General features: G+C 40.3%; 7 protein-coding genes across 8 annotated transcripts in view; 6 read left to right on the top strand and 1 right to left on the bottom strand.

The window, feature by feature from the left end:
• Nucleotides 1-44,556: 44,556 nt before the first annotated feature.
• Nucleotides 44,557-50,532, top strand: samsn1b (SAM domain, SH3 domain and nuclear localisation signals 1b). The gene is made up of 7 exons (XM_075487395.1): nucleotides 44,557-44,940; nucleotides 47,872-47,997; nucleotides 48,506-48,638; nucleotides 48,876-49,027; nucleotides 49,614-49,802; nucleotides 49,927-50,077; nucleotides 50,405-50,532. Exons 1-7 carry the CDS (start codon nucleotides 44,557-44,559, stop codon nucleotides 50,530-50,532), a joined length of 1,263 nt encoding a protein of 420 aa, XP_075343510.1.
• A 4,396-nt stretch (nucleotides 50,533-54,928) lies between these two features.
• On the bottom strand, nucleotides 54,929-84,086 carry gdpd5a (glycerophosphodiester phosphodiesterase domain containing 5a). The gene is made up of 16 exons (XM_075487213.1): nucleotides 83,786-84,086; nucleotides 73,236-73,409; nucleotides 65,719-65,822; nucleotides 65,466-65,559; nucleotides 65,324-65,383; nucleotides 65,116-65,214; nucleotides 64,338-64,431; nucleotides 63,830-63,975; nucleotides 62,698-62,780; nucleotides 62,233-62,383; nucleotides 61,788-62,009; nucleotides 61,418-61,563; nucleotides 59,219-59,366; nucleotides 58,741-58,823; nucleotides 57,732-57,844; nucleotides 54,929-56,184 (listed from the first exon to the last, which is right to left on the bottom strand). Exons 2-16 carry the CDS (start codon nucleotides 73,350-73,352, stop codon nucleotides 56,093-56,095), a joined length of 1,752 nt encoding a protein of 583 aa, XP_075343328.1. The 5' UTR covers nucleotides 73,353-73,409; nucleotides 83,786-84,086; the 3' UTR covers nucleotides 54,929-56,092.
• A 5,179-nt stretch (nucleotides 84,087-89,265) lies between these two features.
• On the top strand, nucleotides 89,266-93,744 carry serpinh1a (serpin peptidase inhibitor, clade H (heat shock protein 47), member 1a). 2 transcript variants are annotated; one of them, XM_075486495.1, is made up of 5 exons: nucleotides 89,266-89,326; nucleotides 91,391-92,012; nucleotides 92,096-92,194; nucleotides 92,322-92,554; nucleotides 92,672-93,744. In XM_075486495.1, exons 2-5 carry the CDS (start codon nucleotides 91,415-91,417, stop codon nucleotides 92,972-92,974), a joined length of 1,233 nt encoding a protein of 410 aa, XP_075342610.1. In that variant the 5' UTR covers nucleotides 89,266-89,326; nucleotides 91,391-91,414; the 3' UTR covers nucleotides 92,975-93,744. The 2 variants fall into 2 exon arrangements, with proteins under 2 accessions (XP_075342610.1, XP_075342609.1); XM_075486494.1 differs by having other exon boundaries at nucleotides 89,273-89,455.
• A 1,467-nt stretch (nucleotides 93,745-95,211) lies between these two features.
• On the top strand, nucleotides 95,212-104,282 carry acer3 (alkaline ceramidase 3). Its single transcript, XM_075486493.1, has 11 exons — nucleotides 95,212-95,329; nucleotides 98,814-98,924; nucleotides 99,095-99,147; nucleotides 99,302-99,354; nucleotides 99,604-99,685; nucleotides 99,776-99,811; nucleotides 101,741-101,799; nucleotides 101,930-102,031; nucleotides 102,117-102,221; nucleotides 102,298-102,343; nucleotides 102,437-104,282. Exons 1-11 carry the CDS (start codon nucleotides 95,227-95,229, stop codon nucleotides 102,488-102,490), a joined length of 804 nt encoding a protein of 267 aa, XP_075342608.1. The 5' UTR covers nucleotides 95,212-95,226; the 3' UTR covers nucleotides 102,491-104,282.
• Nucleotides 104,283-113,241: 8,959 nt separating this feature from the next.
• LOC142401945 (collagenase 3) lies at nucleotides 113,242-119,053 on the top strand. Its single transcript, XM_075487394.1, has 9 exons — nucleotides 113,242-113,384; nucleotides 115,834-115,982; nucleotides 116,080-116,211; nucleotides 116,296-116,457; nucleotides 116,978-117,107; nucleotides 117,240-117,376; nucleotides 117,496-117,655; nucleotides 118,427-118,527; nucleotides 118,914-119,053. Exons 1-9 carry the CDS (start codon nucleotides 113,242-113,244, stop codon nucleotides 119,051-119,053), a joined length of 1,254 nt encoding a protein of 417 aa, XP_075343509.1.
• Nucleotides 119,054-120,334: 1,281 nt separating this feature from the next.
• On the top strand, nucleotides 120,335-123,289 carry LOC142401195 (collagenase 3-like). The gene is made up of 10 exons (XM_075486492.1): nucleotides 120,335-120,460; nucleotides 120,594-120,835; nucleotides 120,934-121,082; nucleotides 121,260-121,388; nucleotides 121,490-121,651; nucleotides 121,749-121,869; nucleotides 121,975-122,108; nucleotides 122,199-122,358; nucleotides 122,463-122,566; nucleotides 122,678-123,289. Exons 1-10 carry the CDS (start codon nucleotides 120,362-120,364, stop codon nucleotides 122,782-122,784), a joined length of 1,407 nt encoding a protein of 468 aa, XP_075342607.1. The 5' UTR covers nucleotides 120,335-120,361; the 3' UTR covers nucleotides 122,785-123,289.
• A 6,116-nt stretch (nucleotides 123,290-129,405) lies between these two features.
• The window catches only part of LOC142401194 (collagenase 3-like), a 4,537-nt gene continuing 1,245 nt past the window's right edge, over nucleotides 129,406-132,697 (top strand). Inside the window, exons 1-8 of the mRNA XM_075486491.1 lie at nucleotides 129,406-129,553; nucleotides 129,637-129,884; nucleotides 129,967-130,115; nucleotides 131,692-131,820; nucleotides 131,925-132,086; nucleotides 132,236-132,359; nucleotides 132,444-132,577; nucleotides 132,677-132,697. The exon at nucleotides 132,677-132,697 is cut by the window's right edge and continues 139 nt beyond it. Coding sequence (XP_075342606.1) covers nucleotides 129,455-129,553; nucleotides 129,637-129,884; nucleotides 129,967-130,115; nucleotides 131,692-131,820; nucleotides 131,925-132,086; nucleotides 132,236-132,359; nucleotides 132,444-132,577; nucleotides 132,677-132,697 — 1,066 coding nt within the window. The 5' untranslated portion in view covers nucleotides 129,406-129,454. The remainder of the gene's footprint in view (nucleotides 129,554-129,636; nucleotides 129,885-129,966; nucleotides 130,116-131,691; nucleotides 131,821-131,924; nucleotides 132,087-132,235; nucleotides 132,360-132,443; nucleotides 132,578-132,676) is intronic.

The raw sequence follows: 132,697 nt of genomic DNA, 5'->3' as shown, positions 1-132,697 counted from the left end.
CTGTTACTTGGCATGTTTTTATTGTTAACTCGAAAACTTTTTCGGTTGTCTGTTGGAAGGCCTTCTGTTTGTTTTTCAGATGCATATCATCGATGTACCACATGGTGTCAGGTCCGGTTACTCAGGATTTACATTGATCACAGTGGTCGATTGTGCAGGAGATGGCAAAGGGTCTGATTTTGGAGCCAGATTTGGCCTATATTCATAATTCAAAGTACTTCTCTAAACTTTCTATTGTATGTTTTGAAATATAATTAATTTAAATGAATATTGTTAATGTCGGTGTGATGTAATTGTAAACGTTGCTGCAGAAACCAAGCTCTAGCTCTAATGTCTGAAAAATAGCCATTATGATGGCATCAGGGTGAAAAATGTGGGTTTTCAACTGAATACTTGAAGCCTGGAGCCTTAGGAATTGATCTGGCTGAGAAAGATGATGGAAATACAGGGAGAGCTGCATTATGGGAAATCTATCCACTATTTTCAAATGGTTTATCCATCTTTTAATATGTCTCTTACAAGTCTCCTACCTTTTTACAGGTAACATTATACAACACTATGCCAAAGTCTTTGGCTTCGCCTTATTTCTTTGTTGCTGAGAAAACAGGAAACGGGAGTAGCGATCTATTAAACATGCAGATATAAATCTAAATACAGTATGTACGCAAAAATGGAGTTTACACAATTCTAACAAGCTTGAAAGTAATTTTTTTGGCCTGCCACTTCTTCTTTAGTCCTCACTTTGTCCAATTATTTCAAATTCATGAAGAACACACTGCACACCATTCTGAGATAGGCCAAGTTTTTAGGTAATAACTTGTTAAGAATCACCTTGTTCATACAAAAATAATATTTAATGTCCGCCCAACTCTGTTAACTTTGTCATTTTTTGTAGATGCAACAATGGAAATGGGAATAAATTATTATCAATTTAGATTTTTTTTTGTGACAGGCTGCTAGTTACAAAGTGCCTAAAGATACAATTTTAGACTGGCTCTTTGCTAAGTTGTTTGTGATGTGTAGACACAACACTGGTTCATCCCTTGGGTTAGCTTCCTTTTGTTTTTATTCCTTGAATGATTCATAGGTCAGTGCTAATTTTCTTAACAAACAAACAAAAACAAAATTCCTCTGCTGCTGGTCAGGCACCATGACTGGACTGAAAATGTTTTTTTTTTAAAAAAGCCAATTTCCCCAGAAAACTTTAAAAGACCTGAAAAAAAATGGAGAACTGTTCCTCAAGACCACTTTAAAAGGTTACAAAAAAGTCGGCTCCTTCTTAGCAAGTGGCTAAGAAGGAGCATGGTGTATTTTTAACAAGTTCAAGTTAAAAATACACCATCTATTATATCACAGTTAGCGAGTCATCATGTTGTCTTCATCTGATGTTCATCTAAATAATCAGTCATTTACAAATAAAACGGCACAATTATTCCTTCAACCATTCCCTTTCATACAAAAAAGACTCTTTTAAGTTGATGAAGAGTGAAGTAGGAAGAAGCCCAAAGAACCTTTCTGCCATCATCTCCAAACAAATCCTTAAGCCGCTGCTTGGATGAGCTCCAAAGTATGAGATTTAAAAGAATATATCTGCCACAGTACTGGAGATTTATTACTTGCCTTAGCACACACTGACCAAGTAGAGAAAATGAACAACATAAACAGCATCGAGGTGCCCTTGAACAAGGCACCGAGGCGGCCCCCAGGTGTGAGTGTGTGTCACTTCAGTGTGAAGCGAGGTGTCATTCACAAGCACCAGATGTGCTCTCAGAAACTCTTAAATCACTTGAAATGTTCCATTCTTCGGTCAGCGGCACTCTTGGCGGTGTGAACCTGAATCTTTGTCTGCACACTAAATGTTTCCAAATATATATACAGTATATTTTTTTTGTCGTTTTGACATCGTGTGCTAATCTAGTCTATCGCTTCCACTGGCCTGTAGTCTGACATCTTTGCATAGCCTTGAACAAAATGTCCCTCAGGACTTGAGGAACATCAGTGTTCTTGTGAATAAGAACAAAACAACATAACCTACTTCTACCCATCGCTGTCTCTATTTCCCTTTTCAAATCCAGGATAGGGGGTAGCTAATGCGTGAGTGTCTGTGACAGTTTGCAAGTGTGCACAAGTGTGTGTTTGTGTGCAGGAGGGGAGCTCCTCCTCCTCCCACTTCTGTGTTATCACATCACGCTGTGTTATGGGCCACTTGTATTCAGCCAGTTGGATACTGTGCCTTCTAACCCGCTGTAACCCCACTGTGGTGTTTAAACAGTAATTCAGTTCATTGCCAGTAATATAAACAGAGGCAGCACTCAACATGTCAGTAAGGTAAATTGGATAGTTTTCTTTTTACAAGGCTGTTGCTCACAGTAGGTGTTACCTGCAATTTGCATTTTGAGCACGACAGCAGTTAAAAGTCTGATCAAAGTCCTCGCCAAAGTGCTATTCATAAAAAAAATAAAATGGATGTTGCTGTGTTTATTGTCGTTTTGTGATTGCACCGCAACTGCAGATCAGAGCATTATTTTTATGTTAAGTTGTTTACTTGCGGCTTCAAGTTAGATGAGCCGACTTCGGTCAGCAATTTGGATGGCATCTCACCTTGTAACCTATGAACTGGAGAGACCTTTCATCTTTGAACTTTAACCTCAAATGCCACATAAATGGAGATACAATATCCTCCCTGTCGTTCAACCCCCCCTTTCCCACCCCCGACCAGAACAGACTGAACTTTGCCCCTGAAGCTTTTCGCCGAAATGTGGTTCAGGAAAGTCTGTCCTTTGACCTGCTGTGTGGGGACAGATTGCGACTGACGAAAAAAAAAGAAAAAAGGTCTAAGTCGCTCTAAAAACATTTTGTCATGTTGTTATTTATGTACTGGATTAAACTCATCGTGTGCAAAAGGTCGGTTACAGATGTTCACCAGCTGTGGCCGACAATAGAAGTAAAGAAAAGGGAAAAAGTGTGGCGCTTTAACAGGGAGAGAGAGTTAACATTCGTGCTAACAAGTGTTTAAGAGACTTTGGGAATGGGACTTTACTGCTTTACAAGACAGACTTTTTAACGGGCCTGTTAACCTGAGGTCTCGTTCAGTGAAAGACACTGAACAGAAGAGCGATTTCTCAAAATAATCATCAGCTTTGGAAAAAAATTAAGTGGGAGTTTCATTTTGTGTTGTCAGAGGAGAAAATAGGAAAAGCAAAATAGGTATGCCCACAGACAAATTCAAAACGCTTTTTTCTGTCTAATACTGTAAGATAGCCTGTGTGTCTCACCTGTGTGGGTTCACTGGACGGTCACTGGGGCAGATTATCATTCAAATCTTTGGATGGGGTATGTGGATTTGATTAGTTCCATTCAGTAAAGAAGTTATCTGACCCCAGCTCTCTTTAGAGCCGTTTTCTATAAACTCGTACTGTAACCCACTGAATATTTTAGGGGAAAGAAAAAAGAAATGAAAGAAATTCAAAACAAATGAATGTGTGGGCAAAGGTCAGATCTCCAGTGGTGTTCTCTTGGCCCAGAAGTGCAAACAGAAGAGAGTTTAGATTTAGATGCCCGATTGTCTCAGAAGGAGGGAGCCGGAGTGTCAGCAGACATTAACCCTCAACCTTTGACCTCTACGCCCCAATTTCAGCCACGGTATCTCCCGAGGTCTGGAGTGAAGTAAGGCCCTCGAAAGGAGGAGGCAGGTGCAAGCTGCAGTGGGAGGGCCCGCTAGAAGTCACACCATACTGTAACCTTTGAACTGCAGTGCGTATGAGACGGTTGTGACATTCCCCACTTTTACAGCTGCAGGGAAAGTTTGAACCACAACCATATGACGCAGCAAAAGCTGCCTACACAGAGACAGCTGGGGAGCAGCTCTTCTGCTTGAATGAATGAAATCAACAAAGCATTCAAAGCAAATAATAAAAGAATGCTTATTTTACTGTATAAATATGATACAGATAAAATACTACCTGGCTCTGATTAGAATTTATCCATATAGCGCTACCAAAGAGAAAAGGAGAGTACAATTTAGCTCACATGCTTTTTTATTATTTATTATTGTTCATGAAAAAATTCACCTTGAGGTTATCAACAATGTAAAATAAGGAAGAAGGTACCAGTTAGTCAGGCTCACTGGATTCATTATTATTTATTATACATCATATCTTTTGGAACAAGTGGTAGGAGGGCAAAAAAACTTTAATTCAGCATGCATATTGAGTGAGCAGAATCGAAAAGCAAGTATACCATTGTAAAATACAAAGTGATATAGAGGTAAGGAAAAAGTGACTTTTTAAAAATAATTTTAAGCCTTTACTTAAAAATAAATAAAGTGATTATTTGAGTTGGGAGTTCAAGGGCGGACTGACCTGCAGTAAATGACCTGGGGTAAGAAATGAACCTTGGCCCGCCGTGGCAAGGTCTGAGCCTCTGTACACATAGCGCATGCTTTGCCAGGCATCCCTGCTGTATCACATCGCACAGTACTCATATGGTGTGTGGGCTATGATCTTATTCGTGGCCATTCTCCCCGCTCTACTCTTTAAAGTCTGTGTGAAGCAGAAATAGTGTGTCAGGTGATAAAATCCCGTGTTTTTAACTACTGAGATAAACATGAATTATTAGATTATTCACAAAGGATATGAACTTCTGTTTAAAAATGATAAGAAAACAAGCAGGGCGCTCTGCTCTGAAATACTGAGAATGCTGAATGACGGATTTCAGATCAACTCAAATGAACTGCACTGACTCGGAAAACAGAGCAGGGTTCATTTTAACTGAACCAAATTGCTTAAAATTGAAATGACAAATGCATGCAACAGATTGTAAATATTTCTGTCACATTCCAGCTGTCATTGAAGGTAACAACATTGTTAAACTGTGTAACTTCCACCCACATGGGAAGCATGTCCCGATGATGATGCACAGATTTTCAGTTGATGTCGCACGCTGGAGGCAAAAGGAGAGATTAAGTTGGACTGTGAAAAACTAGTAGTGGCACATCCGTTAATCCCAAATGTCTGTGGGGAGCGTTTGTAAAACTACCAGGTGAACAATTGGGCAAGTGCTCCTGCTGATCCTTAACTCTTTATAACTGTGACTCAGCACTAAATCAGCCCACTCATTTAACCGGACGTAAATTGTCCTCTGACGTTTGATTGTCTGAGTTGTTGCCACCCTTTAATCTCCATAGTGTGGTATATCGGCCTTTAACATAATCAGTCCACAGTGTGTAAAATCTGTGCAAACTGTATACACGGCGGGGTCATTTTTTTAGTCTGTCTGCTCCTAAAACTTACTCAAGGTTAATAGGACGCTTAGAATCTGTGTTGCCCTTCAGAGTTCGCTGCCTCCAACAATACAGCAGAAAAAGTTATTGAACAGTCTGCATATACTATAGATGATGTCGTAGCCAAGCCTATAGAGACCTGTCACACAGTGTGGCTTACAATCAATTTATACGATTGCCAAAGTTGCAGTGTTTAGCCATGTCTACTTTTTAAGTCAGATGGCTAAAGACATAAGAAATTATGACTGAAAATCAGCCTTTTAAGCCAATGTGTCAACTTATGGTCCCTTAGAGCACTTCCAGACTGTCTCTGTGCTCTAAGAAAATCTTGATTTTTGTCGTCACAGCATCATCTGACAAAATTGCCATTCAAGTAACTTCAAGACAATTTCTGTGAGGTGAATTTGTCTATATTTACATTTACGACGATCTCCCACAGAGAAAGTTAGAGGCAGCAGGATTTCTTGAATGTTTCCTTACACAGTCCACAGTGTCATGATGCTGGACTTACTTTGTTTGATAACTCAAATCTGCTCCCATGAATTCGTACTGAGACACAGAGACCTGTCGAACTCTAACCTTAGGTGTAACTGAACTGTAACTCAATAGTGCCTGTAACCTTGCTAAGCATTTGTGGCTTTTGGTTACCTTTAATACTTCTCTGTATCACAGAGCTCTGATTTCAGACTATCCCCAAAAAGTCCTGAACAGAAAAAGCAATTAAAAAACACAGTTTAACAGTCTCAGTACAACAAAGTTCTGAGTTGTTTTTTTTAACATGTTTTTAAAAACATGTGTTTTATGTCAAGCACATTTAACATGTTTCCATGAAAACCTCTGAATTTCTTTTCACTTAATACCCAACAGGAAGAGGATTGTTAACCCCAATTTCCCCAAACAGTATTGTTTACAATAGCATTTGAAATGCCCACTCGTTAGTCCTTTGGTTGCCATGGTGTGGTTTTCATTCTCTGGGCCAACATATTAGTACTTGTTAGAATTTGTTATAGTACTTGATTCATGCATTAAAATGACTCTAAACTGGGTTCAGTATTATACAAAGAATCCAAATATCCAGTCAGTTAAAGTAGCTTTGACATGATCTGTACCTGCGCAACAGTGTGATACTGACATCCCTTTATAATTCTGGCCTTGCGATAAGTGGATTATTCATTAACAAGTGAAACTGTTTTTATTGGTGCAACCGTCAGGGGATGGAGAAGAAAATGCATGACCTCTGTTCAAAATAAACAGTCGAGTGATTATGAGTGGATTATGGCAGACATGCTAAACAGCCATCTCAGCCGTCTCAGTAAATATTCTACTTTTGTCCTTGAAGTGTGTCAGGGAGATGAAACTGTGTCTGATAGACAGGGCAGATAATTCCAGCACAATGTAGCACTGTGCTGTGAGGAGATGCCTGAAAGTCACAGCTGCCACTGTCAGAGTAGGTGCGCCAAGCAACTGATTCAACATGATGACCTCCATTTCTCCCAATACACGTTAATTTCCCCATCAGACTCACAATAAGTACGCTCTGTGAGTTATCTGAATTAGAGCTGCCAGGAAGAGTCTTTCAGGAAAGCAACATTGGATTCAACTGAGGTCACAACAGGATATAGAGAAATGTCTTTAGGGGCGCTGACGCTCAAGACAGTTGATACTATGCTCGCCATTAAGGTATGTCAGTGTTATTTAGTGCAGCAGCTCCGGGTTGAGTTTCTCTGGAGAGCCTGTGAGTTGCCTGAAAGGATCCACACTCACCAAAGCTCTCTGTGAAGGGCTATCATGGTATTGGCTTCACAATAGGGATGGTGTCATCTTTCCCATTCAACAGTTTTCTTAGTCTGCAACCAGCACAGAGAAGAATAGGCTTCATAAACATCTATGCTTTAAAAAAAAAAAAAAAAAAAAACCCTAAGGCCACCCTGCCTGGAGCTGTTTTGTTAAGGTGTGACTGCAAAACGGACGTGCAAAGCCTATGGGCAAAGCAACTAGTTTGCTCCAAAAGGACATCTTCACTGTTTAAACCGGTTTCATGGCAAAGCAAATGTTCTGCCAGGGACTCAATTGTAAGGCTGCTGACAGCAGTGGGACTGTTTACATCTCCCCACGCCTGGCCTCATATCTAACGCATAACCCATACCCAGATACTCTGAGAAAAAAAAAAAAAAAAAATCAAGAGGAATTTTGGAGTTGTTTCTGGAGAACTGTCAAAGAACAGGAAAACAGGTCACTGCGTAAGCTTAGCTGCCTCTGTAAGGGAGCACGGTGTTTTTGAGTGTGCGTGTGAGAGAGAGAAGAACGCTGGCAAGACGAGGCTGACTCCTGTGTGGGTGAGTTGCCTCGCGTCCCCCCTGAACAGGCACTGGCCCTGCATCTTGTTGACCTAGTTGGTGCTCTTTGACTAATCCCTGACGGTGCTGCGGGTGGTCTGGGAGGAGCTCTTCTCCAGTTTCCTCTGCATTTGAATATCAGATGGCAAAGGCGGGGCTTTGTTGAAAAAAAAAAAAAGATTTCCGTACTGCCAAGGGATTTGACTGGAGAGCCTGCCAACAAAACATGCAATGTTTTTTTTTCTTTGTTGTTGTTTTTTTTAGTCCTCCCTGCGCCTCCTCTCGCGTTCCCCCTCTCTGTTGTGTGTCTTCTTCCCTCAAGCACTTGTCTGACATGAAAGGCACCCATATTTTTTTGCTCATATTGACCCACTGGCTCAAAGCGACACTGATACTTTCATTGTGTTTGTGTGTCCAATAGTGTGCAGCAATTAGAGGCCCGGTTGTAGTCCTGATCAAGTAGCCATGGACACTATTCAGCTATCAGTGTTGGTCTCTCAGCTTACACATGTAACAGGAGTTTTCCCACTGACACACAGCTGACGTGCTGTATTCTTGTATGAGGTTTTATTGCGATGTTTGGGTAATCCAATTACTCTTTCACCTTGTCGTTAATGGCTCTTCTAACCCACTCATTCACTGAGTATAGACCATTTGCGAGCACAATGGGTCACAGAAATGATGGTAATACTCACTCCTTCAGATTCACGTTAAACAGGAGTGAATGTGTGAGAACGCATTTCACTTTGAAAGCATTTAGAAGTTTCTGTCGTAGTTTTTTGTTCAGTTTTTCCCCCAAAATTTGTGAATGACTAATGTAGATACAGAGTAGATACATAGTCAAAGCTGCCTGTTGATATTGGTCTTAGACTGGATGAGCTGCATTTTATTTGACTGAGGCTTTAGTGGGAGGACACAATGGAGACTGAGCTTAAGAGTCAGATATCGGGGACAGAGGTACCTTACTGTCCCTGTGCACACATACATGCAGATGGTGGTGAGCGAGGGCAGTGAAAACACAGCTCTGTGTCCCTGGGCCCTCGTCCTTGCTCCACCCATCCACAACCAGCCAGCCGTTCCCACGGGGCTGTTAACATCCTATTGACCCTGCTCACTCATTATCAGATCAGTATGGAACACACTGGGCACTTTAACCCATCCTGGACACACACACGTACACACACACCAGCTGCAGATTACACAGGAACAGTGTTTTGGCCCACTGCTTCATAGCAACACCACCCTAAAACCCACAGTGGGACTTTAAGCTAGTTTCAGTGATCACTCCTCAACGTTGTTGGGTTTTTGACAGAGTGCTCCATCAGGAGCTCAACGCCCCCTCCACAGACGCTGGCAGGCCCCCATGGGACTGCCAAGGCTACCCAGCAACCCCCCACCACCACTACCACCACACACACACACACACACACACACACACACACACACACACACACACACACACACACACACACACACGCACACACACTCTCATTGTCAGTAAATGTGTTGACATAAATAAATATGGCTACTAATGAGCTGCCAACTACAACAGCCACTGTCGGCTCCAGAAGACCTGTCAATATGAACAGAGGCTGATTTTAGCTCATTAGAAGACGACGTCTAGCAATAGATTAAAGTATAGAGCTCACAATATTTTACTCATTTTAAGACTGCATCATTAGCCACAAGACCATCTTAGCAGCATTAGAATGCAGTGTGAACATGTGCAGTCTGCGGTGGCCCCTTTCCAGCAATTGAAATTCATGACAGGTCCAAGGTAGTGTGGCACTCATGTAGGCACAAAGCCTGCACATCTAATGTTTATTGATAGCAAAGCCTACATTGGCTGTAATTATTTCAGGGCAGCACGGGAAGGCTTATTTTCAGTGTCTGCTCGCGTGTGCGTGTGTGCTATCTGTGTGCACGTGTACTCAGTGTTTGTTTGTGTCACACAAAAAACAGATTAGTGAAAACACTGAGGTAAAATAAGCAGCCTGACCTTGCTCTGAAACTGAAAGGCAATCCTCTGAATGATCCGCGGGTCAGTAGCTTTGTCCTTCAGACAGTTAAAGTCTATCCTTCTCATCCCCTCCCTCCCGCTCGCCTGCCTGTCTCACTGTTTCCACCCATATCCCTCCTTCTCTTTGTCTTTCTTCCACAGTAGTAGTTTTTACATTAAATCCCTCATTTCCTGCCTTGTGCATAAAATCTATTCTCCTACATTTTTTCTCTGTCACCACGTGTTTCACGTGCGAAAATACATTCAGAACTCTTGATACGCATGTCATCTTTTTATGTCTGGTCTTTGAAAATGGCTGTTTGTGTTATTTCAAGACGTGATTGTTCCTCATGACAAGCTGTGATGGTACTGATGTGTCTGATCTGCTGCTACGCCTCAAAGGAAGAGAACCGATACGCAAAAGCGGCAGCGGATACCACCAGACATTTTTAAAAAAGACATTCCCCGCAAACTCTTTGAGCTGTGACATGTTTGATGCTTTAAGATCATCACCAGAATGAGCTGCTAGGTGAGTGCCAGCAACCCCTCCACCTTGTCCATCCCCTCATATGGGCTGCTTCAAGAGCTGCTGCATTCACTGGAAATTGCAAGTGTGTCAGCAAGTTCCAGATGTCAGTTGCGCAATGTCTAATTACAGCAGGAAGCAGGGCTTGTTGTACTTAGAAATCTGTGTCTAGTTTGACCTCATTGTAGTTTAAAGGGTATAACAAGTACCATTGGTTGAATTTTATATTTTGAGTTTGCAAAACTGGATTCAAACAGCTGCTGCACATCACTTTCGGCATGTTTGGATTTGTTTGGGTGTGGTGGTTAGTCTCGCCATCTCACAGCTTAGTTCATTTTCAAGGGTGAAGATGGTATTTTACAACATGTAACTGCAAATACAAGCAGGGAATTCGGGGTCCTTGAGTTTGCACTAACACATTTAATCTGCTGTGGCAGTGCTGAGAAAGTGAAAGGAAAGCTGCAAACAAATTGACTACAGCATGTGTTTTATTTATTTATTTATTATTTTGAGCTGCTGAAAAACTAGATTAAAGCCAAACCAACAGGATGTACACTGTAAGAAGACTTACCACAACATCTGGGTTAACCAGGATGAATAAATGATTGAGATGGTAATCCCCTGATCATGAAGAAACATTAACATACCTTTCTTCAGCTTAACTATATCTTGTGATATAACCTGGTTGAGACAGACAGATACTATAATTATCAATATCTCTATGCATTAAGCCCTTGATTCAGATTAACGTAATCTTACATGCTGTACTGCATGTATGTGAGATTATCAAACAGTTGCTCCCATGCAAACACCAAATGTAACTTATATTCTGTCATATTTAGAAATTTTACTGGTTAATGTAGGTAAAGATGAACTGAGTCATCATAAAAACTGCAGCAGGTCATTCCAGGTCACACAGTTTCTTGTCTATAACCCCAACAAACCTGGTTTCAGTTATAGAATCGGTTGACATGAACTTGTCATAGTTTTTGTTTATTTTTTCTTTTGCTTTTCCCAGTGACTGCGGCATTGAGTTTCTTTTTAAAATAAGATTATAGTGACCCTTTTAAAAATGTGACATTTCAGGTTTGTTTAGAAACCATACTGTATTATTGCTTGCTTTGAGGGTGTCATTTGTATGCACAAACTTCTAACCAATTCTAACTCTAAGGTAGGTTTTCAACACTCAAACTGTAGGATCAGCTTCGAAAAACAAATCTCAGCCCATTTCTATTTCTTATAACCAAATGTTAAGCATATCTGTCCACTGACACACATTGTTAATGAGTTTCTAGATTAAAACACATTAATCAATGTAGTAACTCACAAAACTCAATGCATATCATCCCATGAAATAAAAACTCCACTTACTGTATATAATTTGTTTATTTCAATTATTTTTTATTTTCACAGGCGTTCGGATTTTAAATGTAAATGTAAAAGTACTTTATTTATACAGCCCTTTACAGACAATCCTTACGGTGTACCAAAGTGCTTTACAGCAGGTAATAAATAAAGAGAAGAATAAATAAAAACAATAAAAGAACGGTGAAAGCAATAAAATACAACAAAATCGAGTACATAAAATAAGATAAAAGTGTCATCATACTACAGGGTATTAAAAGCAATCCTAAATAAGTAGGTTTTTAGCCTAGATTTGAAGAGGCCCAGGTCAGAAATAAGACGCAGCTGGACGGGGAGCTTATTCCAGAGCCTGGGGGCAGCGATGGAAAAGGCTCGGTCACCCCTGTGTTTGTATTTTGACCTGGGCACTTCCAGCAAAAGTTGATTTGTTGACCTCAGAGCTCTACCAGGATTGCGGACTGTTGAAAGCTCAGATAAATATGATGGGGCGAGGCCGTTAAGAGCTTTTAAAACAAACATTATTAGTTTAAAATCAATTCTACAAAGGACAGGAAGCCAATTCCTCCACTCCTGGAGTTAAGAACAGGAGTGATGTGCACACGTCTGTTAGTGTTGGTTAAAAGACGGCCAGCTGTGTTTTGCACAAGTTGAACGCGACTGAGAGAAAACTGGGAAACGCCAACATAAAGTGCATTGCAATAGTCTAACCTTGAACTTATTAGGGCATGGATGGCTTTTTCAAGGTCATGATGACTTAAAAACATTTTAACTTTGGCCAGGAGACGCAACTGCAAAAAAATAGTTCTGATGACATTGTTAATTTGTTTGTCCAACCTCAGATGACTGTCAAAGGTCACTCCCAGATTTCTAATGGTTGAACTAAGCTTTGAAGACAAGGTGCCAAAGCCAGCCGTTACAGAATCCCCAAACACAATGCATTCAGTTTTGTCATCATTTAAAGGTGTAGTAGGGGATCTTTTTCTGGAATTTTTTTTTACATATTGCTTGAAATACTCTTCACACCCCCATTGCAACTGAAGAAAAGGGTTGGAACTTTTTACCTGTGTATTTTCAAAATGCAGCTTCGCTGGACTCAAAACCCAGGATCTCCTACCCTACCTTTAAATGAAGAAAATTTTGGGCCAACCACTGCTTAATATCAGCAATACAATTAAACAAAGAAAGTTGTGCACTGTTACTATTTGGCTTCAATGGTAGATAAATTTGTAAATTGTCTGCATAACAGTGGAAAGAAAGGTTGTGCCTGGCTATAATTGACCCAAGTGGTAGCATGTACAATGAGAAGGATAGGGTCAAGAATAAATCCTCGAGGGACTCCACAGGAGAGAGGAGCACTGGAGGAGGAAAGGTCACCAACCATAACGGAGAAGGTTCTACTGGACAAGTAAGACTCAAACCACTTCAATGCAGTGCCGTGGATACCAACATAATTACTTAGACGTGACAGGAGGACTGCATGGTCCACCGTGTCAAAGGCTGCTGTGAGATCAAGCAGAACTAAGACAACAGGGCACTTGGTATCCACAGACAGAGCAATATCATTGTGCACCTTTAACAGTGTAGACTTTAGTGCTTTGACGAGACCTGAATCCAGAGTGGAATTTCTCAAAAACAGAGTTATCCTCAAGAAAGGACTGTAATTGTATAAAAACAACTTTTTCTAAAACCTTAGAAAGAAAGGGCAGATCGGAAACAGGTCTAAAATTTGACAACACTGAAGGGTCAAGATTAGGCCTTTTAAGAAAGGGCCTGACCACAGCATGTTTAAAGGCAGCTGGGACGTTAACTACATATTCTTTAACACCATACCAGCTTGTTGGTGAGAAAATCCTGAGATCATATGAGCATTTCCATACTGAAGCAAGTGCCACTCTTGACTGTTTCCTATAACAAGCCACAAATTCCTCTTAAGGAAGAAAGAGTAGATGTGGATGGTACAATTTGTGCAGCACTTTCAAACATGGAACATATGTTTGACATGTAGATAACATTTTTTTTTTTTTTTACTTTTGAGTGACAACTTTTGGACAAGAGTTTACCAAAACGCTTGTCACTTTCTGATCTGGGTAAGGAAATAACATTACTTGATAAGGGTTAGAAATAAGAAATTCTTGGTTAGGAGCAGAACACAATCATGGTTAAGGCAAAAATCCATTCTTTTTACCCTGCTATGTCAACATAACATGTTATGATAACACTGTTACTTCCCCTTAGGTTTAGGCAATGACATTACTTTAGGAATCAAAACTACTCAGTTAAGGTTATAAAACAATAGTGCCAGGACTAAAATACATTCTTTGTACTTTGACACACTTACCTTAATTTACTCCATTTTTCAAACTTTGTACACAGTAAAGTTATCATAATCTTTTAACATAATTGTAGGTTGATAGTTCCTGCATGAACAAACAATTTTACAGACATGCATCATTTCCGTGTGATGCATTATTTTGTGATCCTCTGAATTTGCTTTTAGTTCAATGTCTTAAAAGGTTCTGATTGAATTGATTGAAAGTTTATTTGAGATCCCTGTCCTTGTCAGGATACATTGCTATAACAGTGGTAGTCCACAGACTTGAAATCTATCCCCAATATCAGGTAAATCTTTAATTTGTCCAATATTTTGGTGAACGACTTAAATAATCTAAAACGATTACTGAACATTTAAAAAACCCAGCTTTATAAAAGGTTCAGTGCTAATATGTTAGCATGCTGATATGCTCAAGTTGGTTGACATAATCCAAATTATACTTGCAAAACATGGGTGTGCATTGTCATTCTGAACACTGCGCCACAGCTGTATCAGCCCTGAACTAATACAGCCACTCGAGCTACTGCACACTTTTACTCTTGTTTTAAGCGCTAAAGTTACATAGTTAACTCTTGCTAAGATACAATTTTCATTGAATAGATTCACTTGTTTCCAGTCCACTTGTCCTTGCTCACTCATTGGCATGAGAGTATGGGATAAGTTCTTTTTTAGGAAATAAAAGGATAATTAGAGAAAACATTTTGCATTTTAAAACAGATTTGCAGTGACTTGGAGCTGACTCAAAATCACAGATAAAATTAGTGACCTCCCCTCCCTCTTGTCCGAGGCTGGCATTGACGAAGAGGCAGACATTACTTTTTCCAACCTTGACCTTTAGAAGTGTTTGGGCTGCTCCCGGCCCACAAGAATAGACTTGCATTAACTATCACAAATAGAAGACACGTATAACTTTGAAATATGTGAAACAAAAGAATGCCGTAGCGTAGAGAAGGCATTATCAGCGAGATGAGGTATTGTCTGAGCAGGTAACAATCTTCATAATAGATACAACAACAAAAAAAAGGTCCCAAACGTAACAAAATGTTGGTCAACTTCCACTTGGTTATAAAGAGAACTGTGGGTCCTGTTTTGTAAAAAAAAAAAAAAAAGGTTGTTGTGATATTAGAGTGCAGTGACCCCGCCCACCTCCCCCACCTCCCCCTTCCTCCCTGGCCCACCCCACAACCTCCACCACTGCCACAGAATGACAGATCGATTTAGGAGTGACAGCGGTGAGGAAATAGAGAGAGATTCAGGATTTACATTGTCCTCTGACACGCTCATATAAACGCCCTCCAATGATAAAGAGACTACACTCTGACAAGGACACCAGTTCTCATTTAGCTGCACCCAAGTTAAAAGATTTGCCATCTCCCCTCCCTCTTTCACTCTCTTCCTCTCTATCTCCCTCTCTTTTAGCAGATTTTAGAGCAAAGCATAGAACCTTTGTGAATTATTTAGTTTATTGACCTCTGCAGGGATTTAATATGAAGGTCGTTTCCTGCTGGCAGAGTGAGAGCCGGCGGGGTCCTCAGGTGACACGGCCAAGGTCGCCCGTGTCCCTCCAGTTAATAATATATTTGTCGCACGCTGAGTGTTAGCCCCCGACGCAGCACTACTGCCTTCCACTTGATTAGTGCAACCAATAAGGACTGCCAAAGATAATAAAGTAGACATTGGCTTAAGGAGATGTGTCAAATGTCCACAGCATCTCTCCCCAACACCCAACACCCCCCCCCCCCCCCCCACCCCCCACCACCACGCACACTCTAAGCAAGAACACACACACAAATCCACACCCTCTCTGTCCCTCCTCCCCCTCTCTGTTCTTGTTTTATTGTTTCCTAGATGAAGGTTAAAGGGAGATGCTGAACAGACAGAACAGCCTGAGGGGCATGGAGGGCCGGGCTGCTGCAGCCGGTGCAGTGGGCCCCAGCAGTAGCCAACCTCTTTGCCCCTCCATCTCCTCAAGTCTATATGCATTGCACTGGAGTGTCAGAGGGGCAAGAGGCTGAGTCGACTACAGCCATGGGGGCAAGTGGCTCTCAGCATCTGATGTACTTGGGTGGCAGTAGAGAGCTGCTGCTCCCTGACCATGCCTGTCACTGATAATAATCACAGAGAGCTATGGAGCCTTATTAGTGCTCCGTTTGGCTGAGACAAAATGGCGCCCCAAAGGTGAAACCCAGGTGAATTACAGCGAGGGAAGGGAAAGCATTATAGCAGAGGTGGCAAATATATTCTGGCATAGTGCAGTAATGAAGTTGGTAGAGTAAGTGAGGATAAAAAGCGAGGGTTTAAATCTGAAAGGACTGAACAAGCCTTGACTGCAACATTATTGATTTGTTTGCATGAGTGTTGGTGATAATGGAGCATGCAGGAGGCCCAGGAATGACAGGCAGATGATGGTGGTAGAAAAGGTGCTACAACCAAGGGTGAGCCACAGTCTGTCCCCTGTTTGTCCTTTTCCTGGAATAGTTTGCATCAGGGGGTCATAACAAGATGTGTCTGCCAACAGGTAAGGCCAACTCTTGTGAGATACTGGAGACAGCCGCTGACAATGCTATCAATCAGGTATTACCGTATGTAGACATACAGATAAATTAGCACGATAGAGGTTAGAAAAAAAAGACAATTGGCTCTAAAAATACAGCAAACTATCATATTTAAAACAAACCAAGAGAAACACCAAGAATACAGTATATATGATAAAAACGGAACATTTTATTTCCAATGAAAAGACAAAAACAATGGCCCTGTGGCCTTTGTAAGAATGCCACACTGGGAGCTGATGAAGCTGATATCATCCCAAATTAAACAATGGAGAGCAGATAAAGATGGGAGGTAAAATCTGCTAGAGCATTAACATGATCTATGATTCGACTGGTGAAGGGGTGCAGTACATTTTCTGTGAACGAGCAGATTTGTTGAGTCTATTAATGACCCTCCATTCGAGACCTTTTTGTCTCTAATCTGAACAGCCCAGCGTCATCCATAACTTGGACGTCCCATCTTATAATTGATTGTTCGTCTCCTGGTTTTTGCTCTGTCATAACAATTAGGTTTACTGTGAAGATCCGTGTTTGCTAAATCCAGATTTACCCATCCCACCTGTGTACCTACAGAATGTAGGAGGAGGATTAATGAACACAAGGTACACAAGGGACTTACTGACTTTTATCAGTCCAGTAAGTCCTTTTTATAAACTCTGACATGTTGAAATGTATGTTTCCATTTAAAGTAAAACATCATCTGTGCCCTATAGTCATCATTTAATGAAAGAAATTGAGCATGATGCACGGATTAGACTCTGTGTCTTTATGTAAAGATAATGAGAGCCTACTTTGGGGATTTAGCCAGCAGGGATTTCCCAGGCGCATGTGACTGGAGAGGTCACTCATGCAGATACTTATTGGCCTATTCATTAAGGAGTACTGGGGCAGAAGTCTAGGGTAAGGTCTTCAGGGTGAGGTCTTCACTTCCAAAGTAACTCTGTGGCTCAGACCTCATTTGCAACCAGACAACCCTATTGTAACAGCAAATAAAACAATATTGATTTTGCAAGTGGCTACGGGGCTGTGCATCTTATTGATCAGGATCAAGCACTTATCACTCTCCAGACCCGGAGTGTGCCAATGTTAAGCGCAGGTCTCAGGTCTTAATTAGACGGTGGCCTTTACATGGTTCCTCCCCTAATGATGCTCCAACAGCACTGCTGTGCTTGACCTTCTCTGTGGTTGGGCAGTCAAGGTTTTGTTCCTCTTATATGGAAAACTTTTATTGGAACACAACTTACTGGCCGGACATCTGTGAGCAGGTGAGGTGTCAAGAGTCAGACTGTTTGTGCACAGAAGTGCTGCAGTTCAGATGTTACGTCTTTTCACTCCCACAGTGTAGGCATCTTCTTCTAAAGGGCCTTCAAATACAGTAACATTTAGTCAAGATGACAAACTATACTCAGTTACCAAAAAAGGACATTCTAAAGAGCTCGTTTCCAATCTAGAAGCAGAAATTTTTCTTTAAATTAACATAGACTGATCAAAATCTTTCATATTTGATGTTTAAATGACATTTAACAAATTCATATGTTTACTTTGGTAAAACGTGAGAGGAGAAACTCATTAGACAGGTGTATGGTTTGTACAAATCCGTACAATCCATCACTGCTTGACCTTTATCTGCTCATCCTGGGCAATAGCCGTTTGTTCCAGCAGACTGTTGTAAAGTCAGAGTCAGATCACAAATCACAGAATATTCTGATGCCACACATAGTTGGACATAAAAATAAAGGCAAATAGCTGAAACTGACCTTTGTTTAGTTTATGTCTTCTGAACATATGGAAATATACAAAAAATATTTTTTTATGAGTTTCAAGATTTAAACACATCTCTTATCAATATAGTGACTCAAAAAAACACACTTTGTGACTCCACAGAAGAAACTCTCAACTGAATGCATTTTGAGGTATTGTAGTTTGTTTACTTTAAGAAATTGGCCACAAAAATTCGGAGTTGGATTTTTGCGGGGGACAAAATGTTGGCCAGACGTCGGCTTGTTAATTAGCAGATCTCAGATTCAGTGATGCAATTCAATTTCCTTCAGCTGGGTCTTTTTTTTATCTCTTCTTTTCCTCCCTCCATTTCTTCCCTGGCCCACCAGATTTGGCCGTTTTTAGCCAAAAAAAAAGTGAACCGGGCAACAGCAGTAACTGAAGAGCCATCTTTACAAGATGGCTTCCCAGTCCCAGCATGCAATGCAATGCAGTGTGACGTGATTTTACATGCTCTATTGACAATTGTAATGACCAAAAATGAAATTATAGTAAAGCTGCAATATATCTACAGCAATATAAATACTACTCAAGACCCATATATGATGTAATTCAGTGATCACCATACTAAGCAGCTTTGGTCTCGATTTACCGAAACCTTTATCTGTTATCATCAATATTATATAACCTCCATTGTCTTGGATTCCCCATGCAACAGGGATTAAACATGATTTGCTGATGACTGTGTGCATAATTTGGGTTAGGGTTAACAAGGGTTAATAATTTGAGTTGCCAGAAAACAGAAATATTTGAATTTGCATTTTTTCTCTTTTTATTCTTACTTCCACCCACAGATCATCTCATTCCTCCTGATACGTGACTCATGGTAGCATAGCAGGCTTGCATGCAGTTCTGCAAAAATCTAACAGCACATAGCTCTCTGAGATGACCAGTTATAGCTGAAGCAGGAAATTCAATCAGAAAGATGATAAAGCCTGAAAAACAATAGTTAGAAGAAAAAAAAGGATTTTGTAGTAAAAAAACAGGTTATGTTTAGAAATAAAACACTTGGTTAAGATTAAGGGAAAAAAATTGCTAGGGCACAGATACACGGCTAAGTGTTAAATATCAGCCTGGTTCGCACTAAATTAAACATTGTGCAAGACTGTCCTCCTCCCAAATACATAGGTCGTACGCACCATCAAGGCAAACAAGAACATGAGACCTATAGTATTTGAGCAACTAAATGTGGATTGGAAAAATGGAGGTGTGTATCTAGGAGCAACACATTGTAAAATTGATATATTTTAGACCGAACTATGATAATTTTCTAACCTTAGACGCCTGCCACGCCTGTTTCACGGTATGGTCAACACAGCACGCAGTGATACGAAGAGAGAAAATAGCGCCAAGCGATTGAGAGGCTTGACTTTTTCCTTGGCAACGATTTTGTGATGCAAATGTATTACTCTTTTGAACGCATATTGTTTTGAGAAGCAAAACGCTTTATTTTTGTGACCCCCAGCCAACTTGCCGAACTACCTTCGTCAACACCAAAACTCAGCTGGAACTCGGCTCACAAGACGCAGTGAGGGGTAAGAAAATGTTCATAAATGATATTGCTAATATGGGATGTCATTCAGCTTCATGTCAAAAGAGGCGAACTATCCCTTTAACAAAGTAGTTTTGATTTTGATTTGATTTGTAACCCAAATATTGTTATTGTATAAACCCAACCCAGAAGAGACTAAAGTGTTTTTTCAACTGAACATAACTTAGAAGTGAAACAAAACAGCTGTCAGATTTTGGTCTTGGACACGCCTCTCGAACATGTGAAAAATGAAAAGCGCTGCACATCTAACAACCCCACCTTCTTTATGAGAATTTTGTTGCTCATTAAATGACAGACTTAATGATGTCTACTCGGATGTGGAAACACTTCTATTGTATTTTGCTCTTGCTGCTTGTAAGGGCTGTGCTTTACTTTATAGGTTGTATTCAAGGGTGTGAATGCACATCCTTACAGTCGTTTTTATTGGAAAACACATTTGCTGAGTACGCAAGCTTTTGAAAAAATAAAATACTTTTGTATTTGACTGCCGTGCTCTCTTGATGAATGTTGTCTGGTAATGCCATCTCAGACAAACTTTTCCCCTTCTTGGTTCCATGATGGTGGAATGACCTACAAAAAAAGAAAAGCTATCAGAGCAGGGGCTTCCCTCTCAGACAAATATCTCAGAGAACACCTTGCATAGTTCGGACATGCTAAGACATCTAACCTACGCTTACTTACACTTTTGACTGACTTTGTCGGCCTGTACCTTCTCTTTTTGTGCTTTGTCATTTGAATAGATTTAAAGTGATTAAAGTCATGTTCTTCCTCAGTTGTAAGTGGATTTGGCTGAAAGCGTCTGCTAAGCGACCTAATGAAAATGTAAATGTAATGCATACAGCTTTGTATTCCAGAAAGAAAACTGGGGTTGTGGGCTCTACCCGGGCGCCACAGTATTGCTGTAACAACACTTCTGCAGTACACAAAGGGTTTGCCTTCATGTGCGAACAGCAACTGCAGAGAAGGTCCAGATCTAATCTCTCACCATTCTACAGAAAGTATCAAGACAAAGACAGAAAGAGGAGAAACATAGTACTTTTTGGAAGCTTTACTGATAAAAATAGTAGACTTTGACTATTTTGTGAAAATGCTATTGCCTTACAGTAACAAAATTTCAGAATATTACCAGACGTGCACACATCCAATCATTTGAAATGTTTAGATGACAGTCAGTGGTTGGTAATGGAAGATAAGCATTTGAACAGAGTACAGATACTCTTTCTGATTATGTTTTCCTTCCACAGAGGGACAAAAAGTGATGCTTATATCAAATTAACAAAGAGTGTTGATGTACCTCTGAGACAAATCAAGTTTTTTGCATGCTGTGCTTAATAACTTTTCAGGCTGTTGGAGGCTATTCAACACCTCCTCTGATGCTGAGACTTTGGCGGGTAGGCGCTCCCAGATAGATAACATAATAATTACAGTAAAATGCAATTCCGCTTTAAGAGACACAAAGCAGTTACACATACAAACCCATTGTAGCTAAGTATTGGAAGGACATGTACCTTTGCATACCTTCAATGCTTTTTTATATTTAGAGTATGAATTATGACAGACATGGGTTTTTACAAATGAAGCTACATTTTTATGAATGTCTCCTCTTGCTTGGATAGAAATGATTTGGCCTCTGTCTGGAAGGATTTATAAAACAGTGCTCCCCGGATGTACTATGGATCTGAGCTATAGATTAGTGGGCTAAGAGGGTGCATTGCCAATCAAGGTTTTGTCAATCGTTGAATCTTGGTACTAGGTCAATCAATGGTTCCTCTCCCCTCTCTCCCAACTTGTTTTTCTCTTTCTCTCCCTGTTTCCAGTGATCTTCTCAGATCAGTGGAGGAGGGAGAAAAATCAATGGAGTAAAGTAATCACTTGGCGGAAGATACAGCGAAGGCCTGAGGCCCGCCCAGCTACCTGAGTTCCATTTCACGCATCAGCAGCTTCAACACAAACACACAGTGCTAGCCTGTACTCCCATTTTAAACAACACGGGCAGCCTGGCGCTCTGTACCCCTTGTGACCTATTCCTCCCCAGAGGAAGCTTCCTGATTGCACTGCAGTACAGCGCCACTGTCTACCAAATAGCTGGCTATTGATCTGCAGTCCTACACACTCAGGCTGTGACAGCGACAGTCATCCCATATTTCCAAAGTGTAGTGGCAAAAATATTCTTCCTTGCCTCTGACATCATCGGCTAATGTGCACAGGGGCAATGCCATGTCAAGCCCAGGGTGCCCATTTCGATAAAATAACTGTCTTACAGCTCCATGTCAATGTGCAATTATCTATTTAATAAATTAAACAAAATGGCTCTGTTTCACTTAAGTCATCCATAGTCAGGTGGAAGACTCTGGCATGTTGATGATGCCGGATTACACTTTTATCCCTTTTTTTGAGTATTTCTTCCTCTCACTCATACCAATTATTCAACCTTTGACCCCGCTCTCTCCGGCTAACCTTTTGGAGGGGTCCTCCCTCCTCTCACAGCGCAGTATGACGGCTATTAACTCTGACTGGCTTCAGAGGCGAGTGGGCGGAGGGTCACAGTGGGTGACAGGGAGAAGGAGCCATGGGTGGGTATTTGTTTAAGATTTCTAGAATGCAAATGACTGTATACACAGAAGAGCTGCTGTACTAACAAAGGACCTATGAGAGAGGTCAGCAACGTTTCAGAAGGGGGTCAGTCAAAGCAGGGATGGCTGCAGCATTAAATCCTAACTAGACAGATTTCAGCATGTCCCCAGGACTCAGCACCCATGTTGTTTGTGTATGGGGTCAGTACGGGCCAATCATTTCTGGTGGGGTTATCCATTTTAAGCTGCCCTTGTTCGGCTTTAGTAGCTTTATTAGTTTGCATAGGAGCTGAGAGAAGAGTGCTGCTGAGGAGAACTATGAAGTATATGAGATTATGTTTTGGAAGGCTGTCAGCTTTTAATGCACTTATCAGAAATGGTAACACATTGCTTTGAGGAGGAGAGTACCTATAGAGTATGCAATAGCTCGTCTTAGAAGTGGGACAAAAAAAAGGCCGTTTAAAGTGATCAAATGCAAATTGACGTCCTGAATTTAAATGACATGTTTAAAAACATGCAGATAAGAATAAAGGTTGTTTAAATGGCGTCGGAGGAAAAGAGTAAAGGTTCTTTAGACTAGAATTACTACCTCACAGTTGTGTGCCAAAGCCAACAAATCAAGTTGCTGTTGACATCAGTGCTGTTCCTAATCTAAGTCAAGAGTCTAAAGCAGAATATGATTGTTTGTTATGTAGATTGTGAATCCTCTTGAGGCATATTTTTGCCTCGTGGAATATAAATAAAACTGATTTGACTTGATTTTCGATGCTGTGTTTACTCTGTTGTATGTCTTTTGAATTAGTGCGAAAGGTTACCACGATTTTGTTACCACACAAAGTTGTAGCCATGACAGTAATGTTTTAAATGTGGATGCTACAGCGAAGAAGCTACAATTCCTAAAACATGTGGGATGCACATGTTTTAGGAATTGTAGCTTCTTCTAAAGGTCCTTCTTCTAAAGGTCCTTAGACCTTTAGCACAGTTTCGATCATTAAGACCAAAGTTTTATTTCGTTTGTTGATGATAAAGTAACAATACAACCCGTGTTAGAAGTTCTGTTGGACCAAAACTGCTTAAAAGTAAATGCTCAGATCAACATGTGGTGTCTCTACTTAATGGCACAGACTAATGCATATTTCACATTCATTCTTTAAAAAAATATATGTTTAGGTTTTCTAACTTTTTGTGTTGAGTAGGTGTGTATCTATTATTTGCCTTTAACTTGCATAAAATATGCTCCAGATGCCTTGTGCAGAATTTTGAGAGGAGAGTGGCCCTTTGCTGCTGGGACACGGTCACTGTCAAGGCCGAGTCTACGGGAATTCGACAGCAGGGAGATTACTCAGTGGCAAACTTTAGGTCTCTCCTTTAGCTTATAGGCAGAACATGTTCCTGAGTGGCGCAGGGTCACCCTGATCTCTGATGACTCTCCTCCTCCTCCCCTTGCGCTCTCCCTCGTCCTCCCGCTTCTTGTCTGTGTTTTTTTGGTGATGTTATCTTTTCACTCTCCTCCCACTCACTGCTGTTCCCTGAAGCTGTCTCGGGGATGAACGCCTCATTGTTTTTGTCCTTGCTCTGCTCTCCAAAAGTACGTTCCTGGATGTGGACGTTAAGTAGCTTTGCACTCTGCTTGACCTTTTTGTTTTTAAAGGAGGGAGGTCACGTCTAGGCTGATTGCACTTTATGTAATTATACATTTCACTCAATGAAGAATAAATTCACTCCTATGATGTTCATCATGTTTATTATTGGAGACAAAATTGCATGGCTGCCTCTCCCATACTTGTGATTATGATGGCTTGTGAGAACTGAACCACCTACATGGCATTTGTTTGTACTACCAGCCTTATTAGTGGAAGTATGAACCTAATGTTACTAAAACTCATGTTGTTATCGTGTGACATAGTTTAGCCTAAAGCTATGCAGGTGGTGACTCTGTCCTGAGGTCTTACTGTAGCTATGTGAGCTCACTGCATATGTGTCTCAAGTGCTAACAAACGCAACTAACACCCATATCAGATCTCATTTAGAATATTCAGGATGCACTTGCAGAACTGCATGCTGTCCACACACCGAAACAGAGCTGCTTGTTTTGATTTGGAATTCTTTTCCACCCGGTAATTTCTTCCTCTGCCAATGTCATAATACAGTTAACATGCAGTCACAGCAGTTGACGGAAATTTGTTCATTTAACACAAAATGACACATTTCGAACTGATAACTGAATTTCTGTCTTATCAGCTGGACAAAGACCAATAAACCATTACCCAATAAAATCAGCCCAAATGAATTATAAGTAGAGTTTGAAAACATTGAATAAAAAGTCAAATTCATGTCATCAAATTTGAACCAAAAGTGTGATACTTAAACTGGGATAACAAAATCAAATTCGCTGCTATTTTACATACAGTTTTGCATGGTTTGGCTCCACCTCTGCTCAGTGAGCCATTACCAGTGTGCATTGGAAAGAGAAGAGCACCTCTGAGAGGTCAGCCGTCTCTTTTTGAGCACGCATACCCGGAGCCCTGAACTGAAGAAATCTGCATCTTGTAACTCTTTCACTAAATCTATAAAACAGTGGAGGTAATTTATTAATCATACTGTCATTTTTATTTTAGAGTCGTGGGTATGGCATTACCAAGGAGGACTTGTCAGTGCTTAAGTGCCTTTTTGTGCTTACTTTCATAGCTTGATAGGTCACATGGTTATGTCACCATATTTTACTGTTTGGCTATGCTTTGTGCTTCTGTATCTTTTTTTTTTCCTTTTTTATTGAGGCTGCACAGTAGTAAAGAGTAGACGTAAAATCTCACCTGCTTATCAAGTGCAAAGGTAGATGTAGAAGCTTGACTTAACACTTTCATGACCTGAAATAAGAACAACTGAACCACTGGTTGTTGCAGTAGAGCAGCAGAGAACCTACAAAAAAAAAAAAACTGAGCCAAACCAAATATATATAAATAATCTTGGAAAATAGCTCATATATCCCTATAATTTAATAAGAAACAAACTATATGGATTCCATTTGCTGGAGTCTTTTTAACCAAGGAAGGTGTTTCATTCAACGGAGAACAAAATGCTTTTGCACTTTTGTTGATCAAAACTTAAGAGTGACTGAGCAAAGTCTCAGCTACAACCTGCACTGCTTGTGTTCTGGAAACGCACTGTGAGTGCGACTTACAGAGCAGCATATTGTTTTTGACAACTGCCAAGTAACTAATCGGTTACCTGCCAGTTGTTACATGTTCTCTGAAGCTGTCTATCTCCGCATGTTGAAGTACAACCCATCTGTTTATCCAGGCTGTGTTTGTTTCTTATTCCAATCATGCACGGTACCGATTCCACACAAATCAAGTACACCTTCAGATGTCGTTTCTCCACAGGGGGTTGAGTGATCGAGGAGGAGAAGCAGTGCCTCCTCATGAGGGCTCTAAAATTGATGCGCCCTTTTGGCTCTAGTGAGGGTGACCTTAAAAAACTGAAACACTCAGCGAGCGGCACAGCCACTGTCTCACTGCTGATCAATCTCAGTCCTCCAGTCAATTCTCCTCCACACTACTCAAACTCCAAGTGCTCATGTGCTTAAATTCTTATTATGTTATGTGCGGGCAGGTTTGGAGAATGCTGAACGGCGATGCAGTCAGATAGTGTACGCTTTGTTGAATATTGAGTGCCTTGTGCAAAAAATACATTATGTCAGCTAGCGAGACAGCTCAGATGGAAAAAAAAAAGAAGCTATTAGTGAGGATGTATGATGGAGCAGATGGTCCCAGAATTCAAATGTGACAGGCCTAACTGCGGCTGACAAGCTACGAGTTTCTGACACCCACTCAGACTTCGTAAGTTAGAATGTTAGGGGAAAAGTCTCCTTTAAGCCGGCACGAAGGATGCAATCCAACCTTTCATCAAGGGTAAACTCAGGAATAATTATCACACTTTGATTGGCTTTACTTTACTGGTTATTTGATAATTACTCTGGTCCCTGGAGATTTCTCATTAGGGTGTTGACCTTGGGGAGGTGCATGCACCATTGACATCTCAACTAAAGAGCGGAACATGCGTGCACAATGCACAAGCAGGAACACTCTGATCGCATTGTCAGCTGAGAGCCAACTGGAGCGGAAAACGGCAGTGGAAGTTCAGAAAGCGGAGATAAAAAACTGACTGTGATGAAGTGCTGTAAGGGCAAGACATCTTCAATGTCCCCCCCCCCCCCCCCCCTCCCCCCTCCCTCCCTCCCTTACCGAACCTCCAACCAGAGCTCATACACACCGGGACACACACATACATACCCTCTATAGCCCATTACCTCAACCTGTCTCTCTATGTCATCTCCCTCAACTCATTACTCCCTCACCCCCTATCTGCCACCGCTTTCCAGCCCTCCACCTGTTCTCTTCCCTTGTCTTATTTTCGTTTGGTCCCCGCAGGTCGGCTCTCTGTCGATGTCAAGGTAGGTAGCGTGGTGAGTAATTCTCCCAGTGATACCGGACTCCTGACCTTTCGTTGCACCGAAAGGAAAGAGGGATTTTTCTCCCTCCTCACCAGCGTCAGTCCACATCAGTCGTGACGGCTCCCGGTGCATTCTGGGGCTTTAGTTTAGCCTTGGACTGTGAGGATGAGAGGTGGGGGTTGGGGTGGCAGAGGAGGGCGCTTGTGCTTTCATGGTTCGGAGTGTCAGGCCTGACCTCCCAGATGGCCTACAGGCTGACAGCAGACAGACCTACTATTTGTTGGCTGAAACACCTCTAAGGAAGATGTCAGCCAGCATCACAGTGCACATCACCTTCCCCCGAGGCCTCTCAATACACTCCACTTTGCTTTTATGAACAACCTGCATTCAAATACTGTTTAAGTGACAGACACCACAAGCTGTGTCCATCCAGTTGTCACCAGCCTTTGCAGAATGCTCCTGTTTGGCATGTGATTGAAAATGATCTTTAATCGATGCATTGTCACCTTAAAGATGAAGAGAGCTTAAAACTCCTTCTCAGAGAGCAAAATGATGAAAACACTGTGCACGCCACCTCAGTATGGTCATAATCCCATGTGTTTTCTGAGCTCTCTTGACAGTAAGCATTGCAGTTCAGAAATAGGGGGTGGTTTTTTTTTGTATTCTGTGGTTTACAATGAAAGAGAGTTGTTTGATTTTCCCCCTGCCAGCAGCATAACCGATTTAGAAAACACAAAGCCAGCGAGCACATTCGATAACACACAATCACATAAAATCAGGATATGACTCAAAACCCAAATCATGGAGGTGTGCAGAGAGCATGAGCGGCTGCAGTGCAGTTCACACAGGGGTTAGGAGGACAGCGCTGAAGTGTAAGCCTCAGTAATAAAAAAAAACGAGGCAGGACTTAACTTGAAATCATGTCTTTGTCCCTCCCTCTTTCTTGTGGCCTTAAAAGCCTCTTTTCTGCAGCTTTTCCTAATTTATATAAAGCCAGATGAATGGCCAATTTGTGACCAGAAAACAGGTTTAAATTGCTATCCTATTAAAAACACACATGTTGACAAGGTCCGTCCTATGCTGCCGTGCGATCAGAGAAGCAGCACTAATGCTCTCAACTTAACACACTTGGATGCACTTGCGTCGGGGTAGGAATCTCAAAATTAGAAGTGGGATAACACTGCTGGTATGCAAGTGACAGTTCTTCTTCTTTTTCATCTCTTTTTTTAAGAAGGGTGTTGGTTGTCGTACAAGTCCCTCGCTCAGGAGTCCTAATTTCTTCACACTCCCTCAGTGACAAACCCTTTGTCAGTGCCAAGGGCTTTGTAGATATTTAGAAGCCTGGGGGGAGAATTTTTATAGAATTGTTATTATTCCAAACAATGGAGAGCACACTGGGACAGAAATAGGTCACAAATGGATTATCTATTTCATGTTTGTTTGTTTTTTGACATCACTTTCATTGCGCTCCATATTTAGATCCTATAAGGAAGGATTTCATTGTGTCTTTGATAGTGCTGGCTGAGTTGCACAGTTAGGCCCCTTTAAGTCATGAAATGAAAACTCAGAACTCCTCTAATGTGCAGCTGATTTAAACAGTAATCAGCAAACTCCCTCAATTTAGGTCAGCCTGGTTGGAGACACTGACTTAAGAATACACACACATGTCAAGATATCATTGAAATCCTACCATTTTGTCATAATAAACACCAATGTGCACCCAAAGGCTCTGTGTTTATGATTAATAAATTGCAATTCACAAATATAAGTTATCATGATCATGTTTTTACAGTTAAACCATTGCTCTATAGTCTACCATTCAGCATCATATCAGAAACTGTTACTACATTTCATCACAGGCCTACCCAGGGTAAAGTCACAGGAACTACAATATAAGAATATATGAGATTGTTTTTAGTAGTTTCTTATCAATATGCTGATAGTTTTTGTATTTTTACCTCGACATGTTTTGACTTTAGACCAATAACAAAATGATTTCAAGGATCAGGCAAATTATTTTCTTCAGATCAATCTGTGAGTTTAAATGTATGCCAACATATAAAACCTGCTGGAAGTGACTTAAATGCCAATTTGGGGGGAAGGAAACAAGCTGTGAATGCAAAATTGTCGTATGCAAGTTTTATGGCTTTAAGCATATGTTAGCACACGGTTGCCTTTTTGCTCATCAGGCAGATATGGATCACAATTAGCATTCATTTGAAGATTTAATTCCCAGCACCCCTTGAATCTAATTCCAACCTACTTTCTCTTTATTCTGCACTGTTTTTAGTTTTTACAGACTAAAAGAAAAGGTTTTACTCTTTATGTGGTACGTTTTTGTCTACGTTCCCCTGCTGTTCGCTAATATAGCCTTCCTGCTGCTAGGTGATGGGCATTAGAGGTTTCTTTTTTGAAAATGACTGCCTGTTGTAGCTGAGATTACATAGTAGCGACAGAAATACTCAACAATATATTTAGAAAACCAAAAGCTAAGAACAGAAGAGCAAGTTGCTAACTCTCTGTGGCTATCTGGGTGGCTGGCCAGGTTTCATATTATTTAGCTGTTATGTCAGAGTTATTTTCTGTAACTAACTGTTAATTGTTCGCTAGTGGCAAACAAGTTACATGCAGTGATGCAACTAATAAAGATTTGTCTTTGCAAATCAAAGAGTCTTGTAACAATAAGCAGTATGTAACCACAAATGAAAGCGCAAAACGTTTCATAATTTGCAGAGGGAAAACGGATATTAGTAATAAAAAAAAACTGTAAATTTGAAATCCTTGGATCTGTCTGAGCCAAAATAACCTTTTTACCAAAGGACTTCAATTTGAATAATTTAATATATAATCGAAAATGTTTTTGAAGTTAGATGTCTTAAGAACATGAAATACTCCAATACCAATTCAGCATTCATATATACACACCAACATCTGAACTTTGTGTTGGTATATATACCCCCGTCTTCATCTTAAAGGGATAGTTCGCCTCTTTTGACATGAAGCTGTATGACATCCCATACTAGCAATATCATTTATGAACATTGACTTACCCCCTGCTGCGTCCTGTGAGCCATCAATGCATGCAGCCACCTGACGATAGCCGCACCTGTTACTATGTTTACTTAGCGCCAAGTCTGACCTTTTCCTGGAGAACGATTTTGTGATGCAAATGTATTACTCTTTTGAACGCATATTGTTTTGAGAAGCAAAACGCTTTATTTTTGTGGCCCCAGCTAACTAGCCGGACTACTTTTGTCAAAGCCAAAACTAGGCTGGAACTCGGCTCACAGGACGCAGCAGGGGGTAAGTCAAATTTAATAAATGATATTGCTAGTATGGGATGTCATACAGCTTCATGTCAAAAGAGGCGAACTATCCCTTTAAACTGTTATGGACCGTGATGAACACACATGTGAAACTGAGAGGTAGATGTGAAGCAATTTGCTAAAATAAAATGGTAACTTAGAATACTTAGAAAAGAATCCTACCCTCAGGTCTAAATGTTCATGATTACGGCACTGTACTGTGGGTACATTAATGTTAGAATCCTTTCTCGTTCTTTTGTCAGATTATTTGACTTGATGATTGTTCACAGCGAAACATAAATACATATAATGTTCCTGGTTTCAGGTCTGACCTCCTTGTCTTCATCAGTTATTTTTATTTCAATTCTATAAATGATCAATTGTACAAACACTGAATATAATATTTCAAATGTATTTACGTTTTAAATTTTGAAGATTATTTGAATGTGGTTTTCTACGAGCACATAAGGGTTTCTACCACATCCATACTTTTATACTTTTTATCTATATTTTGCGTTATTTGTCTGTATGTAAAAGTTAATAAATAAATAGAGAAACTAACATACCAACAAATAAATAAAATCCTCTTTTTATTGTCCAGAAACATCATAAAACACAAACTACTGTCTTTTCTAAATAAGTTACTCTTAACTATTCCCTCACAAAACTGTACCTTACAAATTTATTTTCACTAATAATAACTATGGAAGAACAACAGGTCTATTATCATGATAAGTTGGTACACTTTCACACCTGACTCAGTGATGAATACAGAAGAAAACAGCAATAATGTTTGGGTAAATGAACACGGGCTTTATGGGGTTTTGTCATCCTACAACTCATTTTATGGCTCTCGCAGACACACCGTGTGTAATTAGGCTGCCTGTCACCACACCACTGTGAATGAAAGACGGTGTTGTGACACCTGGGTCACACTGGATCAAAGTTCAGTTTAGGGCCAATGGTAAGACCGACGAGCAAACATCCTCTACCACGTAAGCTTGCGCACTACAGCTCTCATAGGTCTGCTGAGCCTCATTATATTTTTTACAGTATCTCTCAGTACAACGTCCTGCAGTGACACAGTAGATTATGTAAAAGAGAAATGAACAGCGGCCTTAGAGAGCTGAAGACGAGCTCTGGTTGCCTCCCCTCTTTGCTACACTACTGTAAGGTTGAAGGGTGAATGTTGCCCGGGGGACATGAGCGAGTAGATGTTGATGGGCTTACTGAGAGTGACATTTAAGATAGAAATGACATCAAGCATGGCACCGCTGTGCCCTGTGGCAAGCCACCACATCGAGGCAATGTCAGCATGATCCGACTCAGCCCCAAAATGCTATGAACCCTCACCCCTCCAACGTCCTGAACACATACACACATATTTGTTACACATGTCCACTGTTTCTCATGTCAAGTGACAGTTAACAAGAACTGCCACCTTCCAGATGTGGATGTACTGTTCTCGCCTTGAGGCAGATTTAGCAATTTGCATGAAATACACACAAAAAATGTTCTTTGAGTTCTTTTGAAATTCTGCTTTTCATCACGAGAAGAATTGAACCCAAATCTTTAATGTTGCTTTTTTAAAGCCATGTATTGAATTTGGTATGCAGCTATATCTATGCTTGACATGTTTGGGAGGACGAGGTGGTGTCGTTCTGCAGAAAGCAGTGTTCAGCAAAACAGACTTCGTATCAAACTGTAACAAAATGGGGGGAAATGAATTTCCGTTGTTGGGGTGAATAGCTGCATCACCTGGTAGGCACTCAAGTGTCAGCAAACAAAAATCCAATTATCTCATTCACACATGACACATTGACCTTTAACTTAACTTTCAAATAGTCAATTTCAGTAGAAATTACAGCCGCAGGAAAAATGAGAAATTGTTCTGCGTCCTGCTGAAGGCTTATCTCGAACAGGAGATATATTTCGTAAGAGATCTATTTTGTACCCTACATAAGTCATCAGAACTACAACTCCCAAGGAGAATGGAGATCAGATAGGGATGTCCAGCATCAAGGACAGGGAAGCCATTCAAAGGTGACATTTCAGTCAATGCAGCAGATGCTGCCAATCTTTCTATCCTTGGCTTGATCTCCTGCCCTTATTTGTATCCTTACCTCTTTCTCTCACTGCCTCTCTATTATTGTTTCTCTTTTTTTCTTTTTGGCTTTCTTCTGCTTTCCTCCTCTTTCATACTTTGTGTCTCTACCTCTCTCCCGCTCCCAAAGATGCTGATGATGCAGCAACGAGGAAGTGGCGTAATAAAATAAAGCACTAATGAAAGGTTGACCGAGGTCAACGCACTTACATACCTTTACCAGACAAGGGGATGAGAGGTCATTTATTCCAAGGGGACAAACTGTTTCACTTTTTGACTGGGCTGTCAAAAGTTCAAAAGGTCACAGCAAAGGGCACCAGGTCGTAGCCTCTGGGCTGAGATTCCGTGCGTCCTGGGGTCAGAGGTCAGCACAGGAATGCTGCGTAAAACGAGAGGTTGGGAGCAGGGTCAGAGGTGTGGTCTCCATCCCCCGTTTGGATGAACACGTCCAAGTAGACGGGAGTTTCACTCCCATCAATTTTCTTGCGACTGGAGGTAAAGTTTTACCTACAGCAGCAGCAGGTTTAGGCTGAAGGTGTGACTGTGATTTAATATTCTAATTACACACAGTAGAAGGTATTTAATATGAATCAATGGCTCATGTTGTATTCAGTCCGTCAAAAAAAGATTTAAAGGGTTTAATTAAACTTTTCTGGAGTAAACGTTGCTACACTGGATGAAATTTATGCAAGTAATAAGAGATCCCACGATAGCTATTTTTACAAGACTCAGAAGGCGGAGTGTTGCATTGCTTATTCAAAAACTGGAAGATGTTTAATAATTCAGATACACACATAAATAACATTGAGCACGCAAGATAATACCGATATACATCTCAAAAGTCCTGTTAACAACACTCAAAAGAAACATTAACAAAGGCTGTACATTTCAGCTCTGACTGATGAGATGAGCTCAGAGCTCATTTGTAATCAGTTGGTGTGACACTGCCATCTACAGGAGCAACACAAGACAACCAGAGTGATGTCAGCAATAAACGATAGCTGTGAAGACGAGACCTCAGGACAGTGAAAGACACAGCTTATGACAAGAGTTAAAGGGAATTGTGAAACTCTGGCAGAATTGGTGAATATCTCCTGCATTAAGTCTGCCAGTGTAACCAGACAGCAAAGTACGATTGCTATTCGGTTAACGTTTTTTAATATATATATGTAAAGCTCCTGTTTGATATGTTTTAATATTGCTAGTTTTTACTTTGGTTTAATATCCAAGCTTTAGTCTCATTTGGATACAAAAGAGAACAGATGCCATTTTAGTCACTGCTGATCATTAGGGTGGAACTTTTATGGATTAAAGTAAGGATTACTGAGTCTGGGCATGTGCGAACTTGCCCGTAACTTCCAGTGGAGGGCAGCATACAAGCATTCAATTATAGCTGTTTTTAAACGTGTAAATGGATGAAAGTGGTGTATTTTTAAAAAGGTTTTTGACTGATAATGATTGCAACGTTTATTCACACAAAACATGTAGTTCTCCCTATTCTACATTATATGTATTCCATGAAACTGAAATAAAATGAGCTGTCAAGCATGTCCTTTTATGGAGGAAAACCATTCATAAAGTTACTTAATTCATCATCACTGTCTCAGGAGTTTACAAAAGTCCACCCTGTCTCCAGTCCTGGGTCTTATTTGTTGTATTTTGTACATCGTGATGATTTCATCTGGTGAAAGTTCAAGACTGCAGGGAAGCAGTCTGGAACTGGCCCCATCCAAATGTTTCTGAGACGTGTTGCGACCATCGAAATTCAAGACGAGTTAATATTTTAAATGAAATAGCCAAATGACTCACTTCAAAAATTTTAATGTGTTTTGCGAAAAGTATTGGTTTAGGATCTAAAAAATCATTGCGTTCAGTTATAATTTGCACGATAATTTTATCCGCAGCTCTGTATTTTACACATCTCCACCTCTCACACAGGTAGAGATGTTAAATTTTCACGTTTTTTCACCCTCATAAAATGTGTATCAGCTGATTATTTCTTACAGTGGCTATTTGATGTGCACTAATTTCTGCTTTAATAGGTCCTGAGGTCTTAGCTGCATGCAGCAGCTTAATACGCCTCTGGTACACATTAACAGGGCTCAAGCATGCTGTACAGCAGCTCTTAAGAGAGGTTTACCATATTCTTAGCACCTCAAGTTTGAAGGTGTGCCCAAGTCTGAAATTTTTTAATAAAAAGAGCCAAAAACTATGCATCATGTATCAACAAATTGAACCTTCTATTACATGCCAACACATATTCCTATTTAAGAGGACCACTTGGAAAGAAAAGGTTTTCCAAAAGCATTCTCCCCTTCCTCCCATTAAAGAGCTTAAAACATTAGAGAATGCTGACCCTCATATTCTGCAGGCCAAGCGCACACGCTGACTCCAACTAACATTAACTTAATGATAGAAAACCATGAACATTTTAACAGACCAAATGTAGTGAATGATCATATGAAAAAAATAAAAGTATATAGAATTCAGTGATGTCTTTATAAAACTATATAGAAATCAAGTTTTTTTTTTTTCTCAGTCATTGCTGATTTGCACACTTCACCCACCATTGCAGTGCAGTGTCCACACTTTGCTTCTGGAGATAACTGGAGATATGCCTGTTTCCAGTTATTTGAAATTGTTTAGGTAGAACCAGTTCCTTAAGCTTCAGGTGGCTTTGCAGTTTATTCCAAGCAGACTGAGCAGCATAAGCTCTTTTTCAGTCCAGGGTTTAGGGATGGATAGAAGGATTGGGAGCAAAGACAATGCAATACCTTCTTGTGCTTTTTTAAAGGATTTAATGTAGGTCTGGAGATATGGTGAAAGAAGATGAATATGAACAGCTCTCTAGATAGAAATGAGACACTGGATAAATCTACTGAAGGACAAGGCAGATTGTCCAACTCAAGCATACAATGTGCTCTGATGGGTTTTAAGGTTTGTGTTCAGCCTCAGTGCTTCATGTTAAACTGTGTCAAACTATATCAAATTTAATGATACATTCCTGTAAATGACATCACCATGATCCAACACAGATATACCTTTTTCTTTCACTTGTTGCTTCATGTGAGCCTCAAAGAGAGCGACTCCTCAATTTTGCGTATCTGTGATAAGATGCCGACTTGATCTCAAACATCTTCAACAAATGGGATGGACAGAAGAGACTTGTTTAAATTAGAGAGCATTCTGGATTTCAGGTTGTTAACACTGTGAACAACTTTCGAATCACACACGAATTAAAAGCTTACTGTAGCTGATAGAGAGCCTGATCAGCTCTCAGCATAATAAACTGATTATCAGAGACTTTTAAACTGAGACTGTTAGTGTGTTAATTGCATTGAAGTCTTTTCAGGAGAAAATTCTAAGATGAACTTTAGGTAACCCGAAGGTACTTAGAAGTGATACCTTCTGCCTGCACTTACTTTGATCTGCCGCATAACTCATTTTCAAACCTGACACTGTACTTATTCTGACAAAGACAAAATCATTTTCTACATAGGCAGAGATTAAAACAAAACAAAACAAAAGATTCAACAAAACAGTTTCTTCTTATCAGGTTGTTGACACAGGAGATCATATAAATCGTAAGCAAAGACTCATCAGTGTATGTCATATTTATAATGATTTTTTAGAATCACTAAACCTGGCATTGCATGTTCACATTTTGTTTTGATGAGGACAGATGATCACTATTGATGGACATGTCAATCATCCTTAAAAAGGCACTTGAATGATTTCACACAGGAAGCTGACCCATAAAAAGGTCTGTAATGATGTGACACTGGGAAGAACCCTCCCCGAGTCAGAAATATCAACTTGATTATGTCATCATCAATGTGAAAACCCTTACCAGCAAAAAGCCTTCTACTACTACTTCTTTGTTTCTGTTACTTTGCTTTCAATCAATCTGCCTCTGTTATTTCAAATGATCTCTGTTTTCCATTCTGGAAAATATTTAAAGGGATCACGGGAATCAATTTGTTTTAACTGGCAGTGTTGCGAAGAGATATGTTTTTTGCACAAAGATGGATAAAATGTCATCTTTCTTAAGATGCATTTTTTGCTCCGGTAAGTGAGGAGCATGAAAAATGTGCAGATATTTATCACATTTCTCTCTGAGACAGCAAACTACGAGTAGCATCTTTGTTTCTAATTAGAGAAATATTGTCCTCGTTTTCTGACCTAATTCTGCAACGGAGCCCTGATCACAACAACATGAAATGTTTTCTTTATCTCTGCATGAAGGACAAAAACACAGCGGGGTAGGAGAAGGTGCAGGAAACTGTACAGGGAAGCAGCATGAGCAGGGTTTTCTCAAGCCTGACATCGGTAATAACTGTAATAACATTATTGTCAGCAACCTTTTCACTGGAACCACTGATTTCAATGAATAAGACCAACCCCTAGAGTCACACTGATATTTATCCTTCTAATATAAATATATTAAAAGACATGAATAGAAAGTTTCTGTTTTGAGATTCGTGGGATTGGTCAAAGTGAAACACTATTTCCCTACTTTTGAAAGCAGACTATGCCAGTGGTGCTTCTATATGTATTTTCCAGCTTTTTTTAAATCTTAGAAATAATACAGAGCATTTCCTCTTAAATAACCATCAAATGCAGGTTTGTTTCCCATCCACAGTGGTGGAGACAGTAGAATTACTATCGGACATAAAAGTCTTCCAGTAATAATTCTACCTAGGTTAAAGTATGCAAGTATTATTAGTAGGTGTAATTCAAGAATTGAAGTAAAACCATCTGGCCACAGGGAAAAATGTGCCCTGTGATTGCCGTTTAAGTCACTTTGGGACCTTTGCACTGGAGAAAAACCATATAACCACCACAAAAAGCACGTAAAAGAAGAGTGCTGCTCAGATGGTGACAAAGACGGCCGAAGAGGAGAAATCGTTGTGCAAGAACAGGCAATGGTGCGAGATTCATCCATCCATCCATCCATTTTCTATACCCGCTGAATCCATCGGTCGGGTCGCAGGGGTCATTGAGTGAGAGGCGGGTTACACCCTGGATGGGTCGCCAGTCCGTCGCAGGGCCACACAGAGACAAATGAGACAAACAACCACACACACCTAAGGACAATTTTAGAGACACCAATTAACCTGACATGCATGTTTTTGGACAATGGGAGGAAGCTGGAGTACCTGGAGAGAACCCACGCATATACAGGGAGAACATGCAAACTCCACGCAGAAAGGCCCCAGCCGGGACTTTAACCTGGAACCCTCTCGCTGTGAGGTGATGGTGCTAACCACCACACCACCGTGCAGCCCCAATATGAGATACAATCTCGTCAAAAAGGAAAAAATTTGAAGAGGCAAAGGTCTTTGGAGTGATAATGCAGTTGCTTTTACTTGCTTTCTTTTCAACAGGTCATTTAGCTCAGCAATAAAGATATATGTAAAGAATATAAATGATTTCAGACAGTCGTCATCTTCAACTTGACCATTAGATATCGTTACATTGTTGCTTTGAGTTTTATTGTTTTTCAAAAATAATTTTGAGCATTTTAGTGTCTGATATAGGATTCTAGTTGCTCAACAGTCCTGGGTCTTCTTTGTTGTATTCTGTGTGTTTATAACATACCAAAAGCTTTCAGTTGGTCAAAGGTCTGCAGGCAGGACAGTCCAGCACCGAGAGACTCTTCAAATATGATGATGTTGCTGTTGTAACAGAAACAGTAAGCGGCTTAGCGTTGTCTTGATGGTGGGGTTATTAGATCATGTTCACATATGGCTTCTTCTTTGCGTGACAGAGCTTTAACCTGCATTTGTGGATGGCAGAGGTAAACTGTGTTCACAGACCATGCAGTGATTTCTATGACATCATGCCTGATTTCAATGCAGTGCCACCCGAGGGGCCTGAAGATCACGGGCATCCACTTTTGACGTTTGTCCGTGTTCCTTGTGCACAAAAATGTTTCCAAATTCTTACAATGCTTTGATGCTATAATGTGTTGTAGATTATGCAATATTCTTCACAATTTTACTTTACTTTCTGAAATTGCCACACAATGTTTAGATGCAGTTTTTAGCAGAATGCTAAGCCTCTTCCCATCTTTACTTCTGAGAAACTCGGCCTCTCTGCGGTGCTCTTTTTATGCCCAGTTGGTTTACTGACTTGGTGTTGATTAATCTAATTTGTTAACATAATCCTGCATTTGTTTCTCTTGTTTTCTATGTTATAGTGTGAATAAAATATTGGTTTATGATGTAAATCATTGCATTAGGTTTTTATTTACATTCGAAACAGCGGCCAATGTTTGTTGGAATTGGGGTTGTACTCTTTTGAGTCATTACACTTACGTAGAAACAGCTGAAGACAAAAGTTACAATTAGTATTTATGAGCTGATTGACGCAAACCTCGACTTGAACACATGTCTAGACAGAACTAAATCAAACACATTTGATGACGTGACAAAACCTCACTAGATTTTTTTCTTAGTACAGAGCTTCACTATAAATTTGAAATCACTTTATGATTTTTTTTAGTGTTCTCAGTAATTATCAAAATGATTTCCGACACATGCCTACGTTGTTTATTGTATTGTTTTTCTGAGTGTCTTGACTCTGTCTGGAGCCAGTGTTGGACAGTGATGGCTCAAAGCACATATTGGATTATGTGAGGGATTAGAAACTAGGATTAGAACACTGTGCTAGAGACAGCATGGGGGCTGCGTGAGTCTGTCTGTCACAGGGGTGTGTTCGGGTAAAATGTGTGTGTTTGGGTAGGAGGGTTGTGTGTGAAAGTGTGTTTTGCCCAGAGGCCACAGCACGCAGCTTATCTCCCTTGGTTCCATTGTCTTCAGCAGCAACTGACAACCATGAACCTGTTCTGCTTCACACAGGTAAGACTGAGCTTCTCAATTGCTGTAAAATTTGAATCAGTTTGTCAGGAGGACTTGTTTGGGCCCTGTAGCCTTAGCGAGCTGACTAGCAGAAGGAGCGTAATGTGCCGCTGTGGGACACTTTGCTGATGTTATTGTTACTGACAAGACTCTGAAACGAACTCTCTTGAGGAGACAAAATTGCAAGCAACTTTCTTTCAAAGATTCATTAGGTTTCTTCATGCAGTCTTCCTCTGCTGTCCTTGGGTTTGCTGCACAGAGCTAGATTTGTCAAAATGTCTTCTTATAATTCTTATGAATGACTATATGATAAATAATACTGTTAACACAGCTGTTAACACACTCTCCAACAATTTGAGAAAAACATATGAAATGATCAGTTTGTATGTTCGAGAAAGGTTAAAGTGCTCATCCATTTGGTGTCGGAGCTAATTTGTATAAAATGGAAAAGAGTCAAAGGAATAATACCTGAGTAGTGGGAAAGGTGCAAATATTTGTTATGTGATTTTACACTGGTGTGTTTCAGTTTTATTGGTTTGTATAAATATACATATCAATGCTTCTCAAGGGGTTGGGCAGACAGAAAAAGTGTGAGAACCACAGGATGTAGAGGTAATTCCTTCCTGACTTCCACTCAGGTTAAATTTGATTGCAGAAACTGAAAAAAAGAAAAGAAAAACAACCCCCACTCATGCACACCAAAGCAGAATAACAGAAAAGATGTTCTGTTCACAGATTTATGTCGGTGGTTGCACAACTGATCCCCATTAGTGAAAGCTTAAAAATTGCATAGTGTACAGTTGATGTCGCAGAACATGACAGCAGTTACCAAGGCTGACTTTGTCAACAGTTAAAGCTTTTATTTATTCATTTAACAGTGTTTAGCATTCTTATAAGGTAACATAATGATCATGATCTTTTTCCTTCGTTTAATTTAGTTTTTTGCCCGCCAAGAATCAGTTTTAAGTGTGGTACAGTAACAAAGATGTGTCAGTCAAATGTCGTGATCCCTGTTTGACCATTTGTTAATGGCTTATCGCAAGATCTGACATTTATACAAGGCTTGGAGAAATTCATGCGTGAAGATCAACGGTCCTTGGGTTGTTTGACTTCTGAGCTATGACTGGTGAAAGTGGGCTCCAACTGGAATGTATTATCAGAAGAGAAGACTAAATAACTTAGAAGATCTTTGTCACTGAAGCGTGCAAGACAGATTTTTAGCATCAGTACTTTAACACACACAAAAAAATATCTTCATAGAATTGAGTTTTTAAACATGGCACTATGCATTACAAATTGTGAAAGCTGCTGAAAAAAACAAAACATTTGATTAGCAGTTCAGTCAGTTGGTATCTCATTAACTGAGTTGTGCAGATAATACGATCTAGCTTCTATCAATGAACATATTGCTATGATGTTTGTTTGTGCAAAACACAGCATAATGCATTGTTCACAGCCATTTCCTCCAACGAAATGGCTGTTTTTTTTATATAGGTCGTTTGTTTGCACCTTTTCACATAGTTCATAATGTAATCTTTTAAATTTCCATTCCAACAAGCGGCGGGACAGAAATATGATTCATATGAGTGTTTCCACACCACAGCAGACATCAAGTCTGTCGTTAAGCCACAAAGTCCACGCAAGGAGGAAGGAGAGGACATGGATGATCCAGTTATGCAGTGATGGGCCTTTGTGTGACACGAGATAGAGACCAACATATATTCCGTCAATAACACGACAACACTTTGCTCAAACACTTTTGTCAATTCCTGGTTGGATTTAGACATAAAGATTACTTCATTCGGGTTAGAAAAAAAATCTTGGTTCAGACTAAATTACATTAGTTTTGAGTCTGAGTTCCAACTTACGAAGCTTTTGGTTTGCATTTGAAAGTAGCTGCAGAGGAAAATGGGCAGATAGAGAAGGATGACATGCAGCAAAGAGCAACAGGCCAGAACTTGAACTTGGGACAGCTCAATCAGTTAAATTCTTAATCTTAAAATAAATGTGTTAGTAATATAGAGTCTTCCCTCACTTTCTGATATGTGATCAAACTGCTGTAATCGGTCTATTTTATGAGACCAGGCAGTCAAAACTCTGTCTTTTATCAATGGTGGCACTTTCTTCATCTGAAAAGAGATTGATGTCATTATGCATAGATACAATGGATCCTGGACAAGAAAGAAAGGGAGAATGATCAGCGATAGAAGCCAAACAGTTTTGGTTCGATAAGTTTTATGTAATGCAGAATCGTAAACTGCTTATTTGAAGATTCGTGCATGAAATAGATGTTTTGCCATTTTTCTAAAGTCAGTCTTCATGTTTCTTTTCTTTTCTTACTTATTGCAGGAAATATTACGGCTTTTGTTTTTCACATGGCTCAGCACTTAGACTAAATCAGTTATAACAGACAAGCACAGCAAATTGAGATTGATGCTGATCATGCATGTTTGAATGACAAACCCAATTAGAATGTAGATTTCAAACAACTGAATTAAAGGCAGTATACCGATTTTGTAATAGAAACTTCAAATTACACAATGGAAATCGGAGAACTCATTGGCTGTATTTCTATCTGTTTTTACGGATCACTGTGTGGATAAATGAAGCATGACAGTATTTAATTACAGGTGATGTCAACATGCAGGCTGATTATTGTGTTTCCTCAGGATGGCTCCACAGAAAGCATATATGAGCCAGCATACCACCAAACACTCAAGGAAGCCCTACCCAAGTACCAGTGCAGTCCTACTCTTTTGAGGCATAAATCTGAGTGGGGCGGCTCAGACCCATCCATCAACTCTGTAAGTTTCATTTCATGCACATTTACACCGACAGTACACAAAGACCGATGCTGAACACAAATATCTGCATATTTAAGCCATTTTGAAACTGCTGATACTGGTGACTTATCACTAACTGACCACAGGGAGGTTTAGTGTGATGCAATATGAAAGCCTGTCCTGCACAATCAGGGGTCAGCCTCTGGAAACTCAAATTAAGAGGTGTGATGCAACATATTCACTAGTGCAAAAACCCTATGCCTCCAACGCTGTGCGTTGCTTGATCCTGAAAGCGAGTAAAACAGTGAAACCCTGCTCAGTTAAGGCAGTCAGTCCTATGTCTTCACTAAAAGGTTTTGTTTGTCTTTGTTTCTTGATGGACCAACCTCAGAGTAATGCAAAATTAAGAAGGAACAGTAAAAGGTATGTGAGTGTGTAAGTCGGTTTCTTCAGTCTTTTTTGTTTTATTCCACTTCTCCATCAGGAAATGAAAGTCTCTTTCAATATTATTTGTCACTTTAGGTCATGTGTGCTCACGTCGGCCTTGGAGAATGAAACTTCAGGTTGGTACATGAACATCACAGACCCAGATGTTCATATTTCTAAGATTTTGTTTTCCCATCTTATGCAGAGCTTTATGCAAGCATTTACATGAGGTCTAAATTGCTCATTGCTACATTGATCTTTCGCTCAATTTTAGAATTCCCACAATGCTGCTATAATGGGACAGGAAGTTACTTTGTTTCCATCATACCCTGTCTCTTGTAAAAATACATTAATCATTCCTGGTGGAGGTTTTCTAGTGACAAGTCTTCAGACTGACTTCAGAGAAAATTCAGAACAGAAGTAAGAAAATGTGTCATACACGAGCAAAACCAAAGTGCATACTGGGAAATACGCTCCACTGAGGTTATAGTTTGAGAGTCAGGAACAGCTGATGTTAATTTACCAAATAACTTTACAGAGTAATTAAACAGAGTGGGTTGGTGTTATTAATCTCATATGCATGACATTTTAAGAGAGTCTGCTTGCTTTATAGATTTTTGTGTTTGACACTAGTAGAATGAAGAAGAATTAAAATATTCTGTGATGTATAAAGCTCCCTGTCAGAGCAACCCAAGATATGAGAAGGCGAAGGACCTGGTTTCTGAGAAGACACTGACAGATATACCTGCTCAGGTAAAAATCACATGACCGCACCCACAGTGTGATACTGTCAGTGTGACAGAATATGATGTTAAAAGTAACCCTAACTTTATATCTTCTGAGTAAGATCAAATTTTGGGTGAGATTCGGTGCATGAAAGGCAATATTGTGGATTACATTTTTCATGCTTCATACATCGCTTCTAGATCACAGCACAATTGCTTTATCACCTCAAATGATCATTTGAAAAGCTGTGCAGATGGTGGAGTGCTTTGTAATCCCATACCCACATGGCTGTGAGTGCCAGACAGGTGGGTAGACACCTGACCTGGACGTAGTGCACGTGGTAATGCATGTGACTCAAATGACAGTGGTTGTTTGCCTTTACCCACCGTTCATGCTGTTATGTAACTGTGAAGAAAACAAAGCAGATTACAGTATGTTGAAGCGTCAATGAGGAGGGATTTAAACTTTCATAATAGATCTTTTATTTTAACAAAAACACAATTTATTAATTTAATGTTACATGTTTAAATTTGTAGGTGCAAAAATCCCTTTGGATGTTTTGTAGACAATTTAGCAGAAAAGTGGTGGTTTGTTCCCACAGAAATATTTAATCTCCTTTATAGGTTCCTGTTATATCAGCCCTACGATCTTTGGGATGCCTGGCTTTGCACCGTTTGTTGGATATTCATTCCAACAGTTGACTTGTAGAGGATTAAACGGTAATTGGTCCACAGCACCTTTTTAACCTTGTCTAGGTTCTACAAAGTGCCTGACAATGCGTTTCTCATTCAACCATCCTCATAAACACTAGCGCAGCACTTCTTATTATTGCTGTATATATGCATCCTATGTGCAGTATGCAGTGTGCTTTTTTCTTTACAATCACTCTCAGAAGAGGCGAATGTGGGGTTTTTGCCCAAGGACACTTCAACACATGGAGGAGTCAAGTAGAAAAGTGTTGTGAGTTGTGAGTAAGACTCAAATAGAGAGTTCAAATGTATCTGAAATTGTCAAACAGTTCTTTGAACGGGGAAAAATTCATATGCTGCTAATGGACAGCTCCCAGTAAGAAAGCTGTTAGGCCTACTATAGAAAATGTATCAAATGGGTCTTGAGTCCATGTTATCTTGCACTAGAGTCAGCATATTAGTGCTATCCACTGCTACTTCGAAGTAAGCAAAACGAAGTGTGCAACGAGTTTACTTTGTCATGTAGAAAGACGTTTCAGGTGAGTGATGTCATCTACTGACAAAGCAAAACTTTAGAAGGAAAGTTTTCTTCAAAGATAAGAAAACAATTTCTCGTCTGTTCCAGTTTGTCTAAGCAACATTTTTTACCACAGTGAATACATCTTCTGTATTGTTTCTGTATTTAGCCTGGTGAAACTGAAGCCGACACAGCAGAACCAATACAAACCACAGGAAGACTAAAGAAGTTACAGAATCTGGTGCAAGCGAAGAAGGGACATCAGAGTAATTGTGAGAAACTGAAAAGCCCAGCTGACAAATATGGTGAGTTACTGCTGATAAAGTTTATTTAGTTGTGGAACTGTATTGAATTGGCTCATAACACAAGCAGACTCTTCAGATTGTTTGACAGAAATGGTGAGAACAAACAACGCAGTGCTGGCATGCGTCAGCCTGGGGAGGAAGACAGAGAAGAGGTCCTCTAAAATGGCAGCGTCGCCCCAACAGCACAACATGGACGTCCATAAAGACTCAAAGGAGGAAGGGGTCTGGAGCCCAGAGATTGTAAATTATCAGTGGAGGCCCTTTGAGTGTCCACAGCCGTGGACTCCTTTTTATCACACCTGCCAGCAAGCTCGACATGAACTGTGGAAGTGTGGCGGCAGCTTGTCTTTGCCTCGGGCCTCGGAATGGGATCGTTTTGAGAGTCTGATACAGGAAATGGACAGCAAACAGTCAGACATGTGTCTGCCACAGATGATCCGTTCCATCACGGATCTGCACTTCTCACAAAACACAGTAAGATATAAGCGTTGCCACAAAATAGGGAAGATCAGACTATTCGGAAATCAGCTTATGTAAAATGGAAAGACTGTTGACTTAATAGTCAACATGAGGCTATACTGTATATTTGTTCAGTGAAATTTCTAACTTTAAAATCTGAGCTTTACTTAAAAAATTGAGGGGCTATAATCTGTGATGTGTAATTCTTATCTGCCACAAGATCTCCAAAGTCTTTTGAATATGTGCTTTGCTGGGCTTGACTTTCTAATTTCTAATTGACTTTCTCTCAGAGCTCTAAAAGGAGCATTTAAACTTACTGAACTGTAATTATATTTTCCAGGTTGTTTTGTTTTTTTCAGAAGAAAAGTTTTGACAGCTTGGTTTCATTTACAGCTTCTCTTAAGACCTCTAATGCTTATTACATGTAGCCTATATTTTCCTCACAAAAGTACAAAAAAGGAATTATGTCTACCGTAGGATCTACTTATCTGTAACCGTTTCTTTTCTTGAGAGCTTACGACGTAGTGCAGAGGGATGTTTCATTTGTGTTGCTAGAAAAGCTTTTCAAAGAGGAGGTTTCCTCACTAAGTACAGCTGAAGTAAAAACCAGTAGCCAATCTAATGGCTAAGGCAGGTATAATAGATGGCTGATTTCACTATATGACACTAGGCAGTGAATAACTTAATTGAGATTCATAATGTGTTGTTGAATTTATAAAGTATGATTAGCAAGATGTACCAGTCAGCCACAATGTCAAAACCAGTAGCAGCTGAGGTGAATTACCCCTGCGGCAGGATAACTGCTCAGGAATGACTCAGGGCATTCATCCAGTCTCCAAACATCCCACAATCCAGTTCACAAGCCTGTTTATCTGAGGCCAAACCCTCCAATCCAAATGATCTTCTGCCAACACAGCAGTGCCAGTCACCACAGGACATCCCAATGGCGTGGACCAAGGAGGCTGGAATGTTGTGGCTGATGGGTTCATAAAGGAGGTGATATTATAGCTCAGCATTAGACTTGTAGCTATCTGATTCATAATTAAGCAGACCTGCTGCCCAAAAGAAATGTGATGTCAAGTGAAATGATCTAAGGTTTTAAGTATCAGGACACAAGAAAAAAATAATCATCTTGTCCTTACCGAGTCTTAAAATGAGGTAAATACAATCTTGATGAACAACAACAAGTGACACATTGCACCTTTATATCTTTTTTTAATCTAAAAGAAGCCAAAATGCTAAGAAGTGTGTGAAAACCTAGGTCCACCCCATTTGTTTTCTGTGTGACGTTATCAGTCTCTCGCATCATTGTGGAGGATTTTTGACCCACTCTTTAAAATGTTGCTTCAGTTCATTGAGGTTTGATGCATTTTTTTTGTGGACAGCTCTCTTAAGGTCCCACCACAGCATTTCAAACAGGTTGAGGTCTGGAGTTTGACTGGACCATTGCAACACCTCGATTCTTTTCTTTTTCAGGCCTTCTGTTGTAGATCTGCTGCTGTGTTATGATTGTTGTCCTGTTAATGACCCAGTTTCAGCCAAGCTTTAACTGTTGGACAGATGGCCTCACATTCAACTACACAATACTTTGTTAAACAGAGTTCATGGTGGACTAAATGACTGCAAGGTGTCCAGGTCCTGTGGCTGTAAAATATGCATTTTCTAAGATCATGATACTTTCCTTCTTTCGAACACCTGAATGCTCCAGAACAGAAACATGCCAAAGCCTCTTCTTTTATGTAGGTGCTCATGAACTGATGAGTGCATTTAACAGTTTTAATAAGCAGCACATGGCTGCTATTTACCCTCCTAATTACTATGGAAGCAGTAAGAGTGGATTTAGTTTTTCACACACTGCTTCTGCATTTTGGCCCAGTTTTTGTAAGATAAATATTGACATAGTGGAAGATGTAATGTGTTTTTGTTGATGTGAGGTTATATTTACTTCATTTTAAGACCTCAAAAATCATTAGAGACTATAACCTCACAGCAGTTTCTTGTGATGTATCCACTTCCTGTCATCTAATAGGGATGCATTAAACTGTTATCCTTCAGAATTACGCGCTTTAAACAAGAATGCATCTTACTGTTGCTTGTAGTGCAGATAGGAATACACCAGAGTACTAACTGGAACTGTATCATACAGAATTAATACGAGTACACTTTTTTTGTAGTAAAAACAGTGGTTTTAACATTTGCTCATCCAATGACTCAGCACATGACAGGGAGGCCTCAACGGTCAGTGTTGGGAAATGAGCCAACAGTCGTTATAACAGATGTCCTGAGAGCAGCATGGAGTGACCTTTAAACTGTTGCTAATAGCCAACAAGTGTCCAGCTCTGGGCTATTACTCTGAATCATCTTCAAAGAAGGTCATTTATTATACCAGCAGGTGATCAAAAATTAGGTGGAAATTATGAATGAATGAACTATAAAGATAAAGTACACAAACAAAAATAAACTTATTGGCACATTACTTAAAAAAAAATAAAACAAATTCACTTGTCTCAACAGGTGAAAACCTTACATCTGTGCAAAAAAAATTAGATATGTGATATGCAATAAAACAAAAATAAACCCCATAACAAACAAAGCATATGCATGAGTTGTATGACAGCTTGGGTTTAACCTAATTCAGAATTCACGCAATAAACATACTGTTGTTGGCTGTAGGGGGTGACACGAAGGATCTAAACATGCCCATCTGTCACCAGTAAAAAAACGAAAACAATTCTTAATCTCTTTATAACCCCACATAGAGAGATTTTGTGCACTTGCCAGGATGCCTGGAAAACCAGGATAATGGAAGCCGTCTGATTAAAAAGCAAAATCTCCTCGATCTGCCCGCATCTGTCCATCGAGGAATTCAGCTTTCTTAATGTACACCATGTTTATTTTTAGGCTTTGGTGGATCCCTCCATTCACAGTGCGTTTGCTTGTTTATAGAAAAAGCAAGATCTGAATTGTGAGCCTACCAAGCCAAGACTGCAGATGAGGGAATCGGAGCCCTCATCACAAAGTGACAGGAAGCACTTCGAGGCCTCGGCAGAGAAAACACTGAAAGCTCCCATAGTAAGCAATGCACCCGACAAAGCTTATGTTAATACAGACAGTTCCTCTCGTAGCGCACATCAAATTAAACAACATCTGTTATCAAATAAGCTCTCAAGTACAACAATGGCTGTTTATTCTTGTTTTCCAATTCTTGCTTGAAATAGGAGTTTAGCTTCTCAACAATTTGGGGCCTGTACAGGAATAGGAAGGTGAAAGCTGAGCACAGGTAATTAGGGATTATACTCCCCAGAAACCTCTTTGGTCTTTACTAAAAAAAAGCAAGGCAACTCTTCCAGGATTAAGTATATAGCTTGCCAGAGTAGCTACGTGACTCAGCAGAGACCGGGACATAAGCTGTTCCGTCACACCTTGAATACTGAATAGCAGGTTTGTGCAATGACTCAGTTTTCTTGATAGAATTTTTGTCCCAAATATCTGTAGTAGGGGACGGACAGAAATGACAGAGATCCAACTGAATATATTTTAGAGCAGAGTATGCATACGTCTTGGTGTCTTTACTGTGCAGGACAGAGGCATGCAGAGGGATGAAGCAGAAAAGAGGGAGACTGGCCGTGGGAGGACATTGACTAAAAGACAGAGGCAGTCCAGAAATTCCATGGAAAGCCTCTACAGCCTCAACAGTGGACAAAGTTCCTCCAGTAAGCACCACCTGGCACTGAACAAAGTGTGCTCTTCACACCACAACCCAATTAGTTATTCAATCTTTGCTTGTAGACTGACATATCCTGATACTCTTTAAATGTTCTTTGTTGATTTACCCCAACTGCGAAAACCTGAATCACCATCTGAGACTTCTCATGTGAATGATTCCATTAAAACTGAATCACTAATTAATTTGCCCTTTACTGATTTCTTGTTTTCGTGCTGTTCGCCAGGTGGAGTAACCAGCGGGTCGGACTGCTCCAGTAACAGAGACAGTCTGAGACTTGACGATGATCTATTGTTAACAAGACAGTTCTGTGGCAGAGCACGAGTCCACACAGCATTTGTGCCAAGTCCTTATGACTCAGAATCCCTCAAACTCAAGGTATTCATGTCCTTACAGAAGGTGGAAATTAGATCAAATAATTGACTAAATTACTACGGCAACTTTTATCATAATATATCCTGATTCTTTAAGCTGGATGGCACAAATAAATGTTCTTGTGTAGGACTAAGGGTTAAAGCAACTTTGTGGAAAATCTGTGACAAACAAAGCACATTCATGCACTCCCTGTCCAAAGTGTTTGACCTCGTTTCAAATATCAGTTCTCAGTCCAAACCACTGGAGACAAATGTATCAAAACTAAACTTAAAGGCCTTCAAGTAGTTTGTAGATCTCTTTGGAAAACCAGTATAAAAAAAAATGTAAAGAAATTATGCATATCTATACCTATAGATAGATAGATAGATAGATGTGTGTGTGTGTCTTGGGGCTGTATTTTGAAGTCTCTTTAGATAGAATCAGCTTAAATTTATCAAAATCTAAATTAATTAAATTCATACAATGCCAATTATAAAAAAAAAAGTTAGATATTTTAGTTGTATAGCAAAGCTATAAAAAAAATCTTTTTTTTTTTTCTTTGTATGAAATATGTTCTTTTGTAAATGTTTTGTAAACTTTTTCCTATCAGGTGGGAGATGTAATTGACATCATCGCCAAATCCCCCATGGGAATATGGAAAGGCATGCTGGATGGCAGAATAGGAAATTTTAAGTTCATCTATGTGGATGTGCTAATGGAGCAGAGTCCTGAGTCACACATCCACAAAGTGAGACACAAATCAACCATTGGGGAGGTGTTAAAGCACATCGGTTTAGAGGTATGTTGCTTTTATTTGTGCTTTTGACGTTGCATATTAATCATCTTACCCAGAAAAAAAAAAGAAAAAAAAAGAGTTGCTTCAGCTTCTGAATAGAGCTTTTTCCTTCCACTTAATTTATCAGGAGTATTCCACATCTCTGCGGTTGAGCGGTTGTCAAACAGTAGATGACTTGATGTGGCTGAGGGAGCATGACCTGATGGAGCTGAATGTGACCAATGCAGAGCACAGGCAATGTTTACTTGCTGCTATTAACTCCCTGCAGCGACTGCACTGTGAGTATTGGAAACAAGATCATTCAAGAGCACCATCATCACAATTATTCAGCAGCTAAAAACTAAAATGATATGCTAAGACATTTGGCATTTAGACTGGAAAAGGGGAGAAGTTACATCACACCTCAATGAGATAAACGTAGAAGGGTATCTGAAGGGCAAGTGAGGTTAAAGATAACAGGATAACCTCAAAGAGCATTTCTGAGAATAGATCGGGATAAGCAAAGACAGGAGCTGCAGACAGATAGGCTGTTCACAATGTACAGGAAGGATAGTATCTATTTGACTCATAGTACATCCAACCAGCCCCTCTTCTCTACTTTACAGCTGATAGTCAGTTGGAAAATGAGGCCAGTCAAGAGCCAGGAAACACCAGTGAGGACATGAAGGCAGACATGATCAACTCTCCGAGAGACTCCGGCTGCCTCATGACGTCCGACAGTGTCGATGACTGAGCAGGAGTCGCAGACCTTCATTCTCCCTTGGAACACCTTGTACCAGCTGACATGACAGTCTCATGAAAAAAATAAAATAAAATAAATCATTCATTCCAATACTATTTTTCTTTTGTTAATGTTCAGATTATTTGGGAACCCAGAGCAGTTTTATGCCATTGAATTTCTTACAAAGTACAATAAATAGCCCTGATGCCTTAGGTATCGGTGTCCAAGTTGATTTGTTTTCTGAAATAAAGCATCTGCGGAATCAGTTTTCATTGCCAGTGATATCATTACACTTGAGTTTATGTCTGTAAACGGATCTGCAGATTAATCAGCAGAATCTGTAAACATGGGACAAGATTTTGGTAATGGAAAGCTTGTGTGGACTGTGGTTGCAGGTAAACAGTCATGTGAAGAGCAAAAGATGGATCATGTTTGCCAAAACAGAATCTCTGATTTTTGTGTGGGTTGATGGAAATATGGAAGTGCAAAATCAAGGAGGATCACTAAATCCTAGGTCCAAAAACACTCCTACTTACTGTGCTGCTGGTCCTTATTTTATCTAGAGTTTATTTTGGGCTGTGCCAGTATTGTCACTGGAGTTAACGAAAGTACCTTAGAAGCTTGGAAACCGGTGAGGAGGCACACTCACGGGCAAATTCAACACTGTTCACGTTCATGACTGTTATTTTTTTGGTCCTTTATCAGGGCATTCGCAAACAATTCCGAGGCTTATTCAGCCCATTCTATCCAGTTTTTTTTTTTTAAATGTCACAATGCATCAAAATAAAAAGAAAAAAAAAGAAAGAAAGATGGGTGTCTTCTGTCAAGAAAGGAACTAAAGAAAAGTTACAGTACCAATAGCTACAGTGCATCTTGCCAACTAGTGCTAGTAGTATGGTGCCCTTAATGGACACTGCTGGAGATGAGGAGAAATCAAAGAAAATGTCATCAGAAGTCTGATCTTATGCCCCGGTGAGGTTTCTAAACTTCAGTCCCCAGCCTACGAACCGCAAAATCTTTCTCTAGTTAGCTTTTATCTCAGAAAACACCTTTGCCAACATGGCATTTGAAAATGCTTGGTGTTTGTGTAAAAGCCTTTTTTCCCCACTTTGTATATCAAACTTGTGGAACAAAGCCAAAGTTTATATGAATATGAGGTCCAGCTGCATTAGCTGACTCAGTGTCCCGCTGGCTCTAAAAACCAAGATGGCAACTGCCAAATGCTTCAATGCAGTTACCCACAAAAAATGGTTGAGGTCACAGTGTCAAGGTCTACTAATACAATTTGTTATAACAAAACTGGCCAGTGGGGATCATGTATACCGATGCATAGCAGAAACAGCTTGATGTTCAAGGTTCTGCAAGTTTTCCTCATTAGAAAGTGTTGATAATGCAAGTGAATGTGTAGTTTGTTAAGGTCTGGAGGTTTTGTGTTTGGATTTAGCATTTCCAGCTAAAGTTAGTTCTGTCGTCAGCCTAACTCCACTGACAGTTTTAGTAAAGCCTGTTCCTCTTTTCACTCCAGTTAGTTTTACTCTTGCCGTTGTCACATATCTGCCTTGTGTGCAGAAATAGATTACCGCACATGCAGCCCATTGGTTATTATCCCTGACAGTCTAAAAAAGGGCTGGGCCAATCATGAAATAGAAAAACACCTTCACTCTCCGTGTGGAACTTTGTGCAGCGGTGTTCACTTAGTGATGGATAGGAAACGCAAGGGAGGCGCAGAGAAACTGCGCGACAAAAAGAAACGCGAACTTCAAGCGGACGCTGCGAAATGTGTCAAACTCACTGACATGTTCGCAACAGCAGGCTCTTCATCTGCTCCGGTGACTGATGTCAAATATGGTGGTGGTGGTGGTTGTAGTGGAGGCGTCGGCGAATCGAGCAGTGAACATGTCAATGCTCTGCTGCAGTATTAGAACCGGGGTCTGCCCGTTTCTCCGACGCCCCTTTGGTCCGACCCGTCAATATTCCGAAAATTTCCCATTGATCCTACAGCCCACTCATTCGAAATGTCTTTGTTCCGATTAAATTAACCCTTTGTTCCGACAGCTCAATGTTCCGACCAATGGCTGTTTGGAGTCGGTCATGGCGCGCTGCAGACGCACGTTGTTGTTGCTCTATTTTGCGCCCACGTTTTTGTTTGTGATACAATTGTGCCGCGGATGCAGCCCTTGTTGTCGCTCAAATCAATAGGTCAGAATTGGAACAAAAATAATATAGGCTATTGTTTCAATTTTGGGGAAAAGGCATGAACAAAAACGTGCTTACAAATGGGCATCAATACAAAGTAAATGAAGATAGGCCCAATTAATAATTCTTAAAGGGGAACTCCAGGGCATTTGAAGCGCAATCCCATTGCTAGAGGTTGTCAAATACTGACAGTAGGACACAGACAGGTGCAAATCGGCGCTCCCTGTGCGGAGATTGCGCTGTTTGGCAAGCCTGTCATGCGAGGCTAATACGTGGTGGCTAAGGGGCAAGTGCTAACCCTTCCACGTAAAACAACAACTTGCACACTGCAGAAACGTCACACCACTTTATAAACCATCCGACAATAAAGTCACAAGCCTTACCATCAAAACCATATGCATGGTTCTCACATTACTGGCATGGGGACGTTACAAAACAACTTTATAAACAGCATGTCACTTACCGGTTGTTTGTATGCTCGCACATGTGAAAGCCCAAAAGAGTCAATGGACGATAATCCCATATACAAAACAATTATCTTCTCTAGAAAAACTGCGTTCAAGTATTTAAAACATTACAACAATACATGCCCAGTAATATTGTTGTAATGTTTTAAATACTTGAACGCAGTTTTTCTAGAGAAGATAATTGTTTTGTATATGGGATTATTGTCCATTGACTCTTTTGGGCTTTCACATGAGCCTACAACCAGCCGGTGAGTGACATGCTGTTTATAAAGTTGTTTTGTAACGTCCCCATGCCAGTAATGTGAGAACCATGCATATGGTTTTGATGGTAAGGCTTGTGACTTTATTGTCGGATGGTTTATAAAGTGGTGTGACGTTTCTGCAGTGTGCAAGTTGTTGTTTTACGTGGAAGGGTTAGCACTTGCCCCTTAGCCACCACGTATTAGCCTCGCATGACAGGCTGCGCAAACAGCGCAATCTCTGCACAGGGAGCGCCGATTTGCACCAGTCTGTGTCCTACTATCAGTATTTGACAACCTCTAGCAATGGGATTGCGCTTCAAATGCCCCGGAGTTCCCCTTTAATTCCATTACCCAAAAAGATGATGTGATCTAAAGCAGCCTTTGGTCGGAACATTGAACTGTCGGGACAAAGGGCTTCATTTTATCGGAGCAAAGGTATGTAGGACTAATGGGCTGTAGGATCAATGGTCAATTTTCGGAATATTGATGGGTCGGACCAAAGGGGCGTCGGAGAAACGGGCAGACCATGTAGTCATGTTGCTGTGCTGGTAAGGAGCTGCTCCTGCCTATATCTAAGCGAACCCCCTACTAAATAAATATGTGATGCACAGATCTGTCAAATCAAGTTGTTTCAGAAATCTAATCACATTTAGAATAGTTTACAGTTACTAAACACTCTTAATTGTAACTCGTAGCAGCTGTTAACTTGTCAACATCTCTTCAGTGAGGTTATTTAACATGGATCCATCTGGAAACATAATGGCTGATTACTTCTGTCTGGACAAATTCTTCAGCTGCATCCAACTCCCCAGAACTGCTCACAACACGGCAACCTTCTTAAAGGGGAAGTCTCTCATATAAGTCTCTAACAGTACATTTGTTTGAAATATAATTGCATTTATATATATATATATATATATATATTTATTAAGTATATCTAGTTAATCCAACTACTAAAATTTGAACAGCTTGAAAGCCCAAAATTTAACCTGACAGTGGTGCTGTAGGAAAAATCTGACTTGACAAAAGTTGACACCTTTCAGTGAATGAAAGGGAATAACAAAAATAGTAGCATTTCACCAAATGTTTAAGGAGCTATTTCTATTAAAACCAGTTACATATCCTCGGGGACTGATGGCACAAAATTGCAAATTACGTATCCAATCATTGTTGTTTGAGTCTGGTCCACAGTGATAAAGCCACAAACTAATGCATTTATATTGCTAAAGCTGCAGTTATGAACCAACATGCTCACGTGTTTGGTGAATGATGGACATAGTTCTTTGCAATGTGAGCGTTGTTTGTGCGCAAAAAGTGAATGTACTCGATACAGGCATCCTGGAATATGGCTTCTTTCATACATACTGCACACAATGCAGAAAAAAAGCAACCAGTGGAAGGTGATGGTGGAAGCTGAGGATGAATGGGTTAAAGGAGGGCCTGAGAATGCAGAGCTTTTGGTACAGATCGCCCATGAAAGACAAGTTATGCATTTTTCAAGAGGGAAAACCATCATATCTTTATTGAATAATCAACATGTCTGCAGCTAGGAGAGGCTGTAAGCTGAAATAATACTCCTATAAAAGGAAAAAAAAGACAAACGTATTCTACAAGTACATCCATGTAACAAAAAGGCAGCATGTGAAAGTTGTATTAGCTAACGGCTACACGTAAAGCAATCATGGCATGAAAGAAAAGAGGCAGGAAAGAAAAAGATTAGAACATTAACAATAATATTCTTGCAAAACCCCTAAAGCACCTCATCTCGTGAAATTGCAAGAAAACAAGGTTTCACGTACGCCCTTACATCTGTCACAGTTCAGTGACAGCAAATTGATCGTAAATACAAACACGAAATATACAATCCATAGATTCAAACCACAGAAAATTCTCTTGAAAGGGAACAAAAATAAAAACAAGTCATATTTACATCAGTTTATAATACAGAGAACACCACAGCCCAATCACTATTTTAATACATCAGTGAAGCAATGTGGAAAACCTCAACGGTAATCTTTCTCAGATTAAATAAATATTCAAACTCGTGCCATGTTAATCAGATGGAATTTTGGCCCATCTTTCATTAGTAGAGAGCAATTTTACTGAAAAAGAAAAAGCATTCCAGTCTCATATCACCATTGTCTTTTGTTCCATTAGAGTCAATGTAATGAGCACTTTTACTCATTTGTAAGCAAACCTCTTTAGTCATGAGGCCATAGGCACATACCAAGCCATGTATTTCCACTGATCATTGATGTTCTATTCTCTTTTTCTACACAACTTTACAAAAACTAAAAGTAACAAGTATAGCAGAGTATTTGGTAAATGAGAAACTATTTCAAAGGAGCATGGCTTAGACTGGAAGTCTTTCACTGAGTTATGAAATATTGGAATGCAGTGTTAAACTATGAGAGTTGTATGTACTAAATATGTCACAGCTGAGGGGACAACTATGTTCTAACATTAAATTATAAAGAAATAGGCCATACAGAAGAAAATTGGTTGGTACTTTAGAGTTAATATGGTAGCTATGTATCACTTGGAGAGGACGTTTCATATCAATGTCTCCACTACGCTCCGGTCACTTCTTGCAAGAAAATATGTTTAATCAGTGTCCAAATTTTAAAGTCAAACCATGATTTTTTTTCCAGCGGTGACTGTGCTTTTTCAGCGACTGAGGCCTCCATGGGAGTATCTCACATGACCGTTCTCAGGATACAAAGAAAGCTCCTCTGTGCTGCCCAGCCCATTGTTAAGCTCTGAAAACGACAGAGAAGCAGTGAAATTACTGATGGTGCTCAGAAGAATTCCCATATTTTGGGAGAATTACACACGGCAGACATCAACACTCGGAAACATTACATCCACCTTTCACATTTATCCCCTTTTCAGTTTTGTGGAAAGAATATTTACGAAGGCAGCAGATGTAGATGAGCCCAAGTCAGTTCATAAGAGAGTATTGACTATACAGACTATATTGGAAATGCAGCACTGAGGCTGTCTACAAGAAGGAAGAGATTCTACCTTTTGAAGAAGCTAAGATCATTCGAATATTTGTAGCAAGATGTTGCATATCTTATCTGTTAGGGCAGTATCATCAGATCCAGTCAGCCCATGTGCACCACAGAAATACACTATATTAGTCTGACTGATATAAGATTTGGGGATCCCTCCTGTATGTATAGGCTCAACTAGACTTAAATATTCCCAGAGAGATATCCCATCAGGTATCAGGGAGGCCGTTCTTCTCTATCACACCTCTCCAGGTCACTCCATCATTGCCAACTTGGGCATTGAGGTCCTCCAGAAGAACAATGGAATCCCCAGGTGACACAAAGAGACTCCCAGAAGGCCGGGTAATCTGAACTGCTGTTTGGTGCATATGCACAAACAACAGTCAGAACTTTCCCTCCTGCGACTTTCAGCCGCAGTGAGGTGACCAGGTAAAACTCCAACTCCTCTCTCCATGGGCAACTCCACAGTATGAGAGACTCCAGCCCTTCTCCAGGAGTTCGGTTCCAGAGCCAATGCTGTGTGTGGAAGTGAGCTCAACTATATTTAGTTGATACCGCTCCACCTCACACACCACCTCAGGCTCTTTCCCCACCAGCGAGGTGACGCATCCACGTCCCTAGAGCCAGTTTGCAATGCCTTCACCTGCCGCCCAGCTCACATTGCTACAGGACTTGAATTTTCCTCCCCACGTGTGGTGGGCCCCCGTGAAGGTGGATTCCTGATTCTTCTTCGTGCTAAGCCCGACTGAGCCCCAGGAGCCAAGGCTCGGACACCAGGCACTCACCAGTTCCCTCCCTCCCTCCCAGGCCAGGCTCCAGGAAAGTGCCCCAGTTTCCCTTCTCCATCAAGGTAACTACTTTGCTCTGGTGCAGCTCCATTGAGTTCATTGAATCGCTCTTAGTCTGACCCCTCCCATGACACAAATTTGCCATGGGAGACCCTAGCAGGGGCTAACGCCCCCGACAACGAAGCTCTCAGGTACATAAGGATTCCAAAACCCTCCACCACGTTAAGGTGGCGATTCTACGGCGGGGATGTTCCACCACTGACTGGCCCAAATACGAGCACAGACTCCTTGAGCTTCACGGATCCAGCTGTAGACTTATTTTATCATCAACTTCTGTTTGTCCAAAATTACATACTATATGTCAACTACTTTCTTCCATAGATTGGCTGTGCTTAGTATAAAGTGTTGCTTCCACTACAAACTTAAAAATGGCTGCTTACAAAAGTGTTAAATGTTGCAACCGCAATTTTGTGTTTTTGTGTGTGACCTCTGTCAGAGACGCACCTGAGAATATGAGCTTCTCCTTCATGATGTTCACGTCTCGACTGGGCCGTCGGGCCACGGCACTCAGCATAATGTGTTCCGGGTTGTAGTTCTGCATGCCACTAATCCTCCACCTGTTGCGGCAAACACAGATAACACAGATGCAAGCAGAAGGGGGCAATTATTGCAGCGCTTTCATTAAACCTTTTAAGCCAGTAGCCACACATGATATAGTACACATTTACCAAGAAAATTGGTAAGGAGGAGGTAAACAAGTGAAGGAAAGGGGGGATCAGCTTTGGGGTGTAAGGCATAAAAAGCACAAGAACAGACAAGGCAGCAGAAACAAAGGCCGAGGCAGATATAGCTGTTACCTGATCATATGATAGCTGACAGATGCCAGGGGGCAGCAGAGGAAGGTTGCATGCAGATCAGACAGAGCACAGGACAAAGAAAGAATGTCAAAGGAGGAAGAGAGGACAGGAATACAGCAAAAGGTTGCAGCATAGAGGACAAACATGGAAAAACCCAGGAGATAAACATAGTTGGGAAAAAAAGAGAAAAGAAAGAAAAGAGCAGAATAAACAGTCAATGTGGAAGCAGCAGACTGGACAGGGCTGTGCCCAGTTCCAATCCCACACAGATGCTGGTGCCAACAAGGTGCATTCACAGAACCCCCCCTGCTTTTAACACACTTGAACTAATGATAACAGATCCTTTTCAATTCACAACATATTTCAGTGCAAGACATTAGACTACACCCCTAAGAATTTTTTTCTATCCACTTGTGAAATCCCACAACCAGGTTGGAAAACACTGAACTAATGGCAGAAAATCCAATGTCACATGTGTCAGTTCTTTAAATCAAAGGCTGAGGTGCTCATTTCTAATAGCCAAGCTGAGAGATGGAACAATTTCTCTGGCCATAATGTTTTTCTCTTTTTTTATATAATGAGTGCTTATGCGCTGAAGATATATTTGCTGTATGTCTCTGACATTCAAAATGATTCATGGTTCAAATGTTACTTACTTCTGGAAAGTGAAAATCCCTATGACTATGGCGAGGGAGACTAGGTCTGAAGTGATCCAGATGAAGTTGTAAGCACTATGACTCTGCAAGAAAGAAAAAAAAAGAAAAAAGAAGAGTCGTTTTACATTGTTGCCACAAGAGGTCAGTGCAGATGTTCATGTGTCCTAAAACTAACAAATGGCACTGATTAGGGCCAAAGGATGCAGGACAGCTGCAGGACATCCCTGCTCTCGTCTTGATCTGTCTTGGCCTCTTTCATGGGGTCCTGATGTTCTCCAACGTCATGCTGAGCTAAAGTTTGCTGCTGAGCTCCCTCATATTTTTCTGAGTCCTTGCCCTTAAGTCTTGCTGGGCCCTTGTCAGTCTCTGTCCTCTCTCCTGCTGTCCTCTCTATACGCTGCCTGACCTTGTCTGCTCCAATGCGTGTGTGTGTGTGTGTGTGTGTGTAGTGCCAGATGAGAGAAGGAGAGCTGCTTACCATGAGCCAGATAGGGTAAGGCACTTTTCGGAGGACTTGAGGGGCATCAGAGGACACGGAATGCACCCCGCTACACCACAGAATGGAGTAGAGCCAGGGCTCATTCACAGGGTAGACAGTCACACTCACATTATTGGCCAAATATTCCCTGGGAGAAGGAAAAATACAGGTCAGCATTGGAAAGAAAAGCCTTCCATTCTCTCATTTCTTTGCTCCCTGTTATCCTCTTGTCAAAACTCATGTACTGCGTTGTCACTCTGCTGTCATTGGAAAACAACCCTGTGAAGCCAGCAACATTTTATCCAAACAAAGTTTAGTGTTACTGCCAAAAGTGATGCATTAGGTCGCAAGTAATGAGTGCAAATCAAAAATGCACAATAAAAGCTCCAAAATATAATGCATCTAAAGCACTTTTTATAGGATATCTATTGAACACCTGTAGCATCAGTGTTGCAGAACCACATCACATCTGAGTGAAGTTTGTAATTGCAGCATGGTCATCTTTACCTAAGTCCTTTTGAATTTCTCCTACTACCTGTCCTTGACCCCATGACTTGCTCCAATAAGAGCTTCGGAAAAGAGCGAAAGGAGGTCATTTCTTTACCTTTTCAATCAGACCCTTTGTCTACCTGGAGCCAACAAAAGAAGAAGCAAAATCTCAGCAAACTGGGCAAGGAGATAAGCAGAATTTAAATGCGGAAGCTCCTGAAAAGTTAACATTACAATCGCCACTACTCCCTCTTACGAAGAAACCGCGTTCAGCAGCACAGATACTAAATGACAATAAAGTTACAAAACAAGCGGAATAAAAATTGGTGCCGCTTTTCTTGGCTGGAGACAGCTTCACAGCAGTAAAGGACAGAAATCTGATGCAGAACTTACTACTTTAACGTTATGGATGCAGTTTTAGCTGTAACTTTCTCACTGTGTTAGCATGTTTGCTAAAAACGAAGCTAATCATTGAAACGAAGCCGTTTCATTGTGACCAGTTAGCACATTATCAGCAATAAGATCTGAAAATAAGCATATACTTGTCTTATTGTTACTTGATAGATAGCTTGATAGCTTTTTTCTTGTCGTTATGGATAACTCTTCAGTCACAATCAAAAGAGCCAGTAGTGAATCGATAGGCAACAGAGCTGATCAAGAAGAGTTTTTTTTCCCCTTCCTATTACCTCTCAGCCAAGGCTGAGAGAAAAAAGACAATGAAGATTATATGTAATCCCTCTGATTGGTAATGTCTGATTATGTATACAATGATGATACTATGGAAAACTGTTGACAAAATATTGTAAAATGTGTTGGAAGATTGAGACCCCAAAGTCTGGCTTTTAATAGTTTTGTCCATTAAATGATAAATTTAGTAAGGTCTCGAATTTGTGCCACTTATTGTCCAGGTAAATGACTGTCCAAACACTCCAGGGATGAGCAGAACTTTCACAACAGTTTACTTAAAGAAGTACCTTTCTTATGTTTGTAAATACATAAGTAAATGACAAAAAGATGGATTCTGAATCTTGAATGAATGAAATGGAAATATCCACCACGCCAAGTCAAACTGTGCACCCCCTGTGGTGCTAATCTCTGAATACCACAACTAAAAAAGTCCTCCTTTAACATAGTAAAACCCCCTGTTAAGTAAAATCATGAAAAAAAAAAAAATCTTTCTTCTGATAACCTGGTACAAACAATACATAAAAATGCAACAAAAATCAACCACAGACCATTGGACATTCAGGTGAGTTATGTTATCATTATGCCGAATGCAGCTAGCCTGGCATGATGAGCAAGCCAAAGAGGTCTGGGATGCATCTTTCTTTCTCACTCTAGATCTGCAGATCTTTTTCCCCAGATTTGTCAGCTTAAGACCCAACCATCAATAACTCACGTGACATCACTTTTGGTTATTTTTCAGATTTCTTGCAGCTCATCTGGACATTTTTTCACAACATTAAAGGCTTTCTTTAAGAGTTTTAACAGATATAACAGATAACTCAGAGGACTTCAATAACACATACTTCCATATCCACTGCCTGTTTATCTCCTTTTAAAAATCTACAGAAGGGCTACAGACCAAGGCTCGCTTCTTAGCTTGTTATCTATTTATTAGGTTTTACTTGCTCTAAGTCTCTTTCTATCTCCCTTGAAACTTTTCGGAGACATTCTCCCGGTTGCTTAGCAATAGCTGCTTGCTCTTACTGTATGTCTTTGTAGCTGGTCTTTCTGTAGTGGAGGGTCAGACTTGTAATTCCCCGCTGCCTTATCTCTTCCACTGACAGCTTCTCATTTGTGGTCTGCAGAAGTCCTCGCACCCTCCCCCTGTCCGTGTCGGGGGACAATGTCACCTGGGAAAACAAATAGGGCATGAGAGGCCCCCGATCAGATGGTATGTAGTTTCATGATGACAAAAATAAGGTGCTGATTGTTTGATTTAAAGATTATATTGGCACATTAGCAGTGATAAAGTATGCACATATGATATGCACTGATGATCCACAAGATTGAGACTATTACATCCAGCCCCTGAAATGTATAAAATTATTGTTATAGAGGGACCTGCAGTCCTCACCCTTTTCTGGGAAATCCCTGCTTTCTGCAAAGCCCACAACGTGTCCATAAACCAGCTCCGGAAGCGTGGGTGCTCCGGTGGGGGCTTGCGGATGTTAAGCAGTGCAGAGCTGTTGGCCCTGGCTGCCAGACGAAGCATCTCCACCAGACTGCACACCGTTAGGTTTCCTATCCTGCTGCGATCCTTCGCTGTTAGGGTTTTTCCTGTCCAGTAGGGGTCACTCTGGAACCAGAGGAAATCAGGGGAGTGGTTGAAACTGACTGCAACAATATGTACTTTCTAAGTGCATTTAAAGCACATTCTGTGTTAAGAGTATGCAGCTAATTTCTGCACAGATTTCCCCACTGTTTCACGTATTTAACATAACATATAAATATATATAGTTTATATAAAGTCTATATTAATAATGGACATATTTGTTTAGAGATGCAGTGGATTTCAGTACCTCTAAAAACCACTGGCCTGCATTCAGAGAGCGTAACTCTGTCCAGTTGAAGAAGGAGGCATCTTCATACTGTCTGGATGGAAAGACGTTGCTGATATTGGTGGTTCGTCTCAGCGTGCGGTCTCTCATGAGGAAGGGAACCCCGTCCACACTGGAAGGTGCAAAACAGTCACTGCTTTGCTTACAATCAGTATTTACAGCACATAATGCAGATAGAGTGATTATACAGGACCTACAATGCAAAACTCAAGCTGAATGTGTTGATAATCGCCTCACATTCCGATATTCAGTTTTAGTGCAGCAGGTTGTGTAAAATTAAATCACATGTTTTGCTACATGTCTCCCACTAAAATGAATAATTTCTATCTAACAGCCTACATCTCATCTGGGATCTATATGTGGAACTTCAAACACATTAAAGTCCATTAAATATGAATTACTCATTATTAATGTGTAATTAATAACCTGATGGTGACATCTGCTTCCAGGGAGCTGACTCCATGCTGCAGGGCTCTGTTAAAGGACATCACAGTATTTTCTGGGGCCAGCTAGAGCAAAGAGGAGACAGACGGGAGGACTATCAGTCACTGTGTGCAGAAAACACACAACAAGAGGATGTGATTGAATTAGAGGGACTCTTCAAGTCAGTGTATAACAATAACAAGGACCTATGAGGATAAATGATCTTATCATATATATAAATATAAATATCACACGATGTAAACGCTTCACCAAAATAATTGTTTTTATGAGCTTAGGAAGATTCCTTTAGATTTATTTGTGCAGCAGGTCCTTGTACAAGGGAGAACAAACACATTTGTGCGGTCATCTTTCTACAGTAGTTCCACATGGACAAATGGCTCAATGTGCCAAGTGGGAGCCCTTCGCTCCAGTGGCAGCTTGATTTGGGTGGTGCTATTGCACTGTCTGGGTATACTTACGATCGTGATAGACAGATAGGAGAAAGGGACCTTTCAGGGGCAGATGAAGAAGAAGAAGAAGAAGAAGAAGAAGAAGAAGAAGAAGAAGAAAGTGGAGGAATTGGTGGCTGCTACCCGCAGCTTGACCACTAAATGGCAGAAATTTTGAGGGGCCTTATAGACTAAGCCAACGATCAATCATCTGGCCTATCCCAGATGCCAGGAGGCGAGAGGCAGGGTACACCCTAGAGAGGTCCATCACAGGGCCACACAGAGACAAACCAGGGGCTTTTGTTGTGATAATATATGTGTGCACATATGTCTTCACTATGTATTTATTTACAGCTAGTCATGTGGAACAGTATTTTCTGGCCAATGTACACAGAGTCTGAGAACAGGATGCAGGCTAGTGTAGTGTTCTGTGGTCATATAACACTCTGATGTGCAATACAGTACAGTTATGCACACATACAGTCTGATGTATGGTTTCATAAGTATGCTGGGTTAACATTAGAATTCCTAAGAGACAAAATGACTGTAACACCAGTTTAAAATGAATGACATTTTTGCACAGCTGACAGGCTCTGGGAACTATGCCCTCCAAAAGGTGATGCACTTCACCCATTTGAACAGTTAAATGCATCAAACAAGCGAGTTCTTGCTGAGCACCAACTCACCATCGGAGCTCCCCGTAGACCAATGATGTCTGGTCGCGGTTTGAGGGTGTTGCGATCCATGATGCAGGGGCAGGTGAATGTGAGTGGTGCCAGGCAGAGCGCCAGGAGGATTATAAAGTAAATCAGCAAAACCATCGCCTGGAAATCTAAAAAAAAAAAAAAAAGAGGAACTTTGTAGTAATTTTACTCAGCTTTAACAAATTTTTATCGTGAAGGATGAATTTTTGCCATGTGTCTATTCATTGAAAGACTTTCGTATTCATTTAATGTTTCCCCTTTTTAGGGTTCTCAAAAGGGGAAACATTAAGCCACAAAGTTCACACAAGCAAAGGAAGCACTGGAAGTTTAATTGAGCTTTGTTATATGTGCAGTTAACAACATCTGATCATGTGGTTAGTAAAATAATAAATCAAAGATGTAAACAGAGGTAAAAAAAAAAAAAAAACTAAAAAAAACAGAAATCAACCCAGCATTCTTTATTCAAAATACAAAACAAGTCAACACTTACTGGATCTCTCTTTGCGCACCACATATCCAGCTACCAACCAGCTTATAGCTGTGACTGTAATCAAGGCTCCAATATGCAGGTAAGGGGCTGTGGACTGGTAGCAAAAGACACATCCACAGATTTGTTTTACTTTGATAGCATAAAAGTCAATTATGATGATATCATAAATTCCTGTGATGATCAAAAAGGCATGATTGAAGTAACAGGGTAAATCCATTTTAACATTTTATAGCACAAAAACTAGATCAGGAGTTGCAGCTGATATGGCTGTGGATTAAAAAAAGAACAGAGTTTATTCAAATCCAGGAAGTCAGTGGCCATATTTAAAAATGTAGCTCTGACATTGTAAGTACAACATGCAGCAGTTTCACAACAATCAAGACTTAGAATTGTGTAAATACAGCATGCCCACCGCTGTTTAAACTAACGGGCTGTGTGCTGTTTCTTGATATCAGAATGACATGAGACATTGAATCAAATTTTCATCTGGAAAGTTAATTCAAATATTTCTTAAAATGTCCAAACATTCCTATAAATTTGTGAAAACACAAGATTAAACGGATATTAACAAATTACAAATAAAACTGAACTATGAAATGACATAACCCTGAAAGTCACATTCAAACCTCAGCGGTCTGTTTTAAGGTATAATCACTGCCATAATGTTCCGCTGCATTTTAGAAAAAAACTAATCACAGAACAAAAATAAAATGTCATAATAAAATGAGAAATTAGTCGATGACAATTTGTGCCGAATTGATTATGATTGGAGACCAACCTGCAGTGATACAAACAGGATGTCCCACTCATCTCCCCATATGTCATCAATAGAGACAATACCAGAGATAGTGGTGAGCAGTGTAGCCAACACTCCGATCTGCAGAAAGATGACACACAATTGAGAATAAACATTGTTTTTGTTTGTGTGAGTGGAACAAATCCAATGAAACTATTAACAAGGCGAGAAAGACATTATGTTACAACACCTTGTGAACCCAGTAGAGATTGAGCTGCTGACCCAAGGATATGTGGAAAAGTGCTAAAATCTGAAAAAGAAGCAAGACTCAATGAGTTGCAACTCCACTGACCAACATGCTAGTCAATTGGAGGTCTGGAAAACCCTGTTACCATTAAGAATGTGATGTAGCTGAATCCCACAGTGGTGGATGTGAAGATGGAGACTGTCTCATCCTTCCACTCCCCAGAACGGTTGTATACCAACCTGAAGCATGAAGATATAAGAGTTGTGAATCATGGTAACACCATACACCCATTTTACAAAAGCTATTGGTCCTACGTACTTTCTGAGATTCTGAAACAGGTTCCAGCCTTTTTGAACATGCATGCAGGTCATAAACAACTTTTAGCTGATCAGACTCACCTGTTGAAGTCATTGAAATCATTTTGAGCCACCAACCAGAAATAGGCCCAAAAGAGAAGCAGGAGGAAAGAACTACACAAGATGACGAACCATGTACACTCCCACTGTAAAGAAAAACACAAACATTCAACCATGATTTTAAGTAAAATTCTTTGTATGAGACAAAATGGGTTACTTAAAATCATAAACCACAAGAGAAATGCCACCTGGAGCTGCAGTTTCCATCAGATATTTGCTGGATTTTAGCATCTTTCGAACACACGTTGTTTTCAGAACCATTTGTGAAGAAATTATACTTTATACTTTTTGAAGTAAAAATACAAATATGACACTGAAGAATTTCCCTATCTATCCATCCATTTTTTTTTTCCTGCTTGATCCTAATAAGGGTCTCGCAAGGCTGGAGCTTGTTCCAACTGCCATTGGGAAAGTGGGATCTGGAATTGGCTTCAGTTCACGATTGACTCATTGACTGCAAGGTGTCCAGGTCCTGTGGCTGCATAACAAGCTCAAAACATCACCCCTCCCCCACTGTACAGGACAGTTGGTATGAGGTGTTTGTGCTGCTGTGCATTATGACCAAACATCTCCACTTTGGTCTCATCTGTCCAAAGGACATTGTTCAAGAAGTCTTGTGGTTTGCTCAGATGTAACTTTACAAACCTAAGCTGTGCTGCCGTGTTCTTTTCAAAGAGAAGAGGCTTTCTCCTGCAACCCTTCCAAACAAGCCATAGACTGCCCGCATTCTCTCACTGTGGCATGATGGACTCCAAATTATTTTGAAAATAATTCCTATATTGATGGGCAGCAAAAACTGCTTCTCTAAGATCATTGCTAATATATGACAATGCCGTGTAATATCTTATGCGTCGTTGTTCATCTAAGGTTGTATTTCCCAAACTGTTAGGACCCGATGATTGATTTACATTGTACTGACATGAAAAACAATAAAACTGAAAGACAGTGTGAATTCTTTTTCTCATGACAGTAAGGAGCGACATGTCCCTCAGAAATATAGGAGGAGTATAAGGTAGCCAAGAATGGAAATGCTGAAGTAAAAGTATCTTAAATTTGAGTACATCACATGACTGGCTGGACTTTATTATGTTCCACCTATTGCACTACTTGCCAGGCAGCTGTGGACAAGTTTTCTAACTGTCAAGCTTTTGAATACAGTGAAAAGTTCTACAGAGAACGGACCATATGTGTTTATGAAGGGTTGGTGGAGACCAAAACAGAGCTAAAAAGAGAGCAAAGACTTATTTTAAAATGTAGCTTCAAAATGAAGCGCCACTGCTGTTTGCTGCTCTCTCAAGGCCAAAAACAGTTAATACAAGGTCATCCATTCATCCATTTATTCAGAATGCATTCCCACTAATACCTAATTTTTGACAGCAGTAGTCAAAAGAGTCTATTACCTAAATAAATAATTCAAACCTTAACTGTTCACTTGGATTTCTGAGATGCATTAACCAACCTTTCTGCAGGTCAACTACATCTTCTATTATTTTGTCCCAAAAGAACTTTTAATTTTTGCACACCATAGTCTAATCCGGATGTTTCTGTAAGTGTACATCTGCTGTGATTGCTATCACTTAAAGAAGTGTTTATGTTGTCAGGTATTAACCATATACTTTTCAGTCTTCTGGCTTGACATGTGTGGCAAAGGTATAGAGGAGAGCCAGTGCAGCGCTCAAGGACTCTTCCCTTCGTTAGTTAACAAGATTAGAAGCTAATGCCATGTGAGGGGGAGGTGTAGAGTATGATAGGTAAGTCAACAGATCCTGCAGAGCATTGATCAGCTTTGCACCACACCGTGCCAGAACTAAACATTTCAAGAGGGTTATATAAGAGGCAGGTAGATGATTATGTGTGGAGGATAGAAACTACCAAGCCCACAATCCATTGAACACAAATTAAAACTAAATGCAGATAGAATATGAAAAAAAATGGTAATTTCTGTATCAACTGCTTATTTGTTAACATTTGTTTGAATTCCTTGTTTACTGTCTTTGCTACTTAATTTTCCATAGCATTAATTTTCCTTTTACCTTTTGCCTCCGATTTTCATACATTTTTACTTCTTTGTACAAATAAAAGGGTTATCCCTAAAAGTGTGTGTAATGTTTATGCTTTTGATCAAAATTAAATGAAACTTGAGTGGTCAGGTAACATACTAAGAGTAGTTTTAATGTGGCTGATCACTGCACAAACCTTGACCCACCATAGTGGCCGGCTATATGCAGCAGAAATAGCTAACCGTGGTCAGGAGATTGTTCGAGTATGCTGTGAAGACTAAAGTTGTTCATGGACACGCTCCCTCGGATGCACATTTGCTCTGCAGCATAAGCAAACACAGAGGTAGATCCTTTTTTCTTTTAAAAATTTGGAGGAAGTACATACATTTACCACACATATATCACACAGATAATCTTGTTCTGCCTTTGGAAGCCCAGCAAAGTGTTTTGCTTACAGGTTGGTGGCACTGCAAGAATTTAAAAGAATAGCAAGTGGTGTTGAACTGAAATCTCCACAAGTCAAGATCTACAGCCTACGCTGGACAAATGTATGTGTTGTCAAGAAGGATCTATACCTAAACACTGCATACACTTTGAAAGTTGTATGTGTGTTTTACCTACATAAAAGCTGATAAAATACTCTACCAACAAACTGCAATAGACAGAAGATGTTAAAAAAGACAAGGTAGCTAAGAACAATAGTAAGGATGCAGCCACAGTGGTTAAAGTTTAGATGGCACACATAGCTTTACCTGCAAACATTTGCACATAATATTAGTCTGAGCTGCTGTCAGAAAAAACCCCTCTTATCATCTTATCCTAAGCTACTTTTCCTTGACTTTGTTGGAAAACTAAAAATAATCTAAAAGCACTTTAGATATTTCTTCTAATGCAATGTTAACTGGAGGCTATATCATAGATGCCATATCAGTATAATAAGTTTTCAATAAAATTTGATTGAACTATCAAGGTTTGCAACTAAGAAAGTTAAGAAAAGGTACAAAAGTTACTTGTCACTCTTACTCGTCTGTCCTCATATTTATAGACATAACTCAGTTTTATGACTGGATCTGAGTGTGGGTTTGAAAGTTGCAGCCATAAGGAATCATGGGATGGCATCCAGTATTTCCTATGCTAAAGGAGCTCTGAAGTTCCTTTCCTTGAGGTTCAAAGCACTTCAGACTATTCATCGGGAACTTCGGTCACTTTCTACTTTACTAGCAGATACCAACAACACATGACATTAAACGGTTAACATCACTTTGTAAATGAGAGAGAAAAGATAAAAATTCATTGAAGAGGTGAAGTGAAGTTGTGTAAAATGATGCTGGTTGCCATGTAAAAACACAAATTTCAAACCGATGCTGTTTTTTGGGGTTATAAAACAATAGTGATAAGTTCATACTCATTTTGCTGATGAAAAGTGTACATGAAAAATTAATGTGAAAATGATCGCCATCTTCGGTGGTATTCTATTTTATCCCTTTTTAAATGTCGGGAGTTTATCCCCCGTGGGTTAAAGGTGTGTGCAGGTAAACAGCATGAGTCAGCATGAGTCCATACTGTCAGCTTTTAATGAAAACCTTTCGTATTAATCAATAGCAAAAGCCCATAGAAATGCATCAGGGAAATCTTCCAGCCTGATGTGGCTATTAAAAGCCAGAAGCAGTGGTAGTATAAGTGTGAGATGGTATGTCTAATTGCTCCGGCAGCTACCTGGAGCTAAGTGCAGCAGGAGCTAACTTCACATAGCTACGAGGCACTGAGCCAGAGTCATGTTGTCAATTTACCTCAGGCACCAGTGAAAGCGATGTCCTAGATATGAGTCACTTTAATGGACTCCACAGTTACTCCCAAGGCACCAGCATTTACCCCATGGGCAAAAATGCTAAATCTTGTGTCCAAATATTTCCAAAATGTGGAGCCTAGACAATGAATTTTTATTATTATTATTATTCATCTTTAGTATTTTCTACTTTTAGGGTTCAACACCTGAATTCAAGAGTCTTGGACTGAAGACTCTAAAATGAATTCCAGTATTAAGTGTTACGGAAAAATTATCATCCATTTCTTGTCTGAATTGAAACACATTTCTTTTCTTTGACCGTCTGCATGTACGTCTCCTCCAGACTATTTATTTGTTACATTTGGACTCTAGTTTCGGGCAGGGGGTGACTAGTGAGGTCAAAGCGAAGCGGTGACTAATGGGGCATGATGAGAAAATCACCTTGTTGAAGAAAATGGTGATGAACACAATTCTGTCACAGTTCTCCTTTATGAGGTGTGACTCAAGTCCTCGAGTGAGGCTGTTCTTTCAGTTTCTCCTACAGGTTCGGGGATCTGAACCCGACTCCCTTTTGATCGGCTGGGGGCGACGTAGGCCACCACCTGTGTGCACTATGTACTTGCTGCCATTTTGATGCTTTATGCTTTATTATCTTGAAATTAAGAGATAAAATAATAATAATGTTTTATTAATAACCAAATCTGTGCAGAAATAATACAATTATTATTATGACTATTAATATTACTATGAAAGCAGCCCCGCTCATTCATCAGTACATTTTCCACTTCCACAAGCACAACGAGACCAACTCAAAACAATGCAGTCAAATCAACGCAACAGGCTGAAGGATGGAAAAATGATTCACAGGGCTAAAGCTAACTATTAACTCATGTGATTATTTTTCTATGGATTCGTTATACTACAAGTGACCCTTTGAATCTTAAACATAAATTTTGCATGATCTCTTAATTCACTGATTCAAACAACTGCGTCTGTTATACTGTAGATGTATGACTATCAATTTAAAGTGATTGTAGCAGAAGTTCTGAATACTGATCATCATAAATGAAATCACTGACCATCCACAAAAATGCTGCAGCAGAAACCGACTCCGTTTCTCTTTGTGAATGTTGGCCTTTGCTTATGTTTAAGCACCAAGTGTGGGACAACATGAAGGCAGCTGCAGGGAGGCAGCTGTAAGCTTGTATTTTTCCCCTCTGGATGAGAACATCAACAGTTCCCAGCTTACGCATTCAGTAAATGAACTTAATTTATGACTGAACCACTGGCTCTTTGTGATAAAGGAGACACCCAGCAGCAGGAGCTGTGGCTTCTCAGTGGGTGTCAAACACAGCTGGGTGTCTGGCTCTGCTTAACACATCCCAACACTGCACCGATTCTGTTACTTTGCTGTATTGTGAAAAAATTATTTACTCCAGTTACCAGGGCCTGGTCTGGAGGTCCTGTAGGAATGTAGAAAGAAAAAATAATGGGATCACATCAACGTCTAAAGGATTTGTTTTAGACCATTGTAGTTTAAAAAGAAAAATGAAAAAATTCCAAATGGATGACCAAAGTGGAATGAAGCTAATACTTTCGTACATATCTTGCACAAGCCTGAAGAGGAAAAACAAATTTTACAGTGTAATCAGTTTCATTTTCCATCTTTATTTGTTGCCTCCCTTACCAAGGCTCTTCAACTCTGTAACACACTTTAACTCTGTCTTCATTAACTGCAGCTGTGTGACAGCCATGTCAATTTTAACCAGCGTGAACAAGATTCACACAATTAGATCCACACCCCTAGTTGTGTGTTGCAAAATCTCTGGTATAATTCATTTTTATGGGCATCCACCCATTCAAATAGACTGGAAAATTTGATTAAAGTGCAGCTTTTATCAAAATAAAATGTAGTGGAAAGTTAAATTTTATTATAATCAAAAATCTTCAAGCAGATATAGAATCCATATGTCAAAAAAACAATGTTATTTTTTAACAATAGCTGTCACCTAAAGAAAAAAACTATGCGTGAAACTCTACGCTACAATTACTGCATGTAATTGCACATTAGGGGGTTGTTGTGTAGCTGTTTTCCACAAAGCCTGACCTACTTTTTAGGCCTTCAGAGGAAAATAGTTCATTTATTCCTCAGGTGCGATCAGGTTTCAGTGCAGCCTCAGCAGGATTGTATCGTGTCATTTTCAGACTGTTTCATTCTGTTTATAACGCAAGGCAGTGACCTCCAACTGTCCTCAGAATCTGCTTTCTTTGCATAAACCCTCCAGTATTTCTATGTTCAACTACATTAAACATGGCGGCAGAGATAAGAATCCCTCCTCAGCTGCTTTAGATCTTAATGTGTTAAATTATGTTAAAAAATGAAATATTTCATTAAAGCTTTGTACTTCTTATTACAATATGTATTTTGGCAAGAGTGCAACCTCTGCTTCTACTAATAGTGTTGTGCCCCTTGGGGGATTGAGGATTGACTTGAAAGTAAGAATACAATTCAAACAGCCCTGTATTTAGGTGATGCTGTTAAAACTATTCCAAAAACATCTATGAAGACTTCATTCACATCCACGCCATCTATTAGCTGATGCTCGGCATCCCTTTTTGAATGAGTAGTGTTCAATGTATGGTGAATGAATGAACCAGCAAAGGCAATACTGTGGTATCAATTGATGGAAATTCAAAAAGATTTAATGTAGACTTTCATCTAATTTTTCTTTCCCGCTAAACCGTCAGACATTTTCCTACTTTATGAAAATAAAACAAGCTCATCTGTATTCTGAGGGCAGACACTGGTCTCAAAAAGGCTGGGACAGGTCAGTGTTTACCGCTGTGTAGCATCCCCTCTTCTAACAACCGTCTGTAAACATCTGAGAACTGAAGAGACCAGATGTTGGATCTTTGAGAGAGGAATGTTGTCCCATTCTCGCTTGATAAAGGATTCTGGGATTCGACAACAGAATAGCTTTTCACTTTGGCACAGAGAAGACAGGGGCGTCTCTAAATCCTGTTCACATATGTCTTCTTCTTTGCATGACAGAGCTTTAACCTGAATTTGGTGATGGCAGAGTAACCTGTGTTCACAGACAATGATTTCTGGAAGTGTTCCTGAGCCCACGCAGTGATTTCCATCACAGAATTATTTCTACTTTCAATGCAGTGCTGCCTGAGGGACCACAGACTACAGATACTGCTCTTTTTTGCAGATTGCTGCAGAACCTCTACCCATCTTTACTTCATAGAGACTCTGCTGCTCTATGTTGCTCCTTTTATATCCAATCATATCACTGACCTGTTGCCAATAAAGCTGATAAGTTGCAACATGTTACTCCAGCTTTTTCTCTTTGGTTCCACTTCATTTTCCAGTCTTTTTTTAGATGTTTTGTTGCCATCAAATTCAAGTTGAGCTAATATTCTTTTTATGAAATTATATAATGTCTTGCTTGTACACATTTGAAATGTTTTCTACGTTGTGGATAAGATATCTGTTTGCGAAATCATTGCATTCCCTTTTTTTATCTTATGTACGAATGGAATTCGTATTTGGATTTGCATATGAACATACATGTATGCGTTTATTTGCACTGTTCCAATTTTTGGTTTGAGGCACTTAAATTACATTTTTATTGTATACTAAGCAGCTAAATCTGACTTTTTTTTCCCTGGCTGGCATCATGAATGATGAGATGTTATTTTCTTACCTTGGAGCTGTCGTCTTGGGAACGCTGGTAGCGTTTCCAACGGCAACCATAAATCCCAGTGACAAAGGACAACAAGACCTGCTTCTCATAGACCTGTAAGGGTTGGTGTTTTACCATGCTCCTTCAGCCTTAACGCGCCACCAGTCCATTAACATCCCACACAGGACTGGGAACCTTGAAGAAAATCAGTCAAAAACATTAGCTCAGTCGGACAGTCGCACAATCACACACTTCGTCAACGTGCGGTGTCATGTCGTGTTGCTGAGATACACACATATGCATTTTTACAAAACAACACGAATCTGTTGAGAGCCCTGGCCTTGTTTAGAGTGACAACACTTGGTGAGAGCAAGTCAACACAGTATTCAATGGTGAGTCTCGTCTAGGACAGACATAATGATACGGTGCATGTTTAACAGCTTCTGACTCAGCTTTAACCCATCCGAAGATTTATGACCATGGAAAGAGGCAAATAGAAATCAATAGGTTAGGTAGGTAGCATCTAGCTGTGAGCACGCTTTGATCCTTTCACGAGTTAAAACATCTAAAAAAGAAAGAGCCAGAAGGAAACAGCATGTTGCCTGAAAACTCTGCCTCAGAGAAAAGACCGTTGCCTTGGTGGCAGGGGAAAATGTCTCAGCAAACACAATTATGTTTTTCTTGGCTCTCTAATAAAGGCGGTGGAGTACATCGTCTTTCCTTTGAGTTCTTTATTGCTCGAAAGAGTATATTTCTTCTTTTTTTAAACATTACTCATAACTGTAGGTACTTTCTGTAGTAACCTACAGACAGAACAACATTATTCACGTTAGCTCAAGTTCTCCACAGTAGGTGTTACTTCATCTTACCAATCTGAGGATACAACACTTAAGGACTTCTCTGATTATGAAATATCTTTCAAGAAAAAAACTGTGATTTGTGACACTCGTCATCTAGTCATCTACTTACCTCCAGACTGAAATAACTCTACAGCTATTGGGCAGACATTTAATGGTCCCCTAAGGATGAATCATAATGTCTTTAGTGATACCTTGGAGACTCCACCACCAGTATGTCAGTGAGCTGACATTTAAACTCAGCCATGAACTACTAAATGTTCAAGTTCCCTTGTGGATATATTCCAATTGACTGATGATCATCTGACTTTTCCTCTAGGCTAAAGTCTGAGTTTTTATCTATTCACTGAAATAACTTCTACTACATGGAATGGCACTATGGCAAGTTCTTGTTCCCCAGTGGATGAATCATACAGACTTTGGTCCTCAAAGAATTTCTTTTGATATAGAAATGCCATCAGTAAATCTAAATTTACATTGTTAAGTGCCATGAAATTTGATACATTTGTGCTCCCATACTGACATTTAATCTAGTGCAGCTATGAGATGGGGATTTTTTTTCAAAGTGAAATTTCTTGACAGCTAGGGACAATGATCAACTTTTCATTTTCGACAACATCCAAAAGCGTTCATTTTTATTACAATGTCCTCCACCACTGGCACAAAGGGACTCTCAACCGCACTTTGACACGTGCCAGAAGTGGTAAAGACATTTCCATTTATCTTAGCAGTTATTAGGGTTTAAGTTCTCTAACTTTAGCAGACTGTAGCATTTGTGTTTTAAGTATAGTAACCTGTCTTAACCTGACAATGTAGCTAACATAGCTGTAGAAACATGTTTGGATCAAACTTCTTTTAAGGTATTTATTTGTTATTTAGTTTCCCATTGGAAATTTATAGTTAAATATGATTGATTTATGTTTGAGCCACAAAGAAAACCATTGGGTACTTGTGGATTACTTAGCTGACTCTTGTAGAGATAGATGGTGTGAAGATGCCTTTGAGTATTTACACGCAAAATCCCTGCTCCCAGCTAAACCTAGAATAAAAAATAAAAGTAACCCCCAAAAGGATGACAGATAAGAGTGGGCCATTTGACCATAGCAGTCTCAGTGGATGAAAAGCTGAAAGAAACAGCTTGAAACAGTTTATCACATCCAAAGATACCTACAGATACTTTATCTGTCTTATCTGTTTACTTCAAGCCAAAGTGTGCAACATGAATCTGATCAATTTAAGTAAGACGTCATCTTTCACTACTTTTTGTCACTATTTAACTCGCTCTTCCTCTTTGTTGGACTCACCAACATTTTACTTTATACACTTTGAATGTTTATGTTTTTTATGTGTGTGTGTGGGTTCCTATCGGTTGCTTAGCAGCAGTGACATAGTGCACACTATGAGATGGCTAACATACCACATTTTGTGCACAGTAAGAATTTTCTTTCATCCTTTTTTGGTTGTTATGAATGTTACAAAAAACTAACCTCTCAGAGTGCAGCGTAAGACCACAGTTTTAGATCCACCATCAGAATTATCACAATTCTTTCACATTAGTCATCTGGAACTACACAGTGTTACACAGTTTATTCCTGGGCTTTGATCATTTAAACTCAAAAGGGGATCTTGAAAAAATTTATTTCCTTGACTCACATTAATGCACACAGCTGGCAGAATGAGCTACACCTTTAGAGTGTTTCTGTGACTTTCATGGATTGAAATTAAGAATGAATTCCACTATAATTTTCTTCACTGCCATGTGCAACATTTGCTGGCAGTGCTACAATTTCAATGTGTACAACATTGGACCAGGTGTCCCCTCTGACAATGAAGGCAATCAGTCAGAAGAAGCATGCTCCTTGGTATAATTCACAGCTGCGTGCTTTAAGCAGACTGCAAGAAACTTGGAAAGAAAATGGCGTTCTGCTTATTTAGAAGAGTCTCAAATAGTCTGGAAAGATAGTCTAATAACATATAAGAAAGCCCCTTCGTAAAGCGAGGGCTTCTTCACCAATACAACTGTTTCTATTAGAGAGAAGATTCATGAAATCCTTCCCACCATTATTACTGATGTATGTAAGTAAGTACAGCATCTTTAGAAGTATTTTAAGTATCTGATTTGTATTTAGACCGTTTCTGTCCAGCTGATCTCGCTGAGCTAACAACAGCGATAGTCTCTTCTTAACCATCAACTTGTATTTTAGACCAAATCCCAACCAGACTGTTACAGGATATGTACCTCAGACTTTAAAGGTTGCTGTAATTAAACCTTTACTTAAAAAAAGCTACTCTTGATCCAGAAGTGTTAGCTAATTATCGACCTATATCCTGCTGAAATAAAATTGCATTGAAATTGAATTGAATTGACTGGCCCAAGAGAGGGTCTTTCAGCCCACTTAAGGCGCTAGCATGGTTGACGCGTCTGTCACGGCGGTGGCGGACCGTGACGTCAAAATGACGTATCAGGCATGGCGCTTCCCTTGAAAAGACGGCGCAGCGCGTTGTCGTGCACCAGTCGATTTTTGTAACTTGGCGGCGCCACCAACGAAAAACCGGATGGACCGATGTGAGACCAGGTTCAGTGAGGAGGTGCGTTTGTACAGGCAGCTGTACGAAACTGCAGTGAAACAGCACAGGGAGCACGTAAACTCCCAAAACTGGTGCACAGAGATTAGCAGAACTTTGGGGAAAGAGGGAGAGTTCTGTAAGAATGTGTGGAAGAAGCTACGGGACAGATACGTGAAGGCAAAGAAGAGGGCAGAGACTCAAAAAGTGGTGATGCCGGGGGCTTGAGACCATCACCTCTTTTAACTGAATTAAAAAATTAAAATTATCTGAATACTGCAGCAGAATCATTAATGACAGTATTCCTGCTCTTCATTGTTTTCTTCTCCACTTTCGTGGTTGTAGAGTAGCGGTAACCTTCACGTAGCAGCGCCACCTCTGTGACAGAGAAAATTGTAACTACTGGCGCATCGACTCACGCCACTATATATGGCGGGCACGAACTCGTGACGTCATCAACACCGCTCGCGCGAGCAAACGCAGCAACCATGTTCGAGCCTTTAGGGACAGTTTCAAGTGTCTTGGTCACAATCCCCCCCTACACACATCCAGCAGACGGAAAAAGCACTACTAAAAGTGAGGCCACTTTCATTTCATTTCATTGAGGCTCCTGCAGAGCAAGAGTAGCACTGCAGAGGGCCCGGAGGTGAGGTTTAAAGCCTGATTCTTACTCGGCGCAACCTCGCTTTGACCCATTCTTACTAGCTGGTCGCAAATGGCGCAAACGGTCACGTGACCCAAAATTCCGCCACGCCCCCCGTCGCAAGCTAAAAAATCCTCGCGCGTCGCAAGGTCGCGCACACAACTTTTTTTCTGACTTCGCGCGAGCTCAACCGGAAACAGCTGACTAGAAAGGAAACATGAACACTGCAGAGACCGCGGTGACCGAGAGGGTGCGCCTCTACAAACATCTGTACGACACGTCTATGAACTTACACTGGGACAACGTTGTCCCAAAGGACAACGTTTGACAACGTTTGACAAAGTTCGTCTTGTTGCAAAGGACGAACATTCCACCTTCTCTTCTGTTTTTGCCGCAGCCGCTTAGCTCTGAGATACATATACAGTTCTACACCCAGAGTAAATTCATTCCGCATCAGATGTGCCAGCCTCTGCTGACGTGACACCACAGGTGGCATTGTGTATGCTTTCTTCGTATGCTTTTCAGCTTGTTTCCTCAACAGTGACGCCCGCTGGTCTGGAGAGAACTGCAAATGTGACGCATACTCGGCGCAAACTGCGCTTATGAGCTGAAGGAACTGTGAAGGGGCTGGCGCTTTCGATGACGTCATTAATGGTTCTCGAGCTAGAACAGTTGCGCGGTTGCGCCGAGTAAAAATCAGGCTTAACAAGACAACATCTGATTCTTTCACCCATTTGTCACAGTAGGTCCCCTTTTCCATGACAGTGCTCAGCTAATTCATCCTTGACTATGAGGCTCTACAGATAGATCTCTAAATAACTAAGCTAAGTTGAAATGTCGAGTTAAATTGGGTTTCTTGACTTGATTGCTTATCTCTTTTGTCTTTTTCTTTATTATTTTGATAAGCAGCAGGGAATAAATGGCAAGAGACAGATGTCTGTTTCCTGGTCAACGAGCTCTGACAAAACAAACTGCCCCTTTGTCGTTATCACTAAGAGGAGAGATTACAACATGGCAGAGGACCAGGTTATATCTGTCTCTGGCTGACACGATGCACAGCTAACACTCTCCTTTCTGTGTCACAAGCTTATAAGAAGCGTAAAAACATTCAGGTAGAAAAGATAACGAGTAATATTGCGGCTGTATTAAGGTACATCAGTGCTTTGAGCTTAATGCTAACATAAGCATGTGTTCAAGATGACAGACATAGCTGTGTCCCAATTCACCAGATGCATCCTGTGTAAAGGCATTATCTGAAGGCATTATGTGAAGGCAAAAAAAACGACAATGACTAAATGAAACCTGTCTCATTTTGAACTCCAGTCCAAGATTCATTACATATGTGTGATGGTTTGAAAGGAAAATTAGTTGGACTACGCAATTTCATAAGGAGATTTAAAGACCTAGAGACTTTAGAGTATGAAAAACATTGGTTTAATTAATATTCTTAGTTAACGAAACAGCTTCACTTCCAGCAGCTCGACTGCTCTCCCACTTTGATGGTAAAGCTTCTAAAACCTTCAGCTTTAAGTTGAGTCACACTTTGGTCAGATTACAGTGGGTTCATGGATAATTGAGGGTTTTTAGAACCACAGAAATGGACCAATGGTTTGGTTTTCAGTTGAATATCACTCTCAAATTCCAACATTGCTTAGTCTACCTAAACGGACAGTTACATTCAGTGTAATGGTAACTGAAGAGGAATTTTTTTAAGTGAGGGTTTTTAAGCTAAGGGGTGAATGTTATAAACAATACCAAGTAAGACCATTCTGCCATATGTAGTCTAAAAATGAGCAGACGTGATTACAGATTGTCACAGATCGTATGCTGCTGGTGATCAGTGAGTAAGCATCAACATGACATTCTTACAACCGTTATCTCATAGCTAAACCCAACCACTTCATAAAATGACTGCAACTAGCACTACGTAAGGAGAGGCAGACATGGAGAGGTTGTGTACTTAATGTACATGCACTTAATGCTCACTAAAAAATAAGTGGGTATAGGACATACCCTGCACTGCCAGTTGTTCACAGAACTAGGTGTGAAAGAAAAATGTGAAACACTTTGTCTTGTTTAAAAGAGCAAAGAGCAAACTTCCCTTCTTTGATTTAAAAGAAGCTGAAATAACTTTAAAACATTCATTATCTATATACCTTACACTGTACATCTATTTACAGTTTCTTGGGTAGAATGCGTCACATGCTGTAAAATACATCACTTCTGTAAACAATTCAGGTTCTCTCTGTGTATGTGTCTCACTTAGTGTTAGTTTGATATCTATTGTTGGATTAAATCTATAAACGGACTTCGAACAGGAAATTGCACATCCACCTTTCCAATCTGTGTCCTTTCACTGTTACCCTCAGACCTAATCGAGGTTTGTCCTACATGTCTTCCGTGCCGATGGCACATTCCCATCATGTGCTGCCAGGCTCCATTAAAAAACAAGGGGCAACTGGAGCTGAAATCACAGGGGCCTTATTCCTGCCAGGTTGGCCCATTGTCTCAGTGTAACCATGGTGCCATTAGCACAGAGCTGTGGTCATCAAGAGCTGAACTAGGCCCAGTCAGTCAAGGACACGATCATTCACTTGTCTATTGCTGGAGAATTTCAGACTTTACAGAGCAGATGTTGTATCACCTGCTAATTCCATCATTTGGTGAAGCCTAATGGTGGCCAGCATCATGCCATTGAGAGTTTCTCAACAGCAGGGACACAGGTTTCAAGAGGAAAAGTTAACCACTAAGAATGTCAAAAAAGGTTCCTTTTTCAATTTGATCAATGCGTCTGTCTTTTCCATTAGATGTGAACTGAACAAAAGGAAATAAAGCTGTTTAGTTTGGTTCCTATTGTGGATGAGAAAGATTATTTCTTTCTTCAAGAGCTACAAGTATGGGATTCTGCCTCGCATCAGTGTCACTGCCATGATACTCTGATGTTTAGATGGTGCTAGACTGTGCAAAGAATAAATGCTGTGCATGTTGCAACACAAAATATCATGAGAAAGATCTGACTGGTACTGGTTGAAAGGATGAAGATATTGCTGGTATTCTATAAACACTTAGCCAGAAATAAATTATCTAACCGTCATATGAAAAACAAAGTGCACTGTCCTTTAAATCTAAGGTTTTACATTTCAAAAGCATTTATAAGAAATCATCATGTCCTTACAAAGTCTTAAAATCATGTAAATACAGCCTCATATGAACAGTTACCCATGACCAATAACACCTTCTCATTATTTCACGAAAACTAGGTCAAAAAGCAGAAGCAGTGTGTGAAAAACTAAGTACATCACATGTTTGAATAGCTCGCAGAACCAATTTAAGTCTGAAGTGTAGCTCTTGAGTTTTTTTCAGTTTCTCTGAGCATTGCACAGTCTGATCTTGTGGTGAACTTGCTGGAACGTCCACTCCAAGGAAGATTGCATTGAATGTTTTCCACATGTGAATAATCTTTCACTCTGTAAAACAATGGACTCTAAATTCTTTGAAAATGTCCTCTGACCCTTCTTAGATTGATGGGCAGCAACTATTGCTTCTCTGAAATCACTGCTGATGTCTTTCCTCCTTGGCATTGTATTAACACTAGTGGTGGGCCGTTATCGGCGTTAACGTGCTGCGATAATTTGAGAGTCTTATCGGGCGATATAAAAAATATCGCAGTTAATCTATTCTCAAAGTTGGGTTGGGAACTGGGTCAAAATAGGTAGCCTAAGCAAACTGTGATGACTTTTACCTTGATATTTTAGCTCGGGTGTGGGCTGATGTACTTTGTCTGCCGTTAGGTGTGATTAAAACAGAAGAACGCCACTTTGCAGAAGCCTGTGCTAGGCAGTTTATGGAGGTCGCTAATCTGTGGGGGATAGTTGACAAAATCTGCTCTGTAGGAACAGACAGCGCTCCTAATATGGTGGCCGCAGGGAGGATACTGCGCTTGTGGCGCAACAGAGACGCACTGCACACAACGCTATCTCAACAGCAGCACCACCTGGCCCTCCCAACAAGTGCTGAATATGAGAAGTTGGCGAAGCTAGAGAAACTGCTGGAGCCATGCATGTGAATAAGCTGGTCTGCCCTAATGCTGCGTGTACACCAAGAGCGACCTCGCTGGAGAAGCTTCGCTTGAGAATTTGCTTTGGTTGCTTTGGTAGCTCGTGACGTCACATTTAGAATGTTCAATTCTTAAATGCAATTCTGTGCAGCACCCCCGCGGAAAAAAACATGAGGAAAGTGAGGGCAGGGACACGAATAAACGTGTTGTTATTTACAATTTGTTATACAAGTTATACATCACGTTACAAATGATGTAAAACTACATTAGGTACACCTGAGAAGAGCAGGAATAGCAGAGGCAGCTGTGAAAATAAACTAAATTCGAAATAAAATCCGAAATAAAACTTAATTGCAGTGAGAAAGGTATGCGTGGGGTTACTACACTGTTGTATTGAAGCACTCGACACGGCAATTGCAACAGTCTCAGGATTAAACGACTATTGTTTGGATAGGAACTAAAGTTTACACGTCTGTTTCCGCGAACCCCGCGGATTGTCGGACCCCTGAATGAGCCATTTTATTCTAGATTAATCTAGATTATTTTCAAGATTTCAGTGAGCTTAATCTAGATTAAAAAAATTTATCTATGCCCACCACTAATTAACACACACCTGAATGCTCCAGATCAGCAAACTGCCCAAACTTCTTTTACTGCAGTGCTCATATTTTCTGATAATTTGCTGCTACTTACCCTCTTAATTCCTTTGGAAACAGTAAAGGTGCATCTTATTCTGTACACACTATTTCTACATTTTGGAGACTGTGTAATATGTCACGTGTTGTTGTTCATCTGAGGTTGTATTGGCCTAATTTTAGGACCCGATAAGGACCAGCTTGTTTTTTTTTGTCATGGCCCAATACATATAACCTTCTTTTCCATCGGAGCGCATGTGCAACAGCTCGGAATCAGTGACTCCAAGTTTTGTTCACAGTAACACAAGCGCACAGACGCAAGAACACTGGGGATTAAAGCATTTGACCTCAGCAAGTGTCAGTTTTAATGGACCGTTTTTCAACTTTATGAAAAAATGTATTATACTAGTTCATCTGTAGGAGGTACTTGTGATTTGTGAAATTTTCTACAGTGCTAAGCTGTAACTGGTCAGCATTGTTCGCTGAAAAGAGGGTGTACATGATCTCGTGTGCACTGTATTAGGACAGCACACAACCAAGAGAACTGTCCCTTTCCTGTCAGTGTTGGGTTAACATCCAATAAACGTCTACTTATAGCAGATCGTATAACCAAACTTTAACCCAAATCATCAGGTTCACCTGACCTTAGTCTACAACACAGCTTTCTTACTTGAGCCCTCAGGTGGCCTCTCATTCAGCTGGCTTCAGGCCAGTTTCCTCTCATGAACCAGCTATTTACCTGAGAGGATTTCACTACTCCACTTGCCTACATGCCAGTTTATAGAAGTAACCTGGTTAGTTTCAGTTGTGCATTGCTGTTGTGCACTTGTAACTGAGGTATGCTCAAGAGATCTGCCAAGTCTCAGCCACCCACCTTTTCTGTCTACAACTAGCATTCCATCTCATTCACTGTCACTTTTTTTCTGGACTTCCAGTGTTCACTCCTTTATGAAGTTTAGACATGCATGCATTAATAACATTCCCAATGTCTCACTGGATCTGTCCAAAAATAGAGTCTCATCTATAACAAACACGTATTACCAATGCAGAGGAAGAAGTAGGAGGGTTTGAGCAGGAAACAAAGCCAATGAGATTTTGTTATCAGCCTGCAGTAATTAGGGGGTCAGCGGACTTGTCCTGTTCACTGCAAGCCATGCAGCTCCTGTCAGTTGTTCAAGGTAGTCCCTGATTCAAGTGAGGTGAGCATGACAGATGCTGCAGGAAGGTCAGCATACAGAGATGAAAACCGGTAGTCTGATATGTTTCCTAATCATGTTTGGAAGGACAGAGAAGTCAGAGTGATGTAATTAAAGCTCGATTTATTTCTTCTGTAATTATGGTGTCACCACTCTACTAAACACAACAATACAGTACAACATGTTGACAAACTTTAAAAGTTTTCATTCATTTGTGAAGTCAAGCAAATACGTCTGCGTAAACAGCATGACGTATTTGACAAGTATGACAGCCTCTCAGTTTCTGCAACCTGTGGGGAAAATTTGGTTCTTACTACTACTTTGAATACAGGTGGGAAATAAAGTCAGCTTCTCATAATAATTTTTTTAATGACTAATCTGCAAATTGTTTTGTTTAAATGTCCAGTAAACCGTGAAAGAACATTGAAAACGTCCACTGAATGTTATAAAAGTAGTTGTATGGTTTATATAACATAGCAATTTATGAAAACGGGACTCTGATTTGGATACAAACACAGCGCGCACGGATCACTTAGCTCCAACTCAAAACTATCACACTGCAGGGCCAAGACACAGATTATATGAAGATAATCCGATGAAGTGCGCACAAACACTTACCTCGCCTCCTCTACAGCCTTTTTTATCCTGGAAACGGCTAAACAAAAAAAGTCAGAAACTCGCAGTTAATCGCTTATTTCCCATAGACTCTCACTTAACGCCGTCTCTTTGCAGTTTAAGAGCTCGTAAAGGAATTTAAAGTTACTCTGAGCGGCGAACCAGCTGCGCACATCAGCCTGCGGTAACCACGGATTAGCGGAGACCCGGTGAAATTGCCTCACAGCTACGACCTTTCCGAAAAACCTTCTATGTGTTTGCCCCTGAATAAGAACGCGCGTACCTGAGCGTCCACGACAGGGTTACAAACTGTAATCCGTGTGAGACGATGTGGGCGGAGCTCAGGAAAACACTGCAAATAACTCCCGGCCTCTTCCGTTGCCAGACTCAACCACATGGCGCAGGGGCCTGTTGAAATGCCCTTTTCTTACAGTGTGATCATCACGCTGTCAGGTACATGTAAATATAGTAGAAAAGTCATGAGCAGCAATGTTGCAGCTTTTGTTCTAGGTGCAGATGGAGAGAGGCATGTGTCTTATGTTTGTTAATTGTTTATAAAGCCCATTACAACAGTATGTGTTAAAAAGGAGCTGTAAGGATCTCTTTGACTGACAATTGGACCACTCACTATGTCGAAAAGAGCTTCAGGGAATCTGATTTCTAGGTATACCTCGAATGGATTACCAACCACAGTAACTACAGTTTGACACCAGATATCTTAGGTGTAGATGGCTTCTATTCCAGAGCTCCCTCCTACGTGGGAATCCGAAATGTGTTCTTCTTTAAGACACACCTTTGATTTGAAAAAGGTTTGGGAAACACAATATTGCTGAATAACAAAAACCTAGTTGCACTTTGTGAATCCTCATAAAGGATTGTTGGAAAGAGCCGGCGCTACCCGATTTTTACAAATAACAAATCATAATTACATTTCTGTTGAAGCCGCTGGATTTCCAAGTCCTCCCAAAATAATAAAGCGCTTACTGTATAGTTCTGTGTAGTTGAATGGAATATGGGATTTTTAGAAGCATGGAAACACATTTTCTGTACTCCTTTCTAAAGACACAAACTTATAAATGTTTTTATGTCATGTATTTACATCACATATAATGCCGTCGCACAAGACGCATGCAGCAGGAAGGAGAACTGATCAGTCGTGGACCTTTTTCTCCCTACCCTTGTTTACATCATTTCAGTAACTCCGTCACATGAGTTTGGAGCCAGATTGGGTGTGAGAGACATTTCCAGGACTAAGTCAGATATGTTGGAGATTATAGATATGGGTGTACACCAGGGGGGGAGAGATCAAAGCCTCTGACGGGGAGGGGGTAATTAAACTTCACTGTGGGTGTTTATGTATATGTCTGTGGGTAGGGTGAGGACTGGGCCCCACATTAAGTCATGGAGTCCACCATGAACTCCTCTGTATACATAAAAATGCCAGAGTCAGATGTGAGGCCATCTGTCTGACAGCTCAAGCTTGGCTGAAACTGGGTCATCAACAGGACAATGATCCCAAACACAGCAGCAAATTTACAACAGACTGCTGAAAAAGAAAAGAATCAAGGTGTTGCAATGGTCCAGTTAAAGTCCAGACCTCAACCTGATTGAAATGCTGTAGCAGGACCTTAATAAAGCTGTGAATAAATAAATGCAGCAACCCTCAATCGGTTGAAGCTATGTTTTAAAGAAGATGCAGCCAGAATTCCTCCCCAAAAATGTGGGAGAAGGATAACGTCACACAGAAAACAATGACTTCAAGTTAATGCTACTAAAGGTGGTTTTCCCAGCTGCTGAATCAGAATGTGTTGGTCATCTCCAGGTTGTGTTTACTAAATTGTAAGACTGGACGGACTGGAGGAGGTTTTTATTTTAAAGATGTCCCGATAAATAAAAGCTACAAGATTAGATTTAATATGCTGGCCTATTCAGATTTTGGCCTATCCTGAAAAGATGACTCTTTATATTCAGTTTGCCCTTTAAATCTTGATATGGCTTATGAGTTCCGGTTATATCCAAAAAACTTAGGATAAATCATTTTAAATTCACAATGCTGACATTTCATTTGTGACACTATCCAACACTCCGAAAGGCTTTCATTGGCTTAAAATCATTTCGGTATATCATGAAAACTTTTCTCTTTTTTTATCCAGGATGACAAGGCTCTGCTTTCCACCTTACTCATCTGCCATTGTATAATTCAATAACTCATCAGATTGTTCTATTGCTGTATCTGCATCACTGCTACAAACCGTGGAGTCTGTGCAATGCAACAGCAAAAAAGTGGGAAAGAGGTAGAGCAGATGAGTAGCTTCTTGTAAGAGATCTATTCCAGGCCCAGCAGTCACAGATTAACTGTTGGCTTGGGATAATTACAGCAGATCCCTTTAATCCTAAACAATTTAGCAGAGGCAGTGAAGATCCCTCAACTCCCAGTTCTTCAGCAGGTGACATGCATGTGCACGCCTGCTGTCATTAAGACCACGCATTTTGTTCCCATGCTCTATTCGTTCCTATAATTCAATTAATCGCAACAATGGTTTTATTCAGTTTGTGGTGCTAACAGCACAAGTAGTAAAAAGAGAGCGGAATGGCTCATGTTCCTCCATTAATAGACAGTTCTTTGTCAGCCTCTAGCGGTCATGGTAAGTAGGCCTAATTCCATCTTTAAATTGCTTTTAAAATCCCTATTTCTGTCACTAGAGGGCAGCTGACACCACTGATCTGTAGGTCACCTGAACAAAGCACATGAATATAACAGGAAACTATTCTAAAAAAATTTAAATTGTCCAGTGAAATATTGAAACAAAAAGAAAAACATTGTAACTTTTTGAGTAAACTCATGTGATTGTTGGTGACAATTCAGAGGATTTGCAGTTTTTTAAATATCAAAACCAGCCCAAGTATAGATGGATTTCTCAGCTGCAGGGAAAGGCCAGAGTGACCATTCAGTTCCAAAGCAAACCCTTCACATTGTTCTAGACGCAGAACAAAAAATTAGTAATGACGTTACTTACAGTTGATGTCAACAATTGATGTCAGCAGCTGAAATTTCTTGATGTGGTTTCAAAGGCAAAAAACAGAGACAAGATAAGCAGATTATCCCCAGTTTGTCTGCAGATGCTTAAGGAAAATCATTGAAATGTTTAAAAATTCTGTTCATCAAAGAAAAATTGGAAGGAATCTGCAGGATTTAGTCCACAAAGGGGAAGGGCTTGAGCTTAAGTTGAGCCTTAAATGACTCTATATCAAGAACCATCATTCGTCAACCACATTTACAAGAGATTGCTATGGAAAACCCACGTCAAGCACTACAATACTAAGTTACGTTCACCAATGCCACTTAAAACTGTACTGTGCTAAAAAAAAAACTAGTCTTGTGGAAGCCTTGTCCAGATGTGATGTAAATTTCTCTGGGCATGGATGGACCATCACACAGTGGAAATGTGTATTGCAGTCAGATGAATCAGTATTCAAGATCTTTTCTGAGAGATATATAGGGCACTGTGTTCCAGACCAAGCACAACTGTTATCAAGTCACAGGTAAAAGTCAGTCTTTAGAGCATGTTGACTTTAGAAGGAAAAAAGATAAATATATTTAATGTTGCTCTGCATTTTTTCATGGAAACAATGCAAAACCACATTTAGTACACATTACTAAAGAGGGTACCGGTACTGGACTGGCCTGCCTGTAGTCCTGACCTGCCCCCAAGTAAGAATGTGTCAAGAATTTAAAAAAAATCCAATGCAAGACAAACCCATACTGCACACCTTCAGGCGTGTGTAAAAAAAAAAAAAAAAAAAAATGGGACAACGTAACACCTGAAACACCTAATCACATCGTATCATCAATATCATGACTAAATTCTATAAAGAATTGCAACATTATAAAGTGTCATATCCTTTATTACCTGCCACAGCTTGTGTTGGAGGCCTAAAGTGTGAAAAAAAAGAGGTTGCGTTGCAGTATGTGTGGAATTTAGAGCTTTATGTGTTTTACTATTGTTAGTTGTTACGATTTATCAAACATATGTCCTGCAAAACATCTAAACTGACAAAGCTAAGCCGCTGAAGTACGCCTTTATCTAAAAGGTCTGTCGTCACAATACAGGACAGCATAGAAATAACATGAGGTTATCTGTCTAACATGCAGGACTGGGACAAGTTGTTTCTTAGGGAGGGTAAAACCTGGAAACTAAGAAAGATTAACTTCTTCTTAAATTATTAAAACAAGCAAATGAATCAATGAATGATGAATAAAAGAATCAGATTAATATATTTTCCACTCCTGAAGTTTAATATTTAATTGTTAATAATTAGTGATGCTATGCAAAAGACAACAAAATGCTGCTCGGCATTAAAAGGAGATTTATACCACTACTGGACCCTTAAAACTGTCTTTTATGTTCTTGATGCACATCATCTTCGCATGGTTTTCCCATCAGCCTTAAAGTAAATTTAAAAAAAAAATGGTAACATGCTGTAAAAAATACCAGCAGTGCACCGGATACACATCCGCTGCTTCTGAGACTTCCTGCTGCCTGATCCACCTCCAAACAATGAGCGGCTCTCAAGCAGGAGGAGGATAACCATGACGTCAGTAGGATAAGAAAGAAGGAAAGATTCATGCAGGGGGAAAAAAAATCTGCATCCAGAGCATATAGCTCAAGTTCCAGTTTCAGGTCATGAGGACACTGGCACAGCTAAAAGACAGATATTGAATGTTATTTTTATGGATCTCATATCATTGAGTGATGGGTATCATACAGCCGTATGCCATGTCTGTTTGTCTCTTTCATGTTGATTTAAATGAAAAAGTATAGTTTTGAAGAACACCTTGTGATGCTGTGCTGTTTACATTCCACAGTGAATGTAGGGAATGTAAACTGATAGGACTGTGTGAATTTCTTTAAAGAAGCAGTGCATTGATTTATCTCTTATAGCTCATACTGTTGTCAGGGTTCCTGTTCCTCTTGTGTAAAGGCTATGCATTCAATACATTTGGCATATTTCAATTGAAGACACATTAGAAAGTGGAGTTCTGGTATTGCTGCCGTGGCTTAGAAGAGCAAACGTACTATTGCTTTGTCTTTGAAGAGATTCTCCAGCTCTGAGATCAGGGTACAGAGGTGCTATAACAAGGTGACAGAAGGAGGAGTGAAGGAAGTCAAAGCCCTGGCACTGCAGGAAATATAATGATTAATACTATATGTGAGAGCCACCATTGGCTCTGAGCCCAGAATGAGTCTACTAGTCTTATATGACCAATTCAACCTAGACAAGTTTGTTTTGTAAGTTTAATAAGGGAATAAGTTTTTTACTGCCACTGCAATCAGTAAGTAATGAGGGGTAGCTGTTATTGGTTCCTTGATGACAAGATGGGTTGAGTATTTGGGGTTAATTATCTGAGTACTTCTTCTGAACTATAATTTCAGGCTTTAGGACCTGGGGGGTGTTGAGGGTTCTTCTCCCACTGCTCCATATGGGTGGGACTGGCCAGGAAAAAAGATTCCAGGGCAGAGATTTTCATGCACTAAGACTCGGGTAATTGTTTCTTAAACTTCAGTTCTCTGCTATTAGATACATTAACTTCTTGAACAGCAGGGCAGTGCTGGGGGATCCATTTTTGTAATCAACGAGAAACTTGCTGACTTATTCAAAGGATCAAAAATGGTAAGATGAAAGTTTTAGGAGTATGGGGGAGGGAGAGAATCTGGGCTGCACTCAACTGGTGAGAAATGTCCAGGCATGTGAAGAGAGACAACAGTCTATCTGTATGCTATGTGGTTGGGATTCTATTCTGTTGTGTATCTTAGCAGGATGGTTCATACATTTAATTGTAACATCTGTAACAGAATGAATGAAAGTCCAGTCATGTGAGTTTGCTTCAACTTTTAACCAGATTACATCCATGAGGCAGGATGTCGGTCCTTCCTTTGTCTACATATTACACTATCAGTTATGCCACTGTTTCCATGTGACATGGCAGTATGTAATGAATGAACATTATCACTGAACTGGATATATGTTAAAACTGCTCTGACAGTTCACAAGAGTTACTTGTAATTCATTAAAACTAAGTCTTAAACCCAGTGAGATGAACCGTTTACAGAGAGAGAGAGACACTGAAACATAATGTCACGGGTAATGTAATCTTGTGCTAAAATAAGATGACCATTGGGTCATTAAACATTTAAAGGAAAAGAGTATTGTTTTGTGTCAAATACGTTGTTGCAATTCAGAAAGAATCTAGATTTCTAGATGCTAGAATTGCTTTCTGGATTCTTGATCATCAGCATTTCTTAATGCATTCAGCTCTATTTGGTCTGTTCTTAAACACAGACTTTGTTCTGTTTTGAAGACACTATGCAATAATATTGCAAAAGTAATCCATCTGAAAATGTCTGGGAAGCTGCAGGACACAGCTGTTCAGGGACTCAGACAAGGACACGCCCCAACGTCAACGTGGACAGGGATAAAATTCTGATGTTGCCGGCACGTTGGTCAGCACGTGGCCACTTTTCCCACACAACAAGGAACCAATCAGAATCAACCAGAGTTTCTGCTCAGAGAGAGAATTTTGAAAACTGCAATCGTGTGCATTGCAATGAACAACTCAGATCAAGCTGACTGTTTCGGCTTAGAAACATCCCCCAGATGCCTACGTGGCTGTTATGCAAGTCTTGCCTTGAGGTCTTCTAGGAAAGATCGACTTTAGGTGGCATGACTTAACCACACATCATTCTTTAATCTTTAAAGTAAAAATAGTGCCTATACCACATCGGGGGCTTTCTGGTTAGGATATTTCAGAAATTAAATGATATAATAATGACTCATTTAAAAAAATATGCAAGATATTTTGATAACAGTATAACAATAAAGTGTTACAAAGTTACAAAGTTCTTGACAAGAAAGAGAATTAGGTCAGATGGATGTTTTTACATGAGCACAATGGTGGAATGATATCAGATGTTGCCAAAGGCTTTCACAAAGAGGAAAGTTTTAGGGAGGGATTGAGGGTAGAATCAGCCTACTTGAGTTCAGTGGGCAAAGAGTTCCGTAAGCTATAGGCTCTAAAAGAAAGAGGCCCAATCTCCCTTTGCCACAAACTATGACTTAAGAACAGTTAGCAGGACACTATATGCAGATTTCAGTGGTCAGGAGGGAATATACCTGGTCATTTAGTCTGAGATGTGTTTAGAAGCCATTTAAGACTTTGAGGGTGAGCAGTAGGTTTTAAAAACCAATAGACACAAGCTGTGAGATTTGCGAGGCTGGTGGAGTCTGTGGGTTTTAGTGGCAGGTACAGCTGAGTGTCATCAGTATAAAAAGGGTAATGTACATTATGGTCCTGAATGCTGGACAAGAGGTAACCTGTAAAAGAACCTCCAGAGACATGTTAGGCAGTGTTAAAGATGACAGGTCTTAGTGTAGGAAAAAGTCATTTATGCCGCCCAGTGGGAAAAATATCCAGAACGCAGAGAAAGGAAATCACGTAAATCAGATTATATGCTCAAAATCTGAAAAGGAAATGAACCTCTCATTGGCCAGTATTTTAACTGTGTTACTTAATTGTACAAAGAAGTTTATTTTTGTATCTTTTTATAGGCTTTTTTTGGTCATCGTCACGCCATGTGGGTAACAAACCTAGTATCCCTTGTTCTATTGGCTACAACAGCCTCAGCTGCCACCGCTGCATCAGCAGACAAAGTCTTGAGCAACCACGCCACCATCTTGGCAGACAACAGCGTCAACCTGGCTTTCAGCCTCTACCAAAACATGGCAAAGGAGAAAAATGTTGAGAACATCCTCATTTCGCCTGTGGTAGTGGCCTCTTCTCTGGGTCTGGTGGCTCTCGGGGGAAAGGCCTCCACTGCCTCACAGGTGAAAACCATTCTGAATGCGGCCAAAGTTAAAGATGAGCAATTGCACTCTGGTCTGGCTGAGCTCCTGACCGAGGTGAGCGACCCTAAGACCCGAAATGTCACTTGGAAGATTAGCAACCGCATGTATGGACCTAGCTCCGTCACCTTTGTGGATGATTTTGTCAAGAGCAGCAAAAAGCATTATAACTGTGACCACTCCAAGATCAACTTCAGAGACAAAAAGAGTGCCGTTAAGTCCATCAACGAGTGGGCGGCCAAGTCCACCGACGGAAAACTCCCCGAGGTCACCAAGGATGTTGAGAAAACTGATGGAGCAATGATCATCAATGCTATGTTTTTTAAACGTAGGTGTATAAATCTGTGTAAGTGCAACAATCATTGTTATGGTTTTCAAGACATCCAAAATAACCTTGGTCTTTTCTCACAGCTCACTGGGATGAGCAGTTTCATCATAAGATGGTGGACAACCGTGGCTTCATGGTGTCCCGTAGCTACACTGTTTCAGTACAGATGATGCACCGCACAGGTAGGTGGAGGCAGCCCTGTTAATGTTCTCACAAACAAAACCTAAAATGCTTAAAGATATTATTCACCATTTTGACAAAAGATGACAAGATTGCTGATAGTTATAAATGTATAATTTGTTTCTTCAGGTGTCTTTAACTTTTATGATGATAAAACCAATAAATTGTCCATTCTGAGCATGCCCCTGGCTCAAAAGAAGTCCACCGTGGTGTTCATCATGCCATACAATGTGGAACCTTTGGAGAGGCTGGAGAAGATGGTGACCAAAAAGCAGCTGGATACGTGGATGGGGAAGCTGCAGCAGACAGCAGTAGCTGTTTCTCTCCCAAAAGTCAGCATGGAAGTCAGTCACAACTTGCAGGTAAACGATGTAACCACTTTCAAGGCGAGAAATGACCAGAGCTCGGTCCTCTGACTCAGACTTTTGTCAGTCTTTTACGGAATCCGGGTCAAACCTTATCTGTCCGATCCTTTTTAGAAAAACCTGCAGGAGCTGGGTCTGACCGAGGCTGTGGACAAATCCAAGGCTGACTTGTCCAACATCTCTGGGAAGAAGGACCTTTACCTGTCTGGTGTGTTCCACGCCTCTGCCATAGAGTGGGACACTGAGGGAAATGAGATCGATTCCAGCATCTTTGGCTCAGACAAACTCAAAAACCCAAAACTATTCTACGTCGACCACCCTTTCATTTTCCTTGTGAAGGACCAGAAGACGAACTCCATCCTGTTCATTGGCAGGATGGTTAGGCCGAAGGGTGAAAAAATGAGAGATGAATTGTAACTATGTGTTGACCTGTATCTCAAAGTTAAATGTCTGGCTGTGTGAGTGTAGATTTTCTTCTACAGTAAGCTGAGAGAAACAGAAAATGAAATGGATGTTGGATACTACATACGTGCATTCCTTCATGTCACATACCCACAGCATTCCACATAACTTGGGAGATGTGTTTGAGCATTTTCTACCGTTTGAGTTACCAAAGCGTTATGCACACTTAAGATTTTTCTAAAGAATATATTTCTATTTTTTTCCCCATGTCATAATAAATGATAAACTAAACTATCTTACACTGAGCATGCTTATCTGAGGACCCTAATTTCCTGATGAGGAATATTACAGCTTTTTTTGATCCCATGTCTAAGACTGTTAAAGAACGGTTTCAATCAAAAGATTTCATCGCATTATTGTCAGTATGTGCACATCATAAGGGTTTCAGTTCACATCAAACCTTGGAAATTCTTTGTAAAACACTGTTACTAACAAACTTACTAACCAAATAGCTTACTTTGACACTTTGCAAAGTATTTCTTATGTTCTTAGGTCTTCATCTTTTTGAGTCGATTCATTGCACTGCTGCATGCTCCGACAGGTCTTTTTTTTCATGGTGTTGATAAACCCGGAATGTACTGGTGCTTACCAGGTAACAAACCTATTTATGGCTGATTTGATAAGATTTATTTGTTCATCATATGTGTGCTGATGATTTAATGTTCAAAAAGATGATTGGTCTGTGACAAATTTCCTGTTTTTTGCAATAAAAGTGTAAAAAAGAAGCAACCATGGAACGTTACATTGAAATTGGATAGAGACCCCTTTCCTCTGTGACTTGATTCGCCAGGCAGGAGCAGCAGTTAAGCCTTTGGCAGACATGTTCAAGTCAAGTCTCCATTGGCTTTTCAGCTGAAAAATTCCACTTAGGACGCCTGAATAGCCAACATACTCTCTTTCCGCGAGGGGATTTATAGACTTTCAGACGTACACATCCGTAAACTTGCAATACTGTGACGCCATCAAAATATTTGTGCACATCCACTGGTTAAAAGCTGCAGCAACAACCTCTGAATGAATGAACAAATAATTATTTAATAGACAAAAGCTACGATGGGATTTAAATGACTTAGGAGGACATAATACTTTACAACTGTTTTCGTGCATTCCTGGATGGTTACTGGTGTATCACGCCACCTAGGGGACATCTGGATGTACTACATAACAACTGGCAGCATTTCAGGGGGGTACTCAAACTACTGGTCCTTATCACATTTAAAAAACAACCATCGTGCTGTAGTTCGAGTAGTAAATTCAATTAAAACGCATTTTTGAAAATTGAATAAAGACTACAGTCTACGTTATATTAGAAAAATATATTTTAGTTGGATTTAATGACACAAACTTAAACCTTGGAATTAAGCGACACTAATCAAGTTTACACGTCTTCAGCGCGGTTTCTCTTGATTTGGTTTACTCTGACAATCTGTCAAACATTGATGAATCAGAGATAAACTACAAAAACATGGTACATTCCAGCCACGTAAGTTGCAACTGGTGGAAAAATATTGGGAAGAGGAAGAAATTTATTCAAATACTTCTGTTGTGTAACCAAACAATCGTGATTTATTCTGCAATGAAGTGGGTGTTTCCAAGGGGTTATAGATTTTTGTTTGTTTGTTTGTTTTTTACTTTAAGGGCTGTCTTTTGATTTTGGATTTTTAGTTTTCTTCTCACTTATTGTTTAATCACCACTGTATTTTCCTTTCTGATTGTGTTACCTCTTGTTTATAACGCATTGCATTGTTGCACGTTTGTTGCTCTTCCTTATTTTCATCTGCAGTGATAATGTCAAATCAGTTCTCCCACTGATTTTCTGTTGAATTGAAACTATTTATTGGTTACTGTGGCTTCCTGTTGTCTACTTTATGTGTGGAAAAAAAAAAGCAGTAAAGTGTTCTCAGTTCTGTTTTGTCTGCATGTGTCAACAGACAAATAGCTATTTTACTGTAATGCTGAATAATGACTAGGTAATCATAATATCATTTTTTTAATATATGTTTTCAAAAGAATGTATGGCAAAAACAACGACAATAACAATGCAATGGATGAGTTTACAATCGTGTTGTGTAGTCTATTGAAACAACACCTCAACTAAATGTTCATATCTGCCACCGCATCGCGCGTGAGGAGGAGGGCTCGCGGAGTGCCCGTATTGTGATGGGACTACAAATCCGTTAGTAGCCACTGCTTCCTCCTCTTCCATCATGGCTCCCTCGATAGACAGGCAAGGGTACTGGGGGAGGCCGACCTCAACGCTGGACTGGTGCGAGGAAAATTACGTCGTCTCTTTTTACATCGCGGAATACTGTAAGTGAAACGCTTCTGCGTCGTTTATTCTAAAATTGCGACGCTTGGTGTCGGTGTGAGGAGGCTTTTTGGTGGGAGAGTCACACAGTGTGCGTGCAGTCGCCCCTTAATAACGTAAACATATAGGGGCACAAACGGCAGCGGTTGTAACATTAATTGAGGGGGGGTTATTTGATTGTGTCAACTCTTCGTGTTAGCTAAACGTTAGCCCACAAGCCTCTTAACGGACTGGAAGCGTAAGTTAGTGAGGAAAAGGAAACCCTATTTGAGGTGGAGAACAGTCAACCTGCTCCGTGTCCAGCTGCTTTGCATACTGCTTTACTCGGGCTCATTGGTCCGTACAATTGTGAGTGCCGGCTAACGTTATCACAGATACCGCGAACATGTTCACACGATTCCACTTTCCCACTTGTTTTGTGTTCAAAGCCGGCCGTGCTTCCTCAGCATTCATGGACAGGCACCACATGAAACTTGATCAAACATGATTTGACTGAATGATAAAAAAAAAAAACTGGTTCCTCGGGAACCATTATCTCAGATTTAAACGCTGTTTGTGTCAGACTGTTCAAACATTTGCTATGTCAGCGGGGCGATGCTATGATATGGCAAAGGCTTTTATTTACTCATCATGCAAGAACACCAGTCTTCTTTAAAAGTGTGTGTAATAGCTTAGTAATTAAAAGGAAAATCTCTTTCTGATGTCACTGTATGTGTATAGGAATGCATTTGCATTTATTATTTATTTTAGACTGTATATCTAAGCTATTACTCTGTGTGTTTTTGCTGTTTGGTGCTCAGAGCACCGAGCAATGCAACAGTTAGTCCAAAGAAAAGTGAGGCCCAGTGGGTTAGATTTTGAACTACTGCTTTTTTAAACCGCCTGTGTAGTGACCGTGTAGTGACTTTTTGTCCTGATCGGCCTACTGTATTGTCTCACGCCACTGAAGTCTTATCAGTGCCACATTTTGAAGGATCCTGACAGTTGAAGCTTTTGTTTGCACTAATAACACATGCTGGCCTAGCTGGGTTGTTGTTTTCAGCAGCGGACGAATTGTTTGCCATTTAAACCGTTGTCCGTGTGACAATGGCTGGAATGTGGCGTTGTTCTTGCGGCACAGAGGTCCTGCAGCACCTTTAAACCTCGTTTGATGTGTGCTTTTGTACACTATCTCTCTTTTTTTTTGCATCAGCGCATGGCGATCAAAGAAGGCAGACAGAGTGAGGTCATTAAGGGTTACATGACCACACAGTGAATGTCCTGTTCATATTGTACATGTATTATCAGCGATCTTAGTCTGCCCATTTTCAAAGGACACTCCCAAGGACCTGTGTAAATGCCTTTACTTTTATCAGGCACCTGCAGATAATGGACAGCTTCACGGTAGTTCAGATGATAGTAGGAAGCAGTATTAGCGTTGAAAACTGCTCTAGTTGGCAAGCTTGATTGTTTTCTGTCTCTGAATTTGCACGTGACCACATGAAGAAAGAGCGAGGTTGAGTACTGTTTTGTTATGTGGTCCTGATGATGTGTAACCAGTACAGCAAGCTGGGACCAAAGGGGAAAGGGGATGACACAGACACTGACAGCAGTCCAGTCAAAGGGCATTCTTCATCCCGAAGCTGAAACATGGGAAATCAGCCGGCCAGGTTTTACAATGAACCACCACACCCCTCACCTGCCACCCGACTACCAGTCCACCACCCACATTTTCTGCTCTGGACTTAAACACGACCTTTGTCCTATTTAAGCCTGCACCACAAAGCAAGTTCAATATCCCAAGATATTGTTGTGTTATCTGATTGCAGCCTAATAAAAGCAGTCACGCTAAGCGGAGAGATTCTCTTCAAAGGGGTTGTGTTGGCAGCGGAGGAGCAGTTGCAAACATTGACAGAATTACAAACAAGGATGTAGGTTAGGAATTTGAAAATATTGAATAAGTTAAAGACAATGCAGCTGTCGCAGTCTGAGCCAGGAAGAAAAGCTGTGTGAATACATTAACAGGTTTATCAGTATCCTGCTTCCATCACTGGACTCGAATTGCTGTTGTTTTATTGATTAAACTGTCACCGATTTTAAGCGTTCATAAACAAGTTTAGCATGCATTAATTAGGTGCAGCCCTGGTGGTGTTAAATGGTCTTGAGAGCATTAAAAAAACTGAAATAAAAATGTAGTTGTGGCTACAACTCTTGCCAGGTAATCAAGGTATAGCACTGTCAACAGTCCCTGCTTTAGATCAGCTGTTTCTTTAGCTGAGAATCTACGTTTCTCATTTAGATTATCATCGGATGAAGTATTCGAGGAGTCTTCTTTAACATGCCGCTCAATATCCACACGTCTTTTCCTTTCGATAGCTCAACAAATGGTCATCTCGCACATAGCCTGCTTCAGAGCAGATTCCAAACTAGGCCTATCCCAGTTATTTCTTTTGATCATCTAGCTGTGGTACATGAGAGGAGATTTACTTCCAGAGAGTTTTCATCCTTGGGCGTTTCACAGCTTACATTGTGGACAGACGGCAGTTCGCCATTGGCGTCATGAATCCAGTTGCAAAGCCAAACTCCGCCGCACCTGCCTATAGGCACCCTTTGGTTTTAATCTGATTGGAAACGGAGAACTTGGATGAGGCAATTTGTCAGATTTATGGCCAAAAACTAGTTTAGAGGCTTATAGTACAAATTTAAAAACTGGTACCTTAACAGTTAATTCGCGAAGCTCAAATCTCGTCTTGTTTTACAGGTAGGGTTGGCTTTTTAATTTATACATGCAATAACTTTCTTAGAGTCACTTTACATGTAAATACAACCAAAATGATTAAGAGACTAGACTGACCTGTGTCCACATTAAAAAAAAACATCAAATCTGAAGGTCTGATTGTGAATCTACAACCGTGTAAATGAAAATAGGGGGACATGGTGCATCTCAGGTAGGCATTATAGATGCCGAAATAAGTTGAATTAAATGATGACTATGGTTAAAAAAAAGTCAAATGTCTCTCATTCTTACTTTCCTTCACTGAAATAGATACGGGCAAAGTATGGGGGTGTTGGGGTCGGGACTGTTCCTGGTGAAAATTACAGCTGTGATGTGGTGTAAAAAAGATGGATGGATGGATGAAATAGATACGTTAAGTAGTGGCACAGTAGATGTAGCGCATGACGTTTTGAATGACTGAAAAGGTGACGCACAGCACACTTCGATCATGTTTCAACGTAATTCAATATGTGGCTTTTCGATTGTTTTTGGCTAAGTGAATACCAGCCTCTGGAGAAAAAAGGGAAAGAAACCTGCGGCCTACCCCTGGTTTATTCTGTTTCATTGTTTTTCTACAGACTCGGCTTTGATCTGTACAACGTTCTCATTTTCCATCTACAAGTCATATTTTTCACTTGTCTGAGACGTTTGTAGAAATAGTCTTCTTATAGTCCTGTTATATTACCAACAATTATCTGTAATGATAATTATCTTTTCCTTTTTTTTAACAGGGAACACTGTCAGCAACCTGATTATGATTCTTCCTCCGATCTACGGCGCCTTCCAGACGTTTCGTGACGGCCAGGAGTTTCGCTACATCTGCTCATTCCTCGGACTGGCGGGTTAGTTCTTCTGCTCTCCTCTCCGTTAGTACTGAATCAAACGCATGCATAAGACAGTTGTTTGTAACGGCTTCTCCGGTTAGACATCATTTACCGCCACTGCCGTTTGTAACTGCGTATTTGTGAGAATATCATGACTTCTGAGGTTTCTTTTGGCGTATGTCGCCCAGCTGTAGGTGTCGGTTCCTGGTGCTTCCACATGACTTTGCTATACGAGATGCAGGTAGGCTACATCGCTGCATTGAAACATCATTATATCAGCAAAACTGTGCTTGCATTCAACTTATTGTTAGACACAGTAAGCCAAATATATAAAATATATAATGCTAAATAATGCATGATGAAACAAATGTGCGCTTTCTTCGTGCTTTTTGCAGTTACTGGATGAGCTGCCAATGATCTACAGCACATGTGTCTTTGTCTACTGTCTGTAAGTAATTCAGCCTTTTGGATTTTTTTGGGTGATGAAGTGCACAAGACTAATGGTCATAAGAAGAAAATGAGTGCAATACATTGTAAAAGAAGCCAGTAGCTTGCACACTGATAACTTGATCCAGTCGGAGAAAGTGCGTTGCGCCGTCCTTTTTTTGGCTCTCGCTCCATGTGCGAAGGTAAAAATCTGGATTAATGTCCCACTTTCATTTAAGCTCTCTTTGTTTTTCGCTGCCATCCTGTTCAGATACGAGTGCTTCAAGCAAGAGAACACCATCAGCTTATTCCCTATTGCATTATTATTAATCTTCAGCATCTCGGTCACTTTGGTGAGTATCCCCATCAACTTTAACAATCGTAACATTTTTTCGTTACCATGTTTTTGTACCTGAGCAGTTTGTCTGTTTCCTGTTGCGCAGGTGTACTTACAGTGGAAGGAGCCGGTGTTTCACCAGGTAAGGGAGTGCTCTGTGTAATGCTCGCATTGCTCATTGTTTGCTATCAGGGCTCAGTGAGCTGCAGGTCACATTTAACTTGTGTAAACATTGGGCTTTCCAGCACAGAGTGCACACTCGGTGTGGTGCGTGAAGGTTTGTTAAACACAAGCCCTTTTCAGACTCAGCGTGTGTTACATTAATGGCCTTATCGGTCAGTTCAATCAGTCAGATTTCAAGTCCGGTCAGGTTGATTGTCAATTTGCTATATATGCAAGACATACAGTTAAATCAGACCCGCGGTGCAACATGCAGAAACAGTAGAAAAATCTGAAGTATATTTGAGTCATTCATGATTTTTAAGAGAAGATATAGAGATCTTCTATTGTGGGGTTATTCTGTCACCAACCAGATTCTGCCCCTCTTTGTGCTTGAGGCAGAGAGATCTCGAGCTGGTGCAGTGGTGTAATGATCATAATATGGGCACATATTATGACCAAGTAGATATAGCTGCTTAGCAGTCGACAGCAGTTTGTTCAATGAGTGGCAGAACAGACAAGGACTTGAACGTAGGTGAAAGAGAGGTAAATGAAGGTATTCTGTTGCGTCGAATGTAACAGGCTTCAGGCACACATACAGTGACAATGAGATGAGGGTATGAACGCAATAGTTGCCCTCGACGTGTCATTGGGCATCAAATCAAACATCAAATGAGATAGTGTCGAAGTTCTTAAGGAGTCAAAGCTTTCTTCGGGTAACACGCCATATTTCCATAAAAAAATCTTATCAGCCCGACAAGCACATCATGGTTATCTAAAACGGATGGAAAACAGTGCTTTTCTACATGTTTAAGCATGTTGAACAGGCGGTTTCATTTGGCCTCTTCAACTTTACTGTGAGTGTGTGTCTGACAGAGATATGAGAGGATAGATGGCAGCGACAGCTCGACCCAGAATGCTTCTTCATGCTCATTTGTCACGAGCACTGTGAAAACACGTGAAGGTTCTGCATCTACAATGATACAGTCAAACCAGGGAGTGGGAGGCTGAACAGGGCTGCTATTTATTTAGCCCTTAGTGACGGGATCTGTAAGATTGCTCTGCAAATGAATACTCTCTAACTGTCAGTGAAATCATGTGAATTCATGAAGTTTGGATATCTCACTTGTTGAAAGCAATACAGAAATATGCATAAACTGATGGGTAAGAATGCTGTTGAGTACCTGTTTCGTCATTCTGTTGCTGTAAGATCAGTGGTTAGGAGTGCACGTCTGAAAGCGGCTATCAGGTTATACCAAGACAACCAAACAGCTGATCTCTTAATTATGGAATCAAACAACAGGTAAGAATTGTTAACAGTGAGAAGGATAATCTCATAACCACAGAAACCACTAAACACAACCACAACCACTTATCTTATAGCAAATGTTTGTATGTACCGGTTAGAGTTTCACATTACAACAGTCAGGACAATGGGACAAATCTGCCTCTGTTTGGTCTTTCAGGGCTGGAAACCGTTACCAATCACACTGCTCGATAGCATACTTTTGCCCCTTCTCTGTGGCACACAAACACGTAAACATGTTTAGAAAAAATATTTCCGACCATAGAGTGAGCCTCAGTTGTTTGCAGTTGAGCCAGGGAACAATATTTGGAGATTTTTTTTTCAGTCTCAAGGTTTTTAGCCAATGGAAGAGGTAAAAACTCACAGACTTCATCTCAATTTTCCTTGTTTACATGAACATGAAAAGTGAAGATGAAAGGACAGTCCTCTCATTCCTCATATTGTCTAGTGACCTCTCAGATTCAGGATGAGAAACTCCAGTCTTGATGAATTTGTGAAAAAGTGCTTAATCTGCTGATCAGTCGAGTTGTAGGCAGAAATGAAACAGCTTAGCAAAATTACTAAAGTAAATTAAACAGCCAATATCTTTTTATGTGTCACTACCAGGTCATGTATGGTGCTCTCGTAGCTTGCCTTGTGATGCGCTCCATTTTCATTGTTACATGGTGAGTTTGCCAGCAGGACAGTTCACATTAATATTATCATTACCGTATCAAAGTAACATTAATGACGAATATTCAGTGAAGGAGCCGCATGCTGAAGGGTGTTGTTTTGGTGTCTTTGTTTCATTTTCAGGGTGTACCCATGGCTCAAGCCGCTGTGTTACACCTCCTTAGGCATCTTCATGTTGGGGTTCCTGCTGTGGAACATTGACAATATCTTCTGTGACTCAATAAGGTAAGTAGTTGTGAAGTGAGAATATAAGCAGGAGTGGAAAAGAAATCAAAGTGTGATTTGACCTTTTTTTTTTTTTCCATCTCAGAGCCAGTAGAAAAATGCTGCCCCCTGGTGTCGGAGTAGCAACACAGTTCCATGCTTGGTGGCACATCTTCACTGGTTTGGGGTCCTACCTGCACATACTTCTCAGGTAAGCGGTTTCAGGAGATTGTTTGATAATTATATCATCTGTTAATGCACATTTAAATCAAACGCTCATCTTACAGTTTGCAGATTAGATCAACCTACCTCAAGTACAGACCAAAAGTTAAGGTATGTGTGGCCCTTTGTCAATATCGTGACTTCATTTTTTGTTGTAAGCTGTGAATTTTTATGACCTATTTCCGGGTCTCGCCCCTTGTTTAGTTCCTGTGTGGAGTCTGGCCCACATTGCACATTGAGCCACAAAGGATGAGCTGAAATGAAGGAATGGGGAGCAGCTGAAGGATGGTGACTGCCAAATCCAGACACCAGTGGCACAGGGACCTGCCAGTGCCACCCTGCCACTGCTGGAAACCCAGCCTACAGCCAGGAGGCAGGTGAACCCTAGAGCACCATCCTGGGGACCCATTGGTTTTGCATTATGGGGATTTACTTGATACAGTATAGTGCTGAATCCAGTCATATGAGATGGAAGTTTTTTTTTTAGTTTTTTTTTTTTATCAGTTATAATTTATTAGACTAGCTTTTTTTTGTAATTTCATTGAGGTGCAGTTATTTTTATTCGCTCATCTATTTTCAATGCATGGAATGAACGATGTACTCCACTGCAGTGGCAAAAATTTAAAGGCTTTATGGATGTCACATTGACGGGGTTTGGAGAAGGGGAAACTATGTCAGTATTTACATCTCTAAATGTTCAGTCCTCAGAATAATTAAATCCCCTAAGCCTGTGCGTGTTGAAGTATGTCCCAGTTATAACACTTGTTTTTGGGTAGTTTTAACAAGAACCTAAGAGAGCTGCACTTAAAACCCACTGCTGTACTATCCAATTTTAAGAAGCATCATATAGTTTTTCTATGTAATTGACACCAATGACTGCCAGCTAGAAGGTGGAAGACAGGCTTAACGTTTCCACACCACAGCAAGTCACAACTGGAATTATCACAATGATATATATCTATATATTTTTTTTTTAGCTTGATTTTCTTTTTTGCCAAATTTGCACTGGGATATTAAGTTGAAGTAATGTCACGAGACATTTTAATTGTTTACCTTGCTATAAAGTAGCAAGAGATGCTACGTTGTAATAAAACCCAATTACACTGACTAAGCTTAGATTTTTCCACGGTACACGGAACAAGTTGAACATCTGGTCACCCCCCCCACCACGTTAAAGAGGAATACCTCTGTGAAACACTTGGCGAAACAACCACTGGGTGGCATAAATGTCACTCTTTTTGCAGACATTGCCAGCGTGCCGTAGTGCATTGAAGAACCACAACCTCCCTACTGCTGAACTCTGAGGCCCTTTGCCTCGGTTTTCATGTCCTGTGTTTGCGTTTTAAAATGAAGGGCTTTTCATTTAAACTGTTTGTTTTGCTACTGTGAATCGGCGGATTCGTATTAGTAAGACCGGAGGCGCGAGCTTGAAGTAACTGGTGAACTGGAAGGTGCACAGCATTAATGGTCTTTTGGAGATATTTGTATTTGCGTGTCCTCTTAAACTGCTGAATCAACACACCCATTTCTAAAGATGAGTAGGTGTACTCTGGTTTCGTGAGAGAGCATAACCCCAGAGTTACCAACATTCACAAGCACAATTATCGAAAGAAGTATTTGCGTTGTCCAAATGTCTGTGTGGACTCTTTATATTAATATCTTGTGAAATAACTGCTCATCAGTAAAGGCGAGCAGTTGTCAAAGAGGGTGCTTTATTGTAACCTTTGCAGTGTAATCCAAGTTGCCTTGATGTTTGTTATAAACCTTTCAACATTGTGTTTCGCCGTGTGCCCCTCCCCTGATTATTAGCAGGACAAACAGCAACAGCTTCTAATGCAAAGTCGGTGCCTGATTCTTTGGCCTTCCATTCATTTGACATGTCAACTGACAACTTGCACATAGTTCTTTAGATGTTAATAGTAAATGCAAAAGCTAATACTTATGTGTTGGAGCCAGAGGAGTAAATCCAATCAACGTTTTTGTTTGGTTTTGATCACGTGCCAGTCTTTTATGATGTCTTGTGTTGTCCAATAAAGAAAACTGTGTCAGACTTGCATTTTATCTTATGACTCATGTGTACTGTGCACCTCACTAGAGATAACATTTTGTTGTTAGTGACTCATGCAGCCAAAGGGACCAGCAACGATTTAAAATACACGACAATCATCCATCACACTTCAGTAAAAAATGTTATTTGTAAACTTCATCTCTACAGTTACAGAAAAATGTTTGGAAATTTGTTGCGCCATCTTTAAAAAAAAGAAAAAACAAAGCGCTGTTGAAAACCTCTTGAAACAAAACAAAACAGTTACAGTTGTCAAAGCTTCCTGTGCCGTAATGTTCCCAAATACATCATCATGCAACCCCCTCTGCTGAGGCTGAGGAAACTGACCGCTCCTTGAGAAAGCACCGTCGCAATCTTGCATCGGGCCATAAAAACTGCTCGTAGGCTTGTTCCTGAGTCAAACAACTTGTTTGTTTTAGACACAGCTCAAATATGCGTCACTGCTTTTCAATGCTTCTTAAGATTCTGTCACAAGGAAGTGCCCACATGTTTTAGAGAATAAAGGTGTGTGGGACCTTTTAAGGTAAATGTCCGGGCCAGTAGTCAGGGTTCCTACAGGTTTCTTCAAGTCAAATTTAAGTCTTTTTAAGACCATTTATTAAAAAAAATAATACCTATTTCACGGCCTATTTCACAGACCTACCGGCAAAGAAAAACTTTTTTTTTTTTAAATTTGTTCATTTATTTCTCAAACAAATGAAAGTGTGGACTGTGTAAAGCATTGATGAAACATTGCAGCATAGTAGTAGTAAACGCTACAACACCACAGCACAGACACAGACAACAAGCCAAACAGAGGTGTGAAAAATCAAAGAAAAGTTCAGCAGACCACAAAAAAGTTTAACTGACACAGTTAAGTTGTTTTTTAACATTGGTTATGTTAGCTAGCTACTTATTCCATGCTGGGAATATGGGGAGTAGAGAGAACTATAAACAATGAAAATCAACTAAAAAAATGAGAACATAGAATATCTCATCGAACATAAGAACGAACGGTGATTTGTTTACCTTGGACACCAGTTCCTCTTTAATATACACAGCTAAACCAAACTTGGCTATGTACGCCGTTTTGTCGGGACCACAAGTAATTGTGGCAGCGATGTCGGAATAGGGGAACATGCATTTAAACAACTCTGAAATACCCTCGTTTCCATTATATGAATGGTGTTTGGTGATTGTGTTAGGAGTCCACAACACCTCTGCTTTCATGGTTGGTGTGGACCCAAAAGCTGTTCGCAGATCTACTCGAGTTGCGGTGACGGTCGTAACTGGAGGGGCTGTACTAGCAGTTGGCTGGTTAACGTTATCTGCTAGCTCAGATACATTAAAGCTGCAGTCTGCAACTCTTTTTCAAGCATAATGCCTGGAACTGTCCGGGGATTCTGAAAGTAGTACATTAAATACCCCAATACAAAAAAAAATTAGTTCTCTAGGTCCCCTATATGTTCCGCTAGGTCCTTCCAAAGCCAGAAGGTTTGTTTACAAAATTGCAGATCGGACCGGTAAAAGGTAACCAATCAGGTTACGAGCTGGGCTCTGCTGCCTGTCAATCACCGATTGTGCACGCGCGATACAAGGTAGGCTCGTCCCCACGCTTATTTATCTAGACTATTGAACTTCATTGCGGGCTAGTCTACTTACTGTGTCTTCCATGATCGCAAATGACAGGTGAGTTGATGAATGAGGAGTCGTGTACGCGAATCTACGTGCACGAGTTCTCATGTGTTTTGATGGGGCGGGACAGGAAGTTGAATAACTTTTTATTTTTCGGTTAAAAAATAAGCATTTCTTGCATTTTGCGACTACGGAGGTCACCGTTTTCAACTTCAAGCGTTCTCATAGATCATGTAAACTCTTAAAATGCCAAAAATTAGGACTTTACGTATGACAACAACAAATCCTGCAGACTGCAGCTTTAATAGCTAACTGGCTAGCGTTGGCCGGTTGAAACACCCCGGCGATGGAAGGAGTTTGATCCTTCGCTTTGATATTTTTCATGTGCTTGAAGTACTTGGCGTGAGACTCTACGACATTTCCCCATAATCCCAGCAAGAGATGGGAAGCAAGGAAACGCAAACAAATGTTAAAAAACAACATAACGGCTTAAGTTAAACTTTCTTGTTTTCTGCTGAGATTTGCCTTGATTTTTCACGCTTCTGCTTGGCTTGTTGCTGTGGTCTGTGTCAGTGCTGTAGCAATGTGACGTGCTCGGACCCGGGGCGGAGCGGTAGCGGCAGCGTTGCGTTCTCAATGATTGGTTCCACCACTCTTCATTTAGGCTACGTTATTTAGGCTTTTTAAAATAATTGTAGCCTAGTTGACAAATGAAACGTTTAAAGGAAAATGCGATACGGAGAAGTTACTGCACAAATTTTAATACCCAGATATCAAAATTCAAGACTTTTTCAAGTCTTTTTAAGGTATTATTTCCAAATTCATAAATTCAATGCTTTTTAGACTATTTAAGACCCCGCGGGAACCCTGAGTAGTGATCAAGTTATTCCAAATGGGGAAAAATGTCAGTTCTGGGATCCTGGTTATTGCTCATTTTGAATAGAGATTAGATTAAAGTTAAATTTAGGTATAGCATATGACAAATAATGAGAGTAATGTGGTACACATCAAAAATCTGGGATTCTAAGAATGCCTGAAATGTAGATGTCCTGCATACTTGCAGCTTCTATCAAATGACAGGTCATGAATGAGACCCAGTTTCTCAGTGAGATTACCTGTATGAATAAAGGTTAAATCCATAAAAGTTGCATTGCAATGATATGAAAGAATCTGATATTTGACGCACAGCTCCAGTTAACCAAGAACGATGAGCAAACACTCACACATGTAACGGCAGGACCCCACATACATGATGCGTTTTGGAGTTTGACATTTGCTGCTATAGATGCCTGTTAAATACGATGTATGTTACATGTTCGTACAAATTCAGCAGATGGTGTGAGTTCCATTTTTATCGATCTAAATCGAGTGTAAAACTTTGCGTTTAATTAAGTTGAAAAAGGAAATCGGGGTCGAATGTACCTTTAATTTAAGTCTAAGTTCAAAGTAATTTGTTTAATGTGTAAAAGTTCAATCTTCGTGTCAAACTTCTGGTGAAGGGCTTCAGTTTAACCCCAAAAAACGATACAAAAGCAATATATTTACAATCGGGCTAACGCATCATCTGCTTTTTGTGTCCTCCAAACTGGCAGAACTTCTCCAGCAGCATGTGACTCACAGCAGGTCGTACAAAGCAGGTATTATGACACGTGGAGTGTAGCTTACTGTACTGTATACAGTTTTTATGGCAGCAATTGTGTTTGACAGTCAGGCTCTTTTGGCATTTTTTCATGCACTTTAAGGAGAGCAAGTTTAGACAAAGGATAATTACAACATCCATAGACAACATTGCATTCCTCCATGGGCTTTATGCTGTACGTAAACACAGTTGTGCAGAGCCTGTCAATGTGTTACTATGTCCTTGGCATTAGTGAACACAAACACTTCCTGCTACTGTCATCTCAGTTTGATCATGTATCTGTGATGGGGTTTGCAGTAAAAACAGCTCATTTGCTAAGCTATATTAAGTCATTTTACTGCAGTTGCAATAACATACTGTAATGCAAACAACTGTGGGTTGCCACAGAGGTATCCTGATCTTCACATGTATCACAAGTATTTGATTCATCTTTGATGGTGAATTAAGAAAAGGATATACACAGTCCATAATCCACCCCTCATCATCAAAATGTTTTCAAATTCAAATCCCTACGATATCTGCAATAACACATAAACCATAGTCTTAGAAAAATCTGTTTATCTTCTTTAAGCTAAGTGTTGAACTTCTTTGAATGTTCAGCTCTGCTAAAGAATTTTCACTTCAAGATCAAAGCATCATGCCAGCCAATGTGCACCACATCCATGCTGAGACGTAAAATAAGCAACACCAGCGAAATACAGCTGTGACTTTAAGTCATCATAAGGGCATTGCCCAATAGCAGTGTGTCATTTACATAATGGTTTTACTGGGAACACAGACTCCAATTTTGGCTTTAATGGACAACAGGAAGTATTTATAAGTCAGCGTCAAGATGTGTGTGTGATAATGAGTGTCATTTTCAGTCCCCCCCTTAGTGTCCATTTCCTTTGACTCAGGATTACTTGCATCTGCTTAAAAAAAAGATTACAGGAATACAGGAATACACTTGTACGAGTGAGTGTCCCGAACACAGAAACAGTCAAATCTGGGCGAGGCCTTGCCAGTGACTCATGCTGGAAACGCCAGATTTGCTGTAAAATCCCCTCATACAATGCCACAGGTTTGACGTCATTGCTACACCTGGCATACCCTTTTCTGCACTACCAGGCTGTCAAAGTAGGATACTGTATTCTAGGCATTCTATGCAGAAGAAAATCCCACATTTGCAACACAGCCTTGCTGTGAGCTAAATAGCGTCATTCTAACACAGTGATGCTTCGGAGAGGATTTACTATTTAGATAAATGTGTGGACACTTTGTGACGTAAAATGTTGAGAAAAACAATGCAGTCTTTTGCAAGTCATAAACCAATTTTCCGTTGACAATAGAACGAAAAAAACGCGTCAAGTGTTTTAAAGTGAGACTTTATTTCATGAAAAATATGAAACACATATTGAATTTGATGGCAACAACACGTCTCAATAAAGTTAGGACAGGGCAGTGTTTACCACCGTGTCATATAAACTCATACATAGGTTTAACAACAGCCTGTGAACATCTGGAAACTTAGGAGACCAATCGTTGGAGCTTTGGGAGAGGAAAGGTGTCCCATTCTTGTCTGATGTAGGATTCTAGCTGCTTAACAGTCCTGGGTCTTGTTTGTAGCTTTTGTGTGTGTTTCATGATGCACAGTTGCAATTGGCATTCCTTCAACTGGTGATAGGTCTGGACTGCAGGCAGGCCAGACTAGCACCGAGACGACTTCCCTGAAAGAGGACTTAGTCCAAATGGGAGCACATGTTCCTCTAAACCCTGTATAAACACACCCCTGTCTGTATTGATGGGCCTCCAAGTTTCCAGTTCTCTAGGTACTAATCCACCTCCATACCATCAGAGATGCCAAATGAGCTTTGGCCCAGAGAAGATGGGGATGTTTCCAGATGTTTCACATTTGGCTTCCTCTGCTTCAACCTGCATCTGTGGCTGGCACGGTGAACTGTGTTCACAGTCAGTGATCTCTGGAAGTGTTCCTGAGCCCATGCAGTGATTTCGACGACAGAGTGAGTCTGTTTCGAATGCAGTGCCCGTAAGTCTTCTCAGTATTACACAGAAACATTATTCTCAAATTGCAGTTTTTTGCAGATCGCTGAACCTCTGGCCATCTTTACTTCTGAAAGACTCTGCCCGTCCAAGGTGCGATTTTCATACCTAATCATGTTGCCGACCTGTTGCCAAATAACCAGCGGCAAAACCTTTTAGTCTTCCTTACTTTTCCAGCCTTTCGTTGCTCATCAAATTCGAGATGAGCTGATATTTTTCATAAAAGAATAAAGTGTCTCTCCTCCAACATTCAGTGTGTTTTCTATGGCCTAATGTGAATAAGATATTGGTTAGCTATGTTTACATCCCAATCCTTTGGAAATCGAGGTTGTATGACAGTTTTTTTTTTCTAATTCATGTTCACATAACATTTCCCACATAGCATTACACACAAAAAAAAGCATGCCAGATGGGAATGTCTTTAGTTAGGTAAGAAGTATACTGGTTAAAATCACTATTTCTTACTGCTGTTTTTCTCATGAAACCTTAGCGAAACCATAGGATTCTACTACAATAGTTTGCAGGAAACCAGGGGAATCCCAAAATCTTGGTCCGTGGGATTGTGGCCACCAAACAATAACAGCACACAGGATGTTTAGGACTCTTAATTGCAAACACTGACATTTTTTCATTGCTGCCAGTGGGAAGGACCTATGATACAACCCTAAAGATAAACTTACCTGAAACCCTGTTCCTACCTGTCTGGAAGCTACACTCCTTAAGTCCACAGTTTGTCATGATTATGACCCTTTCATGGATTAAATCTTTGTTTTGATTTTCACTAAAAAGAAAAAACTAAAAAAAACATGCTTAGAGGCCATAAAAACTGCTCGTAGGCTTGTTCCTGAGTCAGTCAACTTGGTTGTTTCAGACACAGCTCAAATATGCGTCACTGCTTTTCAATGCTTCTTCCTAAGAATCTGTCACAAGGGAGTGCACATATGTTGCTGAGAATAAGGATGTGTGTGTGGTGTGTGGGATCTTTTAAGGTAAATGTCAGGGCCAGTCAAGGTCACTTTCTTTTCAAACAGTTGTGAAGGAAGCGAGCTTTGTTTTATGATCCGGCCTGAATTAATCCTTCCTCCTGTTCTCGCTAAGTAAGACACTGAGTTGTGACTAATCGCTATGCATCTTTTGTTTTTCTGTCTATCATTGCACGCTGTGAGCTGTTAAAAGACGTCAACCTGCTCTTAGCTTTCAGTCTAATCGTAACTATTTCAACTGTTGTGGCTTAAAATGCTCTGTAATCACATGGACAACACTTACTCAAGGAAGGTGCTCGACTGCTCCGTGCCAGCAGAGCACCACGTTTCTATATTCCTTCAGCTGACCGCCACTGAAAGACGAACACTGATGCTTCATTTAACACTCTTGAGCTTAAAACTTAAAAGTATAATTGTCTAACCTCTGGGATTTCAGTGTTTGCCGAACAGAGCATTGATGAGGACATGTGGTCTTAGCTTTGGCACTGTAGTTGGTCCACTCTCAGTTGGTCTCTGCCTGTCAGGAGCATGTTGCCTTTTCTCAACAACATATGAGTTGAATCTTTCTTTCATTTTGATGAATGGAAAAATATTGAAGCTCAGCATGTTGAAATGGAGTAGAATAAAAAATTTCTTTAACACAGTTCTCTAGAATCCAGAATGTAATGTAAATGATTTAGAGTTGAATCTGTGCATCTTCTCTGTTCCTTTATATCATCTCCATCATATGCAAGCTGTTTTTATCATTGTTGTACACCTGCAGGTCATAACAGCTCTGCCATTCCCATGAACCCTGTAAGAGATAAAACCAGCAGCATTGGAATGTTGATGAAATATCAAAATTGAAGGATGAGAATTTGGGGCCAGTTAGGACTGATTTCTACCAATTAGAGGGCCCATAGATAAGGAGTTAGCGGTTTCTTTGAAATTACATTAAAGAAAACTCTTGTGCGTGGAGTCACCTTACAGTTCTTGTTGGGACAAGAGTGCTGGCACATACAATAATTAACAGGTGGTCCCGGTCGCTGCTTTGCATGTAGTGCTGTGTCAGCAGCTGCACAGACACATCAACTCACTAGGACTTCTGCATGTTAAGCATGAAGATGCTCTGGATGAGCATTCTGACTCTCATGATGCCCAGCCAAAATTTTTTGGTGGCTTTACCTCTCCGCACCCCTGAACTGCCACTGCAATCTGCTGCTGGACCGTCTGAAGCTGACCAGGAGTTTGCAGAGGTAATTGTTACTCATTCTGCTAAATATGAGCCTCCTTAAAAAATAAAAGGGTTCTATGTGACAGACAGCCTGATGGACTTACAGGTCTTTGAGCTGGGGTACCAGAGTTATATTTATGAGGCGTTATATTTAGAACAGTTCTATGGCCTTCTGTTTAAACCTGAGTGCAGCCCTGTTTTGGTGCAGTGATTTTCTGGTTCAGCTATGTGCTGCGTCTTTTTCCCCAGAAAAAATGGTGACAGAAATATATTGATTTTTATAATGGGGATACGGTAAAAATATTTAGTCGAAATGATCTTTTCTCTATTTGTCCCAAAAACTTTCAGTAAGTGCACAATTTTCTTTTACGTTTATGCCATTTTCATTCTTTTCTTGTCAAAGATTTCCTCTATACCAGGAGTTTCCCCCTTACTGTCAGTTTGCTGTCAGAAAACACATAATTTTGAACTTTTGTAATGGTAACAATGTAGCTCCATAGCTTATTCATCTTTGTCTTCACTTGTGATTCTTCACTTGCGGCAAAATGGGAAGCACTGATAAGAACTCTTTCTGGTATTCCCTGTGAATGCTTGCCAGTTGGCTCCGGGTTCAGTCTGACTAAATTCACTTCTCAACAAGGCAGCAACAGTAGGAGATAAGATATTTGTCTACAAAGTCAACTTTATCTTGGTCATAAAATCAGGAGGGAACAGCAGTAAAAATATCCAAGCAGCCACACACACTTAATCGCCGTAAGACATATTTTAATTGCCTTGAAAAACACATTTTAGAACTTTTCAGTTCTATAATTAAATGTCAACAGCTTTAAAGTATAACAAGGTTATTAACTATACCAATATTAAGTGTGTTGTCATTGTAACAGTGCAATCGTTTTGCATGAATTTGCATGAATGAATAAGAGTGATTAAAAATATAGTTTTTTATTTTTATTATTAGATGTTATTTACGCACCAGAGTGGCCATGGAGACAGCAGTATAAGTATTCATGGAGCTGCAGATATCCGATAAGTCAGGTGCTTTCTTTTAGCCCTCGTTCTGCTGATGATGACCTGCAATTACACGAGTGCAGCAGTTTTTCTGCCCTATGCTGTTATTAAAGGTTTGGAGAAATGCTTGGAATGTTTACTGTAAAGTCATCTCACGTGTTTGTCTGAGCATTTGTGTTTCTCTCAGTCAGAGGGACATTGTGAGGAAAAACAATAATGTTGTTTATGTTAATATATGTTTATCCTCTGAAAAATGTTTTTTAACTGCTTCAGGGAGTTATAGTTTTTTCCTTTTTTTCCTTCTACTTGAGTAATGTGAAATATCTTTTACAGGAATATCTGCAGCACTTCTATGACTACCAGCCCAAGTCCGAAAGACACACGAGGGCTGCAGACTTTGGTGAAGATGTAGACTGGGCGAATGGACTGTGTGATACAGTCAAGGAAATGCAGCGCTTCTTTGGCTTGCCTCCAAGCGGAGAGCTCAACCAAGAGACTCTTGTAGTGATGAAGAAGCCGCGCTGTGGTCTGTCTGATGTGGAGCACTTTGGGGACACAATTCGCTGGAAGAAGAGAACACTCAGCTACAGGTAAAGCTTTTAAAAAAAAAGCTTATTTACTTACTGTAAGCAAAGCAACATACACCCAATTCCAACAAGTTCCAACAAGCATTCTGTCTGTTATGTTCACCGTTATAGTTGTGATCGCCATCATAGCTGTCAATGCAAACTACAGTTGAGGTCCAAATATTCCTCTTAGGTCTGCAAATTTTTTTTGTGCAAAATATAGTCAAAGCACCACCACAGTCAGAGGGCTGCTTGTGTATAAATTAGTGCCAATCCACCAAGACGTTTCCCAGGACAAGTGAAGATTTGGACCTGCTGCTTGCACTTAAAAAAAAAAATAGTTTAAAAAAACGTAAGGGTCATCAGTTTACCCCACAGCTGAGGAGCAGACAGGAACCACTGGTTAGGGCAATGTTGAGACTGATGTCAAGTTTAATATCATTAGGAGTGCCCCCCCCCCCAAAAAAAAAAGTGCCATGAAGAAACTTGGATTCTCTATTTTTTTCAACAAATTAAACTATTGACCCATCCCACGTAACGTCACAACAAAAGCGTCAGCCATTTTGGACGTGAAAACGAGTAGTCTACCACAGCCAACAACGGAGGAGCGAGGAACATTCAAAGGAAAATATCGATTCGATCAGTAAGGTTTACATCATGCCGGCATATTGTTGCGCGCCTGGGTGTACCAACAGTCAGCAGACGAGGAAAGATTTGTCTTTTTACCGGATCCCCACTGACCTTGAGCGACGGAGAAGATGAGTCGCGGCGATCATTAGGAAAGACTGGCAACCTTCAGTATACCAGCGGTTGTGTAGTGACCACATTGTTGGAGGTAAGTGTCGAATAAAGATATATAACATATACATATACATGCAAAATAAAGATAAAGCCTGAGAGGGATTTTCCACGGCACACCAGATGATCTCTCACGGCACACTAGTGTTCCCCCGTGCCATTTCAGGGTTGCCTTTCTACTAGATAAAACATAACACAGCGCCTTTAGTAAAGCACTACGACTTGGTCATTGCAATTCTCGTAATAGCAAGATTATAACACCGTGTCAACGGGTTTACATGTCGTTTATCCTGGTGAACAACGTTAAATGAAAAATGTAAACAAACCTTAGCTGTAAAAAGATGGCGCCCACCGGCTCCAGGGACGATCCACTGGTAAAAGGCAGGTCACATAGCCCGACACAAAATATTTGTAGGCATCCAAACTCTTGTATGCCTTTAGATCCTTTCCCGTGTATGGCGATGGGTTTTTTACAACATAAATATAAAGGTCGTGGGGGCAGAAGTCGGGTAAAGACGAGGCGGTGGCATGCTGTCGGACGTCTGTAAACAGCCCTAGTGGAAGCAAGTACACGTCGTTTTCTAAACCTCCAATTTTCAGCTTCTCCAAATACCTCTCCCTCAGCTGGCCCACTAAATGCCCGACCTCGCTGGATAGTGGAGTTTTTTTCTGCATCTTGTTCTTTCTTCTTTTATTCAATTTTCAGTCTGTCTGTATCGTTACTGTTACTATCGTTACTCGCAAATCGTTGTCTTCTATACGTCCAAAATGGCGGTTGCTTTACGAAAGTCACGTGACTGGGAAGGGTCAATACGTCCAAAATGGCGGTTGCTTTACGATAGTCACGTGACTGGGAAGGGTCAATAATTGGTGTTGGTCCATCTCCGAAAGAGCTTATTCTGACTAGCAGTTTTTACAGTTTTTTGCACATTGAAGGTGTGTTTGCAGTGGGATCATGTGCTATTTTGTTTGTTCAGACACATCTGATGCCAGGAGACTGCATTATGCGCACTGTTCTGTTTGGACCATTTCCCATCATGTCAAAGCAGAGAAAAGATTTTAGAGTCAGATGCCAGTTTTAACTAGGGAAACTATTTATGTATTTTAAACCAAACCACAGCTAAACATTTCCACTGAAAAATAGACATGTTTTTGAACGGCTTCAGGGAGTAATTGTTTAATCTTTCTTTTCTTCTACTTGAGTAATATGAAATACCTTTTACAGGAAGATCTGCAGCACTTCTATGACTACCAGCCCACCTAGGCTAGCAGCAATGAAGCAATGAGTAAAACAGAAAGTGAAAAAAACCCAAAGACTTCATCCCCAATTCAATCTCCAACGGAGAACATGTCGTCTGTTCAGAAGTAAATCCTCCAAAAATGCTACAGTGTTTGATTTCCGCATTAAACATACAGTGACCTGTACATCAGGGCACCAATGCTTAGACAAACCGATGCTCTGTTCATCCACTGGATACCACAAATGTTTGTCAAGAATGCCAAAACTATCATTCCATTAGTTATTTGTCTCAACCAAAGTTGTGAACTAACATAGAAGTAGACATAGCTATCCAATCCAAAACGTTCGGTTTACTCTTCATGATGTTAAAGTTTGAACATGTTTGAATATATCCGATCAGTTGAGGTGAATTAAATAGTAAAATTCTTCCACCAGGCTCGCCGGCAGCACACTCCCGATATCAGCCTCGAGGGCTCACAAAGTCCTCAGAGCGGCATGGAAGCTGTGGTCCAGTGTCACACCGATGAAATTTCGCAAGCGGAACAGGAAAGAGGCTGACATTGTGATTTCCTTCAACAACGGAGGTGAGCTCTAAAGATTAGATATTCTAAGTCCAGTTGCATTGCACAGTGATCCAGTCACAGAGTTTTTGATACAATAATGCAGCCCTGTTTGTTGCAGACCATGAGGACAGCGCACCATTTGATGGCAATGGAGGAGTCCTGGCTCATGCCTTTCTGCCAGGGCCTGGCATTGGAGGGGATGTGCACTTTGATGCTGATGAAGAATGGAGTTTTAATCATAGTGGTACTGGTGTAAAATGATAGCATTCTTTTAGCTTTTTTTGCAGCTTTACAATCTACATGTGTCCCTACATGAGTTGTCTTTCTGTTTTAGGTGTCAACCTGTTGGCTGTAGCTGCCCATGAATTTGGTCATGCGCTTGGCCTGCCTCACTCCTCTGACCCTGGCGCTATCATGTACCCAGCATACAGCTTTGTCCCAAACAACGAGCTGCAACTGTCTTTTCGAGATGTCAAAGACATCCAACGTCTTTATGGTGAGTATACATCCAAAGGTCCGTGTATGTTCAGGCATCCTTTTACCCAAAAAACAGAAACATTGTGGCTTCTCAGTTCTGTGTATTAAACTTGAGGAGGAAAAAAATATATGAGAAACAGAGTTTTCCATTTTTGTTGTTAGAATCAAAAACAAAACAAAAACAATTTGAAAGACAGTCCAAACCCGATGGGTTATTTCTGTGTGGAGTTTGCTTGTTGTCCCCGTGTATGCTTGGATTCTCTCTGGGTATTCTGGCTCCTCCACCATCCAAAAACATGCATGTTGGGTTAACTGGCGAGGTTAAATTGGCCCCATGAGTGAGTGTAAATGTGTCTGTTTAGCCATGTGATGGACTGGCGGTTTGTGCAGGGCGTACCCTGCCTCAGGCTCGAATGCAGCTGGGAAAGACCCCAGACCCTGAGTTGGATTAAACAGGTGTATAAAATGAATGGATGGAATCTGTTTCGAAATGCAGGGTCTCACCTTTGTTGAAAAAATGTTTGTGATGTTGTTTGCAGGTGTCAGTCCCAGCTTTTCTTTGTTAGTCTCCAAAAAACCTCCTCCAAGAACACCAGACAAATGTGATCCAGATCTCTCATTCGACGCTGTCACAAGGTTACAACAAGAGATTATATTTTTCAAAGACAGGTGTGTTAAACCTCCCACTATGTCTGCATCATGAAAGATGAAAGGCAGATTTAAATCATACAGTGTGTTTTCTTGATCACTGAAGATGAATTTACTTCTTTGGTTTCTGAGATATGTTTCCCTTCTCCACAGATTTATGTGGCGCAAACATCCTCAGTTTCATAAAACAGGGATTACCCTGATCAACAGCTTGTGGCCTGACACTGTACCCTCCTACCTGGATGCTGTTTATGAGAATGTGGAGGGGAACTTTATTCTGTTTTTCAAAGGTATGTGAAATGATCACAGATTGCAATCCAAAATCGAGTAGAAAACAACAGATATATCTTCATCAATAAAGGCTTTCAAATGTGTCAAAAAATGTGTGATAGAAGTCTTTTTGTTTCAGGTCAGCAGTATTGGAAGCTGAGGCAGTTAACACTCAGTGAAGGTTTTCCCAGAAACATTTCAGACTTCGGCTTCCCCTCCAGAATTAAATCTGTGGATGCAGCTCTTCACTTCAGAAATGAACACTATACAGTGTTCTTCACCGGCCATGAGTGTTGGAGGTATCTAATATTCCCGCGGTTTTTCTCTCCTCAATTCCAGTCTTTACACTATATCGTAAGCTAGCAGTTTACTACCTCTTGCCTTAGATTGATTAGATTGACATGGAGTAATGTATTTATCAAAGACAGGTATGTCAAACTGCCCATGATGTCAACATTATGAAAGATGACAGACAAACCTAAATCTGATGTTTTCTCAATGATGAATTTAGCCGAGACACAAAACCAAAATGTAGACATTTTTCCTGGAATAAAAAACTGAAATGGGATGAGACACTAAGAATTGATCATTTATTTCCCTTCACACCCTCATACTATACAGTCGGACCAGTTTCTCATATTATTTACACAGTAAGTGAAGTGGAATGATTGTTTTTTATAGTTTTATGTTTGAATGAAAACATAAATTCCATTTACCTAATGAGGCATTAATTATAACAAGAATTCAAGTTTGTTTGGAACTTTTGTACTGTAGACTAACCACATGACTAGTTACGTTATTGTAAACATAGCAAAACCAAGCAAGAGCAGACAGACCACTTCCTTTTTCAGCTTTTGATGTAACAAAAAAAAATCCTATGTGAGTACAGCAGGAAGGATTGCTGTCACTGATTCAACTATTTCTCATCTGAAGTGTGTTTTAATCCAAGATTCACACGATCATTCAATCTTCCCAGGGAAACACAGTTCTTTAGAAGGCACTGAAACCTACAAGTACGAAAACAAAGACCTAGCTTTCACACGTTTTATTGTGTTCACTGTAATATTCAGGTACAACGAGCAACAGAGTGTGATGGAGGGATCACCGATGCTCATCAATCAGCAGTGGCCAGGAATTCCATCTCCTGCAGATGCAGCTGTTTTCTATGAGGGTACTTGCATCACCATTCCTCTTTCAACCTTTCTCATCATCTCTGGAATTTCTGTGTTATACTGAGTAGAAAATTTGTTTGTAATTAATCACCATCTTTCTGTGTGATATGGGGATGTGTCATGACTTCAAGTCAGTCACAGAGGAAATCTTGCCGTTACTGTTTAAAAAGGACAATCCATTTCAAAAGGTCCATATCTGTGTTAACATCAGCCTGTATCTGACACAGCATAAAAACATGAACGGTGTTCAAAATAAAACCCCACAGTACCACAGTCAAAGCCGCTCCTGTAAAGCGCATGCATTAATGCTACAAAGGGCATTTTCTACTTTACAAAAACGCCCACATACATTTCATCCTCAATTTTCAATATTGATCTCCCACAGGATTTGTGCACTTCTTCAAAGGAAACCTCCATTACAAATACGACTTGATCTCAGAGCATGTCGTCGGCATCATCTCAGCCAATGACCTTCTGGAGTGCAAAATGGAGGAAAATAATCAAACAACGACGGAGAGAAGATAGCTGAAAGAAAACTCAACCTGGAGCCTGATGATGAAAATACTGTGTGAACTCACGTACTTGTTACAAAACTGGATGTCCAGCGATAACCACAATGAACCTAATACAAAACAGGGAACTGATGAATAATGCAGGGACGTGGTTAAAGTGTTACCTCAGTGTGTATAGAATTTTGCAATCATGGCATTTGTACCTTGTATCAAAGCAGTTTTTACTAACATGTATTAAATGTGATTTCATTTAAATGTCATCTTAATTCCTGAAGCTTTGAAAGCATTTTTAAAGGCAATGAACGATATCTACACCTCATCCGAAGATAATCAGCCAAATGAAAACCTCTATTTTATGGTTCTGTCTTTCCGTCACTGTGACACTGGGATCTATTACTCACTTATTAAAAGGATAAAAGTGTTGGGATAAAGATTTTTTTATGATTTAAAATGTGAACTTCCTTTTTTAAATGAAAATAAACACATTTATTCAGAGTGTGAGTGTGTGGTTTTACTGTTGTTGATCAATTTACCTGAGACTGCACATTACTCAACATAAGTCACAACTGTTCGTGTCCATTTCCAATATTGGGCAACAGTAAGCAAGATGGTAGCTTTCCACAAATAATGATGCACCAAGGGAGAATGGATTAATGAAGATAATTGGGGCTGGAACTAAATAATACGAGCAACTGAATCACAACTTCTGAGTCAGAAGTGGAAGAATATTTTCTTCTAGTCTACAGGGTCCTTAAATTTGCATTTAAATAAACAAGTAGTCAATTACATGTAAAGGGAAAAGTGTTGAAGCAAAACAGAAATACTCCAATACATATGAATAATAACTAATCTTTCATAAGAGAGCTAATTATTTTTTATAGATCACGAGAGAGGGAGAACCCCCCTGTTCTCTCCGGTTTGGAGAAGATCTGGACCAATGGATCAAAGTTGAAAAAAATCACCTAAAAGTCCATTCAGTAGCAGCTTTTGCTCATAAACTGTACAACAATTTTAATGCTGAAAAGCTGACAAAAGACATGTATTACTTATGATTTTATTACGTAATTGAGATGTGTTCCAATTGATGTTTCTCAAAAATCTTTCACTGTCACATGTAGCAACTTCAAAGGTGTCATGTCGTCATCTCTTTAGGGAAACTTTTTTGTCGGATGAGCAATCAATGCCAGACTTCCTCTCGTCCATAAAAGGACTATGTCGTGAGTCACAGACTCAAGCAGGTAGTTGCTCAACACACCCAGTCCCCAGCCTATATAAGAACTGCCACCACCAGTGAGAAACAAGTTGTATCCAACGAGGAAACATGAAGACATTGACTCTGAGTATTCTACTGAGCCTGGCGGCAGCAGTTTGCTGCTTTCCAGTATCACAGGACACTGAGCAAGATGAAAGCTTTGCAGAGGTATGTTTGTGGGATTTGCCTTCTTATACATGTGGTCAGGTTGTTGTGCAGGTGAAGAGAGAATGCTTGCTAGCATTTGTAGGTACTGCAGTGTATGCATATTTAAGTTTGCAACTTCTTTTTTCTTCATCAGAACTACCTGAAGAAGTTTTATAACCTTAAAGAGGAAAGTGGCCCGACTTTCAGACGGGGAGTCAGCCCCGTGACCGAAAAGCTGAGGGAGATGCAGAGATTCTTTGGTCTCCAGATCACAGGCACTCTGGATGCAGAAACTCTGGCCACGATGAAGAAGCCCCGATGTGGAGTTTCAGATGAAAAGGTCGCTCGTTTCTCTACTTTTGGAAACAAATGGCAACAAAACGGCCTCACATACAGGTGAGCGATCGAAAGAGAGAATGTCTCAGAGAAATCTCATTCCACAAACCTTGGGGGGAGTTAATTCATCAGTCTTTTTTTTCTTTTTTTTTCAACAGAATAGAGAACTACACACCTGACCTGTCTGTGGCAGAGGTGGATGATTCCATAGAGAGGGCTCTGCAGGTTTGGGCCAAAGTCACTCCTCTGACATTCACAAGAATCTACAGCGGCATAGCCGACATCATGGTCTCCTTCGGACGCCTGTGTGAGTATAAAACTACTTTTACATATATTCTCACATTAATATGCTCTGTTCTTGGTCGTAATATTCCATAGGGAATGTGATTTATCAGTCATGACTGTACAACAGATTTGTTAAATGCTTTCACAGTAATTCAGTCCAAGACTAAAACCTAACATTAAAAAATGTTCTTTCAATCAGCACATGGTGATGGTTACCCCTTTGATGGCCCTGACGGCACTCTTGCCCATGCCTTTGCTCCTTCTCCTGGCATTGGAGGTGATGCTCATTTTGACGACGACGAGACCTTCACTTTCCGCTCAAATGGCGGTGAGTTTGGTTTTCCCACTGTCTGTGACTACCCTGTGTTTACGTGATTTCCCCCCTGGTGAGCTGTAACTGACCTCCCATTCTGTGTTTTTCTGCTTTAGGCTACATCCTCTTCTTGGTTGCTGCTCATGAGTTCGGTCACTCTCTGGGCCTGTCTCACTCTAACGATCCTGGTGCTCTCATGTACCCTGTGTACTCATACAGTGACCCTGACACCTTTGTTCTGCCCCAAGACGATGTCAGTGGCGTCCAGTTCCTCTATGGTTAGTACTAGTCGGGATCGTCTTTGCCTGTTTGAAAAAACAGCATTAAAGTATATTTTTTAGCTGTATTGTAACAATAATTTTTCTTAATTTGTAGGTCCAAACACAGATCCTCAGCCTGGACCTACTGCCCCCCCCACTCCTGATTCCTGTGATGAAAACATGGTCTTGGATGCTGTTGCCTCCCTGCGAGGAGAAATGCTCTTCTTCAAGACCAAGTATGGCATACTATCTGTTTGCTGAAGTCCATTAAAAATGTCTTTTTTTTCCGCACAAAGCCAGTTCCTGATGTAATCTTTGTTTATTTGTGTGCATCTTCTCAGGTTCTTCTGGCGTATCCACCCTCAGAGTTATACACCTCAGCAAACTCTCATCACACAGTTCTGGCCTGATGCTCCTGTCAACATCGATGCTGCTTATGAAAACCAGCTCTCTGACAAAGTCTTGCTCTTTAAAGGTATTTGCTCTCTGTGTTTCATGTAATGTAAGACTATTTTCACTTGCCTGAACAGATCTGCTAAAACTTCTAATTTCCCTTTGTTAATAGACCGTAGAGTGTGGGCTTTCAATGCTTACGACCTTGAGAGAGGCTATCCCAAATCGATTTCCACCTTTGGTCTGCCGAAAACTGTCAAGAAAGTGGATGCAGCCCTCTATGACGAAAACTCTGCCAAGACACTCTTCTTTGTTGGCAACAGCTACTACAGGTGTGTTCAAACTAGACTTGAAATGAAAATGAATTCAGAAACCTGATTGTTGTGTGTCAGGTGTTGCAAACACTGAATTGGACTAATTGCGTGTTTTTCTTCAGTTATGATGAGACTACAAAGACCATGGATGAGGGATTCCCCAAAAGGGTGGATGAAAGATTTTCTGGCATGACTAGCAAGGTGACAGCAGCTTTGCAGCACAGAGGTGAGTAGTATTCGGCAGAATTCAGGATGCTTGAAGGACAAAATGACTGCCGTTCTTCTGACAAATTCAAGTCTTTATGCAGCACTAACATGTAGCGTTTCTGTCCTACAGGTTTCGCTTACCTCTACAGCGGACCCGTGATGTTTGAGTACAGCCTGACGAGCGGGAGGTTGCTACGTGTGCTGAAAAACGACTACTTCCTGCCCTGCTCTTACTAGGCTAGTTGACCGGCTAACTTGTGAAAAGAGCCAATAAGAATGAAGGCCAAATTAAAGTATCCATAATTCCTGATGACATATTTGATTAAATCTATTTTTATTGTTACACAGTTATAGGCATATACTGGATATATGACATTCTTTAAAATGATACCCGACATGTTTTCTTTGCTTAATAATATTGTGACGTCAGCCATTGGTATTTTAAATTAATCTAACTTATTATTCTTTGTATTTATTTCACTGCCGTTGTTTGATTTTTGCCATGTTTGTATTGGTCACTGTTTATTCTTCTGTTTCATTCTTTGTATTTATTTCACTGCCGTTGTTTGATTTTTGCCATGTTTGTATTGGTCACTGTTTATTCTTCTGTTTCATGATGTTAACTAAATCGAACATTGTTACAGTTATTGTGCACAGGTTTTCACATGCTGTGTGAGTGATGAAATGACTATGCAAACAGAAAATGTGATGAAGTGAAAAATAAATCGGAATTATGATTGGACACACTTTAAGTTTTGTTTTTGTCTATCAAAGCTTTTAAGCTCTTGGAGCTTTTAAGTGAATGATTGGATGTATTTTCCTCAAAAGACATCCAATGCACCAGATTCAAATGAATGGTTTATTAATGCTGAGCTTTATGCCAAGCTGAGATATCAGTGACATCCACTGATTTGAATAAATGTGTTAGAACAAGATCTCTGTTATGTACAAGGAAAAATATAGAAGACAATTAATAGATGGGTAATATGACTGATTTATTCTATTACTATATAGAAGGTATAAAAGGCTAACCATGATACTACAAATAAGTCTAGAGAACTTACACACTAATACATTACTACACTAAGACAAAAGCAAATATTGTTATGGTTTTGCTGATAACAGTGAGGACCTAAATGCAGGACACCAAGACAAGTCCAAAATCCAAAGCACAGCCAACATGCAGGAGTCAAGCAAAGCTGGCAGTCGGATGTGTTGACGGAGCAAGTGGTGAAAGCAATAAGAGGGGTCAATAAGTCCAAGAATACCAGGAAACCAATTACTTTGGGGTACTGTGAACACGATAGATATAAAGCAAGTACATGCAAAAAAGGCTTGATTAAAAAACGCAAAGATGATCTCACAGCCTGGATATCGGGTCCAAAGGAGGGCCAGTCGTATGGCCACAGACCCCACCCACCCAGGACATGAACCGTTTGTGCCTCTTCCATCCGGAAAGAGGTACAGGAGTATCAAAACCCACACCAACAGACTGAGACACAGCTGTAAAATCCATCACCCCACACCTCCACACACAAAACCCCTGCAGACAGACACTCGCACTGCACTGCAATTTTAATTGACTGACTTATCAAGTCAAATCAAATTTATTTATATAGCACATTTCATGTACAAACAATTCAAAGTGCTTTACATAAAATAAAAGTATTGCAGCAGGGAGTGTAAGAAGCATTAAAAATACATAAAAGAATATAAAGAGAAACAAATAAAATAATTTTAAAGAATTTAAAAACTAGCAACAGTCAAGATAAATTAAAAGATACCGTGCAGATTTCATGCATAGACACATGAGAAAAGAAATGTTTTTAACCTGGATTTAAAAATGTCTACATTTGGTGAAAGTTTAATCTCCACTTATGCTGCAATATGTGCAATATAGTAATACAACAATTGGACTGCACTGAAACTTTTTACTTTAACTTTTACCATTTTTATTATTTTTTGTATTATTTAGATATCTTTATACTGTGTGCCTTGCATCTTTTTGTGTATCCAAAGCCAAGAGCTCCTGAACAATATTTCACTATGCCTGCACAGTGACAATAAAGATTCTTGATCTAAATAGAGGGCGCTCACACACAGCTCATAACATTGGAGGAAGACATAACAAAAAGAGAACGAGTCACTGATGAGTTAATCTTGTGCAACATGTCTTACAGTATAACATGGTGTTACAAGTTAAATGCTGTCAGTCCAACACAGGGCAGGTTTTCACTTTGTAGATTTAAAGCTGCAGTCTGCAACTCTTTTTCAAGCATAATGCCTGGAACTATCCGGGGATTCTGAAAGTTGTACATTAAATACCCCAATACAAAAAAAACGAGTTCTCTAGGTCCCCTATATGTCCCGCTAGGTCCCTCCAAAGCCAGCAGGTTTGTTTACAAAATTGCAGACCGGACCGGTAAAAGGTAACCAATCAGGTTTACGAGCTGGGCTCTGCTGCCTGTCAATCACCGATTGTGCACGCGCGATACAAGGTAGGCTCGTCCCCATGCTTATTTATCTGGACTATTGAACTTCATTTCGGGCTAGTCTACTTACTGTGTCTTCTATGATCGCAAATGACAGGTGAGTTGATGAATGAGGAGTCGTGTCTACGTGCACGAGTCCTCATGTGTTTTGAAGGGGCGGGACAGGAAGTTGAATAACTTTTTATTTTTCGGTTAAAAAATAAGCATTTCTTGCATTTTGCGACTACGGAGGTCACCGTTTTCAACTTCAAGCGTTCTGATAGATCATGTAAACTCTTAAAATGCCAAAAAGTAGGACTTTACATATGACAACAACAAATCTTGCAGACTGCAGCTTTAAAGGTAGGGTAGGAAATCCTGGATTTTGAGTCCAGCGAAGCTGCATTTTGAAAATACACAGGTAAAAAGTCCCAACCCTTTTCTTCACTTTCCCCTCGAAGGCACGCCTCTAGAGTACATGAACGCGCACGAGCACGAAGGTGCACGAGCGCTGTTCTGACAGCAAGCATCGATCGTTGCCGTATTTAGTATTTAGTTTATGCTAACTATACGTTTAATAATGCTAGGTGCTAGCCAAGCTGGCTCTAGTTTAGCTTCCTGCCAAGCTTCTGGACGCATAATTCGTTCACGGAGCAGGGTACGCGCACAGGGGAAAGGAGGGGGAGGGGGAGGGGGAGGGAGGAGCAGATTGCAGTTTGATAGACGGCATCAGTATCCAATCATTGTGAACGGTCCGTTCACAATGATTGGATACTGTTTTTCCTAGATTGTACGTTCTAGAGGCCACTAAAACTTTTCATATTTGTATCAAAACTTTTAATTAATTGGTTGCAATGAGGGTTTGAAGAGTATTTCAAGCAATATGTAAAAAAATGTTCCAGAAAAAGATCCCCTACCCCACCTTTAATTCCTAGTTCTATATTTCTACAGCTTTTGTTATAGCGTCTGAATTTCTCTGAATTTCAAAGAGCTGAAATATTCCAGCACGTATACAAATATTACAGTCGAGGAAGAAAAATAGAAATACTCCTTTAATGTACAACGTGCAAAGAACTGAGACATAGAAATATAGGAATCACTGCTGTTTTTTATCATCATTTTTATTATTGTTGTTCTTGTTTTTGTGAATGCAAAACGTTATTGTGCATTTTCTCGATGGACACATATTTATAATACTATAAATATAGTATTATGTGTGCAACTACAGCAAACATCAGCACACATGTGAGTGTCACAGTAGTCATGCAGTCTGCAATGAATTGCATTTATTGACATTTCTTCCCGGCGCCCCTCTGTGTCTGTGTAGCTTCAGTCTCCCTTTTGATTACGGCCACTTGAATGTTGTCTCAAAATGAGGGTGACGTAAAGTTGCTTGGGGGTTTGGGGAGGTCCACCAATGATGATTGATGTCCACAAGATAATATCAGTGATGAATTTCTTGTTTGCATGAGGTGACGTGGGTCCAAGTCATGGAATCATGTAGAGACCAGTATCTGTTTTACGACACACAATCTCCTATTGAGTATTATCATCTTTTTCTTTTTCTTTTTAAACATTAATATGACACATCAGAAAAACAAAACCCCCGCACATCAAGCTGGTGTTCATTTACATTAAGGCTTCTAAAACGCACAAGATTTGTTCAATATGTCTCAATGGACATGTATTCTTATTTTCACACTATGCCACTTCTGGTGGACAGCAGGGATTTAACATTTTAGTTGCTAATGTTCTTAGTCTTTTTGATAGTTCCTTTGGATAAAAATATTGTAATATTATAATATTATTTTTCAAAAAGTAAAAGTGTCCCGAAAAACAGATAAATAATGATGAAGAATTCTAATTTCTTCCCAAAATAAGATCAGCACTTGTAAACCAACAGTTTCATTGCTCCTTAGATGTTATTTGACATGAAAAAAAGTACTTAAGTACTACTATAAAAGAAAATCCATGTTATTAACGGCAGAACTGGTGCTCCATCAGGCATCTTGGTTTTGAGAAATTTGTGAAACAGTTGCACTGATTGGTCAGTAGGTGGCAGCACTTTGGATGTCTTACAAATGTCTACTGAAGTTCCTAATGTTCAACTATCCATCCATCTATTTTCCATACCCGCTTAATCCAATTTAGGGTCACAGGGGGGCTGGAGCCATTTGGCAAGAGGCACGAGGTACACCCTGGTGAGGTCGCCAGTCTATCACAGGGCCACACAGAGACAAACGAGACACACAACCATCCAGGCTCACACTCACTCCTGGGGACAATTTAGAGTCACCAATTATATTAATTTTATTATATCATTATATATATATGCGCATACCAGAAAACATTGATAAAATGTCTGAAGAATTCTTACTGACACTTTTTTTTTTATTTCCGTGACAGAACCCTGGAGTTTGACATTTGCCTCTCTCGACTTTCAATAAATTCATTTAAATCTGGCAGCATTAAAATGATACATTTTCTGCCCATAACCTTGTTTTGAGGTGCTGAAACACTCTACGATGTGTTAATCATTCACACAAACATTAATACAGTGCTTCTTTTTCTTTATATGCATGCACTTGATGTGTGCAATGCTTTTTTCTTTACAGTCACAATGAGAATATTGGGCCATGACTTGGGTTTTAGTCTCTTGCCCAAGAACACTAAGGGGCTGATAATCAAACAGCCATTCTGTCTGCCGAGCCACAGACACCACAAAATAAGAATGTTTGCTGTCAGAACAAATGTTTAACATTTGACATTTAGCAGAATTCATCACACATTTTCATGTTCTGACTAGAGTTCACACTTTGTAAATCCTGTTCTATAATTGTGATTTGTGATGCAAAACAGAAATATGGATTAGAATACTTCATCAGAAAATCGTAGGATTGTAAAATAAGATTTTTGAATACACTTTTGGTTTTCTTTGGAGAAACATTTGGGGACTCCACGTGAGTTTCTCTGTGTTTTTGATTGATAGTTTGTGATTTTAACCACATTATGCTTAGCAATAAACTAGTCATCAATGAGCAATGCCTGAGCTAAAACAGGGTCCACATCAGTATTTAATGTGTTAAGAAATGTAATATTGCACCAGTGACCTGAATGACTTCCCTTAAAATTGATATTGATACATGTTAGTGTGTCAAAATCACAGAAATGAGCGTGAATCACGTCATACATAGTTATATTTTCTGTCCTTTTGATGTTACGAAATGTGTGTTAAATGTCTTTGATGGCCACAAGTTCTTCATTTGAGAGAACTCAAAAAGTATTCAGTGAATACTTTTTTAAGACTTTTACTAAATGTATCATAATAATGGACAACCGGTGAATCTAACGTCACAGACATACGCATTTTTTTTACGGTTGAATATAAATCAGGTTTTTGTATTGATCGGGTTAAGCTTTTTTATTGCAACATCTTTGTTTTGACTTGTGTTGGCGTATTTACCCGAGACACATGTTACAAAATGAAGACAGCGCTGCTCCTCCCAGTGTCCCATGTTAGGAAACACTGACCACACTTATTGCCACAGGCAACAGTATACAAATGATATGGTAAAACACACTTTATCATTACTTGATTATTATTGATAAGGAAGCAAATGAATGTCTGTTGACAGAAGCACAGTTGTTACAGGTTGCAGGGCTGTTTGATGAGTAAAGCTGAACAGTCAGTGATGGAATGTGATGGAAATAAAGGCTGACCTATGGTTCAAGACCTATGGTTCAAGACGATGCGTAACAGGGATTTTGTTCACAGCGTGTCCTGGCCTGTTTGAATTACCTCACAAGCCACATAAGTATTTTATCTGAAATATCTGTAGCTGCGGGGCTGGAGCAGAGTTTCTGTGAGTAAAGTTGTTTGGAATCCCAGCGCTGCCTTAAAATTCTGGGCAGAAAATCCCTCTAAATGCAGCATAGGCAATAAGGAGATGTATTCTAAGCAAAATGACAAATATTCAGATAAGGTACCTACTCCAACTTCAACTCAAATGATTACATTTCTGCTAAAATAATTCTGTGTAGTTAAGTGTGACACAAAAACAACAACAAAGAGCATAGACAACTACAGAGATTATCCAACAATGATCTTCACAACATCAAGCACATCTTTATGAGCTAAAAGGTTTCCTCACTGTCGTATAAGCTGCCATATCTCTTATTTTATCCAATTAGAATCTAAACTATTAATCCAAAAACCTGTTCTTTCCATTAGGAAGGGTCTTGTAAGATGTTGTCGTGATGACAGACTTGTTTTGGGGAATTTTTTTTCTCTTGTCATCCATAAAGTGGCATAGCCCTTGAGTCATCCACTTAAGAGCACAGTTGCTCAACACACCCACTCCCCAGCATTTCCAGCCCACAAGGTATATAACATCTGACTCCAGAGTAGATGCACAAGTCAAATTCATTGAGGAAGGATGAGGTCTTTCAGCGTGTGCATTCTATTAAGCGTAGCAATTGCGGTTTGCAGCATTCCTGTGTCAGAAGTGACTGTTCAAGATGAAGGTTTTGCAGAGGTACCGTTTGTTTTGCCGTTTCCTGTTATATTCACAAATCCTAAAATTCGGTGGTTGGTATTACTTCTTGTCTTCTTTTGCAGAACTACCTGAAGAAATTCTTCAACCTAACACAGCAGGTCGGCCCATCTGCCAGACAGGGAATCAGTCCCATGGGCAAGAAGCTGAGCGAGATGCAGAGGTTTTTTGGTCTCCAGATCACTGGGACTCTTGATGCTGACACCCTAGAGATGATGAAGAAGCCCCGATGTGGCGTTCCAGATGAAAAAGTGGCTCGATTCTCTACTTTTGGAAACAACCTGAAATGGCAAAAAAACGGCCTCACATACAGGTAAAGGATCTAAAGCGAGAACGCTTGGGAAAAGCCACCTGTAAGTCCATCAAATACATTTGACCGCATTTCTGTTGTACAGAATAGAGAACTACACACCGGACATGTCCGTCGCAGAGGTGGATGATTCCATACAGAAAGCTCTGCTGGTTTGGGCCAAAGTCACTCCTCTGACATTCACAAGAATCAACAGCGGCACAGCCGACATCATGATCTCCTTTGGACGCCTGTGTGAGTAGAAATCAATTTTCAGGAGTCGATGAAGTGCTCACTTAAAATATCCTTTATATTTATATACTGCACTCACAGTGACTAAAGAAAATATGTGGAATCATTTTTGGAAAATGTTCTGAAAGAATCAAAAGAAAAATGTCCAATATTGATTTTTATACCATATCTTGATGCAACATAATCTAATTGTATGTGTATTAATGTGTCAAAAATGTTACGGAGTATTAGTATAAAGTTCAATCTTTACCTACAAAGAACATACCATATGTCAGTGATTCAAAAAAGTACTCCGGTGTAGTGCTTGTCTTTATATCCTTTCATATCTTTTAAATATTGTTAGATTCTAAGTCAGGTTTTACCCAGGGATTCCGTTTCTGAAAAGAAATTTGTCGTGGAAAAATCTTCCCTTGCTTCCTAATACCTCTGATGAGAAATGAAATATAGAGATCTTTGTCGTTTTTGCCGGCCGGCCAAGGTTTTTATTTTCGTTGCAAGGAAAAGGTCAATTCTCACCATTCAGCGTTCCTGATGAGAAAAGACCCCAGGCAAAGGGAATCAAAAGCATTTAACAAAGGAGGAAGGGGCTTTGTTTTTTTCAGGTGTGTATTCTGCAACCGTCACCTTACCCCACCCCCCCGGGGACAGTCTCGTGTAGCCATAGCCTGGGGAGATGCAGAATCTGGTAACAATGGTCATTCAAATGATTATTGTCTCTGTGTTAATCAACAGACACATGGTCTGCAGACATTGGGTCTACAACAAGGTGTCATTTAAAAGACAAGTGGTTAGCAGACATCGAATTTAACATAACAAATACAACAAAAACTTTAGCTTATGAAAAAAACTGACAAAAACTTTATCCAAATTCGACTGAACCGAAGTGCTCTGTTCTGCAATACATACTGCAGAACATATCTGGTTACTGTTTATCTCTTAATGACTGGTACTCGTGTGGGTGCAGGACAGTTACTTAATACATGTCACTCCATACAACAAACACATAACCATTCCACTGACAACACGTCAGTGCTTGTGGTTTCCATCTTGGAACTATAAACGCCTTTATAATGAATATTTAACTCAGTGCATTTTGGTGGCTCTTCTATATAAAAGGATCTCATGCCTCTATTTTTGCTTTGAGGGTGAAAACAGCCACCGTGGACCCTGAGAAACTGGTCCAGATTTACTAGTATTGACAAAAATCCATAAATCCAAAAATCCAGTGCAAGCACTGAAATTGTCAATGTTTTTCATTTACGCAATGACAGCCAAGCGACACGCCCATTTTCCCCTTTCAGGTATTACAAATTGTTGGCTTTGGGTCTTCTTTAATCACAATGAAAAACTTCCAGACTGGACACATGCTTTCTCTCAAGTGTCTGTGAATGTGCTGCTGTGCACGCAGTGCCTTTACAGATGAAAAATGTAAAAAGTCACCAGGATGGAGCGGTCCATGGTCAGACGTGGTCAAACTGCTGAAACTGGCCAATTCCGATAACCTGGTGATAAATCAGTGCGTTCCGACTGAAAAGCTAAGAATGATCTGAATTTAACACGACGATGTTCTTGCTCCCAGCACATGGTGATTATTACCCCTTCGATGGCCGTGACGGCACTCTTGCCCATGCCTTTTCTCCTTCTTCTGGCATTGGAGGTGATGCTCATTTTGATGATGATGAAACCTTTACCTTCCGCTCAAACAGAGGTGAGTCTGTCACAATACACTCTGCATAATGCCGCATTATTTCACAGAGTAGAAGCTGTGGCATCACGTCCTGTAACTGACCTGTCTTCCATTTTCTGTTTCAGGCTACACCCTCTTCTTGGTTGCTGCTCATGAGTTCGGCCACTCTCTGGGCCTGTCTCACTCTGATGATCCTGGTGCTCTCATGTATCCTTTGTACTCATACAGAAACCCTGACACCTTTGTTCTACCCCAAGATGATGTCAGAGGCATCCAGACTCTCTATGGTTAGTCCCAAGCACATAGCTATTTGCACCTTGTTGGAACAAACAGGACTTGACTATCTCTCTTGAACAGTTAGTGGTATTGTTACTGAACTGTTTGAGATTTTCTTCAATGCAGGGTGTTCTTAATATTCATCTTATTGAATCTCCAGGCCCCAATAAAGATCCCTCTGTTGGTGAATCACAGCCACCCACCACTCCTGATGCTTGTGATTCAACTATGGCACTGGATGCTGTCACCACTTTGCGAGGAGAAATGCTCTTCTTCAAGGACAGGTATGCTGAGATCCAAATCCAAAGTTTAAGCAGCATTATTTCCTGCCTCAAGAACCAAATAGTTGGATTTCTTTGTGTTCTCAGCTTTTTCTGGCGTAGCTACCCTCAGAGCAGTACACCTCAACAAAGTCTCATCACAAACTTCTGGCCCAGTGCTCCGGTTAACGTTGACGCTGCTTATGAAAGCCGACTGTCAGACAGAATCTTTCTCTTCAAAGGTAAACATTCTTCCTTTCAGTCCAAAGTACCGAATCCTAGTGTGTTTCACGGTTAACTCATTTTTAAGTCATTTTTATGTTTTACTCTTTTGATTACAGGTCGGAAAGTGTGGGCCTTCA

This window comes from Odontesthes bonariensis, chromosome 16 (genome assembly GCF_027942865.1).
Source record: "Odontesthes bonariensis isolate fOdoBon6 chromosome 16, fOdoBon6.hap1, whole genome shotgun sequence".
Lineage (NCBI taxonomy): Eukaryota > Metazoa > Chordata > Actinopteri > Atheriniformes > Atherinopsidae > Odontesthes > Odontesthes bonariensis.
Note: the sequence above shows the minus strand (reverse complement) of the source record. Positions and strands in the feature narration are given on the sequence as shown.

Excerpts from the sequence above, each read along its gene's own strand:
- gdpd5a (XM_075487213.1), bottom strand. The coding sequence starts at position 73,352 with ATGGTAAAACACCAACCCTTACAGGTCTATGAGAAGCAGGTCTTGTTG. Across the intron at positions 61,564-61,787 it reads CAGGGATTTCCCAGAAAAGG|GTGACATTGTCCCCCGACAC; the intron begins GTGAGGACTGCA and ends TTGTTTTCCCAG. Across the intron at positions 59,367-61,417 it reads ACCAGCTACAAAGACATACA|GGAATATTTGGCCAATAATG; the intron begins GTAAGAGCAAGC and ends TCCTTCTCCCAG.
- serpinh1a (XM_075486494.1), top strand. Across the intron at positions 92,013-92,095 it reads CAATGCTATGTTTTTTAAAC|CTCACTGGGATGAGCAGTTT; the intron begins GTAGGTGTATAA and ends CTTTTCTCACAG. Across the intron at positions 92,195-92,321 it reads ACAGATGATGCACCGCACAG|GTGTCTTTAACTTTTATGAT; the intron begins GTAGGTGGAGGC and ends TTGTTTCTTCAG.
- acer3 (XM_075486493.1), top strand. The coding sequence starts at position 95,227 with ATGGCTCCCTCGATAGACAGGCAAGGGTACTGGGGGAGGCCGACCTCA. Across the intron at positions 99,686-99,775 it reads TCAGCATCTCGGTCACTTTG|GTGTACTTACAGTGGAAGGA; the intron begins GTGAGTATCCCC and ends CCTGTTGCGCAG. Across the intron at positions 101,800-101,929 it reads TCCATTTTCATTGTTACATG|GGTGTACCCATGGCTCAAGC; the intron begins GTGAGTTTGCCA and ends TTTCATTTTCAG.
- LOC142401195 (XM_075486492.1), top strand. The coding sequence starts at position 120,362 with ATGAAGACATTGACTCTGAGTATTCTACTGAGCCTGGCGGCAGCAGTT. Across the intron at positions 120,461-120,593 it reads AAGATGAAAGCTTTGCAGAG|AACTACCTGAAGAAGTTTTA; the intron begins GTATGTTTGTGG and ends TTTCTTCATCAG. Across the intron at positions 120,836-120,933 it reads CAAAACGGCCTCACATACAG|AATAGAGAACTACACACCTG; the intron begins GTGAGCGATCGA and ends TTTTTTCAACAG.
- samsn1b (XM_075487395.1), top strand. The coding sequence starts at position 44,557 with ATGGTGAGAACAAACAACGCAGTGCTGGCATGCGTCAGCCTGGGGAGG. Across the intron at positions 48,639-48,875 it reads CAGTGGACAAAGTTCCTCCA|GTGGAGTAACCAGCGGGTCG; the intron begins GTAAGCACCACC and ends GCTGTTCGCCAG. Across the intron at positions 50,078-50,404 it reads CTCCCTGCAGCGACTGCACT|CTGATAGTCAGTTGGAAAAT; the intron begins GTGAGTATTGGA and ends TCTACTTTACAG.
- LOC142401945 (XM_075487394.1), top strand. The coding sequence starts at position 113,242 with ATGCAGCGCTTCTTTGGCTTGCCTCCAAGCGGAGAGCTCAACCAAGAG. Across the intron at positions 117,377-117,495 it reads CTTTATTCTGTTTTTCAAAG|GTCAGCAGTATTGGAAGCTG; the intron begins GTATGTGAAATG and ends TTTTTGTTTCAG. Across the intron at positions 117,656-118,426 it reads ACCGGCCATGAGTGTTGGAG|GTACAACGAGCAACAGAGTG; the intron begins GTATCTAATATT and ends TGTAATATTCAG.